Here is a 144,179-nt window from a genome sequence, read left to right as displayed (position 1 = left end):
TCTGATATTGGTGTCCTTCGAATATCTGCCATTTGCATCATTTCTCTTTACAGTGTTAATTTCACTCATGGATTCCATGGGTGTATCATATGGTCATGACATTTGCCATTCATCACTTGGTAGGGCATCTCTAGAACCTTGTTGTCTGTTATTGCAGTGTGATTGTTTTCTATGGGAAGGGAGTCATGTTTGCCTCTTTCAAAGTCATGATGCTCAATAGTGGGCGCAACAGAAAATCCACTCTGTATACTAATGTCTATCTGCGACATTGCACTATCTTGAAGGTGATAGTGCATGTTACTTTCTTTAGAAAGAGATTTAATTTCCACACTCTTCTTCCCACACTCTTCTTGGCCTGAACATATTTCACTTTCTGTATACTGATTACCTATGGAGATTGTTCTTAGATCAATATCTTCACTCTTGAGGTGGCACACTTTATTCATAGACTTCAGTCTGCAATCTACTGCATCATTCCTTGGACATTCAACACACTTCTCCAATATTTGTTTATCAGTCTGAGTTGCATTGCTGTCATTGTTGTATGGTAATGCAAAGTGTGTGCCTGTTGTACATGTATTCTCGGTAAGTTTCTGAATACCACTGCTATCACTATTCGTGCATGGTGAGATGTCAAGATCATTCCTATGATCCATGTGACACGGATTAGCACTGGGGTACTTTGCTATTGTTAAGGGAGATACTGCTTCCAAAACTGCTTGCTCTTCAAGGTCTACATCCTCTAATGAGAACAGCTGTTTCCAGGCGCTTTTACTTTGCCAAATTGGGATTTCATTATTGTCATTAGTAACAGTTGGTATTGCTGTTTGTTTCCTTTTTCTAGCAAGTGTAATCCTTCCCATCCTTGTTGTATTGTCCTCAATCAAACTAAAACTGTCGTTTGAAGAATCATTGCTTCTTTCAAGTGACTTATTCATTTCAGACCCAACAAGTCGTTGACTATCACCACAGTCAGAATGTTGCATTTCTTCCTCACTTTGTCTTCCATCATGTGATAGTACAACACAGTTGCGGTGCATCTCATATTGTGATCTTTTATCTTTAGGGGTTTTCATTACTTGTTCATCCGTTCTACTTCTAGATTGCCTTTTCCTGGTCAGGCTTTTCTTGTATTTGTACAATTTCCGTAGTGCTTTGTTTCTTTCTGATGACCTATTTTTTCTATCTTGGTCATTTCTGTATGCCAAACGCTCACCATAATCAATAAGAACATCACCAGCTGTCAATTTAAACATATTTTCACATGTGATTGAATGCCATTTTCCTCCATTTTGTAATCTCAATGCAAATCCACATTGGCTCGTCAGAGTCGTTTTCAGTAAGATTTTTGAAAACAATTAATGTCATTCGGTACATTTTAGTCTTTTGCTTAGTGTAGCAAGCCAAGCCTTGCACAGCATGTTTCCTAAGTGGTTAATCTCAGAATAGTATCAGCCATCTTTCAATATGCTAAATTGGTGCCGCGTTGGTTACATCCTTTTCTGGTAAAGCTGTACTAAATTGTGCATTTTTTAAGCTTTCAACAAGTGCTTGGGAAAGTTCTGATACTGATTAATACAGTTTCTCAAATACGATGTTAATTCCACAATTAAATTTACAAATGAAAAAGGCCAACATTATTCCAGCTGTACACTGCATGCGAATAAACGAAATACACGATCAATCGTCTAGCCAAGCAAGTTATGGAATATAAATGTTTTCCTCTTGTGATCTCTAAAAGTGTTGACACCGAAGTTTTTGCGATATATATATATATATATATATATATATATATATATATATATATATATATATATATATATATATATATATATATATATATATATATATATCACATGATGGAAGACAAAGTGAGGAAGAAATGCAACATTCTCACTGTGGTGATAGTCAACAAATTGTTGGGTCTGAAATGAATGTCACTTGAAAGAGGCAATGATGATATATATATATATATATATATATATATATATATATATATATATATATATATATATATATATATATATATATATATATATATATATATATATATATATATATATATATGTAAATGGCATTCCCGCCATTAACCTAAAGAATACTTTTCCAAATTTCATTTCCATTGAACCAGCCGTTTTGTTTTGAGAAAATGACACAGACAGACATACATACATACATACATACATACATACACACACACAGACAGACAGACAGACAGACAGACAGACAGGTTGCTTTCTTTGTGCACCCAATTAAACATTGATGGTCACAACATACGAAAAAGTTTGAAATCTATCATCATGTCGAGACAAATGAGCTGGTGTGTCTCGCTCCCTTTGAAGTAAACAAAAACACGTGTATTTTTTCCAAAATCATGTAAATCACCGGTATACTGACTCTTATTTACGAAAGGATCAGGGTTTTATGGCGAATTAAGACGGATGATAAGATGATACTAAAAGATGATGAATAAATCAGAAAGCTCTCATTGGAAGATGACTTTATGTTCGGTTATTAGATACGAAATACGTGAATCTGACAGTTTCCATGGCGATTGTCGAATTATAACCTTCCAATTCCAATGAAAGAATCCCTATGCATCTGCTGATGCATTTCAGTATCTAATTTAATTTTTCCCAGTTGCCTTCCTTTCTGTCTCGGTGATCTTATTACAAGTCGGGAGACGTTTAATTCTATATAGATCGTTTTTGCCAAGGTATATGAGTATTTGATCGACACAGAAGAAAGGAACAGCATGACATCAATTATTTTATAAATATTCATTTATTCATATTTATAATTCATAATAATTTAGAGCGATTTACTTGCATATATTAGTTGGATATATTTCCGTACTACATGTATGAGTTGATGAGTGACGGGATCCCTGAAATCGCTATATACACCCCAACTTTCTCACAAAAGCCTCCTCAGGACTCTGTCCATTTGCCCATCAATGAGAAAAAATACATTATATTTAAATGCATGAGCAGGTTGTGTAGCAGTCAACAGCCGAAAGGCAATGAGCGATAACTTTTTTATGCATACACTATATAATGGAAATTGTAAGGCATGAGGGAGTGTCATTATACATATCGATGCAATTTTGATGTATATAAAAAATCAACAGATTGTAGTTTTAAGTAAAACACCAGCTTACAGCAATTGGGTGTGGTCACTTTCTATACATATCTTGTTGTATACATCAGTATACTCCATTTTATTATTTACTGTGACATGGAAGATGGGGATCTGGATATCTTTGTGAAAAGTAAGTATTGCTTTGATTGATATTCTCGCCGACAGTTTCTCTTTTTTCGAACAATATAAATTTAAAGAATGAAGTGATGAAAGGGGATAGGGTTTAATGACAGACACATTTATTGTATATCTACAATATTTAGACAATGTATGTGTTGAAGTTTCATTTCAGCAGTCAGCTACATTTGAATTTTGTGTGTTGGCATACCCTTACTGTGTGTTTGGCATTGTCAAACTAGTTGTTTCATGTCAAGCTCTCAAGACAATAAGTGACAGGAGCAAGTTAAAGCATGTAATTGGCAAAATATTGAGGAGAATCGAATATTAACCACTGAAGTCTTCATGGGGAGTAGGTATATGATAGTTGTGCTATCTGACTCGTATTCCTTCATGTTATGCTTCAAGAGCAAGTCTTCGAAGAAGGGTAATCCATTGAAAAAACTAAATCCCTTGTGTGTTGATTGTCTGTTTCAGAAAGTAAAGATCACAACAGAAAGTTTATAACTCATATACATTTTTATGTAGTGTATGTACTTGTATTAAATGGGTGTGGTTTTTTTGTCCTTTTGGTACTGTACAGATATTGGATTTTTACACCAAATAAGGCAACCATTCACTAAAAAGTGGTATTATTAAGTAGAAACATGATGTATGTGTATACAACCCTTATTATGCATCACCTTTGAAAGACTTGAAAGAAATTGATAACACTTATATACCGTAAATGTGTACTAATAATACAATGTGCAAGAGATGGCTTGATTGTGATAACTGACGCAGAGGGTAAAGGTCATGGCAAATGGTAAATATCATAAAATAAATCTTACCTCAGATGACAAAGGTCAAAACAAGACTCTTGAATGTAGTGTCTAAATAATAATGTTTTTGAGTGTGTAGCATAAAGTTATTTTCTACAAGAAATGTGATTTCCATTCAGTCATTGTCCATGAAGGTCACGGTCACAGTGAAATTATACAAGTAGGAAGGAAACATCTTACACTGTACACGTATACGTAGTCACTAAATGAAGTCTATATGTCTAATGGTCTGGTTTTGTTGCACTTGAACGTGATTCAAAATACCCACATTGACTATTGCTGTTTTGCTAGACGATGTGTTCATGAATCGTATTCTGGTTTTAAAACTCTGAAAAAGCGTCTGCAAACACCTGAGTTTTTTTCAGTCAGTTCCAGTCGGATTTACTTCGAGAGTTGTCGGGTATTTCTGGTCCCGCCTAGACCATGCCCATTTTGTGACGTAATAGAGAGACTGACAAGAATTGAGGCCGTGACACGCATAGTCAACACGTGACTAAAACTCAACAACACTGTGAAAAAATGCATTGATGGTTGTAAACAAAAACTACAATCTACACGTCTTAACCAAACCTTTTTACCCGCACTACCTGACTATCATCTGTGTCACTCTGTGGGTAGCAGTACAGAAATTATTAATTTGAAGTTTCCATATATGATATGTACCCTAGCCTTATGTTACAAATGGGCAACATAAAGAAAATTGCTAGACTTGATATACATAAATACTTGTAATTTCAGGTGTTTTCACAATCAACGACTCTTAGTTATCTAATTTTTATCATTTGCCGACAAGAGCACTGTGATACCTTGGTGACGGCATACGTTTTAGCCCACTCACTCATGTCACCTTTTTAGCGGCATATTTAACAAGGAAGTAAACGTATTTCATCGCAAATAAAATATTCAAGTATATATTAGAATACCCACGGAAAACGTCATGAAGGCGTAGCCCGACATGCAGGGCCACAATATTTTTGTTGGTCTCACAATACACTAACTGGTTCGATTTTCTCCGAGCATATGGAGGCACGCTCCGAGTCATTGCATGTAAACAGCACTATGTACCACTCAAAAAACCGAGGTTCATATAAGTTACTCGCTAAATTTGGATGAAAATGATGTAAAAGAAGAACTTCAAGGTTTATTAACAAAATTGTATAGCCAGCAGTAAGTTATAAATGAATTGCGAAGTCTTGGGTTTGCATTTAATCGTATAAAAAATAAATTGTATGGTTTCCCTCGTGATGGCACGTAACATGTCTAGTTAATTATTCATCAGAAGAATTTTGTAATGAATCGTGGTATCAGAAGTATAAATGTTAGGAAACTATATTGCGATGTGTTCATGATATTCTATATCATTGGACAATATTGACGTCAGCATGCAATCAAGGTCGCGACCCTAACACATGGTTATGAGCGAAAGCCTGCAACTAGATTTGAGCCACGTTCGCTTCGATGTCTCGGTTTGTTTTGAAGTTAGAGACATTATTTCTGTATTACTTTAAGAATTTTGCAATATATCTAATTGATAATAAGGATAATATGGATAAATTCAAGCCAATTATAGTCTCCAAGTCCATATGTATTCTACTACTTCAGCTTTGATCGGGGAACGGTTATACCGCCGCGGTGACTACCCGAGAAACAAAACTACTGCTTTGACAACACTACCCAACTAACGATAATTAAAAACTCTTAATAATCACCTGTACCCTATGATCAAAAACACGCAATAATTTGAGTCCCCAACAAGTCGATGAGACCTGCTTTTGTTCAGTCCGAGTGCGAGTTTTAAGTAGGTCGCAGACTCGGGCTCCGTAAGTCTAGAGTATTGTGTCCTAGACATATCTGACCGAAATATAAAAATAATAGACATAAACTCGCGACTACAAGCCAAGTATGCGATAATACAAGACCACAATGAAAACTGTGAAACATTTACAGGTCACTCTCATTTCATATATACAAAATATAATTAGATCGGCTTTTGTCCCGCCCAGGTAGTCAAGGCCTACACCGCAAAACCATTGAACTTTAGTAATAATCAACTTATGGGACGGGAAAAAATGGCAATCGGAACATTATGCTAGGTTCGAAATATTAGTTTTTGAGTCAATAAAATATCATTAGACACATTTTGATATCGACTTACAACAGTGGTTTAGTTTTATTGAGGTCCGAATCCGCAAAAGAATTCAACTTGAACACGATATATATACTCTCCAAAATCACTAGCATTTTCATTATTGTTGCTCGTGTATACGTAGGACACGACCCTGCATAAAAAGCCAAATCAATCTATCGAACATGGTGATATAGTCGTCATTGAAAGAAGATAGGCAATATAACTGTAAGATTCATGGCTGCTCAGGTCGGCTAGTTTTAACTCTTTTTATTCCCACTTATGCAATTTTGAACAGTCAACTTTGCATGTACTAGTTATGAGACATATAAAGAACATGTTTGAAGGTTGTGGTATGGGGTATTTTGAATCACCTTTAAAGTTGGTTTTTAGTCCTATATAACATTGTTGCTACTCAGTAAAAAGTATTGAGCACATATGTAATGCTTGTGTATACCTATAAACATAATTTGCAACAACTAAATACTACAAAGTGTTAAAGTAATATACAAGAAATGCATTGATTTTAATTATTTACCCTGAAGGCCAGGCCAAGGTCAAAATTATAAAGCGTATAAATGAAAGCGTGAACCTGTAAAGAGATAATGGAGTCTCTATGCAGTATAGATTTGTCAGATGTGCAGTGCAGTAAATAATAATTTGTTGTCAAAATTCAATAAAAAGGGATAGGAGTACCACAAGTAATGCTAGTGTGTATTTCTCTTCTGCATTACCTGTAAACATTATGTGAAAGAAATTTGCAAAAAATAAATACTGCAAGGCGTCTGTGATATATAACAAATGTAAGACGTTTGGTAACTGACCCCGACAGATAAGGTTAAGGTCAACGTTTTAAAGAAAGCTTGCATCTATTAACATGGGATAGAAACTCGAATGGAGTTTCTGTGCAATATAATATTGAACGGCTAATATGGCCACAGTTTGGTTAAATTTGTAAATATTAAAAACAAAGTAACTTGCATATATCACGTTTGATATAATGTCCCCTTACCAAGTTTGAATGAAATTTGACATTTGACCGTCACACAAACTGATGGACGATGGACTGACGGATGCACATAATCAATTGTTATAGCCCAACTTGGGCATCAACTGGAGGGAGGCATATATATATATATATATATATAACTCGGTGAGAATCAATCTGCTAAGACAGTGCTCTATACCGCAGTGGCAGAGCGTAATACAAAACTATATATATATATATATATATATATACATAAACATGAAAGAAGACGAGTCTGATATTACATTGTGGAATTACACTACGGACCGTTTCACCAGAAGGATCGTCGGGTGTCGATCCTTCTGGTGAAACGGTCCGTAGTGTAATTCCACAATGTAATATCAGACTCGTCTTCTTTCATGTTTATGTATGATAGCTTTCCAAGGTGATCGAGCACTCTACTTGGCGAAAGAAGAATGAAATTATATGTGTATATATATATATATATACATTTTGTATATATATATATATATATATATATATATATATATATATATATATATATATATATATATATATATATATATATATATATATATATATATTAAATCATTAAGTTGTTGTTTCCCTTTTTAGGAACGGATACCATGGTATCAGTGATGATGAAATCATATTTTTATTAACAGATGTCATTCTTGATGAACAGTAACATGGACATTGTGTTATTATGGATGCTTACGTTGGTATTAAGCTATCCTGCACTACTTTTATCAAACCCTGTCAACAAGGCCGATTTCAATGACGACGAACGTATAATTGATGGTAAGACTTTGTTAGCACATAGTCTGTCTGCAATATTTGGAAATTTAACAAATTGCAAGATAACACTTTAAACATTCTACAGACCTTGACATGGTGCAACATGCAGCCAGCGTGGATGTTTGCTTACTGCGAATTTTGTCTTTCTCGTTAAATTATCATTGGCACACTCTAGTTTCAAATGTAGAGGTTCACATTCATAACTTGATAATTACTTATCGATAAAAGATACAATTAATGTAACACCCGTCCCTATTGAAACTAAAATGAGGGATAGGAATTTACTTGCTTCGCTTACTTGTTCTGTCATGAGCGACCTTTGACACATGGTCTTTGTATTGGTAAACTCACGATTGTATCTAGGCAAACTACCACAATCATAAATAAATGGTTTATAATTGGCATATTTCGTAAATACAATTTTATAGAATTATTTATCTAAATGAATTTACCATGGTAATCGACTCTGATGTATCAATCTTAAATTTCCCCTGTGCAGTGCAATATACTGCTGTACTTGATATGAATAAAAGACCGAATTCAAAGATATCACTATCTGAACTGACGAAAGATAGACGTGTGTCATCCAATTATCTTCAACGGCACATTTTATTTCAGCGCCATCATTATTTACCAGTGCCATTCCTATTAATCACCCAATAGAAACTATAACCTACTGACTCTCTACTGGCTTTCAACAAAGGTACATATTCCGTTATTACCAGTATAGAAATGGGAATACCTGAGTATCTCAAGACATTATACAAAGACCTTAGAATAGTTGTTGAATTAATTCTAACACACCTATAAGCAGTTATAATGGCTATATAAAATATAAATCATGTCTATTATATACATATGTCTTTACAGTTATGAAAATCTTTTGTTTAACAAATCGTGACTGTTTACTGATGTTTCTTCAAATCACTCTGTCCTTATTTATGATGACTTTCCAGGAAATGATATCACTGCTAGCATAATGCATGTCAAGACAAGTAGATCGTACTAACAATGGTGTCATTTCCTTCAAGGTTTATGCACTGTCTCATTCAAGTCCCTTTAGTCCAAAAGATGATCACAAAAGGTAACAGTCATTTAACATTATGCTGATGGAACGTTCCAGCAATGCAATTCGCAACAAGAAATTTGAGATTTCTGATTTTTAGTGTACATCACATTCTATTAGAGAAGCACACACCTATGAAAAAGTTATTTATCACACAGAGTCTAGATCCAAACTGGTACACTCTAGTTCCAAAATTGAATGTAAAATTAATGACATAAATGCTAGAAAGAAATTGAAAGGATTTGTACCCTAAATTGGTAATTCAACCGAATTGAATTAAATAGAACAAAAACAATAAGTACACTCGCATAGTTCACCATCTGTTTATCAATCTAACAGCTGTCAATGAAATAAAAAATATAACAATCATGGTAGGTCCATCGAGGTCCTGCAGTCTAAATCCTGTTCCGACTAACCTACACACAAATGTAATCGACGTATTATTTCCAGCAATGAGAACTTTTGTCAATCTCTCACCTGAAGCTACCACTAGTACTGTTCCCAGTGCCTTTAAATCTGCTGTTGTACCAATTCTCCTGAAAAAGGGGCTTTACAAGACCAACATTGTCTCATATTCTTAATCAGCTGCAAAGAGAATGCCGTCCGTAATGCAAATAAAGACTTTGGAATCATAATTATCGAAATCGACCAGTTTCTTCCAGCACATTCAACACTGTTGTCAACCTCTGTCTTGAATGTAGCACTGTTCACAGTCTGTATATTTTCTATTGTGGCACTTCTGCTTATAAAAGCATTTACTTGACTTAGACATTATTTTTTATTTTATTTTTTTTAAACAACAACAAACCCCGAAAAAACAGTCATATTTTCAACCTATCCTTCATTTCCAACTTATCTGCAAATTGTTAAACTTACTCATTACTTTAACAACATGAACTGTTCACTTGAACCTCTACAGGCTGGTAATCGCTAATAGCAATGCCCTCAGCAAGGTACATAATGACACTACGTTATCACTAGATGCAGGAGTCAATGTCCTTTCCGTCTTTCTAGTATATAAGCCATATTTGATACCATTGGCCATGACATCCTCCTAACTGATTTAGCCAATCTCAGTAAAGAGTAACACCTTACAGTGGATCTAGTCATATTTATGTAACCGGTTTCAGTCGGTTGTCATTGATTGTCAATCGTCAACTCGGTGTACAAGGTTCAGTACTTGCTTTGCTTTTGTTTTCACTAAACATGACACCGCTTGGGCAATCCAACTTAAGGGACCGGTCAGTTTCTTCGGCTGGGGGGGGGGGGTGGATTGGGAGGTGGACACCCCGTTTTTCAAATTGGCAGTAGGGGGGTCAAGCTATTTTGAAAATTGTGAATGGGGGGGGGGGGTCATTGTGTTTTGGATTGTGATGGAAGAAGAAAATCCTGTTCTACAAAGGCATATAGCCTTGTCTAAACTTACTGGTATCATATATAATTTATTATTGTCCCTGTTTCTTATATAAATTCTTTAGTATAGAGTTCAAACATACTTCTATATTATACATATACACGTATTATTTAGCTACCACACTTGTTACAGAACATGTCATGTAAATGCTTGGCTGTTTCACAATCAATGCTTCACTTATATTGCAGTTTGGGGCAAAAGTGAACTTGAAGGTTTCGTAATGGCAATTTTCATAGATAGTTTATAAATGAAGTTAATCTAAATTGTTCTACTCGTCATGTTATTGACACTACAAATCACCACATCTATCAGATTCCAGTTTCTATTATACACTAGGTATGACCACCTAAAGTTCTCTAACATACCGGTGACTTTATTATACATATACATGTATTACCTAGCTACCACACTTGTTACAGAACATGTCATGTAAATGCTTGGCTGTTTCACAATCAGTGCTTCACTTATATTGCACTTTGGGGCATAAGTGAACTTGAAGGTTTCATAATCATAATCTTCAGAGATAGTTTATATAAAAGGTTAAATTATCTAAATCGTTCTACTCTTCATTATGAAGAGAAATGCACTTTCTGATTGGGATACTACATGTTATCGACGCTACAAATCACCACATCTCATACAATTCCACTTTCTATTAAGTATTATACACTAGGTATGACCGCCTAAAGTTCTCTAACATACCAGTGACTTTAATTTACTATACATGCACCAATATTACGGGTCCATTTTTATGTGACATGGGAAACTCATTAAAAACTTACATTAACTTTAGCTTCGAAAGCTTTCGAAGCTTTGATATATTAGCTCAAAGGCTATGAATAACCTAAATATTGCCTTAATAGAAACAAAAAAATCCTCCGGATCTGCTAGAGGAGTCCCCAAGGACTTCCTCAACCCGAGAGGTCACTCATGCGTTCAACCAACAATCAGAAGCACCGACCTTTTTAATTTCATAATGGTATTAAACCTTTCTTAAGAATTTTCACCCTATGCTAATTTAAGATAATATTGTATTTTATGGTGTAAAATGTTTGCCAAGATAGTGCCTTAAACCTCCAAATCTTCCTTACCAATGACCTTTATTATAATGATTAAGAACATATTTCAACTCTATGTAAGTATATGTAAATTTATATAATAGTTTCTGATACTTGATGGTGCTGTCTTGTAAAACTTGGAAATTATTGCCCGAAAGTGTCGTAATAACATGTAGAGGGGTGACCCCTAGGACCCCCCCCCCCACACACACACACTCACAAGAGGTAGACATATCCCAGTCTCAAGCTCAAGCTAGGACCCCCCCCCCCCCATGAGAGGTATACATAATCCCTTCTCAAGCTTTCCCCTATCTTTCACGGTAAAGAAGCTATTAAACTCCATTTTGAATATATTTACCCTGTGTTGTCAATAATTATATGATCATGATATCCCTGGATCTTGTAAAGTATTTGTGAGACAGTCAAGCAGTCCACATTGAGTCACGATCAAAAAATACCTGTTATGTGAATATGGTATATGGGGGGGGGGGGGCATCATGTTTCTGGTTTTACAGGTAGGGAGTCAGTGACTTTTTCAGCCCAATGGCAATATCCACTGCCCCCCCCCCCCGCTAGAGAAACTGACCGGTCGCTAATTGTTCAACTGTAGTATTCAATATTTATGGGTAATTACACAATTGTTTAAATTGTTATAGCCAGCTGCTTCCCAACATAAAAAGACGGCTTAAGTAAAATCTACATGTACATTACATAAAAGACAGTCTGACATAAATGAGGTGATTCGGCTATTAGTATCTAACATATACCAATGCATCGAGGTATGTTACTACTAATACTTTGTATCACTCCCCTGTCTACTCATATACTCCAAGGATCCGAAATAAACACTAGTGACTCATGGTATTCGTCCATGGCTTCACAAATTTCTGTGATGTATCATCAATTGCTATGAAGTGTGAAGCGTGAAGTATGAACTGTCAAGTATGAAGTGTGAAGTATGAAATTCGAAATATTGTTTGTTTTTGTTTTTTATTTTGATGTTTATTGAACATTCTCAAAAAAAATATTTCACAAAAACAGAAGACAGGCACAGGACGAAGAACAAACAAAAAAATAGAATAGGTTTACAGATCAAAACAGGGGAGTAAGACATGAGAAAAAAAAATTAGTTAAGGAAAATTACAAAAACTAAGTAATTGCATTTAGTTGCAGATTTAACTTACCATCTAAATTTCAGCAGCAAATAAAGTAAAAAATTATAGTAAAAATTCATTGAGACTTGTTATGCAACGTTTTGCCTTGGGTTCATTTGCAAAACAAACCAAGACGTTTCTATAATATCTAATATTTCCTTTAAAAATGTCAAAAATTGGAATGATCCCTGACATTTTACAGTTGTAAATAAATCTCTTTGCAAGGAGACAAATAATATTCCAGCCATTTATGGTGTGATCGGCGCTGTCGTTTCCCAAGAGGACTTCAGTTTCAGAAAGGATAACATTACACTTGTTAAATGTATGATTCCATATCTGTTGTACAAATAGGCATTTTAAAAAAATAGATGCCTAATCGTTTCAGTTTCTTGGTCACGGAAAGTGCAGCGCTCATGATCTGAAAGTTCCCGAAGAAACAGAAATCTATTTGTACTGATGATACGGTGAAGGATTTCATACTGTAGACTCTGATGGGCAACATCATCGGTTACATTTCTCGGCAAAACATAGTAAATAAAAATATTATCCAAGGAGATGCTAGCTCTGCACACCACTTCTCTACAGAACGTTGTACTTTTATATTGTTGCCTACTTCCTTTTCGAGATAGAGGGCAGGGCGTCTTACATATCTTAACATTTTCAATCACGTTAAGTTGAAAGATTTTATTATTCTGATTTGAAAATAGGAGAATTTCTCTTTTCCATCTGTTTGGAATTGCTTTTAGTACACCATAGAAAGTTACAAAATCAGTCTCAATATGATATTTTCTACAGAAGTTATTATAAGAGAGAAAATTTCCATTTTCATCGAGTAAATCTCTAACAAGGTTTACACCCCTACATAACCCGGAACTGAAATAAATAATACCCTGGTTTACTTTAATAAACAGATTTAGCCAAAGAACTTGGTGAACAAAGTCAACCGAATTTTCAGGGGATGGGATTTCAGACCAACCTTGGAATACTTCATTCCAAAATACGTTACCAGTAAGTCTGTGATAAATTTAAAGTTTTGATTTGTTGACTTCCTAAGAATCTTAACACACAACAACCCAGCCCAAGAACAGAAGTGAGCAGAAACTTCCACTGACTTCTATTCTTCGAATTAAAAAGCCGCTAAATCAGCGACTTTTGAAAAGTTGACAGACGAACCATGTCCATGTTAAGACCTCCGTCTGCTACACTCATACACATTCTGTTTCTGTTTATTTTATCCGTACCACCATTCCAATTGAATTTATAAAAACACGACTCCAATTTTTTAATTTGTACTTCTGTTAAATTTGGAAGAACAGAAAGACAATGGACGAGTTCTGGAATCGCCAATGTTTTTAATACTGTAATTGATGTAAAACGTCATATATAATACTGTAATTTTAATGGGCGCTTGGTCCAGCAGCGAAAGAGATTCTCAATCTGTGTAATGATTGGAGAGTAGTTTAAATCAGAGGTCTTTTCAAGATCAACATCAGAAGTGCAGCCGAGAACCGTGAAAGGTTCGACAGTCCAATTCAGTTTCTTGTCTGGGACGAGAATTTGGCGACGGTGACGAGTAGCTCCTAACCAAATAATTGTTGTCTTATCAATATTGACTTTGAGGCCTGAAGCATGGGAAAATCTGTCTGGAATAGTCAATACAGCAGCAAGGCTTTTTTCAGAGTCATCTAGAAACATAAATGTATCGTCAGTATACTGACCCAAGAGATAATTAACATCAAAAAGCTTTATACCATGTACATCAGATGTGTTCTTCAAAGCAATTGCCAATAGTTCAACTACAATAATAAACAAGTATGACGATAGTGGGTCGCCTTGTCTCACACCTCGACTAAAGCTGAAAAAAGGAGAGAAGTGTCCATCATTTAATACACAACTACTCATCTCGGTATAAAAGGTCGAGACCCATTTTTTAATGCCCTGACCAAAAACTTCAAGGCATTGTCAATTGCTGACCACTCAATAGAATCAAACACTTTCTCAAAATCAATCGCAGGGAGTATTCCAGTAATATTTAGTGTTTTAGTTTGATGTAAAACGTCATATATAAGTCGGCTATTTTCTAACACTTGCTTTATCCGGACGTTCAGCAATTGCCGAAGCGGCAATTGTATAATCGGTGTTTAACAATGTTATTGGACGCCAATTTTTAAGGTGCAACCTGTCTTTGTCTGACTTTGGAATACAGGTTATTATACCCCGTCTATGTTTTTCAATGCATATCCACACTCGTCCAGTGTTAATTTACCCTCAAGGGAAACCTTTTGCTCCTCTGACAATTTAGGTATGGTATTACCAGTGAAATTGGACATAAATGAACACACGGGAGGAAAAAAGGCTTTTATAAAAATCAGTGCCTTCTGAAAGTATTTCCTTATCATTTGTAAGAATGGACCCATATTTCCCTACTAACTTTTCCATAGTTTTGTTTATGTAATGACGTTTTTCTAAATTACCGAAGTAATTTGTCGGGTTTTCCCCATTTTGCACCCACCCTGCCTTTGAACGAATGAGAACACCTTTCATATAAAATTGACGAATTGCCTCCAATTCAATTTTTTCTAGCTTTTCCAAAAGTTTTCATTTGGGTTTAACTGACACTGTTGATCAAGTAATTCAATGTCTTTCTCAAGTTCTTCCTTCCTTTTATCTTGCTTCCTTTTCTTTCTGGCCGTATACTGAATTGTTGATTTTCAATTTAATCATTTCCCACAGAAGGGGAATGCTAATAAAGAAACTTGCTTCCGGAATATTACCATGTGTTAAATATTCTTGCAATGATTCAGTGAGTGTCTTCTTTATAACCAACAACACCTAATCTTTATCATTATTGAGACTAGAATTCCACTTCCAAAAACCCTTTCCCCTGTCAGACTTGAACATGTCAAGTGTCAAAATAACCATAGAGTGATCAGTACGATAGCCTGGTTCGATCTCACAGGATACAGTTCTGGCTTCTTTATCAGGCGTAACCAAGAAATAATCTAGGCGACTTTGATTGAAAGGTCGCTTTTGCCACCAAGTAAAACCACACTTGTCCGAATTCAGTGATGTCAGTCAAATAACATTCATCACTTATTCCGGTCCGTCAATAGTTCGTTTTGCATTTGGGTTTAACCCATTGTGTCTAACTGATGGTCCCGAACTACATTGCCACCACAAACAATAGATTCATGATTTTGAAATTCATCAAAGTAATTACGTAACTCGTTAACAAACTCAAGGCTGTCCTCGTTTGGGGCATAAATATCAATAACACTAAGGCGCTTGTCCCCAACAGAAATATCGACGGCAATTATTCTGTTGTTCGAATCACATAACGTTTTATGAATTCAAACAGTTTATTAAATAGAATTGCAACTCCTCCCTTCTGACCAGAATTTGAATTAATTATACAGGGCAAACCCCATTCAATTCCCCAAATATTTTTCTGGTCGGATGGGCAATTTACTTCTTGAAGGAAAGTAATAGAAATGCGTTTGTTCCTTATCCAATTAAAAAACATCTCTTCGTTTCTTACTATTATTTATGCCCCTTACATTGAGAGAAGCTACTGAAAAAAGGTTGCTCCATAGACTTCAGGAGTACTTTACAGGTGCATATTTAAACATGGGTACATAAAAAAGAAAACAAGAGAATATGATATCAGAAGTCCCTGTAATTTTTTAATTCATTTTATTTTCACCAAAAAGGATGACAGAACTTAGACTGGGAAAGTGTACATGACAAAAACATAATTTAATATTGCATGGTCACCCTCCCTGGTGAGGGCCATGGAAATAGTTCAGTGGAACTAGTCTTAATCCAATGGCCCAGACACACAACAAATAAACTACAAAACAGAAAATAAAATAAAACAAAAATATATCTGTAAGAAATATATACACTTAGTTACATACAAACCCTAAAAAAACCCGAAACAAAAACAAATTAATAGGTTGCAATTTGAAATAACTATTTGTTTACCCGAAATATCTACATGTTAACATAGTATGTGAGACAGAGGTGTAAAGAATTGTACAAACAAATTATATATTTCATTGGAAAGATGAAATTCATGGTTCCAAAGTCAATCTACTCCCTGAATATATGATAAATAATATCATATTAGATTTTAAAAATATTATGTTGTCGTTTTTGTCAGCCAAAGGTTTTTATTTTCAATGTTGTTATCAAATGTAATGCATTATTCAGCAAGGATCCAGGGATGAATTTATCAAAAATATAAAATATGTTCTGGTTAATGATGACAATTATTTGAATATTTTAGAATCGCGTGGTTTAGAGTCAATTGGGAAATATTACTCTTTTAAATATGTTGGTTAGATGATTTTAAAACACATTCACAATACACATATACGGTTTTTGTTTGCACTGGGGCATAGAAGGAGGAGATGAGTATTTTTTTGAAAATGAGGTCGCAACGTTAAATCACCCGCCCACCCTCTGACCGGTTTTCGTGAACGCAGCCTAACGCGTCGAAAATATAGAAGACAATATCATGCCATGTGTGATAGCTTTAAGTGCCATCAAGGAAGACATCGTCTTCATTAATTACTTCACACTTCAATGTGAGAATTTCCCATACCTCCAATATACAAAAGAACAGCAATCAAAACATCATACTGTATGGAAGACATTCAGTACATGATTAATATTATATTTACAGACAAACAGCTGTTGCATAAGAAGAATCGGAGGTCTATTAGTCCACCTGATGTCTTGTTGCATTATTTGCATAGCAGCACCACAGAACTGTATGTTGAATACCCTGAAACCGATGAACTCTTTGGTCCTATTCCATTATTATCTGCAACTTTAGACATAGACATTATGGATGACGGCACAGTACTTGGCATCAGTTTAAGCTATGAGTTACAAATAATGATATCCTTTGAAACCTACCAATGGTTCGTCATATCTAATAGTTGCTGTGTGATAGCAATTGCTGGTTTTAGAAATTTGATTTTTGCCTTAAATCAGCAACGCACATTAATATTTCGAGAAAGTATCTTTGGGTCATGGTCTAAACCAGTTGGAGGTAGTGGTCCTGTTAAAACTATCGTGGGTTCTGAGAGTTATGATAACCTGTTGGCATTGTCCGTCAATGGTGACTCCATCTTGTACTATGTTGATCATGATGATAGTTTCTGGAAATCGACTGGCCCTAATTTACATGACCAGATACAGGACTTTGATATCATTGGAAATGCCCTATTCACACTGGTTCCAGGAACTGACTTTATTGCAATCTGCATTGGCACTTTAGGAAAGACCAAAGGCACTGATACAGGTAAATATATTTACATAACACTTTCTTTGTTTACTGTTAAATTCCGATGTAAAAGTAGAGGGGGTTGGTGAAGAGAATGGGATCTAAGTGTGAATTGATGTACGTTATAACATGTATTAGATGTCAAAATGGGATAGTGGCCAGTTGTGAATATATACTGTCGGCCCTTATTTGTTACAAGGAAACAAAAATGTGACAATATCAACAGGACTCTTTCCGCACTCCATTAAATACTTGGTCGACTGGATCAGCCATTGTAATAATAATAATTAAATAAATCATATATAATAATAATAATTTTGATAATAATCGAGTTTATTTGAAAACTTACCATGCTACCTGTGGTTTGTTATGCTGAGTTCAAGAAAGGGGGTCATTTTATGAACATATGTTGCCATGGTAACTAAAACACCATAATATATTAATCATTTTTCTAAAATTTGACATAAACATTGAAAAAAAAATCAAATTTAGTGAAAAAATTTCCTTACTTTTGGCATATATGAGTTAGTGCTACCTGGTGTAACATAAATTGTATAAAATTGGATAGCATGGAAATGCATGGTAGACGTGAAAATTATGTTTTCATTATATACACATACATCTCACAAATAACATTATAAATCTGATAAATATCTTTTTATTTGTACATTGACCACACTACAAAGGGTAGTTTGTCATGCTGAGTTCAAAAAAGGTGGTCATTTAATGAACCTTGGTTGCCATGGTAACCAAAATAACCATATTATGTGGATTTTTGAAAAAATAGACATAAAACACTTTTAGAAATTAAAATTTAGGAAAAAACGTCATTGCTGTTGGCATGTACTAGTTGATGATATCTGTTGTAACAAGGTTTCATGATTTTTGAATTTATCTGTATCAAACTTATGGAATTCTAAAACTCTAAAATCGCCTGAATAAATTGTAAATACCTAAAATACCAGCAGTCCTTGAGAATTCCATCTATGCAGCTAGGTTCAGTCTTTTATCACAAAATCTTCAAAGTATTAAAGTGTACACATACATTTGAGTACAAGTTGACCTGACTCCATACTGTATATTATTGTTTGTACTTGGATTTTATCCAACAAAATATCGTCTGGTTTTGAATTCTCCAACTCAACTGACAACAAGATGTACATATATGTGTACGTACGTATTTCCGGGTCCAAGTGACACTTGCCAAATTCAAACAATAAGGACACTGAATATAGTTGGGGATCACAGTATCATCGATTGTTACAGGAATATCGATATTATTATCCAGAAATTCTCAGTCGTGAAGGCGTGAGGCTTGCTGACCAATGCAGTGCACTCGCAAGTCGACTGACATCACTAGAATGTAATACAATGTAGCAATATCTATCACGCAAATCATGCATGTCACATGCACTGCACTTATGTAATCACTTATGTGTGTATGCAGCGGTACACAGTGTGCGGTACACACATCATATACACAAGCGAGATAGACAATGAAAGCAACCAACTCACTAGCCTGTTGTTTATATGACTATACATTTCAGTGACATTGTATATTTAGAATGTAGTGTGCTGTAGGTCGACAACACGAGGCAGGGTGTGTTTACATGTATACATGGCTCTGAATTCATATGCTACGAGGTTCGACCAGGGACATATAAACTTCATCCTAATATTTTTTTATTGTCATTATTATATAATATTAAACCCCTTGACTTTTTTGTTCTCCTGACATGTAATTTTGAAATTACTTTTATTATAGTTTAGACTCTCACAAATTGAATGCAGTATATACAGCTGAAGTTCTGAAAGGGCGCCCTCAAACATCAGCCAGCATCGCAAATATGAGCCAGCACACACAATGTTTTATTATCATATAATATTTAAACCCCTTTACTTGTAATAATAATGATAATAATAATGTAATAATGTACCTTGCTCCACATAGTATTTGAGACCATATTCAATGGCAAGACAATTATTTAGACAAAAAAACATGAAGCAATACTGATGAGAAACGATGATAAGTTTGTAATTTACTTGATGTAGATCGTGTGATTAACTCTGTGTGCAACACCTCTGACATCATACATTTGAAAATTAAACAACATTATTTTTTTACCTACTATGATCATCACGTATCAGTAGTAGCAATGTTTGTATAAATGTATATCAGAAGCACAATACTATGAGTATCTTTATGGTGGACCTTTATGTGTATACTTTGTTTTAATACCATATATGCAGTATGCAGCTGCTGCCTCATTTCACGTAGTTGCTGTTGAAGGTGGTTATGACAGATGTTATTCTTATTGTCCGATTGTGAGAGCACTGGCGGATTTATATTACTCCGAAGGCTGTTATGCAGCAAATGCTTCCCGAGAATGAAAGAAGTGGGAAATAGTTGCTACATAATAACACAGGGCTAGGGATAATATGAAACACAACGTCTACTAGTGCCCGAGTGAGCAGAATTTAAGGTGTGTGTATAGGGGAGGCGATGAAGGCTGCTAAGAAAATATTTTTGCCATTTTTTTCACAGCCCTCCCGTTTCAAACTCTCAATATTCATGCCCATCCCTCCGGCAAGGACCCAAGAATTTTCGTAGCCACCCAGTTCCCCCCACCCCAGTATATTAGACTATATTTAACAAGCATGTGTGTCTAGTAAGGTTTGCAGATGTGGCCCTTAGTGTCAATTAGTTATTTGCATAATTAAATTTTTTTGCAATATCGTACGAATGCAAGCTTTGTTTGGTAAACACGCATTGATGATAACAAAGCACACCTTTCCTATAAAAATGGTTGATATAGCTTTAAGTTTAAATGAGTCAATTGCATAGTTATAACATCCAGAATATTTAATTCCATCAATGAGTTTATGAACAAATAAAAAGCTTGTATTTTCACCCTGACAAAAGGAATTCAGTTCGCATCTCGTTAACTATGTTATCAGTTGTAATACAATTCACATATATCTTATCGTAGTTTTAAATGTTTGGAATAATTAACTATAATAATCTTTCTATATTGGGTAAGTTCTGAGATCATGTTGAGGTTCTACTCGACTTCTGATTAAGTACTACGTGGACATCTTTTCCTTTTACACGTAGAAACACATGGACGGTTTTATGTATGTGACGATAACAACGTTTACATTGGATATGTATCAGCTTTACAGTACACTATAGAAGGTCCACTTGGTGATACAAATCTTATCATAGATCTGACAGTGATGAACGATGGTAATCTGTTGGGACTTGATGTAGATCATAAACTAAGAACAAGCTCTGTAAATGATCTCAGGTGGTCAGCCCCAATAGACAATTCGTGCTGCATGAATGCAATAGAAACCACGACGGAAGGTAATGTATTTGGTGTAAGTAGCGAAAATGTGCTATTTGTGAGAAGTAGCATTAGTTCACCTTGGCAAGGTCCAATACCAAATAGTGCTGGCATTGTCACAATTGCAAGGTATGTTGACGGTGTTACTCTGCTTGCTCTAATGGAATCACGTAGGGCAATAGTTTCTTTAAAAGGACAAGAACTTTTCAAGGAGTGGATTTGGTCAGATCGGGATAGTAGTGATAAGGAAGTACAAGATTTCACAGTACTACCGGAAGGAAGCATAATTATTACACGTGCGGGGACTGCATTACATGACGCTGCACCGGACATGTTAGTTCTGAGGATGACTTTGGCTGAACTAGGTAAGAAAACTAAGAAAACATCCTCTTGTTATGAATTACACCATTATTGCAGTTTTATGCGCGGACTAATATACATACCATGGTATTTTGAGAGTGGTGAATGTTATATTGGTTTAAGAATTCCCTGTGGGAGAAATCAAAAACATTGTCAAACAAACAAACAAACAAACAAACAAACAAACAAACACCATGCACGATGCACAATAGTACAGAATATATTTGATCATATTAGTACAATAATGTATATTGATGGTATAAATCAAGAGATCTGATTGGTATAGACATCAAAACAATTAGTCTAAAATATATAGTACAGGTAGTGTTACAAAGTATATAATTGTATTATTATAAACACAGTAATTGTATCTAGGTTACCCGACCGTGTGAGGTCTAATTGATTAATGAGATAGTAATACGAGATAGGCCATGTTATTACTTGTAATTAAGTGAATGTTGCAAGTGTCACTACAAGTGATAAATCACAACTTTTAATGAATTCAGCTATAGTAGAAAAGGGTATTTTCAAAATAGTTTATCTGTGAATTAAATTAACTGTAGTTCATAAACACTTCCTATATATGGACAAGAATTGAAGTTTACTGTAAACATGTTATTTACTAACCATATTTGTAATACGGAATGAAACTTTGAATTTGAATACCTCTGGATTACGGTGACTGATCTGCGTCGTAGTAGGAATACTACGGGGAACTAATTGTTTCTATCTAGTCTGAACTGCTGTAAATGAAGGAAAACGAATCCAAAGCTCTCGTATTGTTGGTTTAAGCATACACCTTCTTCACCAAAAGTAATATTTTGTGTGCTTGTGAGTTTATCCACTGAATGCGTATCCTGAGATTCTGGTACCTCTGAGATTGACTGTGTGCGTCTGAAGTTACAACTTGAATTCATTAGTCAATAGCTATCAACACCAAAGACAAGTCGGTAACAGTAGCAGAAATGTAGTTATTTACATAGTTTTTAATTCTGATGTGTAATTTGTATATATAATGATTTTTGATAATTAGGCAATATCTTTAGAATGCAAGCTTTAGATTTCAGATTGGTGGTATTAAAAGATGTTCATGTGTCCTTTAAAGCTTGTTGATATAGCTTCTAAAGTTAATAGTTAATTTGTATAACGAATGACTTTTCTATAATTAAGGCAATATGTACAGTATACAAGCTTCAAATTTCATATAGTTTCATATAATTAATTTTCCAATTAAAGTGTACATCATGTATAATAGCTATAGCTCAGAATTGTGCATTACAACTATGAGTGTAGGACCAAACATCTATGGTTTTGCCCTTAAAGGAGGCATTCAGTTTAAATCTGGTGTTTGTAGTTTTGTGTCTGTACCTGGAGCTCTTTGGAGAACAGGTATTAATCTGCTTTATTATTATTATAATTATATAATATTTAAACAATAATGTACGCCCTCCCAGCCCATAATGGACGAAAGCAAACTTCGAACGACATAATGGGCGAGGCGACAGCCGAGCCCATTATGGAGTGCAAAGTTTGCTTGAGTCCATTATGGACTAGGAGGGCATACATTATTGTTATTATTTTATAGTTTTGCCAATTCCAGTAAATTTGTAGACCGAGAAACGCAAAACAACGTATAATATACACAGCGCTGAACATCGTCTGCCATGTTCGGCCCGGAAGCTGAATACTAATCATAGCGACACACGTACGTACACATATACACTTCAATGAACTGCTGTGAACACAAATTTGTTTCATGAATGTGTTGTATTTTTAAACAGTGGAAATGACAATCTTTTAAAAAAAATTCTTATGGTGTTTACCCCATAATTTCCCTGTTCTTAAATACCCACACCTTTATTGCCTTACGGACATAAGCTTGTATTGTTATGCTCGTTCCGGGGCCGCGATGCCCAATAACGGAGTACATTATTATAAGTAATAATGTACAGCGATGACATCACAAAATTCACTGGAATTTGTAATGCTATAATATAATATATAATAATACACAGGAGTGAAAGACAATTTAGAGGAATGGTGCATTTTAGTCGTATTTTCAATAAATTGTATCCATTTGAGCTTATAAATAGAAATATATATTTTAAAGGGATCATACAAAATATGGACATTTTTCCTTTACAAAGTTCTAAATAAATATTAAACGGAAAACGAGATTTAAAAAAGTATCGGGGGGGGGGGTGCCAGGCTTGAGTCTGTCAGTCGAATTTTGCCCTCATTGGCTGGCTCATATTTGCCATGTTGACTGATATTTTTGATGATATTTTTTCTGCTTTCCCTGGCTACTTTCAGCAAACATGATAATACAAAAAATCCTTCTTATCTATTTAAATCAGGTAATGGTGCTAGTTCAGGTGCTGGGTCGGGAAGAACTGAAATTGAAGGTAAGATGTAGAATACAGAGCGAAAAGAGGCAATGGATATTAAAAACAACATAAACAAACTATGAAGAAAAAAAACTTGAGCACTTTTCTTCAATTTGTCACAGATATTGATAACGGCAAAAATAACCTATAATACCAGTCACATACTGAGTTCGTTCAAAAGGCGAGTTTCATCAAATCATTACAGTTAACTCCAACCATTATACCTACTTACCTTTGTATTTATTTATTTATTTATTTATTTATTTATTTATTTATTTATTGTATTTAACTGCTGTTGAATTGAGACTCTATAAACTCTGTTATTGAAACCACACTGAAATTCACACGGCAGCTGTATTCGATTCAAATTGTCGCTAACCAATTGCATGTCTCCTGTACTTCGCTAATGTTCTGACGCACATTTGTTGGCCGAGTAGTAAACGTTGTCTTTTACTATCATCATTTTATACCCATCAAATAACTATGTAAATATGCAAATCAGATCAGCATTCTCATTGCATTGTATTGTACGCGAACAGATGAGTAAGCTCTGGAACATGCACGTTTACTTAGTAACATGTTAGTTGATCACGATAGTTGAACTTGTGCATCAAAGGTATGTCATGACAATTACGAGGTGATGGTTGTTAACACTTGTTGTCTGTCTGTGAGGCCACGAGTAGACGCCGATTAACCAAATAGCTGGTGTGTAGCAAGTATCAAACATGCAGCAGTCTTGGTAGTAGTAGATATCATTTTTATTTTTTTTATTTTTTATTTTATTCATTCATCATCCAACAGGCTTAGCCCAATAACAGGACGACCTTGATAAAATACAATAAATGATTGAACAAAACGTGTACCATAAATCACAATAACAATTACACATTACCTTTACACAATGGGGAAAATACAATAAACATAAAGAAATACAAAATTAAGTAAAATTACCCGTCTGTATATATTAACTCTTTCAATTCATTTTTAAAATCAGCAAACGACGTAAAAAGGTCAATGCCATAAGGATACAGACTATTTAAAAGCCTCATAGAGCGCGATACAAATGCATGTTTGGACAGATCCATACGGTGGTTGGGAAGCCTAAAAATTTCCCTAAATCTAAAACACCTTGGAGGAACATAAAAATTAAACTTATCAAGAATATCTGGGCAAAACACAGGTCAAGAAATTTACGTCTAAGAGATAATGGAGGCAAATTAAAAACGCCGCATAATTCTGAGTATCGATCTGACTCATACACATAACCCTGCTTAACGCACATATCTTTAATGAATTTCTTTTGGACCCTTTCAATTTTCTGACTGAGGTAGTTCTGATGAGGGGACCAGACTACTGAGCAGTATTCTAAATTGCTTCTGACATATGTTATATACAAAGTTCTCAAGGTTTGCACGTTGTCGAAATTCGAGCAAATACGCCTTATAAATCCAAGCATTTGAAATGACCTTTTAATAATATGATTAATATGCTGAGAAAAACTAAGGTTATGAGTTAGGTATACTCCTATATCTTTGACTACTTGTACTCTCTTGATTGGCTGTTTATCAAGTTTATATGTATAATCAATCACCCTAGACTTAGTTTTCCTTGAAAAAGTTATAATATTACATTTATCGATGTTAAGATTGGGCTTCCATGATCTACACCATTTAGCAACGAGACTAGCATCAGATTGAAGAAGTCTACAATCGTAATCAGACTGTATTGACCTACAAATTTTTGAGTCATCTGCATATAAATACATAGTTGAATGTTTGATGACTGTTGGTAGGTCATTGATATACATAATAAACAAAAGAGGGCCAAGAAGTGACCCTTGGGGCACGCCAGATGGAACATGTATGTCATATGATTCATTGCCCCCAAGAACAACTCTCTGTTTTTTTATCATCTAAGTATGATCGAATCCATGTAAGTAGGGAACCATGTAAACCATAAAATTGCATTTTATGCGCAAGTAGATCATGATTTACAGAATCAAATGCTTTCGAGAAATCTGTATATACACTGTCAACTTGACCACCAGACTCGAACACATCAATAATTGAACTGGTGTATGGTATGAGATTTGTTGCCGTTGATTTACTAGGGAGAAAACCGTGTTGTGATTGATTGATACAGCACTTCACATGATTGTAGATAACTTTATAAACTAGACCTTCAAAAATCTTACTAAAAAGTGGTAGGAGCGAAACAGGTCGATAATTAGTCACGTCATTTCTGTTCCCCGATTTAAATACTGGACTAACATTCGCTATTTTATATATAAATAACCCGGGAAAGTGCCTGTTGCCATTGATTTATTAAAGATAATACCCAATGGCACACTATCATGTGAAATATAGACAATGTTTCTATTTCTATGATGCAATATTTGAAATTGGGAAATAATTGATGTATCTGGTCATTCACTAATAACTGTAATACTGTATTTCTTCGTATTGCTGGTCTGATGTCGTTGACCTTGAAACACTTTGAGATCTGACTGGGCAATACGGGAAAGCTTACTTACATTCTTAACTGTCAAACTGCTGTTCCAAAATATCTTAAAAGGTGAGACCTATACAAAATAATTTAAGAACGATTTGGTTTACATCAAACGATTTAAGTTAACTTATGAGGTACAGTGTCAACAAGTCCTTTTTGGAATGTCATGTATATTAATGTTGTCGAATGAGTTAGTTAACTTTTGATATATGTTTCAATATTCTGTGCCTTGACATGAGTTGTATGTTAGCCTGGGCATGCCAAATGTGATAAAATGACCAAATTCATATTAATGTATCTACAACAATAGGAGACTGACTAGTCCTCTCTAGTATAGTAGACACAGTTCGAGATATTTGAAATGCCCGCCACTGACAAACTTTTGTCAAGATAGAAGAAATTCCCGTTGGCATATATTGACTTTAATGGGTTTATGAAATAATTTGTCAAATATATTCATTGTCAGTGACGTCACTGCATTGATAATGTCATCCGTTGTGACTACACCAGTGGCACCTAATGTTGTAGTGAATATTTCGCTAACTAGACACCACATACAAGGTTACTCTTACATTTCTGTTAGTAAACAATGATGTCATGTATATTCTATCTGAATGAATGAATGAATGAATGAATGAATGAATGAATGAATGAATGAATGAATGAATGAATGAATGAAAGTAAATGATGAAGCCATCGGTGATAATTAACTTACCAGATTTAAACTGAATGCCTTCCGTAAGGGCAAAGTTTTGAGACTGTCGTTCCTACAGACAATTGTTGGAATACAACAGAACATATGCAATAAGTTCTTTTTTCTCATTGATTGCTATTTGCCCATTGCTGTTAGTGTTCTCCTGTCCGACAACAACATGTAATGTGAAGCTTTATAGAACGTTGTAGCATAGCACTCACCATAGAAAGAGTTTTAAAGGCCAAAAAATGTTTCTGGTCAGCGCCCATCACCTAAGTACCCCCCTTCCTACGTTAATTTTATTTCATGTTGTCCAGCCAATTCAGTCTGCAGATGAATGGGAAAACACAAAAGTAACTCTCCCTACATTAATTGCCACAGTGAAGACAACTGCAAAACTAATCATGAACTAGCCCATGACATCTGCCCCACATACACACTTGCTGTAAAGTACTAAATAAAAAGAACAGTAACTGCAATGATAAGTAGATTGACTAACATTTGTTGAGAATGTAAAAAAAAAAAATCGCATCGTCGCACCACTTTAGACAACATTTCCTGATGAGAAACTATTTTTTTCCTTTTTAGTGGCCTACCGAAAATATGCCTATAACTTATTAAAACTAAAAGCTACATTAATAATAATTCTTGAGATATAGCCTAATTACTGAAACCATTAATTGCCATTGCCCTATGAATACGTCTTCAAAATTTTGTTTGAATTGAGCAAGCCATTATGGAGAAAACGATGACACAGACAGACACAGACAGACAGACAGACAGACAGACACACACACACACACACACACACACAGACTTCCACCCACTAAATACATCTCTTCCTTACGGAAGAAAAAATGATATCGTCAGCAAATTACTAACTTATCACACGCTAAGACCATATGCTCTTATTAATCAATCTTTTCTGTGATAAAACAATGAGATTATAATTTATACTTAACTGATTGCAATATGTCAATGCCCAGTTTTCTTTTCATTCAACCGGTAAGAGAAATAATAAAACTGTTAGTCTGGTAGCTCAATTTTAGAAGTGAGTTTAATATTATATTTTTTTAAAACAAGAATACGAAATTGACGAAATAGTGATGATAATAATATAAGAAGTGAATTTTATTCTTTAAACATATTCCCATGTTTTTCTAAGCCCTGACATTTCATATGTGTATGAAGTGAAGATATCACCTCGATCGTTTTTACAGGAATCAATACTGACCAGATACCTGACACTGTGTTAGCAAGTCAATATCTTTTCGGTCCAAGGAATTCACTTAATGTGCTAGCAGTGGGATATGATAACAGTCTGTACACAGGCCGACCAGTAGGTGGTGTCTATGAATACACAGGACCCCTGAAAGACACTTGTTGTATCATTGATATTGAGGTGCTACCTGATGGTTCCCTCCTCGCTGTTTTGCATGACTATCGTCTATCTAGGAAAACAGCACTCGATGGTAATTATTGGACTGACACTATACCAAATAGCTGCTGTGTGATTGACATCAGTGTTACAGAAAATGGTACACTTGTAGGACTGGACACAGATAGGAATTTGATTGTACGTCATGATTTATATATGCCATGGAGCGAACCTCTACCTAATGGTGGCAATTGCTCAAAGGTAGAGGCAACAGTGCATGGTGCCTTTATTGGTGTCGATAATGGATATCTGATGGTGAGGGAGACAATAGAAGGATCCTGGATAAATCTCACGGATGACGTACAACAAAAGTCAATGCCAATTGTTGATCTGTCAATCACTAACGAAGGCTTTGTAATACTCGAACAGGGAAATAGTTCAGACAGTAAAAGCACCATGGTATCACTAACAATCGGAAACATTCCTGCTTCTGAAGGTAATGTGTTTTCAGAGTCTACTTTCTTGTTAATGTTATGTTCATGAATGATGAAGATCGCTACGAACGACATACTGTCTACTAACTCCTTTTTGAAATGTCATGTATTTTAATGTTGTTGAATGAGTTAGTTAACTTTTGATATAAAAATGTTTCAATATTCTATTCATATTAATGTATCTACTAATAATAGGAGACTGACTAGTCCTCTCTAGTATAGTAGACAGAGTTAGAATAATTTGAAACTCCCGCCACTGACAAACTTTTGTCAAGATAGAAGAAAATCTCGCTGACATATAAAGACTGTCACGGTGTTATAAAATAATCTGTTCAATATATTTATTGTCAATGACGTCGCTGCATTGATAATGTCATCCGTTGTGACTACACCAGTGGCACCTAATATTGTAGTGAATGTTTGGCTAACTAGACTCCACATACAAGGTTACACTTACATTTCTGTTAGTAAACAATGACGTCATATATTTTCTATCTGATTGAATGAAAGTAAATGATTCAGAATCCTTCAATGACAATTTACTTAATATGATATCGTCAGCAAACTACTAACGTATCACACACTAAGACCCTAAATTCTAAATCTTCTTTGTGGTAAAACAATGAGATTATATTTACACTCAAATGATCACATGTCAATGCCCAGTTTTCTTGTCATTCAACCGATAAGAGCAATGATAACACTTAGATTGGTAGCTCAATTTTAGAAGTGAATTTAGTATATAAGGAAGCCAAATTACCAAAATAGTAAATATTCAAATATTGGTCCCTGACAATAATATAACAAATAGATTTTATTCTTTAAATGCGTTCCTCTGTTTCTCTAAGCCCTGATATTTCACATGTGTAGGATTTGAAGATATCACCTCGTTTTTACAGGAATCAATACTGACCAGATACCTGACACTGTGTTAGCAAGTCAATATCTTTTCGGTCCAAAGAATTCACTTAATGTGCTAGCAGTGGGATATGATAACAGTCTGTACACAGGCCGACCAGTAGGTGGTGTCTATGAATACACAGGACCCCTGAAAGACACTTGCTGTATCATTGATATCGAAGTTCTACCTGATGGTTCCCTCCTCGCTGTTTTACATGACTATAGTCTATCTAGGAAAACAGCACTCGATGGTAATGGTTGGACTGACACTTTACCAAATAGCTGCTGTGTGATTGATATCAGTGTTACAGAAAATGGTACACTTGTAGGACTAGACACAGATAGGAATTTGATTGTACGTCATTATTTATATATGCCATGGAGCGAACCTCTACCTAATGGTGGCAATTGCTCAAAGGTAGAGGCAACAGTGCATGGTGCCTTTATTGGTGTCAGTAATGGATATCTGATGGTGAGGGAGACATTAGAAGGATCCTGGATAAATCTCACTGATGACGTACAACAAAAGTCAATGCCAATTGTTGATCTGTCAATCACTAACAAAGGCTTTGTAATACTCGAACTGGGAAATAGTTCAGACAGTAAAATCACCATGGTATCACTAACAATCGGAAACCTTTCTGCTTCTCATCAAGGTAATTTGTTTTTCAAAGTCTACTTTCTCTTCAGTGTATAATATGTTCATGAATGGTAAAGATCGCTACTAACGACATTATTGTTTAATGTCACATGTTCTCGAACCGACACTTTTACTGATATTGGGTATACAGTACGCACTTTCATATTAATCTCATATGGGTTTACTGGGTATTTAGATTTATCCTGATAATGTAGTAAATTTTTATTGCTTTTATAGCAGGAGAACCAGGATCTGGATTTGAAGAATCTGACGATATCACCGAATTTGGTATGTAAATTGTGTTACCTCACAGACTGCCGCAAAGAAAAGGGCAACAACTAACTTTTGAAGTGTATTTTCCTTTCGACCAAAACTATGTTTTGCAAATCCAACCGATACGTCATAAAAGCAGAAAGTTAAAAAATCTTTTAAGAAAATTGTAATACTACATCAGCCATCATCATATATATTACTTTCAATGGTACACTATGTATCATGGTTCGTAGCATACATAAATATGGATTAGATATATAAACATAATCATGACTGCTAAGTGCGTAATACTCATACATAAAGTCATGAATATTCAGTGTTCATCTAATACACATGTATGTCTGTTAACAAGTCACAATCTAGCAGTGGACCACTATGGGAAGAATAATAGTGAAACGGAGTTTCAATTTGGCGTTTCTTGGTAATCAAGTGACCTTTACCTGATATGGACTCATGAAATAACTCTCCAGAACAAAAGGTTTAAGAAAATACATTTATTACGTGGCTGGTGTGCCGTTTAAAGGTGTGCTAGAATGCAGGAACCAGAGTCATTGTCCTATCCTAAAGTGAACTTTAAATTTGGCATGCAGTTAAATGTCTTCCAATAGAAGTCGTAGTTGTTTGTATATGTTGTCCTTAGAAGTGATGCATTGTTTATGTCATGTAGATACTGATTATACTAACATCTACACATTTGCTTTATAACTGAATGAAAGAAATATTATATATTCCAGGATTTAATCGCCATGGGATTTTTTTAGTGATTCCTGTGTTCATCCTTGTAATAGCTGTGATTGTGAAAAAGCGATACACACGGAAGAAGAAAGAAAGGGCTGCTGAAGCCGAACAAAGTAGCTCCCCTGAAAAAGCGAAAAAGGCAAAAAAAAGCCTTAGGGCAAAGATTGAGGAATGGATGTATGGACACAACTCAAGACCATAACTATGATCAGCCAGATCGAGTATGTTAATGGTATATTGACTGATCACAATATAGGCCGCTATCACTAAGATTATTTATGAAAATATGGTATTAGAGAACACAATTATGTTAATTATGGATGTGTAGTAAGTTGATATATTTATTTTTTGAAACAAATGCTCTCTATGAAGTGACAGTTTTGACATCATGTGAGGTTAGAGTGACATCTGGGCTATCAGAAAACTGATGTTGCACCTAAGGATTTTTTGTGCAAACTTATGGGTGGCAGTTCTCATGGTAACGATGACATTCTCAAGAATTATAAAATAAGAAAAACATCATATATCAGCTGGCGCCACAAATTCTATAATCATGATCAAAATATGTGTATAAATTACATGTTTGAACGGAAACGGTCGGAGCGTTTTTCTTAACCATCTTTCTTGGGATAATAAAGTATTTGCTATCAGTACATGTGTCAGCAGAAAAGAAGATTGAGTAGTTATTGAAGTTGTAAAACCCTTAAAGCTACTATGCTTTGCAATAATCGACATTTCACGCTTATACCTCTTTGCTTTAAATATTATTGTTTCGAACATCTTAATACACTTATGAATAACGCATAATGTCGCACAGGCTCAATAAACGAACATCGTTCGTTTAGGACAAAACCCTTTCCCCTCCCCCTAAACGAATTCGAACATTCACAAGTACGACATCACATGTGCAACGTTTATCTAAATTATGTGATGTACACCATGATGAAAATTGTAGCGGTCACACTACTATGATCGATGCAATGCAAAAACTCGATGGTAAACATGCAGTTCCAACCTTATGAACCTGTATACTGAGGTGATTTAAACACATCAACATACTACTGTAAACCTAGCACTGTATCTAGATCTGCAGTACAAGGAATTTTTTATCACCTAAGCTTATCAACATCTCAGTAGTAAGGGGCAACATCAAAAGTTCAATATAATATATCTAACTTAATTGCTTAAGTTAGGTCCCAGACCCCCCCCCCCCACCTCCCTTCTAACTTAACTGACCTAAAATTGAAAATCGTTTCAGACTCATACTGTACACTTCCACTTTCATACAACGTACCCATATAGTACTGAATTATAAATAAAAACAGAAAACCATTTTAACCGCGTACCGCTGATAAATCGGACCGAGTGTACGCAGTGTTATAGGTAAAAGCAGTCTGGAAATCGTACTAAATTTGCCAAGTATGACATTAAATCGTTTTTGACGGTTGAGAAATTAAAAAAAAAAAACATCCCCAAACTTAAGCAATTAAGTTAGATATATTATATTGAACTTTTGATGTTGCCCCTAAATACAGAACCTTTTATCAATGAAGACGTGACATTTTTCCAAACCTGTTTAGAAGTGCGAAAATGAACGCATTGACATTATATATTGATGAGCTAGTGTGACATTGTGCGATCGTCCCCTACGCCGTGATTAAATGACTTGAGATACGTCAAGGCGTGACTTCGTTGATCAACTTCTGTTTACCTACTAATGAAACGCTCATCTAATAACACATTCAAATGGCCTCTGGGGGAATATTAGACATTCAATTTGTATCTCGTATATTGTTTCAACTACCCTTTGACGTGGAGTATTATTGGAAAATGGAATTCGAAAACAGAACTAGCAAGGGGTTTACATCCAAAGCTTAAAGAGTTTTAACAGTTATCTTCTTAGTATAGTCTTGCTGTATTCGTCGTTCAAACAGTGATGCGAATACTGGGATGCAATATGAAGTGATAGAAGTTATATGAATGTTATCACAACATAAAGTGTGTGTTTGTCAAAATCTTACATTAAAAGCAGAGTGAGAGTTTTTCTTCTGTATGATATCGAATTCTAAAATTTAAATTGTTTAATTAGAAGCAGGAACTAACATCGCTAAATATTACATGAGTCCTGAATAGACAGGATGTAAATTATCTAGTTTATAATTCGAAAGGCACCTGATTGTATCGATTGCGATATTTTGTAACGTTGTGGTGTATGATAACTTCTAGACTGTCAAGAGTTGTCTTTGACTTTTTTTGTAATTTATCTTTAATACTATTGTTGCCTCTGAAATTAATAAAATTAATTATTAAACATGGTGTGCACTGGACGTTCCATGAAATCAAGACGTTAGATTGTATTCTATGTGTTCGAATCCTCAGTGAGTGAGTGAGTGAGTGGCGTGCGTTCTGTATGTGCAATGTGCATGCTGACTATGAGATTGTATGTTATAGGTTATGTATTTGCACACAACTAAATATTTCAGAAGAGTTTTTAGGAATACGACAAAATATAATTTGCGTCTGAAGACAGACTAGCAAACCTCCTGCATTTAAAAATACAAACAAGTGATTTAACTTTCAGGGCTAAACTGCCACGTTTATTTACATATTGTATGCACTCTTTGCTAATGAACACTTGGAAATAGCAATCAATATATGATCATACACCGAATATGAGTTGCATCTAATACACATCATGCCTTCATACTTCAATAGTTACCAGTCCCTTTAACTTTCTGAGATTGGAAATGCACTGGCAGCAGAGTTGACCGATCTAAAACTACCGAAAACACAATAAGCAATAAGTCTTCACAGTATATGAAACATAGATGTTTACTAAAATTAAACACTTACTGAATACTTCAACAGAGATGTACGAATGTTTTGCGAGATGGAAAGTTATTGAGTGCAAACCATGAGATATATATTTTAAAAAGCTAAAAACTAAGTTACCTATATGTAGTTATTAATTGCCATATGGACAAAACCAAAACATTAAATTAAGCATGAGGGTAAACTATTCCAATACTAATACCAAATTGAGTACTTTTTTTTCAGTGGGATTTAAATTGCCCTTCTGGTCATCATAAAAATTAGACAACTACCTTTCAAGCCCTAGAATATTAATCGAAATACATATACATAGGAAGGATAATAAATATCGCAAAATAAAAATTAATAAGTCTCCATAGAAGATACAACCCCTCAAGCACTACAATCTGTCTGTGATAGGCAGCAACTGGCTTGATTTTGATAATTCGCCCTGAAGGTCAATGTCATCTCAAAAAGATAGCTTGTATGTAATAATATGGGGGTAAACACTTGAATGGAGTCTCTATGTATTACAGTTTTTGAAGTATGTAGTAAATAATGATTTTAACTACAAATAATAATAATAATAATGTTGGGTTCTCATGAGTGCTTTCCCACACCGTGCTCAAAGCACTTTACAATAATTACCCCTGGCTTGGATCAGAATGGCCCAACGGACCTTAAAAAACTATTCAGTTTAATTTCTATAAAGTTTAAATACTCTCCTTGTAGTCTGTGGAATAATCTGCAGTTACATAATCTACTTTTGATTCTTGTACATGTATGGACAGAAAATTAGTACAATTTTAAGGATGCGTCACGACATTTAGGAATATATTTTGACATTTTGCCCTATTTTAGGATGTTTGGCTCATGATATTTTAATCATACCTGACAACAAATATAAATTTGAAATGTTTAACAAATTTTACATTATTGTATGAAATGAATGTATACAATTGTAATGATTCGCCTGTTGTTTGCCAATGTCTTCCTGATTAGACTCCTGAAAACAGTTTCCTTTTTTTGCAATTAAAAAATAATCTATTTTGATTTGACCAATAACATACCCTCCTGAACCGCATGTTTGTTTTCTGTCCTAGAAGTTGTATGGAGTGAGGATATTTGACAGCATTTACTAATGGATTTTTTCTACATTTTTCTAATCATAATGGTATCGGGGTATCGCCACACATCATTCATAGCAATGTTTCCAATCCTGCTCTTACAGTAAGTACTTACGGTTTGGGTCGTTTTATATGGCTAGACATAGATGGACTTAATTGATGGGGTTAACTTTTACCTATTAGTGGTCTATATTTGCACCATCTCCACCCATAATTATGATGTTGCATTGTGAATGCAACCTTTCCACTTCAATCTTTGATTGTCCAGTATATTGTCTCTTAGCTGTCTGTTGATCATGTCCTCTGTTTCGACCTTATTAAAAGTGGGCTAGGTCATCTTCTTTATGAAGCGGATGGCTGACTGTCATTGTTTTTAATGTTATCTCTCTTTGCACCATCTCCTTAATGAGGGTTCTTAGGAGCAGTCTTTTCACCAAGTTCTTTAGCGTTACTGTTAGTGTGTGACAAAATGCCTGTTTGTTTGTCCTGAAAGTGACCATCTATTTTTTTCATTTGCAGACTATTTCTTTCAATATCAGGATATTTTAAAGAGGCTTTTATAGGAGCTCTCTTTCCATTAAGCTCCAAAGTGTGTTTCTGGGGAGTTGGGTCTGTCTGTTGGTCCTCGAAATCGCTTTGTGTGTGTGTGTGTGTGTGTGTGTGTGTGTGTAACGTCAGAGAGAAAGTTCTATAGAGATTGGTCACCATCTGATTTCGTTTACAGACTATTTCTTTCAGTTCCAGGATATTCTAGAGATGGTTCTGTTGGACCACTTTTTCATTAAACTCCAAGGAGTTCATCAAAATGTTGCTTTCCTAGTCCTACAAATTATTAGAGAAGGCTTCATTCATCTCTCCTTTCATAAGGCTCCATAGTGTTCATGTTAGGCAAAATGTTGTTTGCTTGTCTTCAAAGTCACCATCTACTGTTGCTAGCAGACAATATCTTTCTGTCTCACCATGTTTTAGCAAGGATTCAACAGGAGTGTCTGTTTGTTTGTCTGAATCATCATCTGCTTTAGTATTATGGAAATCTATGTTATATTTAACTTTTTCTGGTTATAATCATCACTGTCCTTGTCATTATCTTGAAAGTCTCCAGCATCTAAACCAACTCCCTCAGTATCAAAACACTCTGAGGATTTCATATCTAGTGTACTCTTCTCATCATAGTCTTCTTTGTCATGTTGAAACATGCTGCCTCCTTCTACTTGATGACCCCCTCTGTTTGTCTTTGTGGTCGAAATATTTGTGAAGTGGCTCTTTTGATTAGGAGCAAAGTCACTTCTGATATTGGTGTCCTTCGAATATCTGTCATTTACATCATTTCTCTTTACTGTGTTATTTTCACTCATGGATTCCATGGGTGTACCATTATGGTCATGACATTTGCCATTCATCACTTGGTAGTGCATCTCTAGAGCCGTGTTGTCTGTTATTGCAGTGTGATTGTTTTCTATGGGAAGGGAGTCATGTTTGCCTCTTTCAAAGTCATGATGCGCAACAGAAAATCCACTCTGTATACTAATGTCTATCTGCGACGTTGCACTATCTTGAAGGTGATAGTGCATGTTACTTTCTTTAGAAAGAGATGTAATTTCCACACTCTTCTTCCCACACTCTTCTTGGCCTGAACATATTTCACTTTCTGTATACTGATTACCTATGGAGATTGTTCTTAGATCAATATCTTCACTCTTGAGGTGGCACACTTTATTCATAGACTTCAGTCTGCAATCTACTGCATCATTCCTTGGACATTCAACACACTTCTCCAATATTTGTTTATCAGTCAGAGTTGCATTGCTGTCATTGTTGCAATTGTATGGTAATGCACAGTGTGTGCCTGTTGTACATGTATTCTCGGTAAGTTTCTGAATACCACTGCTATCACTATTCATGCATGGTGAGATGTTCAGATCATTGCTATGATCCATATGACATGGATTAGCACTGGGGTACTTTGCTGTTGTTAAGGGAGATGCTGCTTCCAAAACTGATTGCTCTTCAAGGTCTACATCCTCTAATGAGAACAGCTGTTTCCTGGCTCTTTTACTTCGCCAAACTGGGATTTCATTATTGTCATTAGTAACAGTTGGTATTGCTGTTTGTTTCCTTTTTCTAGCAAGTGTAATCCTTCCCATCCTTGTTGTATTGTCCTCAATCAAACTAACACCGTCGTTTGAAGAATCATTGCTTCTTTCAAGTGACTTATTCATGTCAGACCCAACAATACGTTGACTATCACCACAGTCAGAATGTTGCATTTCTTGCTCTCTTTGTCTTCCATCATATGATAGTACAACACAGTTGCGGTGCATCTCATATTGTGATCTTTTATCTTTAGGGGTTTTCATTACTTGTTCATCCGTTCTACTTCTAGATTGCCTTTTCCTGGTCAGGCTTTTCTTGTATTTGTACAATTTTCGTAGTGCTTTGTTTCTTTCTGATGACTTATTTTTTCTCTCTTGGTCATTTCTGTATGCCAAACGCTCACCATAATCAATAAGAACATCACCAGCTGGCAATTTAAACATATTTTCCCATGTCATTGAATGCCATTTTCCTCCATTTTGTAATCTCAATGCAGCTCCATAGCAACGGAAGTTGAATGATCCTGCATTGCCACGGTTAACCTGTTTTCCACCCTCAAATTTGGCTTTCAAGGACATGAAGGCCTCAGCCAGATTTGTTGTATTGTTGCCAAGAAGTTGGGGTGCTGCAGAAATCAAACGTTTCCCACATTGCTCAACAGCCTCCAGAAGGCCATAGGGAAGTTTTGCCACTACATTTTTGTCGACCCTGAGAGTTCCATCGAGGTGAATATCCTCAAAGTCATCATTTCGGAACTTCTTCACAAGTTGTTCCACATTTGAGAGATACTGAAATGATGTGCCAATCAATGCATCATATTTGCCATCTTGGTTTTTCTGCTCATTAGTTGTCATCTTGACATGTTCACTTTGAGGATTTTGAGCATTTCTGCAAATGGCAGGATTCCGACATTCATTATGGTCACCAAAACAGTGGCGAGGAACATGTCTTAGATCTTGTTGTAGAGCATTAATATTGCTATCATCTCCATGAAATGTGATTACATGTCGAGCTGCTGCTGATAAGCGCTTTATCATAATCTTGGTCAGACCATTCAACGTTTTCCACTTGGGATTCTTTTGTGCAAGACTGTGCAACGCCGATTGGTAATTCTTCACAGCATGGTTTGCACACAATAACTTTGTGACATCCTTTCCATACGAAACATTGTCTCTGATTGCTCGAAAGACTTTGTTATCACCATCACCAATCACTTTCATGTATCGAAGTCCATGTTCACATTGACTTTGTTTAAAGCCTTCAACAATGATGTCTGATTCCATGGAAAATGAGGAATTATCCCAATTCTTAAAGCACCTGTGCTTGGCAGGTTCTTCTCCTTTATTTTCAGCACGTGTACAAGTACTACAGAATTTGTTACGAACCCCAACATGTAATAACTTTCCAGTAGCCTTTCCAATAATAACAGCAACACCAGAACTGGCATTATAGGTGTGCTTATGTGACCTTTTAGACCATCCACCATCAATGATCACAGAAATTGCTGGCACACCCTGGTGGAAGGAATTCTTTGTGATGGCGATTTCCTTCTCCATCATCCCAGCAGCTGACATGTCTTCTAATAACTGGCTGTGCCATAGCTTCCCAATTAAGTTCTCAGTGTCTATGAAGGATCTTTTAGATAAGCTTGGAACATCCATTACTGACATGATTTCATCCATCTTATATTGTCCTCCACCAGTTGCCATGAATCCCCAGACTGCAGCAATGTTAATGTGATGTCTACTTTTCATAGCATTGTCCTTATTGCGTATTTTGTACTGCAATTGGAAGTCAAATTTCTTATTACAACCAATACATCGAAACTGAAGTGTGGATGCAAATCCTCGTCTTTGGATTTCATCGACAACTTCCATGCCCTTTTTCTCCTTTCCACAATAGGAAACATGATCTATTAGTTGCAAAATACTAGTGCAAAGTGTGGGAAGATGTACTATCCTGTTTCCTTTCAAATTCAATCTTTCTTTGTCAAATACAACTTTTGGTGTTCCCTTTTTCATCTGTTTTTCCTTCTTTGTTTCTTTCTTCCTTTTAAATCTCACCTTCCTTACATTATGCGAAGACCCCTCATTATCACTAATATCTTCCCCTGTTCCTTCTTTCTTGACCATTGGCCTCTCTTGCCTTGAATTATGAAAAGACCATTCAATATCATCATGGTCTTCCTTTATTTCATCTCTCTCCATAATTGACTTCCTCCTTCTTGGATATTGATGATAAGTCCACACGATATCATCGAGGTCAGCCAATGTCATCTGATCTTTAGTTCTCTCTTTATCCTCATACCTGTAATCTTCCTGCCCATCTTTGCCACTACTTACAAAATGATATTTAAGCACCGACACCAAATCACGGAATTCATAATTGCCTTCTTTTATCTTTGTTAGAAATGGCCCATTCAATTGTCCATGGTCAGTAAGATTCACTTCTGTATCTGTTAATAAGAAAGAAAATATTATAAGTTTTGTAATTGAAAAACACTTTTTGTGACTAGATTGACATTACATTTATGTATTGACTGTATATTTTTGTAAATGATGCCTTCTATGGCCACATCCTTTGAATGTTTACTCACTTGCCTATCAGATGATGTTGTTATTTTTGCAAAATATGTTGGCATTTGGTTATTGCTAAGGGCGGAGTCATGATTGCAAGAGTCAATTGTGTCAAAATGTGTTGAACAACAGAATAAAACTTCTAAAAACATCTCACCAAATTTCGACCTTGTCAACCAAGTACTATTTGAGATATGTTTTCAACCAAAAGTCAAATGTTTACACCTAATTTTCACATCATTGATGAGGGTCATTATATGCATATAGATCACTATAGTTCTTCATCTACACATCTCAAAATACATCCCCATTATATTTCAGCCCAATCTGCCCAGCATATTTGGTATTACAGATTTTTGACCAATAGGACACATTTTTAGACCTGATTTGCATATCACTAATGGGATCATGTTCTGAACAATTTGTAATCTACATACCCCTATGAACATAATCATTCCCCACCAAATTTCAGACCAATCCACTGAGCAGTTTTAGAGTTTAAGTTTTTTGACTAAATATCACATTTTTTATCTATGTGCCCAAAGTAATATTCAAACCAAATACCAAAGCAATTGGTTTGGCAGTGTTTGACTTTAATTTGTTCACACACACACACACACACACACACAAAAGGATCACACCATGCAACCTCAGTTCAGTTGTGCTAAATCTAAGTATCCTAATATCACCCCTATAGTCATCAATAAAAAGAAATTAGTTTAACATCTGTAATATGCACGGTTAAAAAGATGGCTGCAATGATCAACAACATTGCTCCAAATATGATTTTTTTTCTTCATTTATTCATCTTGCTAGCTATGCAGATAGCTATCTTTCTGTCTGTCTGTCCATCCATCCATCCGTTTGTCCAGCCATCCATTCATCCATCCATCTATATCTATTATATGCATGTGTACATCTATAAATCTATATATGTATCTGTGTGTATATATCGAAGTATATGTATCAGTATGTGTTTAACTGTATATGTATATGCATATATATGTATGTCACTATCTGTATCTATGCGTATATGTATCTGTATATGTATCTGTATCTGCAGTGTGCCCTCTAAGCCAATTTGACACTCCACAGACGTACGGTGAATATTTTCATAGCTAACTGATGGGCTCATCATGTATCCAACAATTCTTAATCTAAAGACCCCTAAGATTGCTCTCACCAAATTTTAGACTGATCTGCCTGGCAGTTTTTGAGTTTAAGTTTGTTGACCAAAAATCACACTTTTTGACCCAAACAAGACACTTTATCATGTCGGTAGCATGAATTAACCTGTTTTAATCATAGACAGTGTCTATGATTTAATTCAGCTGTGCTAAAAACAGTGTTTCCAAGCAATCTCAGAGGTTAATCTTGATGCCATTGACATTGAGATGTGAAGTAGCCCATAAAAGATGGTTTCATTGCATCAATAAAACAAGAACTGGCAAGGCTTGAGTCAAAGCATTTTTTAACACTACAAATCATGTTTTGACCCAAAATGCATAACTCTGATGCGATCATTCTCATTTGAAAAATTTCCCATCTAATGTCCCCAGCAAACACCAAGCCGATCAGTCATTTACACACACACACACACACACTTCACTATGGCTATAGCACAACTGAATCTCAGTTCAGTTGTGCTAAAAACTATATTAACCTAATTATCTGTGGTTGGCTTATGATATCTGTATATACATATATATATTGGACAAATGACAGAAACAACTGATGCTGAAGTTGCTCAAGTCCTTTCATGATTGCACTATAAGTATAAATAGTGTTATATGTCTCAGACCAGGGTCTGGGGTTATGTGTAGATGAAAGAGTAAACCTTTCAACACTGTTCAAGGATTGTAATGTATTGTATAGTAATTTTAATGGATCAGGGGTAGAACCCCTGTAAACAATTTCTACAACAGCTACCCCTAAACACATACACACACAGGCTATACAATTTATTTCCGGTTAAAGGCAACTGATTACACAAACCATTGACTGCAAACCGGAGGTAAACCATTAAAAGGGACGCACATTAATCCCTAAACAATACCAACCCTAGACTTTCAATCAAAGTCTTGTCACTTAGTCTGGATGCCAACATGGTCACGGTCTCTAAAAATACCAATCTGGTCTCTAACTGAGTGGAGGTGTTACCCCTGTAAATCGTAACAAGGCCGTATAGGTACTAGGGGTTCAGAAATTTCTCATTCATTATTAAACGTTGCTTATATTCAGAGGGAAGCTGGGTTTAGTGTTTAGGAGAAGCAACAGTGTATTCGAGATGAATTTGACATGTCACCCCTAGCTCCATTTAAATTAGAGTATCATACTGTGTTGTGATGTAGACCAGTTTGAAATAACCTCTCAACCTTTAAAATTCAAATTGCCAGTGCACAAAGACAGTGTGACAGAGCATGAGATTAGAAATGGTATACAAATGACAATCAGTTGTAACTACCATGCCTGGTAGGTGATTTTTAATGCTAGCATGGTAGGGGTTACAATGTTTTCATTATTGATAAAACTAAGCGTAAGCATATTCATACACGTATGTCAATGTTACAATTGCTGTCCGCTTTTTTAAAGTGACTACAGACATCATAGATCGCTGTACATTGTATATCTAAAGGACACCAATACATAACGTTCATGGTCAGGGGCTAACATGTTATCCATGCACGTGTTACCAATAACATATATTCATTATTTTAGTAAATTCCATATTTTGACCGTATACTCATACTTTGATCGAACGGTCAGTAAACTTAACAAAGGGTCGTGGAAATCAGGCCACAACAAGAAAACGCTACATTTAGCACATAACTAGAATTCGTATTGATCACCTATCAATATTGTTGGGAATGGTGAAAATGACATGACTACTCCTCCGGAAGATTTGAGATGGTTTGTATAATTACTTCGCCATTCGCATTCGTCATGTAAATTTGTACTAGAAATGTAGAATGTCAAAAAATAGAGTGTGTACAGTGAATTGTATGTGAATTGGCACTTCCAATGACACGGGCGAATGAAACACAGGCTGCTTTTGGTCTGCTTCGTGGTGTACATACTCTTGCTTGGATATAAATCTGCGTGATGATGTGTGCAAGCTAAAGGTCAAGTGATCTCTCGTACAAGTGGAGATACGACACGTATCCCTGTATAGTTACATGATATTAGAGCTACTGGCAGCAGAGATTTTAGTAACACGTGTACACTACATATTACAATAGGTCAATAATAAGTCGCACGACTACATCTATAAACTATAATATATTTGTCATACGGAATAAAAGACATACATTTTGAAGAAAAGGAACATGTTCAGACGTAAGACATGATTTCTATAATAAACAAAAACATGGGTATTTAAGATAGAAGAACCGATAAGTATTTCTACATTGATATAGTGTGTATTTCCCCCATGATAGATAAAAACCTATCAGACAGTAAGTTAAGGTATCTACCTGCTTGACGTATACCTGGTACTTGCGATCGCACTAATGTAGGAATGGGTATGCCAAGTCTGTCCGCCAAGTCCACTGCTTGAGTAGCCAAGATCAACCCTTGAGGAATCACAACTTCGCAACACTCCTTTAATAGCGAACGGAGTGATTGGCGACGAGTTCTGGCACGCTGAGCCATTTTTAAATTTGCTATGCGATTCCGTTTGAGTAGACGTCCCATTTTCGAAGTTGCAGATGAGAGACAGTGGAAGTATTACGTGACAGATTACCTTCCGCAAGCTAAATGATAGTCTGTGTAAGGTACGCCGTGACGGGGTGCCCTCACACATCGATGAGAGGAGGCCAGTGAGGGTGGAACAGCCCGACATATGACGGTTACCCAGCCTCTTGCCGTTGAGGGCATAAGCCGCATAACCCCAGCAGCTGGGGGTTTGCCCTCAACATCAAGCGGCTTACAGTCCAGTCCGAATGGTTGAATGAATGCATTTGTTGGGGATCATTCACATCATTCACATAGTATTCATGACACTACTAGTATTCTGCTGTATACTATAGTATAAGGGTGACCCTATTTTTCTCATTACTTACCATGGCAACTATGGGTTGGTCGGTCGGTCGATTTAGGAAAATGTAAAAAAAAAAATAGATTAATCATCTTCAAGTTTCTCTGCCTCTCCTTTTCCTCCTCTCTATCTTCTTTTTATTAGCTTCCTGGTAACAGACCCTTTCCAAGCTTTTCTACACAATTGGCATATTTTCAGCCCCTCGATTTGCGAGTCAATTTTCGAGACGTTCAAAACAACAATCATTAGTATAAAATCACCAAACAAATATAAGTTTACACAAAAATAATGACAAAAGAATACATATATATTGTAGTAAACAATCTGTATTAGCACATAAGTATTCAGTCAATGCTATGGTGATCATCCTCACTATGATAATGATTGATTTAGTAAAAATGACATAATTAGAATACAGTACAGGGAGCTGTGTTGTGACAATAATAGACATAATTACTGGATTTACTGGTTATTCAATTTTTTTCATTATTCAATTTCAAGATTGTGGATGTTCCACCATTATTCCTTTCTGTTCCTCAGTGACGTAACTAGAGCCTTACTACTTTTGTAGTGTCCTTGTCATCTTACTGTGGACAGGCAAGTGCATTATTGTGTGGAAGCAATTGGGTAACTAGTCAGACTAATTTGATTGTATAAAATAGATTTCAGCCACAAACTTGATTTGATGTTTTCAAAACAACAGGCACTACTTCCTATTAACAATGGTAAAAAATTTAACTTTATCATCGACGCGACACTGGCGCATCATTCAACGTTCTCAAAGAACACAATTTCATGAAACTGAAAGATGAAGTAAATATTCGACGCTCTAAAACGTTAATCCCATCCTCGTCGCCAGTATAAAGTCTTTTAGATGGATTTGTACAGGGTTTTGTGAGTGGGTTGATATAGACAGACACAGGATACAGTGTTTACTACTTGAATGCTTACTACGGAATGATACTTTATTCACATATGTACAGATAAGGATCAGTTACACTTTGATGAGGAGGTGGTATGTGTGTGTTAAAGTCATTAGGACCACTTAGTAGTTGTATGGTATGTTGAAATGATTCGAATAAGCCTCATCTTGAAAATATAATATCTGCCATTTTGTTCACTTGTTAATTTTCTTGCCAAAGTATCTAGTCTTTACATTTAAAAAAAATTGTACTACGTGTGAAACACGACGGAATTGTTAGAGAAATATGGTGAAAATTATATTAAATTAAATGAATATCATTTTTCACAATCTGTATTTAACTTTGTTAATTAAAATTTGTTCATTTTCACTCCTTTACCCAGACTAACATATATATTGCATCAAAGGTCAATGAAAGTTGGCACAAAAAATCAGGTCAAGTGATGGGTACATCCTATATTTTGTAATTGTGGATTTCCATCATTGGGAGCTCATATATCATTTATATTCACTTCATGACACATCTAAATGCGCATGCTTCATGTGAGCGGTAATTAAAGTTGGTAATTAATGATTGGCGAGAGATATAATTTGAACGGTTCGGAGTATTTATCACAGACGATTTCAACAGAATGTGGACATATTCGTATGAAAGATCAGGTGATACTAAAGATTTGATTCAACACTTCTTTAAATTTGTCAAAATGTCGAAAACAAGGTATTCACCAAGTTATACGAGACTAATGAATAGCCCGTTGTTGCTGTATAGGGATATTGCTTTACTATAGGATATGGTACATACACATACTCTTATTAGACTATCTATGACATCTCCGAAAGCCACAACCAGCTCGTCATCGACCTATGATAATGTCATTGATGATGGCAGTCTCTGGCATCCATGCCATTTGTCGATATTCAGATACTCTTTTCTATCATACCTAAAGGTGGCTGGATTTGATAAATGTGGTAGCTGGTGTACAAAAACAAATAAAAACATTGATATATCGTGGTCATCATATTGGGGACCACCAGCTTAAACCATTGTAGTAAATAAAGATATATCAAATGGACCTCAAAGTTATTTTATTTAAAAAAAAAATATTCACGTTATCTAGAAGTACAGAGAAATAAATTCTTTATTTTCTTGAAACGTGTCCTGTGTTGCATTGTACCCATGTTGTCAGAGAATTGTCAGGTTTGACCCGACAGTTTTTTCCACTAAAATTAAAAACTCGTAACATGGCAAATAACAATTGATCTTAATATCTCAAATATGAATAAATAATATACTCGGGCTTCATGAAACATTATTACTTAGGGAGAAATAATTAAGCAATAACCCCCGCCGAAGGCGGGTATACACGAGATTTTGGTACAATTCGCGACATATAGCACGAGCCGAATGGCGAGTGCTATATGGAGCGAATTGTACCAAATTCGAGTGTATACCCGCCTTCGGCGAGAGTTATTGCTATTATATTATATCAAAATGTGTGTCTATTCGTCTAAATGTGATTCTGTGGTTATTTATATGCCCGAAAAGGCGAATTCGCACGTACAGAAAAAGATCGTCGGTAATACATCGTCGGGAACGAGCATATTTTAATGAGTGGATACGTTCATGTAGCCCCCACACACACTGCATGAACACAAACCATACACTGCATTGCATTGCATTGATAAATTACTTTTATTTACATCATATAATGCATAACGAAAACGCGTTGAAAACGGTAGCAACAAAGAAAGTAACAATTTTGTTTGGATATTTACATACGAACAATACAATCTTGTACACTGCTAAAAATAGATGTCTCGGCGTTGAATCGGAGAAAGCGCGAGACAGTAAATCAGAGACGCGACGTTACACAGTCTACTTTAATTTAATGGTTAACAAATTGAACATTGACCGAACCTGAAAATGTACAGTTTTGAAATAATCCTGACGCACCTTGACTGATGGTTAAAAGTTAAATCGGTGTTGCTTGATTCAACGCGTAACGAGAGTAGGACGCTGAGACGTCTCGTTGCATGGGGAGAACTTGTACCTTATCAGTGATGTTGAAGCCACTGATCGATCGTTGCTTTCGATCGCAAGGTCATCAGTGGAATTATTTGGACTACTGTAACCCAAACTATTGTACAGGATACCTGACACACCTTTACTCTGGGGAAGTGTTAACTTATTGGTATAAGAACGAACACATTCAGCTTGTATGTACTATTCATATGCTAGTTTAGGGGCCCATTTTACCACTGCCAGCCGTGGTAAAATGGGATTTTACGACAGTTATTATCCAATCAGAATGGCGCATAGTAGCATGATATAATATAATTTATGTTTTACCCACCGAAGACCATCTTCTCCATCTAGACGGACATTGCAGGTATGTGTGTCAGACTAGACATTTATCTTTCTAGCATGTCTCTTCTTGTTTACATTATTAGGACTTTCATTGCCGCCACGATGTTTTCTCTTGTGTCAAGGCATCATTATTTTATTTCATCTCGGCTGCATATGCTCTATTCGTCGCTTTTCACCCTCTATTTTTCCTTTCTTTTTCTTGCAGTCGCTCTTTCTTGTGTTTTCTTTTGCTTCAGTACAAATTGGAGTAGTCTTTTCTTCTTGTCCTCGTGCATCATTTTCATTGATTAACCTCTCAATATATGTATTTTGGAAGGGATTGTACTAATTTCTACTTTAATACTGTCTTCTTTATTCCACCTAAGGAAAATGGAGGCCAGCAGGCGATATGTACTGTGATGATGAAATACTACTAATTTGATATTGTTACTGTTATTGCTGTTCCTGGGTTGTGCTGTGCTGTATGAGTTGTTACATGTGTCATTTCTGGTATTGTTGTTGGACATCTGCTGAAGTTTCTTCCACACTGAAAAGAGAGGACTGCCTGGGCATTTGACACTGAATTTTCAAACTTTGGTGTTTGTTTTGCATTGGAGTTTGTGGTTGTGTTTGTGTGTTGGTGATCTGGGTTTGGTATGGATTCAATCTCAGTAACCATTAATAGACATATTTTTCTAAAGGACCAAAAGACGGCTATCAATAACAGTGCTGTCTGCTGGAAAAATTCCACTCTTCTTAAATGTGGTTGTTATTAATTTTATAATGGCAGTAGACATCCATGCTTGTTTGAAAACTCGCGAAAGTTTTCTTGCCAACTTCCTCACCAGGATGTTCCCTCATGAAATTTCGAACAACTTTACCCACTCCTTCATTGTGTCAAATAGAGTGACATCACATGGCTGCATTAGATGTGTTGCATTAGGATGCAATCTATACAGTAGTACTCGGTTGTCTTTGGCCAGCCTGCATGTGCTGTAGTCCAGGTGTGCGTACAGGAATTTTTTATTCATGCAAAGGTTCATACATATGCAGTTCGTATTCACCAAAATCATCTGATCTGTTGTTCTTAGATCTGTATCAAGCAGTATAAGTTTCATTAGTATGTTTCGAGATATCTTCTCCACAGATACAGACATGTCGGGTTGTTTCAGACCGCAGAAACAAAGACAAAATATATAGTGTAAAGTTATTAATTTTCATAGTTTTATTATATCAGTAATATTATTTCCACACATAGTATTCATCGTTCTCCACAGCCAGCTCATTCTTCAGGATGTTCACAAGATTTTCATGAACGGTCTGGGCACTGGGTCGTTTAGAGGGAGCCATAGAGCAGCAGCGCTTGCACAGCTCCCGAAATGGCCCCCTCTCAAGCATTTTGATGTTCTTGGGCAGGGTAGTCTTGCCTCTTTTCACAGCTTTTTTGAACATCTTGATGATTTTTTGCATGTTCATGCCGTAGTATGGGGAATAGAGGCAGACTGCCTATGCCATGCCACAACCCAGCGCCCATACATCCCGTGGAGTATCAGTCACAGCAGGAGGGTCTTTGAATCGCTCTGGTGAGGAGTACTCCAGAGCACCGTCATCACAAAATTCCGGTACTTCCAATCGTGTGGAGAAGGAGAAATCAGTGATTTTGGCGATCATCTCTGGAATCTTTACCTGTAATAACATGAATGTGATTAGAAAAAGTCCAGTGACACCTAGTATATATGCAGAAAAATATAGAATAGTTCATTTTGTGTACTCTTCAATTTTAGCCACATGAAACTCTTCACCTTCAAGGTGTCTGTACTGGTAAACAAAAAAAATACTGTTCCACATGTACAGTACAGTGCACATTACTGTTCACTCCCTTTGTTCGATACAATCAATCACAAACTGAACATTCTGCACTGTAAAGATGTAATAAGGCTGCAACACGAGCATTTAAATTTATCAATTGCAAAAGATACGATGTATTTTCATAAGTAATTGATTTAATTCATTTTCGGGAGTATTCATATATATATGCACTCTTACCAATACGTTGTCAAGTTTAATGTCATTATGTACAATTCTATAGTCATGTAGAGCCGCTACCCCATTACTGACACCAATTAGCAAGGCCAATTTTTCGGTGAATGTCATCTGTGAAAAAAGAAAGTATTACCATAAAACCAATCCATTAGGAAAGTATAGCACAACGGGAACAAGACATTAAAAAGTTAAATTATATTCAATTATATTTAACAAGAGATTGGGGGGGGGGGGGTCCATTGAAACAAAATAAAACAAAACGAGGCAATGACAATAATATTTTTCTACGAAGGCTAGTACATATTAAACTACGTGAACTCGAATTTCTGTCAAAAGTACTACAGTACTACTGTGGTTATATATGTCGTGTTTGATTTTTAAAGTGGACATGCAGATTATAAATAGCGGTTTGTATAGGACTTTTGATCAAAAAAAAGTTGACACACTTTGTCTCGAATGAATAACGAAAATAATCGTGAAATTACATAGACCATGTCCGTGTTTGTAACTGGGTAAGTTAGTAATTATCATTTGTAATCACAAGTAATCAAACTATTTGTGATGTTTCCTAGTGTCTATTATGTGGTAAACAGACTGTAGAAATTAGCCAAGATAACGCTCAGCACATCAAATAATACAAGCACACAAGAAATAAAGTGAAGTCATTAAGTCTAAAATTACGCTGCTGTCTATACACGATATACGATAAAAGGAAGGGGCGACGTTCACTCAAGGGGTAAAGGGCAAAGGGGTAGTATTTACTCGAGGGGGTCGACTGGTCCGTCACGGAGATTGAATTCGCACTGGCCAGACGGGACACCACGATCGAACGATACCGTTCAGCAGGCAAGCTGACAAATTCGATATAAAATCTTTGCACGCAAACTAAAATTCTTTCAAGTACAATAAACATAAGGGGGAGATGGTTGTCTATCTTCGCACGCAAACAAAAATATTAAGACAGGGTAGAACATACGAACCAAAATCTCAGTACGCCAACTGAGATATCCTGAACGGAAAGACAAGCACTACTCGAGTACTCATCGAGCCGGGGCAAATCTGGGGTATTTATATACTGAGGGCGGATCCTACTTGCATGCGCAACATAAATGCGAACGTCGTAGGAAACACACACTGTACAATCTTTGCAAGCCCTAATTTAAATACAAAATCTATCTACAATGTTGCAATCTTATCTTATGAACAAATGTTGCCAAAAGGTTGACCTGTACTGTATAGACATTTGACCGCAAGTCATCAGTACATTACCACTATATCATAAAACCGCGCATATATTGAACACATATTGCCTGGCCATGAGGGCTATAGCACCCGTTTATTACACCCGAGGGACTGTGAGTTACCAGAATCACATGCTATTTCCCGAGGCCAAAGGCCGAGGGAAATAGCATGTGATTCTGGTAACTCACAGTCACGAGGGGGTAATGAACGGGTGCTATAGCCCGAATATAGGCCAGGCAATATGTGTTTTATAATATACCTCATGCTGTGAACTCGCGGTGGCAGACGACATCGTCAGAAGCTCCCATTTTGACCTGCTGTGAACGCGCGGTGGTCACGTGACCATGTAAAAATTGATGGGACTATTTCCCCAAGGGAAGTAGTCATTCTATTTTCCTATCACGTGACTGATTCTAGCGAATCATGGCACAGCATTATCACTAGGTATATTATAATATATATATATATATATATATATATATATATATATATATATATATATATATATATATATATATCATTGGCGGTGTAAGGTTTTATCACTACTTACAGAACATCTTTCTAGATACAACAACCGATGTAAATCCTTTCCCTGTACTAATTCTAACACAATTGTTGTCCCCATTTGATGACCATAACACACGCCATGAGCTTTAACAATGTTTTCACATGTGGCATTTTTCAATTTCCTGTGTGGATAAAAAATGATTGTATCTCTAGTAAACTGAGGGAAATAACTGGAAGAGGGTTGCATCACCATTCAATAAATATGGTGTGGGGGAAAGAATTGGAAGACGCATATATATGTGAGGGTTGATGCTTGGAGGAGAAGTAGTCAACGATATTATATATTATACACTGCGTAACCGTTCCATGAAACCTCTAAATTTTATGACATGAGTCTTAGTTATCTTAATGAGCGATATAAGAAGTGTAGAGTAGAGTAGAGTAGAGTGGAATGGAGTGGAATATAGTCAATTCATATTATACAACATTCAAAATATGTTCAGTCAAATGATATAATAATGAATTAATAACTATAATTAAATATTTATAAAGTGCTTGCTATGTTTCACACTAATTCATGAAATATTCCATTCCTTTTGCAATGCCATGTTCTCATATTACTGTTACGTCATCAGTGAATTGTAAGTACATCTTGTAACCGATAGGATCATTTTTTTGTTTTACGCCAATTCTAATATAGCTCTGCCAGGCAATTGTTTATCACACGTGAAATTCCTATCCCACACTTGCCTTAAATAATTTTAAAACTCACCTCGCGATCATAATTTCATTTCGAATGACATTGCCATAGAATTCGTAAGACAGATCGAATGAGCTATTGAAGCATTTCATGGCCACGGGTTGTCTGATTCCTTTCAATCGACCAACGTAGACGTTGCCAAAAGCTCCGGTACCAAGTTTATCACGTGGGTGAAAGTTGACATCACATGCTTCAAATTCTATGGTTTGAAAATGAAAAAGAAAAATCAGTGGGAGGGGGGGGGGGGACATGTAAGTTCAAAGTATTAATTTTATGATTTATTGATCAAATTCTCAACTAAACGCCTATAAAATATTTTAAGCTTTTATTACTACTGATCTTCGCACACAGCTGATAGACCAAGTAATAACACCCGAATCACTCTCATATCTCATATCCGACTCAACTTCTGTATGTACGTACCAGGATCACACTTGAACTTTAAAGGGAATTAGCTCAGACTACACAGTTTGTGTGTAAATCTACACTCGAGACGAAGGCAAACACCCAGCATAGTGCCTCGTTCATTGACTTCCCGCGAAGCCAAGTCCTCTAGCCAAAATTGAAGTGCCTGTCAGTCCCCATGCAGTGTGCTTTATTGACGTCCTTAAAGTCTAAATATACATAACGCATGGCCAATGGCCAAATAATTATTTCTGGGCGTGACCATGCCCTAAAAGTAATTTTAAAACATTGATGAATGATCACTATGAATCCTAGATATTTATGAAATGCAGACTGTCGTCTCATGTATTCGAGTATGCTTGGAATCCTGTGTGGTCTAAATCCAATATCCTTGAGACAGTCTATTGACCTTTCAGTCAAACTAGGCCATGCGATGTTGTTAAAATATTAAGTTTACTGAAATATAAATATGTCATCTGTGACACTTTCAATAGTTTCAATAACTTTACCGAAGGTCTTATCGTCGTCCTCAGAGTCACTTGCAGCACAATCAGACTCTGATTCGTCAAAATTAAGGAATACAAGGCGAGTTTCATCGACGGGTGAGGTGTCAGTGGTAGTCGGTGTTTCATTATCTATTTTGGTTGTGATGTCACCAGTGGCGTGGTCATCTTCAGAGTGGTCCTTATGGATATGGTCATCATTAGAGTCCTTGTCAGTAGGGGTGAGATTCTATAAGACAACGTAAAAGTCAAAAGTTTTATATCACAGTCAGTAACTGTTAATGACAGTTTCCCCGTCATTTTGACTACAACTTTTTGATTGGAAACTAAAAATTAAATGTTTGTTGTTATCGCAATGTCTTTGCTAGATTATATTAATATTTACGAATGTTTTATAAAACAACAATGGTTTTTATACCAACACGAATCTAATGAGTTTCGTGAATGTGTGCACAAACCACGTCAAATAGTAAGCTATATTTATAAATACTCACTTCTTGGTTGGTTTCTTCCTCCAAATTATCAATATCATTACTTTTCTTTTTATGTTTTGGTTTCCTCCCAAATATCCTTCTCAAACCTTTCCCAATACGCCGAAAGAATCGACGGATAGGTCCCTTTCGTGTCCTATCTTTTGTTTTTTCATCATCACCTTGAAAACCAATTGAACTGAAATTTAAATTGAAGCGAAGAAAGGAAACTAAAATTAATGAACGTGAAATAAGACATTTCTTGCAATGCAATATCTACCTCAATTTGAAAATATCCCATTGTCGTAAGATTACATTTTGAAGGCTTCTTTACGGTAACACCAACATTGTTTTTGTTAGCGAATTTTATAGATTTTCCGAAACCTTAAGTTGACGTAAAAAAGTTAGTTCACACCAAAAGCTGTTGCATAATTAATTGTGCTAAGATTTCACCTAGAACAAATCTAGATTGGACCTTTTTGTTTACGAATCTTGTAGGTTATGGTGATAACTCCATAGAGTTACATTGTGTGAGGATAAATGATGCAACTCAACTAGCAACGCACCATGCAATTCATCGCATGCGACGAATTGCATCGTGTACTCGCCTCATCGCAGGGTCTTGCGACGTCGCAAGGTCGGTTTCCTTGCGACGCGTCGCAAGTTGCTTCTCGAGTTGCTTTGTGAGTTGCACCGTGTAACCACTTCGTCGCGTCGCAAGTAATAACCTTTGACATATACCTTAGTACGTGTCAAATGACGTTCAATGTTATGGCCGCCATGTTTTTAGTATAAATATTCTATTTCAGCAAGTATTTTTTATATCATTTCGATTTATCACCACGATTACCACTTATAAATAGTATACAATGTCTATGAATGCTTGATTTCCGCTGAATATCATTTTATTTCCAACTTGAATGCAAGTAGCGACATCGGAAAGATCAACATCGCCCTAAACGAACTTCGAATTGAATAGAGTTTTACTATCGATACCTCAACAAGTTTTCAGTCATTTTATTCGTAAATATTAACAATTTCATAGCATTTTTGCCAAATTCCTGCCGCTAGAAGACTTGACCTTCATGACCTGTAACTTTTATATATCTACGCATGTGCAACAGTTTAGCTCTTGCGACTCACCATGCAACTAGTTGCATCGTGTACGCGCTCCGTCGCAGTTGCAAGCCTCGTCGCATGCGACGAATTGCTTCATGAGTTGCATCGTGTAACTGGGCCTTAAGTATACATTTTAGTATGTAGAGAAACAGCCATAATTAAATGTCCGACCAGCTTTCGTTTGCATCATATTCCGAAGTATATACTCGATCACTGGACTTACATACACAGTAAAATACACCACTTAGGCAACAAAAAAATATCTGGTTCTGGTCAGGGTAAACTTTCTAATGTGGTGCGACGACGTGAATCTCCCCCCCCCCCCCTTTTTTTTTTTTTTTTTTTTTTGCAAATTAGTAAATACACATTTTTTGGACACTTTACATACTCTGTTCTATCATATTTATCTCTTGAAAAACTTCCTTTTTCTTCGAAGCAGTTTAGGCTTTGTATGTATGGTAGATTCCAGCTGCTTGTTCTCCTGATATCAGGAATAAATAAGGAACGGGAAAGCAAAAATTATCTGAAAAAAAGGACCGACGCGAGGGTATTCAGGCACGCGCGCGCTGACCAGAACCAGATATATTTTTTTTGGCCTTACAGTCAAACACTGCGCCAAGGAATTATAAAACAATTCTTGAAAAAATAAAATGTAGACGCAAATGAACACAATCTTGTGACTTTTTTTTATCACGCCTGTGAATGGAATTCTCGTGGGAACAAAAACGGAAAAGGGAAATGAAAACAAAATGAGATTGAACACTGTCAAACTGCGAAAAAAAGACACAAGGAAGAGAGAAAAGCAAGAAAATCATTATCAATCAGATGAGAATATAATTATATGAAATGTATATTTACATTGGCTCATTTACATTTTGGAAGACAGTTTACCAACCCTGCTTGGTATATTATGGTTACTTGGTTCAAAATCATTTTATTCATTTGTTGAAATCTATTGTTTTCATCAAACACAACAACATCTGATTCAGTTATTGACTTACCCATCCTCTACAGCATTGTCATCAATTGGTGTACATTCTATGTTGTCGACATTATTGTCAGGAATAGAGGCACTACCAAGAAAAGTACCATCAGACGGTACTGAGAGAGAGAGAGAGAGAGAGAGAGAGAGAGAGAGAGAGAGAGAGAGAGAGAGAGAGAGAGAGAGAGAGAGAGAGAGAGAGAGAGAGAGAGAGAGAGAGAGAGTAATTGTACACGCATTTAATTTGTAGTGTAAACAATGAACATACCAAAAAGTTTATCAGTATATCAGATTTCTTGTTGATGAAGATATGTTAATAATGTTACTTACCAACACCAACTGCCACGCAAGCGATGAGTAAAACAATAAGCTTGGGCATAAAGTTCATGATTACAAGTATGTATTTACACAAACCATCCAGAGATACGTACACAGCGTGATGCTCTGCTCTGTAGTAACGAATGTTCAGATATCAGCCAAAGCGTGGAACGCATCTAAAGGGTTTTTTTGTCTTGCATTCTTTTATTCTATTATTCTTCTATGACGTCATGAATTATTTCTTAACGTCCTCTGCGTGTATCACTAACGATTTACTTCGCGGATGGCGAATGATAAACACGTGTTTACAACTACTTTACGTATATCAGGCGTTCAAAGTTTTACTGTCATAAAAGAGAGCTTACTTAATGAATTTAAACCTGCACTAGCTGCAAATGGGCATTTTTTTATCATTACAATAACCAAAGACGCATTTAGTCAATTACTAATAATTGTATATGTTAAATAGTGGTCAAATTATCCGTAATGGTAAATTTAAATGTTGAGGGAAACCTGGGTTTTGAATATGTTGCCATGTTAAAATTGTACTTGTAACTGGAGTATCATTTTTTGATCAGACAACGACGAGATATGCATTGAAAATTGTTAAAATACCAATACTTTTTTAGACATTGTACGCGTTAATCAATGCATGGTTGACATTGTCCCTAAACTGTGCAGAAACAGATGAAATCGTGATGGCCGTTGTGGGCGCGATTTTTTGAGTGTGGATGCAAAAATCAATTTTATTTTATTTATCGAGTATACAGCTTCAAAAAGTACATTCACAGGTTATGCAACACTCCTCACAGTGTACGATATTACGAGTGTATTATTGTACCTAATTACGAAACGTGTTTTTATTTTAAAAGTTCCAGTTGCAGTTGATTTTATTATTTTTTTCTCTCGCATAAGTAAAAAAAAGCTAATAGTCGGCAGCGAAAAGCTATGTGGGGTCGGGTTAGTCCTGCTTGCATGCGGGACTCGATTCTGACAATTGTCCCTTTAGAGTCAAGTCAGTAATATAGACTCGTGCACCGTCATGTATTAAAAGCAGAACTAGGGTCGGGTAAACGGAACCAAGCAATTATTTTTTTAAAATACAACTAAGTAACGATTAAACCGAGTGTATAATAATGGCTGACTTGTAAAAACCTGTAAAAAAAACTACAAAAAACCACCACCACCACCACCACCACAACAACAACAACAACAACAACAACAACAACAACCACATTACTCATTCTGAGGACTGTACTTTTAAAGAAGAAGAACCTTGCCACACAGGTTGACTTCATATGTTGAGAAGTGGCAGACTCGTTTAATTTCCTGTAAAAACTTCTAGTCATAAAAGAGGTGACTGCTTGTTGTTTTCCTTTGAATACCCGTCGCAATGACACATAAATGTTGCCCCCCCCCACCCCACCCGCGTCCCTTAAAATCCCCCCCCCCCCATCAGAAGTTAAAAGTGTACACGCCCAATACAATATCTGTAATAACATAAAATTCAAGTTTGAGGTCAACACAACAGTCGGAGTTGACCTAATTTTACTGTTTTCAGGTCGCCGTTTCTTTTCGGTAATTTCACCATTTTCTAAATTTAATGAATTAGGTGAGGGGTTGTTTAATTCTTGTAATACTCGTTTCGCCACTAACCCCACAAAGTAATGCACGATCGAGTCAATGTAATGCCCGAGGGACCCCACCTCGGGCGATACGGGACAAATGTGGGGGATTAGACCGTATTTGCCATGAAACAATGCCCGAGGGGGTGGGGCAATTGCCTCATGTTGACCTCCATAGTCATTTTCACGGACGTAAAAGAGTGGTTGTGTGTCACTGTCAGTCAAAATTTCTGAATGGGGTGGGGGAAATGTTGGGAGTTTTACTTGTTTTAGGTGGGGATTTTCCAGAATGTCTTGCCCCAGGGGGTGGGGCATTTGACAAATTTTATAAGACTAATTTCCAAATCCCCCACTATGCCCCGAGGTGGGGAGGGTGGGGGTTGACATTGACTTACTTGTGCATAATTCATACATAAATCACAACTCGAATACTAGTCTATATTTAAATACTAGTATAAACGCCAAATTTACATAAACGTCGTCTGTCGACATGTCATTTTGACAGATGGCCACTACTCCTTCTCATTAATAATTGCTCCAGGACATCGCTCCCAGACATTGCACCACATATCATATCGATAACCATCTAATATAACAGCTGATAGTGTTTGTTATACAGAGTTGAGCTCCAGATATGGACAAACCGGACTCCAACGCGGGTGATTCAGGCGATATTTGCCGAGGTTTCTCAACTTTGGCGGTGCACGCTGGACAAGGAGCCGCGACTTGGCTGACGGATTCTGCAGTTGTACCACCGATATCATTGTCATCCACGTATAGATTAGACGATCCTAGTGGGGGAATAGCGAGTGGAGGAGAGGTACGTATACAAAAAATTAGGAAGATTAGTCGAGGTGTCCTAAAAGTTAACAAAAGATTGACACTTAAATATGGAAATGATGACAATGTTTGCAAATGTATTTATGTAAATTATTTGTCAACAACATGTTTGATGTTTGGATAACTCAAAATGTTATTTTTAGTAAGACTATGATAATTTTCTGGGCTACTAGTGCCACAAAAAATCTCTATATTTTAAGGGATGCATGCTTGTTAAGGATAAAAAATATTTAAATTCTTGCAAGACTTCAGAAACTACGGTAGACAGGTCTGCATTTTTGTTGTTGTTGTTGTTGTTGCTGCTGCTGCTGATGCTGCTGCTGTTGCTGCTGCTGCTGCTGTTGTTGTTGTTGTTGTTGTTGTTGTTGTTGTTGATGATGATGTTGATGTTGATGTTGATGTTGATGTTGATGTTGATGTTGATGTTGATGTTGATGTTGAGAAATTGCTTTGACCCCAAGAAAGAGATACTAATTGGTCATAATGTTTGTGTGATAGTTTGGTGAGGTGTAATACAAGTAAGTGAAGCTGACTGTATGTGAAGTATATGCATACTGCACTGTGTCAATTCAACTTATAGTCAGACCTGGCCTGGTTTCTCTGGAATAGGATTTTATAAAAAAAAAATTAACAAAGATACTTGGGCAAGAAAATTCTGGCCATTCTACCCTCCTTGAATGTGAAAAGTGGTAGCTTAAACTTGAAAACACACTTTTGGCATTTTGGGGTCAAAAAATGTGATTTTTGGTAAAAGCTGGACTCCAAAACTATTCACAGATTGGTCTGAAATTTGGTTTTTGATATTCCTTGGGCTATGTAGGTGAATGATTATGACATGATATTCAGTCAGTAATATGCAAATTAGGTATGCTATTGATACCACTCACTATCATGCTATAGGTCAAGAGGCGATATCAGAAATAGAAAAATAGGTCAACATGTGATATAATTTATAGACTAGTACAGTGTGAAATAGATTTACTGATTTGAAACTGCCAACTCATTGTTCATACAGTTATTAAGCTGGATTTAATTTATGTCAAATGTCATTGCCTGAAAATATTTGCTCTTGACACATTTTTAGGTTTTTATACATAGTACAGCTAGTGCAAAAGTTTCAAGCTTGCAACCAGTGTGGCTACAAGCAATGCTACATGCTTGAAGACTACAAGTACAAATACAGTATGTGACAAGTACACAGCAAACAGGAAACAAGTTGGAATCCACCTTCCCCAGCAATTGTTACAAGCTTTAATTGCTGCAGTCTTGTAAGCTGTAAGCAGCCCTGGCAAGCTAACAAGGAAAAAAGTGTAGGTTATGTGGGATACCTAATTATTCATTTTAAAATATCTCACCCTCACTGGCTAAAATTGTTTTAAATGTGTTAAAGTTAAATGTACTCAAAATGTTGAACACTTGATGAAGCTGTTCAACCTGAAATAGTATCTTTAAAAGTAACCATTAATATATCAATTGAGTGACTAGTAATTAGTAACATTAACATAGAAATCATCTGAGGCAGTATTAGAGGTATATCCGTAAAAAAATTTTTTAATAAAACTAAATTATTTAAAAGGAGAAGGACTGACTAGACTGCAGACACAACACAACACTAACTGCTAACTGGCAGAGTAGCATTGACCTAGTAGTATTACATAACAGCAAAAGCACTGACCATAGTCTACAAGCTAATCCTTTGGTTTTTGAATCTGCAGATACCTTAGTGTGTATTGTCTTACAAATTAGAGCATTCCGTTTTTACCAGGAACAGCAGTATTTAAATGCTATTGGATGCTATATTACATCACTTTGTCACATGACTTATAGACTGGAGGTCATGTTTATAGTAAACATTATTTGCATATCTGTGGGAGCATATCTCTAGAAAAACATGATCACACTAATCAAATATTAATGAACAACAAGTAGAAATGCTATTTTATGTGTGGAAAAAGTGACTTGGGAAAGTTTGTGATAAAACAATGACTTAAAGTAAGACCTATGTGTTGAAGTTAATAGTGCTGTGTGTATTGGAATATTTTCACCTTTCTCCATCTACCTGGAATAAACTCAACATTCTACAATAATCACAACAATGTGATGAGTGTAACAGTTGCAACAGTTTTAAGCTCTCAGTTGGAAAATCAATAAATAATTATTTGGACAAATGGTCAAATTGTAAAAGTATGGATATAGATATATAAATGTGTTCAATATGATCAAAGTACGTTTGTACCAGTAGAGAGAGATAAATAATTATTTGGACAAAAGTCAAATTGTAAAACTATGGATATATATATATAGAAATGAGTTGAAAATGATCAAAGTATGTTTGTACCAGTAGAGAGAGATAAATAATTATTTGGACAAAAGTCAAATTGTAAAACTATGGATATAGATATATAGAAATGAGTTAAAAATGATCAAAGTATGTTTGTACCAGTAGAGAGAGATAAATAATTATTTGGACAAAAGTCAAATTGTAAAACTATGGATATATATATATAAATGAGTTAAAAATGATCAAAGTATGTTTGTACCAGTAGAGAGAGATAAATAATTATTTGGACAAAAGTCAAATTGTAAAACTATGGATATATATATATAAATGAGTTAAAAATGATCAAAGTATGTTTGTACCAGTAGAGAGAGATAAATAATTATTTGGACAAAAGTCAAATTGTAAAACTATGGATATATATATATATAAATGAGTTAAAAATGATCAAAGTATGTTTGTACCAGTAGAGAGAGATAAATAATTATTTGGACAAAGGTAAAACTATGGATATATATATATATATAAATGTGTTGAAAATGATCAAAGTATGTTTGTACCAGTAGAGAGAGATAAATAATTATTTGGACAAAGGTAAAACTATGGATATATATATATATATATATAAATGAGTTAAAAATGATCAAAGTATGTTTGTACCAGTAGAGAGAGATAAATAATTATTTGGACAAAAGTCAAATTGTAAAACTATGGATATATATATATAAATGAGTTGAAAATGATCAAAGTATGTTTGTACCAGTAGAGAGAGATAAATAATTATTTGGACAAAAGTCAAATTGTAAAACTATGGATATATATATATATATATAAATGAGTTGAAAATGATCAAAGTATGTTTGTACCAGTAGAGAGAGATAAATAATTATTTGGACAAAAGTCAAATTGTAAAACTATGGATATATATATATAAATGAGTTAAAAATGATCAAAGTATGTTTGTACCAGTAGAGAGAGATAAATAATTATTTGGACAAAAGTCAAATTGTAAAACTATGGATATATATATAGAAATGAGTTAAAAATGATCAAAGTATGTTTGTACCAGTAGAGAGAGATAAATAATTATTTGGACAAAAGTCAAATTGTAAAACTATGGATATATATATAGAAATGAGTTAAAAATGATCAAAGTATGTTTGTACCAGTAGAGAGAGATAAATAATTATTTGGACAAAAGTCAAATTGTAAAACTATGGATATATATATAGAAATGAGTTAAAAATGATCAAAGTATGTTTGTACCAGTAGAGAGAGATAAATAATTATTTGGACAAAAGTCAAATTGTAAAACTATGGATATATATATAGAAATGAGTTAAAAATGATCAAAGTATGTTTGTACCAGTAGAGAGAGATAAATAATTATTTGGACAAAAGTCAAATTGTAAAACTATGGATATATATATAGAAATGAGTTAAAAATGATCAAAGTATGTTTGTACCAGTAGAGAGAGATAAATAATTATTTGGACAAAAGTCAAATTGTAAAACTATGGATATATATATAGAAATGAGTTAAAAATGATCAAAGTATGTTTGTACCAGTAGAGAGAGATAAATAATTATTTGGACAAAAGTCAAATTGTAAAACTATGGATATATATATATATAAATGAGTTAAAAATGATCAGAGTATGTTTGTACCAGTAGAGAGAGATAAATAATTATTTGGACAAAAGTCAAATTGTAAAACTATGGATATATATATATAAATGAGTTAAAAATGATCAAAGTATGTTTGTACCAGTAGAGAGAGATAAATAATTATTTGGACAAAAGTCAAATTGTAAAACTATGGATATATATATATAAATGAGTTAAAAATGATCAAAGTATGTTTGTACCAGTAGAGAGAGATAAATAATTATTTGGACAAAAGTCAAATTGTAAAACTATGGATATATATATATAAATGAGTTAAAAATGATCAAAGTATGTTTGTACCAGTAGAGAGAGATAAATAATTATTTGGACAAAAGTCAAATTGTAAAAGTATGAGTTAAAAATAATCAATCCAAGAGTAAAGAAATTCATCACAAAACTTGTTGAAATCAGGCATTTATAATTGAAAGTATTACTCTGATTTATTAGCTATATATGTAAATTCATAGTGGGTGGGTGGGGGGGGGGGGTAGTGTAGATTAAACTTTAAAAGTAAAAAAAACGTACACATGGGTATTTCCAAGAAAATAATATATCCTGATAATTAGAAGTAACTGTGGAAAAGTCCATCTGTAAAGAAAGGTGAGAAAGTATACTGGTGGAAAAAGTTACAAAAAAAGTACATACCAAGCAATTCTTTAATAGTAAAAGAAATAGCACTGCATATTCTTGACAAGCCTCCCTCACCCCCCCCCCCTGATTAGTAAAAGGAGCCCCCTCCACACAGTTTCTTGGTATGTATTTGTTTTACTTTTTATTACAGACATGGATTTATACTCGTTATAGTAATCCTACAAGGAGTAGTTTAGAACATGCCATAGCTGCTGCTGAGGGTGGCAAGTATGGTAAGTCAATATGCCATAGCTGAGGGTGGCAAGTATGGTAAGTCAATATGCCATAGCTGAGGGTGGCAAGTATGGTAAGTCAATATGCCATAGCTAAGGGTGGCAAGTATGGTAAGTCAATATGCTATAGCTGAGGTTGGCAAGTATGGTAAGTCAATATGCCATAGCTGAGGGTGGCAAGTATGGTAAGTCAATATGCTATAGCTGAGGGTGGCAAGTATGGTAAGTCAATATGCTATAGCTGAGGTTGGCAAGTATGGTAAGTCAATATGCTATAGCTGAGGTTGGCAAGTATGGTAAGTCAATATGCCATAGCTGAGGGTGGCAAGTATGGTATGTCAATATGCTATAGCTGAGGTTGGCAAGTATGGTAAGTCAATATGCCATAGCTGAGGTTGGCAAGTATGGTATGTCAATATGCTATAGCTGAGGTTGGCAAGTATGGTAAGTCAATATGCCATAGCTGCTGCTGAGGGTGGCAGGTATGGTAAGTCAATATGCCATAGCTGAGGGTGGCAAGTATGGTAAGTCAATATGCTATAGCTGAGGTTGGCAAGTATGGTAAGTCAATATGCCATAGCTGAGGTTGGCAAGTATGGTATGTCAATATGCTATAGCTGAGGTTGGCAAGTATGGTAAGTCAATATGCCATAGCTGCTGCTGAGGGTGGCAGGTATGGTAAGTCAATATGCCATAGCTGAGGGTGGCAAGTATGGTAAGTCAATATGCTATAGCTGAGGTTGGCAAGTATGGTAAGTCAATATGCTATAGCTGAGGTTGGCAAGTATGGTAAGTCAATATGCTATAGCTGAGGTTGGCAAGTATGGTAAGTCAATATGCCATAGTTGAGGGTGGCAAGTATGGTAAGTCAATATGCCATAGTTGAGGGTGGCAAGTATGGTAAGTCAATATGCCATAGCTGAGGGTGGCAAGTATGGTAAGTCAATATGCCATAACAATGACATGATTGACACAAATATTATTGCATGTCAACTAAAGTTTAAGAAACTGACAAATATTTGCTCAGTGTGGCAGAACATTTGGTGTTAGGCAGGGCTCAAAGTTAATGGCAGTCCTAGCTGCATCCACAGACTACCAATTCTTGTCATGTGACTACCATAATTTACAGCTGGTAGCCGTGCACTCAGGCTACCATTGGTTATGTGACAGTTTGGAACACACAAGATTTACAGACATAAAAGTATTTTGATAACACGCATATTTCCAATTCGGGTCCTTATTTACAGTTCAGGAATTGTTTTACGTATGGGACTACAGTAAGTAAAGATACTTGTTATTCTAAAACTGACTGAATAAGTTGTTTAATTGAACAAATAGTATAACATTGTTTTCATTCAGCCATCAGTGATTGGCCTAGATCATATCAGATGGTATGGATTGTTGATCCATAATTACCTCAATTTGCATATAGGGAGAACTAATTGCTTAATGTTTTCCCTAGGGCAAGATTGATGTAGCAGAGAAGTCTTTGCTTTGACTGGAAAGAATATGTGTCTGAGAATATGATGTGTTATACAACACTTATTGCCTGGCGTTATTCAGGATAGTAGATATCATATTAATACCCATCATACTGTTATGTAGCAACTATTTCCCTTGGCATACACAGCCTTTGGAAATAACTGGTGCATAACAGCTGTTGGGGTAATATACTTCCACTAGTGCCTTTATAGCCAGGCAGTAAGTATTCTCTACAGGGGTATATGAAATATGCACCACAGTAACATTTATAAATTTATGAATCATAGATGTTATTGACTGAAGGTTTGAAAGCATTCATTGCCTTATGTATTTCAAATAATGGAATTTAGAAAACTTAAGCCACGGCATTGAAATTGATCTTTTTGTCAATTTGTATTTATTTCAACAGGACTTGCATTTTCATCTGGAGTGGCTACTATTTTTACCATCACAGCACTTCTAGATGCCGGTGATCATGTGGTCAGTTTTAATGATATATATGGTGGAACTGTACTACAGTTTCAGAGAGTAGCCTCCAAGTTAAAGATAGATACAACATTTATTGAAGTCACTGATGATGAACAAACTATCAAGAATGCTATCAAACCTAATACTAAGGTATGGTATATGATTCATTATACCATGCGTAAGCCATAAATATGGAATTTATATTCTTGTCGTTTTACGTACATCACAAAAAAACATGTCTATGTCACTGGTTGGTTCTACTGTGTTTGAAAGGAGTCAAAACATTCAAAATTGCCATTACTGTCCCCGATTTTTCTTTGATATTACTGGTGCTAGTACAATCATGTTATTCTCCAATATTTGTCTTCAGTCAGCCAGAAAATACTCCTGACCCAAGGGTTATCACTACTCAATTAGGGTGACTTGTAGTGGCAAAGCCCCCTTAGGTCACTCATATTTTCCTTGGCTGAACGAAGAATAATATTTGGGAATAATTATTTAATGAATTTAATGAAATCTTGTAAAATTCTATAACAAGTCAGCTATCAGTAGATAAACTTGTCAAAACATCATTGATAGCACAGAATGGATTTTGGTTAAGTTTTTGAAATGTTTGCTTTTAGTAATTTTATCATATGATTGATCATTATTTCCTTATTTTTGGATATTTACATATTATTAATTAATTCTCTTTCTATTTTGTGAATCCCTGATATTAGCAGCCATTTCGTTTCCAAGTTTCTTTAATTTGTGGTTTTGATAGATTTGATTTGAAGACTGTACATTTGTGTAGATAGTCATCACAAGGGTACTAGGCTAGTTACGTTTTTCTGTTAAAGTAATTTAAATTTTCATCACAGATGGCCACACACAGTGTATTCATCTAATGAATAGTTCTGAATTTTGAGTTGTCATATACCCAATATCTAGTGACAAGTCCTTGTTTTATTTTTTCACTTAGATGGTATGGATAGAATCACCCAGTAACCCAACTTTGAGAGTAGTTGACATTCAAGCTATCGCCAACATTGTACATCAACACAAAGGAATCTTTCTTGTAGTGGATGGTACTTTTGCTTCACCAGCCTGTCAGGTGAGTTAAGAACTGTAAACAAACAGTCGTTTGTGAACAAAGAAATTAGATTTGGTGTTAAAGTGGTCATATGGATGAGGATTTGGTATTTATTTTGGATTTTTAATTTGTAAAATAATTTTGTCATGCTTCCTAGTTGAAAAATTAATGTGAAACAGCAAGATATGCCAAGTCATTGTTTGTAACTTAATAAATTGCAAAAACATAATGAATGTATACAATGTTTGTTATTATATGTAAAATGACAAACTTTTTTCACATTTTTCAAAATCTTTTTGCAATTTCTTGAGTTCCAAACACAGACTTTGTCAATGTTGTTTCACATTCATTTTTCAAGTAGGAAGCCATGGTAAAATATGGTGTCCATGATAAAATTGTTTAATAAATCTAAAAAATTCAAATAAGTAAAAAATCCAAATAAAGATATGTATGGACAGCTAGAATACATGAAAAATCAGATTATTGAGGGTGGAATGACAGGACATATCTTTCACTGAGGTTACTGAATGGTCAATGGTCTAGCAAGTGTGTTTTAGGCAGAAATCAATATAGAATTTATTCATAAAACATGATTAGATATCGATTTTATTGATAAATTATCATAGTTTGATGATTTTCAATGAAATGACTCACTATTTTCCATGTTTGAAAGTTAAGATGTCGTACTATGTACTGAAAGCAAATATTGTTTTCTCATCTTGTAAACAGCGCCCTCTAGAGTTTGGTGTCGACATTGTGATGCACTCGGCATCCAAGTATATCAATGGTCATACTGATGTCATTATGGGTGTCTTAGCAACCAACAGAGAAGACCTCTTCAAACAACTCAGATTTCTACAAAGAAGTATGTATCCATGGAATTCTGAATTTAAAAATCATTGTTGATTGCACTGGATTCAATGCTTTATCAAATTCTGTGTAAAAAAGTATGAAGATTAAACATTATCAAATCACATTGAATCATTGCAAAACTTAGCACTTAATAAATTCAAAACATGGTTCTAGAAATTACCAGAGCTTACTTTTTCACAATCTTTTTTTTTGGTACATTTGAATAATTCATATCGTGGGATTTGATACACCTATTGTGAATCCTCACAGCATGTGTGTTAAATCCATGCATGGGAATTAAAATAACATTGAAAGGGATGGAGACCTTGTGAATTCAATATGTCAAATAAAATCTTGGATGTCAAATGAGATAAAAAAGAATGGTTTCATTCACTTTCATTTTATAAATATCAATACAGACTTGGCATTGATCTTAACTGTAGAAGTAACATATGGGCCTTGCTTTAGAACATGACTTCATTGTTATGTATAAAAACAATAGTAACAGTCAACAATACATTAAATGGCAATTGTGTTGCAAGTCTTCTACATCACTTCCACCTAAGTTGTGATCAATGCTAGCATTATACTTGTAAGTGAAAGTGAACGAAACCAATACATTTTACCTTGTTATTCATTATCTTGAATTTGTCCTAAAATTATCAATTTAAAGTTTTTCTCTGAAATGATTCACCATTTTCCATGTTTAAAAACTAAGGTGTCATACTATGTATTGAAAGGTAATATTGGATAGAATTCATAATGTTTTCCCATCTTGTAAACAGTGCCCTCTAGAGTTTGGTGATGCTCTCTTGCTGGACAAATTCAAGATAATGAATTAAACTTGGATGTTAAAATAAAAGACTCTTGAGGTAAAATGTATTAGTTTCATTCACTTTCACATACAAGTATGAAGCTAAGGATTGATTACAACTTTGGTGGAAGTGATGTATACGTATGAGCCGTGCAACACAATTTCGTTGACTGTAATTGTGTTACAATCTTTTTAAATCATCTTGAATTCACAATGTCATCTTTTCCCTTTATCCAAAAGTGTGGTAAAAGTACAATATCAGACTTGGTAAAAGTACAATATCAGTCTTGGTAAAAGTACAATATCAGACTTGGTAAAAGAACAATATCAGACTTGGTAAAAGTACAATATCAGACTGGTAAAAGTACAATATCAGACTTGGTAAAAGTACAATATCAGACTTGGTAAAAGTACAATATCAGACTTGGTAAAAGTACAATATCAGACTTCTGGCTAATGTTATTTGGACTTCACATGTGTATAATGAGATTGGTAATTCCCCAAATACTCTACTTAGCTATTTTTCAAGTATTTCATTTTGAAATTAATAATGGGTGGTATATAGACACTCTGTATTCATTGAAGTAGATGTCTGAAAATGTCTGAAGGTGATTTGCAGGTTTTTCACTGTATTTGCTATGTGACAAGAATCTGACAATCAAGCCACACTTATTCTACATCATTTTAATGATAAACTATTTCTTGATTTCTTGTTCTCATAAAGAAAACATGTATTTAAACATGTTTAGGCTATACATTTATAAATTTGTAATTTTTGAATTAAATACAGCCATTGGTGCAATACCATCACCATTTGATTGTTATATGGCTAACAGAGGATTGAAGACTTTACCATTGAGAATGGAGAAACATCAAGAGAATGCCATGGCATTGGCTAAGTATCTAGAATCTAGTCCAAGAATAGAAGAAGTCATTTATCCAGGTATGTAGAGTCTAGTTGTAGAGTAGACCAAGTCATTTATCCAGGTATGTAGAGTTTAGTTGTAGAGTAGACCAAGTCATTTATCCAGGTATGTAGAGTTTAGTTGTAGAGTAGACCAAGTCATTTATCCAGGTATGTAGAGTCTAGTTGTAGAGTAGACCAAGTCATTTATCCAGGTATGTAGAATCTAGTTGTAGAGTAGACCAAGTCATTTATCCAAGTATGTAGAGTTTAGTTGTAGAGTAGACCAAGTCATTTATCCAGGTATGTAGAGTTTAGTTGTAGAGTAGACCAAGTCATTTATCCAGGTATGTAGAGTCTAGTTGTAGAGTTATTTATCCTGGTATGTAGAGTCTTGTTCTAGAGTAGACCAAGTCATTTATCCAGATATGTAGAGTCTTGTTCTAGAGTGGTATCAAAGTATTTACTTTTGCAGAAAAAAATTTCAGTCATCTTAGATCATATGAAAAACAGTAACTTAATTTAAAATTTAAAATTAGGTTAAACCAGTAATGTCAATTTGTATTTGCCATCTATGATTGTCATTTTTGCTAGACAAAGCTCCTTGACATTTCATTTTTTTCTGTCATCATAATTTCAGGTTTAGAATCTCATCCACAACATGAAATAGCTAAGAAACAAATGAGAAGTTTCAGTGGAATGATGGCAGTCAAGGTCAAAGGTGGCAAACAAGAAGCTATCAAGTTCATGAAAAGTCTCAAAATAATTGCATTTGCTACCAGTCTTGGGGGTGTTGAAAGCTTGATAGAACATCCGTAAGTATGTATACTACCAGTCTTGGGGGTGTTGAAAGCTTGATAGAACATCCGTAAGTATGTTTACATCAGACTGTGGACAAATGGAACATGTTACAATTGGATTAATAACACTTGGTTCAGCATGTTAGAATAGCAGACTTAAACTACACACCATGGTTTAGATGAGAACAGTTTTATGGCCTCTTTATGTGTACATGAAATGCCAGGGGAATTGGAAATCTGTTTGTGAATGTGAACTACTATATGTAAAGTGGCCATACAACTGTTCTTATCAAATGATGGAATGCAATTCAAAATCTCTGTACTTCCAACATGCTGAGCAAAGTGTTATTAATCCAATTCATATGTTTACTTTCCCTGTTTGTAACAGGTTCTGTTAGTCCATGGTTTGATGTCAGCAGTTCAAATGTACAAAGTCACACAACAAACTTACAATATGTGAACATTTTGTGCAAAATATTTGTAATCATTTTCCTCACATACATGCAAACATTTTTATGAAAAAATATTTAAAACCAGTTCATAATATTGCAGGAACTCTCAAATTTATCTAAATACAATGTCCCCTTCATTGTCAGTGTTTAAATTTTATCCATGATGGTTTTCTTCCATTAGCCAGTAAGTGCAATTCATTATCACTTGCTTATCACAGTTCTTTGTGTCTTCCTGATAATATCTGCAAGTGTGATTATGGGTTTTACATAATGGCGGAATTAACAGTTGTGAACAAAAAGCAACTCGGCTATTTTGGGTATTACTGACACATAGACATATAATAATATACTTTACTTACAGTAAAATAAAATAAAATTTTGAAGAAGTAATTTAATATATCAGTCAAGGGACATTTGTACTTCATTCATGTCATATCAGTTGTTATCAGTATTAATAAACCTCTAATTAGTGACATTGCAAACAGTTCTAGAGATGCAAACAAATAAATTGTACCTGACTTGATGAGTAGAATTGTCAGGTTTTGTGACCTACAAGAGCTAGTGTAAGAAAATAGTAATCTTATTTTTCTATCATGTGTTGTACATTTTAGAGCATCTTTATCTCATGCTGACTTGAATGATAAAGAGAAGTTTGGAATCACAGACAATTTGTTGAGATTATCTGTTGGTATTGAAGATACACAGGATTTAATTAATGATGTAGATCAAGCATTAAAGGCAGCTGTAAGTATTTTATATAACCTCATTTCTACCTAGTCTAGAGGCTATAACCTCATTTCTAGCTAGTCTAGAGGCTATGACCTCATTTCTACCTAGTCTAGAGGCTATAACCTCATTTCTACCTAGTCTAGAGGCTATAACCTCATTTCTACCTAGTCTAGAGGCTATAACCTCATTTCTACCTAGTCTAGAGGCTATAACCTCATTTCTACCTAGTCTAGAGGCTATAACCTCATTTCTACCTAGTCTAGAGGCTATAACCTCATTTATATCTAGTCTAGAGGCTATAACCTCATTTCTAGCTAGTCTAGAGGCTATAACCTCATTTCTAGCTAGTCTAGAGGCTATAACCTCATTTCTACCTAGTCTAGAGGCTATAACCTCATTTATATCTAGTCTAGAGGCTATAACCTCATTTCTAGCTAGTCTAGAGGCTATAACCTCATTTCTACCTAGTCTAGAGGCTATAACCTCATTTCTACCTAGTCTAGAGGTTATCCATGGCTTTGAATCTCAAGATCTCTCTTCACCCTGTCTAGCTCAATGAGAAATCATGAACCAAAAGTTGTTCATGCAAATGAATGAACCCCAACTGTTAGAATGATGCAAATAATGTATGAATATCGTCCTGAGCTGACAAATATACCATATTTGGACATTATGTAACTGCCCCCAATAAACACAACTTGTTATTGGACAGAATTCTGTGATTGATTGAACAAAGTCTTGATGTTAATGACTATGTGTGTGACTTCTTTTGAATTTGACAGTTCATCTCAGGACCTCATAGAGCTAGATTTGAGATGACGAGATTTGAAGCCACTGTGATAGTCTCTAGACTAATTTCTACCATACACTTGAAATATGCCGATTATTATCATGTATTCCATCATGTTTAATCCAAATATATATTTCTTGATAAAATTAGATTTTTTTGTGATTTTAATTTAAGATGAAGTTGACATGTGCAAAAATTTTATACTGGCAAATTTTTCGTAGAATTTTTGACAGGAAAGTTTAATGTACCAACTTTGTACTAGTATGGATATTTCACATAGATTTAAATCACTTTTAGTCCTGAATATTTACACCAACTCTAATTTCTAGGATTCAAGACTAAAACAAGGTTGAAATAAAGCAAAAAAAAAATTAACAAAATATTAGATTTTAGTTGACTTATTTTTGACGCTAAAGTTAATGGAACTGGCATTCTAATTTTATGGATAATGTTACATAAATTTGACAATTTTAATCCAGAATATTGATAGTAAATGACAAAGTAGAGGTAATCTATGATTTAAATTTAATAAAAGTAGAACTATGCCAACATTTTCAGACCTTCAAGGTCAAAGACTGTCAAGTAGCATATAAAGTGTTTGCTTGTCTCTGTTTACGGCTGTAATGATGACAAAATGGTTCCTACTGAGTTTTGATGCAGGCACCAATGAATCAAGGACTTTTTTATTAAATCTGGCACACAGTGTCAAGTGGCATTGACCACTGAAATATGACATTAGCTTCATCATACATCACACATTGTGTGTTATCAACCTTCTCAGCACCAATCCTTTACCACCTTGAAATTTTGTCAACTGAAATCCTTGTTTTTTATAAAATTTTGGAAATCTCAACTTTAGTTTAGACTGGGCCCATAAAAATATACTTATCTAGATATATATTGTCAATATTTTGAACTAATTGATATGTATTAGTTTGGCAGTGATTCAAACATATCAAGAAAAATGAAAGAATTTTGACAAGTGTCTGACACTGTGGAAGTAGAATATCCCATAATTCTTTCTGATTTATACTCATAGACATCTTGAATTCAGGCAAATCTTACCAATGTGCATATTGTGTGAAAAATATGTTTAACACTTTCAAAACATAAAAAAAAAATTCATCAAATATTTGCTATAAACTTTCAAAAGTGTAAAGTTCAACGACTATATCATCTCAGAATAATTATGACATGTTACAGCCATTTGTACTTTTAAAACAGTAATTATATTTCTAGTGGAAATTTTTTACCTTAGATACTTTTTACATGACATAAAACTTATCATCTCTTTCATCTCATTTCAGATTAAAGATATATAAAGGACAAGAAAGGAGAGGTGAGAAATGATATCTAACGTGAGAATCCAATATGGCCACTGAATCCAATGTGGCCACCAAATCCAATATGGCCACCAAATCCAATATGGCCATCGAATCCAATATAGCCACTGAATCCAATATGGCCATTGAATCCAATATAGCCACCAAATCCAATATGGCAATTGAATCCAATATGGCCACCAAATCCAATATGGCCACCGAATACTGTGTTATGGAAAATAACTGTTGATTTCCTTGAAAACAAGATGGCATATCCCACTTTTATTATTTCATAAGGAACAGGAACAAACTTTTATATGGCAAAATTTGGAGATAATTGCAGATTCTCCCTTAATCTTCATTTTAATGACCGTATGATTTTCTGTTGTTCTCAATGTTGCAGTCATTTTTTGACAATTTTATCTGACAAGTTAAATTTCATGATACTATACTCTGATGTAATGAAATATGTTCCTTTGGAAATAAATGTTATTACACAAATCATTTGTACTTTGTCTTGTGGGTGTTAATTTTATTTTGGCATTCCTCGTTCAAGAGTGTGTCTCCAGTCGCCTTGTCTTCATATGTAATATTACATTTCTGAAAAAAGATTGAAGCTAAATCCAGTTCTTCAAATTCAAGTGCAGAGAGACCTAGTAGTGCAAGTGTGTGATTTCAAATACTTGGGGTTTGGCTAAATTCAAAAATGCATTTTTGACACGTATTTCCAAAATTTCTCCTAAAATTTTTATAAAAAATCGGACAGTTTTTGCTGTTGGGACTTAGGAAGATGATGTTCAATACCTTAGTCCTTCCCCATTTGATTATGCTGCAAATGTATGGTGTAATACAAATCAAAAGTATTTGAAGACATAATGAACTCCTCCATAAACAAGCTGGTCGACTGCTCCTTGAAGTTCCCTATGATACCAGTATAGGTTGGGTATATGAAAACTTGGGTTGGGTCAGCCCTCAAATTAGATGGAAGCGCCAACTGACAACACTCATCTACAAATCTGTAACAGGTAATGCACCTAGTTACCTCACTGAAATGGTCAGTCTTTCGAACCAAATTCATCTTCATAACACAAGACAGGCCAGTAAAGGTAACATATACATCCCTACAGTTAAAACTGAATATGGGAAACGGGCATTTCACTACAGTGGAGCTGTTCAATGGGACAGTCTACCTCTATACAAAAGATCAGCTCCAAACCCATCAATATTTAAAAGACATCTTAAGAATGTAGTCTGGTAATGTAATTGGATATCTTTTTAAAGTACACTGTGCCCTATAACTTTTTTGTCCTAGTTTGACCCCTTTTTGTTTGTTTTTCTGTGTACGTAATCTTGCAACAGAATCTTGTTTTCTATTTTAAGAGATGTATAAAATATTGGCTAAAAATCCTTTAAATGGACCATGATAGATATCCGTATAGGTGTTATATTATGTAAAACTGAAATATTAAGTTAAGTTAATTGGGTTTTCCATATCAAAAATGTACTTTTTCGGTATGGTTTCGGTCATGCATGGTTTAAACAAGGAGTTGGCTCTGTGATGGATTTTCATGATATCCATATTTTTTGTTAGTTAGTTCTCTATTTCTCAGTTCAGATGTGACATGATGAGATGGTATCATTTCCCAAAATTCCGACATATGTTACTTTTTAAATCTTTACTTGAACCAGAGAAGTATCTAACCTATGTTTATCCATAAGTGTGAACCCCCTAAATCATAGTCCACAAAACTAGCTAAGTGTGAACCCACTAAATCATAGTCCACAAAACTAGCTAAGTATGAACCCCCTAAATCATAGTCCACATAACTAGTTAAGTATGAACCCACTAAATCATAGTCCACAAAACTAGCCAAGTATGAACCCCCTAAATCATAGTCCACAAAACTAGCTAAGTATGAACCCCCTAGATCATAGTCCACATAAGTAGTTAACTGTGAACCCCCTAAATCATAGTCCACATAACTAGTTAACTGTGAACCCCCTAAATCATAGTCCACAAAACTAGCTAAGTGTGAACCCCCTAAATCATAGTCCACATAACTAGCTAAGTGTGAACCCCCTAAATCATAGTCCACATAACTAGCTAAGTGTGAACCCCCTAAATCATAGTCCACAAAACTAGTTAACTGTGAACCCCCTAAATCATAGTCCACAAAACTAGTTAACTGTGAACCCACTAAATCATAGTCCACAAAACTAGTTAACTGTGAACCCCCTAAACCATAGTCCACAAAACTAGTTAATTGTGAACCCACTAAATCATAGTCCACAAAACTAGCTAAGTGTGAACCCACTAAATCATGCTGTAGTAGAGAACAATAGAATGTTTGATTACAAAGGGTTAAAGGTCGTACTGATAAGGAATAGAATGAAATGTAAACTGTAAGTTATTAGGACCATGGAGGTATTAGGAGAGATTATACCTCTATGTTAGGACATATAAGAATAGAGGAATATTGTTGAAACCACCTTAACTGTAGACAGATTTAGTATTACCCTGCTGTTCATTATTTTGAAAGCGTTCAGTTTCGTAGATCAGTTTCATAGATTGTTACTCATTTAACCTGCCAATGACTCACATCAATAACTCTGACCTACCAAAATTTGGTGTTTCCCAATCTCTTCCAATGTGGTCACTGGTGACTCACATGAAAACATACTTCTCATCATTTTGACCAACAGCAACAAATTTTTGCCTTTTGTATAGAAGACAAACAGTTCCTTATAATGGCTTCTTAATTATCATTTTATTTATTACTTACGTGTGTGTACATATATGAATTATAATATTATAATCTGCATGCAATATGAAATACATGTTGAAGCATACACAGTCTCCTCCAATCTCTGGTCGAAGCTAGTGTACATGTATACATTCTTTACATAATGCACCATAGAGGGCGCCCTACTGTTTAACTGGGTAGAAACATCAGCGGATATAATCCTGGCTAATTAATTACTCAGCTACAGATTACTAAATACTACTGTGTATCAACTACAAATATCATTCAAAGATACATTACAAAAACACCAAGATAACTGTCGACAGTCTCTACAGATGTTAGACTGGCACCAATCCCTCAGGAGATTTTTTTAAGTCTCACACTGTTCAATTATGTTGAGTTTGTTATTCATTTTTAGTTTTGTAAAGGAAAACATCCTAAACTTGTTTTTTTTTCGTCAGTTAGTTTCCCATGGACTCTTCACAATCAGTCACTCAGGCTACTATTTCACACAAAAGAGCACACTTGTGTTAAAAATTTCAAATGAAGAGTTAAAAAAGCCCAGAGATTTGAGATTACTGAGCCTGTAGAGTTTATCAAAATGTTAATAGGTACCCAACATTAGTGATGTGTCAAACTGATTTGAGACTGCGTGTACATTACTTTACACCACTCACCGGCATTGTAGCTTTAGTTTTTGTCAATTCTAAGTCTTTTTGTGCATCACCACATAGTAGAGGAACATTACAAGTTTTAGTACATCACAAGAAATTGCTGTATGTCAGTGGTGTGGCAATTTGGCCATGAGGGCAGTATACTAAGAGTAACAAGAAATAACTTTAGAAGTTGTGTCAAATTGGCTAAAGGGCATACTGCTAGACACCACTACCATTATACTGGGGTACACGTAACTATTGTTATTGACATTTCTGAGTTTCCATATGAGGCACCACGAAGCAAATTTGGCACATCACGAGACACTGCTGAATATCATTGAAGTACCAAATTGGTTATGAGGACAGTATACTGCTATTGTCATTTAAGTTTCTATTCAACTAGTCATTAGATGTTCCTTTTACTGTTAGTTTAACCATCTCTGACATCAAATCACGTAATTTATTGAGAGTTTCTGGTTTACACCATCCTTCTTTCTCATCACATTGTTCAGTCTGTACGTTACTAGCAATTATATCCTGTAATCTGTCATTCTGAATATCATCAAACTGATAGAACATTTGTCTGTAAGGAGGTAAGGAACCATCTTGAAAAATATACTGCAGTTTGTTCTTGTCAGTAACTTTGCCTTCATCTTCCGCTGGGATTTCAGAACCATCGTCGATATGTTTGGTTTCGACAAAATCTTTAACTTGAACAACTTGTGGGCCAGGTCTGTGTATGCTCAGTGGTAAGGCATAATTGAATGTGCTTCGTTTAGCTTTGACTGGCAACTCAGCGGCAGTGGCACTCTGACGTAGTCTGAAATCCAACACTTGGTATCTGACAGATTCCCAATCTTTTCTTGGATCATAACCAAAGCGGACCCATAATGATCTCCAAGGTCCAGTCACGCAATAATATGCAAAAACCGGTAGGAGTATTTTCATTTTTTCTCCCTGAATGTCAAGGTTACATTTCAAAGCATTCTTGGACCATATTGGACGTTTCTTGAACAGTTCTCTTATTTCCACTTCTTTTACATGATCGCTGATCTTTTTCATTGCTGCAACAGCAGCATCTAGTGGTTTGGTAGGGACGTCTTTGTCATCAAAGTTCATAAAGACAGCATTGTGAGGTCGTCTAGCCCTTGCAATTCCAATCAAATTGGACGGTCTTGTGACATCTCTGTGTTGATCCGGTCTATAATAATAGTCAAGTGGTACATCAATACGAGAGAAACTCGGTGGTGGTATGAACAGCGGTACATTTCTCCCTAGAACTACGTCAGAAGATTCCATTTTATCAACAAGTAAAGTTGGTTTCAATGACATCATTTCACCATGTTCATCTTTCTGGACTGGCAGATACTGATAGTCTGCTAGACCCTGAAATCTGTACGTCGTCTCAACACTTCCTAAAATTTCACTCTTGTACTCCACGTATGATGGGTCACTTTTTTTAGTTTTTTTGACAACTTTTAAAAGTAAACTTGTTGTTGCATATCTGTTGCCACATGCTGCATGACAGTATGGATTGTTTGGTTTGTAACGTAATTCTAATCTCCTTGATGGATCAGAGTGGATTTTGGATACTGTCTCTTCTCCACCTAAAGTGGCCAGCATTTTGTCAACATTTTTAACAAATCCAGGGTATTCAACGCATACCAGTTTGTTGTTGTGTTGAAAGTTGATAACGCTTGATGTAGTAGTACCAGTGTTTGTGATTTCTTCTGATTCAGCCATCATGGAATTACTATCAAGTGAGAAATGACAAGAAAAAAGCCCAGTAAACATCAAAATAATAATAATGCTTAGATGTATCTTTATATCGACAATTGAAATACATATAGATATAACTAAACACTGTGCTACTAGTACCCTGGTATATTTCAATGCCCTTTGTATATGTACACTTCGTATCAAAGCATAGACGGTGAAGAAGTCACTTTTTATGATCAAAGGGAATTTAAAATTTGCACCTCTTGTGATTTTAACAAAGCAAAATGTCTGACTGCGAGTAGAATTTTGACATTTTCATTTGATACTATAAACCCATATAGTTTATGACTTTATTTTCTCGCATATCAGACTACTAGTGTGCGTGTGCACAACGACAAACAATTATTGACAAGTGTTGTCATTGAGTTGCTGTGCATTGTTTGTATGGGGCTAAACTTTCTAAAGATTAATGTTGACTAATTTACAACGGTTTACAATTACCCTCTGCAATGCCTTCATTTCCGTACTGTACAGTTGACGAATAAGATCGTTGACTGAGGGAATCCATAAAGCAGCATTGATACATTACATACCTCAGTGTGTCACGTAATCTTCCGATAATTACAGTTGGCCGTCAATATTCATAATCAGGAAGGGGACACAGTATCTCCACATGTATGACCGCCACTTTTCATGATATGACTTTGGAGCTTTCAAAGTGCAGTGCGCCTCGTACGGTGGTGACCCGAAGATATAGGTCATAGTTCCCCAATCCCAATACGTACGTTATTCTTATCCAACAACATGGCGGAAAACCTCGATTTTCCTCTCCACAGAAGTGTATTTCACGGCAACCTCCGACAAGTTTCACAACTCCTCAGGGTCCATGATGTCTCACAAAAGGACATACACGGTAAGATCGGGCCGTAATGCTATATTCCTTGGTCTTTTACTATAAAATGTCCGACAACGTATTTGTAAACATATGTCGGTACATAAAACACACGACTCCAGTTATGGACCTACCTGTCCATATAGCATAACAACACTGTATATTTTATAATGATTTGAAAGTTCACCCAAATATTACATATCAATCATTTATCCTTTTATCAAGGCGTGTTCCAGAAAGGAATACCAGCGTTGTCGTTATTTTACATCAGTTTTTTATCCAGTTTTCAACCTGTGAAATATGTAACACGTTTACCTGCAGTGGGTACTGTACAGATGTATCATGTAGTCTTTTTAAATGTAATCGGTGTCTCGTGTAGAAATTTGGGTTACTGTTAGTGTTTAATGTCATTTCAAATAACCAATTTTCATTAAAATGTGGTCTTTTATTCATTAAATAAATGAAATCAGACTTTTTTTGGAAAAATAGAAAGTTGATATATATTATATGATAACTTCCTGTCAATGTAAACAAACCTAACAGCGACACACTCGGTAAACGTAACTTGGTTAAAATTTAATGGGTTTGACAAATGCTAAGTCTAGTCAACCCCACAGCCCCTCTATCATAATACTATTACAGAGGCACTGTTTCTGGTTTATATATCACCTGATATATTTTTTAAAAAATATACAAAAATGAGTTTTCAGCATTGAATATAATCAGGGAGTTATATCAACCAATCAAACCGGAGAGTTATATCAACCAATCAAACCAGAGAGTTATAAAGCATTTTAGAGATATTTGTTTTCAAATTAAAGAGGTAATTGCTACAAAAAGAAAGTAATTCCGGGGATAGTTGTGAAATTTAAAATGTTAAAAATATTATTAATGTATTTATTTATTTTGGCATCTAAAAATTTAGCGAAATGGCAATTTAGAACATGCCAGGCATACATTAATTTGTCAGACTTGCACATGGGAAATTAGACATTTGTAAATTTAAAAAAACAAAAACTCCTCTGTTTGGCCACTGTGGTTTGACCCACCATTGCAGTACAACTGTTGTTGACACAGTGTTTGGCCAATGTGGTTTGACCCACCATTGCAGTACAACTGTTGTTGACACAGTGTTTGGCCACTGTGGTTTGACCCACCATTGCAGTACAACTGTTGTTGACACAGTGTTTGGCCACTGTGGTTTGACCCACCATTGAAGTATAACTGTTGTTGACACAGTGTTTGGCCACTGTGGTTTGACCCACCATTGCAGTATAACTGTTGTTGACACAGTGTTTGGCCACTGTGGTTTGACCCACCATTGCAGTATAGCTGTTGTTGACACAGTGTTTGGCCACTGTAGTTTGACCCACCATTGCAGTATAACTGTTGTTGACACAGTGTTAGGCCAATGTGGTTTGACCCACCATTGCAGTACAACTGTTGTTGACACAGTGCAGTCATAAGGGTTACACATGTAGAATTATTCTTTTATTGCTGACAAACTTTTTTCTATACTTCAACCAGACAACCATTATTCACACCTCAATGTTAATACTGAACCAGAGCTCTGCACTGAACCAGGCCTTTAGCTTTGATTTACAATAAAATTTGTAGAATTTGTAGAAAGTATACTTCCTGTCCAAGATTGGATGCATATATGTACAGATGTTTTGTGAGTGTGTAGGAATCTTGAGAAGGTTGAACATGTCATGGAATTTATAAAGTGTTATTGCATAACACCCACTGTCAATCTTGTCAATGAGTACTGATATTTTGTACATATGGTGAATGACTCATCAATTTTAAACAAATTGTGAAGAAAAGCTGACAGAAGTAACTTGATATAGGCAATTGTGAAGCAAAATTGAGACAATATATCATATTAATGATGGCATTGTGGTGATAGGGAAGAAATGTGAATATTATCATTTTGAAATTAGTTTGTAACTGAACAAACATTTTCTACAATGTATCCCATTTGAAACCTCCATCCCATCCCCCCATCCCTATGCCATTCCCACCCTATCACACATCATGAACTGTTTCACCCCCATACAGGAAAATCCTACATAACTGTGCCATCCCCTTACATGAACTGTCTAACCCCCATACAGGAGAGTCTTACATGAACTGTCTAACCCCATACCATACAGTACAGGGGAGTCCTTCTACATTTCATTGCATTTAGTAATTACAAGAATATGAGTGTGAATAGTCATGAAAACAATTATAGACCAGTTAGCTGACAACACTATGAAATGTTAATACTGTAATCAAGTCGAAATGCTCTAAGGCGAGACTTATAGCAATTTACATGTACATTATTTTAGACAAAGACAGCAACATTACATAATTGTACACAGAACAAAAGAAAGTGGCACACAATGTAACACATTAAATGTATTTATAACTATCATTGTTAATACCAGAAACATGCTACATGTATTCATGTATTGATTGATTACACAGTACTTACTTCCTATACAGCAATTAATGAAATAAAGTCAGTTGTCAAAGTGGTATTTACATTTTAGAAGTTTCCTATTACAGTTGTATCATTTAAATTAATCAAATTACAATTAAAAGGAACTATGATTACTATTTGTTTTAAGTAGTCATTTTCTGATTGTAATATCTAAATATCATTACAATGAAATATACCATAATATAGAAAGAATGATGCACAAATGCTATAGTTTTCCTAGATGAGATGTGAACATTAGACTGCCAAATACCTATACTGTACATGTACTAGACTAGAATTCAGTTGACTTGTGTGGGGATTTTTGCTCTTTTCTAAGTCCATCCCCTACCATTGGATTCTAGGCTAACACACGTATGATGCATGATGTCTTTGGGTTGTGACTTAGAATAATATTTGCTGCATTTACTGATTTCCTTGTTCTGGAAAAATAAACACTTTGGCAAAAATGTGTTGTTTGTCACTTGATCCTCTGCTCACTGAAAATAAACTTTGTGGAGAATGAGTGATACAGTATGTTGTGAAAATGAAATTTCTCAGTAATTGAGAATTCCAAATTCATACAGTTTCCATTCATCATGTGGTCCTAACCAAACCTACATATGGTATGTTAGTGAATATTGTTTTATACATTTATGTACCTTGGTATGCAAGTGAATATTGTTTTATACATTTATGTACCTTGGTATGTAAGTGAATATTGTTTTATACATTTATGTACCTTGGTATGTAAGTGAATATTGTTTTATACATTTATGTACCTTGGTATGTAAGTGAATATTGTTTTATACATTTATGTACCTTAGTGTGTAAGTGAATATTGTTTATATACATTTATGTACCTTGGTATGTAAGTGAATATTGTTTATATACATTTATGTACCTTGGTATGTAAGTGAATATTGTTTTATATATATTTATGTACCTTGGTATGTAAGTGAATATTGTTTTATACATTTATGTACCTTGGTATGTAAGTGAATATTGTTTTATACATTTATGTACCTTGGTATGTAAGTGAATATTGTTTTATACATTTATGTACCTTGGTATGTAAGTGAATATTGTTTTATACATTTATGTACCTTGGTGTGTAAGTGAATATTGTTTTATACATTTATGTACCTTGGTATGTAAGTTAATATTGTTTTATACATTTATGTACCTTGGTATGTAAGTGAATATTGTTTAATACATTTATGTACCTTGGTATGTAAGTGAATATTGTTTTATACATTTATGTACCTTGGTATGTAAGTGAATATTGTTTATATACATTTATGTACCTTGGTATGTAAGTTAATATTGTTTTATACATTTATGTACCTTGGTGTGTAAGTGAATATTGTTTAATACATTTATGTACCTTGGTATGTAAGTTAATATTGTTTTATATACATTTATGTACCTTGGTATGTAAGTGAATATTGTTTTATACATTTATGTACCTTGGTATATAAGTGAATATTGTTTTATACATTTATGTACCTTGGTATGTAAGTGAATATTGTTTTATACATTTATGTACCTTGGTATATAAGTGAATATTGTTTTATACATTTATGTACCTTGGTGTGTAAGTGAATATTGTTTTATACATTTATGTACCTTGGTATGTAAGTGAATATTGTTTAATACATTTATGTACCTTGGTATGTAATTGAATATTGTTTAATACATTTATGTACCTTGGTATGTAAGTGAATATTGTTTTATACATTTATGTACCTTGGTGTGTAAGTGAATATTGTTTTATACATTTATGTACCTTGGTGTGTAAGTGAATATTGTTTTATACATTTATGTACCTTGGTATGTAAGTGAATATTGTTTTATACATTTATGTACCTTGGTATGTAAGTGAATATTGTTTAATACATTTATGTACCTTGGTATGTAAGTGAATATTGTTTAATACATTTATGTACCTTGGTGTGTAAGTGAATATTGTTTTATACATTTATGTACCTTGGTGTGTAAGTGAATATTGTTTTATACATGTATGTACCTTGGTGTGTAAGTGAATATTGTTTTATACATTTATGTACCTTGGTATGTTAGTGAATATTGTTTAATACATTTATGTACCTTGGTATGTAAGTGAATATTGTTTAATACATTTATGTACCTTGGTATGTTAGTGAATATTGTTTTATACATTTATGTACCTTGGTATGTAAGTGAATATTGTTTAATACATTTATGTACCTTGGTATGTAAGTGAATATTGTTTTATATATTTATGTACCTTGGTATGTAAGTGAATATTGTTCTATACATTTACGTACCTTGGTATGTAAGTGAATATTGTTTTATACATTTATGTACCTTGGTATATAAGTGAATATTGTTTTATACATGTATGTACCTTGGTGTGTAAGTGAATATTGTTTTATACATTTATGTACCTTGGTATGTAAGTGAATATTGTTTTATACATTTATGTACCTTGGTATATAAGTGAATATTGTTTTATACATTTATGTACCTTGGTGTGTAAGTGAATATTGTTTTATACATTTATGTACCTTGGTATGTTAGTGAATATTGTTTTATACATTTATGTACCTTGGTATGTAAGTGAATATTGTTTTATACATTTATGTACCTTGGTATGTTAGTGAATATTGTTTTATACATTTATGTACCTTGGTATGTTAGTGAATATTGTTTAATACATTTATGTACCTTGGTATGTTAGTGAATATTGTTTTATACATTTATGTACCTTGGTATGTAAGTGAATATTGTTTTATACATTTATGTACCTTGGTATGTAAGTGAATATTGTTTAATACATTTATGTACCTTGGTGTGTAAGTGAATATTGTTTTATACATTTATGTACCTTGGTGTGTAAGTGAATATTGTTTTATACATTTATGTACCTTGGTATGTAAGTGAATATTGTTTTATACATTTATGTACCTTGGTATGTAAGTGAATATTGTTTTATACATTTATGTACCTTGGTATGTAAGTGAATATTGTTTTATACATTTATGTACCTTGGTATGTTAGTGAATATTGTTTTATACATTTATGTACCTTGGTATGTAAGTGAATATTGTTTTATACATTTATGTACCTTGGTATGTTAGTGAATATTGTTTTATACATTTATGTACCTTGGTATGTAAGTGAATATTGTTTTATACATATACTGCACCGCAATGCATCCCTGGGAGAACCACCAATTTTTATGCATAGTATATACGACGTGCATGCGTACTAGTCATTGAGCCGCTACACGACAACTTTGCTGATGCTGTGCGAGCTACTAACTGTACATTTAGTGGCTCATAAAACAATGAATATTAAAAACATTCCATAAATAGATACACACTAAACCTATTAAAAAATGATTGAAGTATGCAATATATAAATATAAATAACTAAATATGATGTACTAAGCTTACTTTAGACTCCCAATTGTGAGCTTACAGAGTATTAATCATATGTGTACAGTAAATGTAGGTAACTTTATGAATACCTGTCATTTAATTAGAATCGTCTTAATTAATTGTATAAATTGATAAATGTCAAAATTTTGATTTGAGAAATGATGACTTGATATACAGATTTCATTTGAATTGAAGATACATGTATGCAGTCATAAGGAATGCTAGATTATCAAATGTTGGTCAGATAATAGCTAAAACTGAACGATTTGTCATTTTTGGGTGCTTCCTATAATTGGGACAAAACAGTCTGAAAGACAAAGGGAAATGCCCAAAGTGACAAATCTTTCATTCCTTTAATGACTTGCTACTATGAATGTAGATATTTAATTAGTGAACAATAGTGCATCAGAAACAGTGAATTTTTCATTCTGTACAATAACAAATTGAAACTTTAAGTTGTTGAAGTCAGTCAGAAGGAAACAAAATGACTTTATCCAATGATCAGATGTCCTAGTATAAGTTAGCTTTGTTCTTCATTGGACAGTAGTTATTTCAATCCTATGAATTCTAGATATGAGAATGAACTAACATAATAATGGATGTGTCCTTGGTTGAATTTACAATAAATACATGTATCATGTACAATCCTTTCAAAAATATATGAATAAGTGAGGGCTTTTCTTTGAAAGTCATAACATCTCATTTTTTACATGTAGCAGTATTATTTTTAAGAATTATATTTTCATGTAGTATGTGTTTATGAAATGTTCCCAGGTTGTCTGACAAATTTGATCAAAGCACTGTTACACCCAGGTTGCATTGCCCTAATTCTTCTTTCATTTTCTATGTCATGTTCTGTTTCATTTTCCTTTGTAAACCGACAAACATTTCTATAAATATCCTTGCAGCTTTCATATCTTTGAAGGATACACTGTCAGGGGCAAATAACAGCCAGGCCTGAGAGACAAAAAAAAATATTATTACAAAGGGAAAACTTACAAAATTAACATCACAGCTGGCAAAAATATAGTCTTTAGGCCCAATAAAAAAGTACCACTGTGATCCTTAGTTTAAGCCTCCAACCGTAAACAGGGTTTTTTTAACATTTAAATAAAAAAGATAAGAAATTCTTTGTCTTCTTGACCTTCATAAACACCTGTTTTCTTTCCCCAGCAATGTCTACATATTTCATTACAGAAGGGATATTCTGACCAACAAGTGTGTCCCTGCTAATGATAGCCTAATTTTGTTGTTGGGTCAGTGTGATAAAAACTGGCATTTCTTGTGAGTCACCACATACATGTAGTAAGAGATAGGGGAACACTAAATTTTGGTGCGTCACACGAAACTGTGTGTGTCAGTGGTGCATCAAATTGGCCTACAGGGCACACTGCTGACCAACATTTTGAGTCAATTACAAAGATAAAATGAAATGAAATAAAATCCTGTGTTACCTACACTTTTCTGAGGCCAATTAGAAACACAATTGTTTTTTCGCCTAATGAAAACTTAAGAACAATACTAAAAAAAATGCACTAGGAAAAAAGGGTGGAAATTAAAATGTCACCATTTGGTCTCAAATAATGTTAGTTTTGAAGCCTGTGCACTTTGCTGTACAATATACATGTATAGAAATGCTAGCAAGCAAATGAATCTATTGATATATGTAATATAGTCTTGCTATAATGAAATAATGTTACATCTATCCACCACTTGGATAAAAAGGAAGTTATCAAATTGGATTACATTGATAGGATGTATTCTGTTTTTGATTTGCAGGAAATACACCACTTCACTTAGCTGTGATGCTAGGCCATAAAGGTATGTAGAGTAATTTAATACTCCATTCAAATCACACAATTACGTCAAACTTTATGTATACAGCGTATATTTGAATAGTGTTCGTTTGCACTTATTACTGTGTGTTATTGAATGAAGCAAGGCATGGTATTTGTATCGCATATCATTATGTAAATTTCTATCATTTGTTTACTTGAAATGAAAGTGTAACAGGAACCGTGTCAATTTCGAAACATTTGCAGGTGTTTCTGTAAAACCCAATGTTTGAATTGTATGGTCCTTGATTACTGCTGTCTTATCAGTGGAAGCAAACAGATTAAATATCATTTTTTGAAATGAATGTTGTGGCCAGGAACCATGATTCTGTGAACCCCAATGTTTGAGTCCTACGATCTTAGGGTACTACTCTATTCTCAGTGTAGCCATGCATATATCTTGGATAACTCTACTGTCTTATCAGTATTATTATGAATATATAGATTTCAATAGGAAATATGGAATCATATCCATTTCAAGATATTTCACGTGTTTTGTTAAACCCCACCATTTGGAGCCAATGGAGCCATTGGAATTAAATATTGTAAAGCACTTTGACAGAGTGAGAAAGCACTATATAAAAACCAACATGATTATTATTATTATCGTAAATATCATTGTGTAACTTTACATTTTTTTTACTGGACATGAAAAATGTTAAAGCCTGGAACCATGTCTTTTCAAAATGTTCAAGTGTTTGCTAAGATTAACGTGAACATCGATTAAAAAATCCCATGTGATTATATGTTGACAGGTGTACAGATAGAACAGAAGGGTGGACAAACACTAGAATACATATATGATTTTATATTGACTAGTGTAGGGATAGAACAGAAGGGTGGACAAACACTAGAATACATATATGATTTTATATTGACAAGTGTAGGGATAGAACAGAAGGGTGGACAAACACTAGATATATGATTTTATATTGACAGGTGTAGGGATAGAACAGAAGGGTGGATAAACACTAGAATACATATATGATTTTATATTGACAGGTGTAGGGATAGAACAGAAGGGTGGATAAACACTAGAATACATATATGATTTTATATTGACAAGTGTAGGGATAGAACAGAAGGGTGGACAAACACTGGAATACATATATGATTTTATATTGACAAGTGTAGGGATAGAACAGAAGGGTGGATAAACACTAGAATACATATATGATTTTATATTGACAAGTGTAGGGATAGAACAGAAGGGTGGATAAACACTAGAATACATATATGATTTTATATTGACAGGTGTAGGGATAGAACAGAAGGGTGGACAAACACTAGAATACATATATGATTTTATATTGACAGGTGTAGGGATAGAACAGAAGGGTGGACAAACACTGGAATACATATATGATTTTATATTGACAGGTGTAGGGATAGAACAGAAGGGTGGACAAACACTGGAATACATATATGATTTTATATTGACAGGTGTAGGGATAGAACAGAAGGGTGGACAAACACTAGAATACATATATGATTTTATATTGACAAGTGTAGGGATAGAACAGAAGGGTGGACAAACACTGGAATACATATATGATTTTATATTGACAAGTGTAGGGATAGAACAGAAGGGTGGACAAACACTGGAATACATATATGATTTTATATTGACAAGTGTAGGGATAGAACAGAAGGGTGGACAAACACTAGAATACATATATGATTTTATATTGACAAGTGTAGGGATAGAACAGAAGGGTGGACAAACACTGGAATACATATATGATTTTATATTGACAGGTGTAGGGATAGAACAGAAGGGTGGACAAACACTGGAATACATATATGATTTTATATTGACAAGTGTAAGGATAGAACAGAAGGGTGGACAAACACTGGAATACATGATGTATATAGAGAGTACATGTACTCCAGGGGTGAACAAATCATTTTGTGAACTGGTGGTCCCCAGACCAGTGCCTTAAAAAATCCAGTGGTCCTGCTGAAAGAATTAGTGGTACAAGGTACAATTTGTGTGGTCCGCCACAAAAAATCCAGGACCAGTGGATTTGTTCACCCCTGTACTCTATGAATCATTTACAAAAATAAGTAGTGAATATTTGCTTGATTTCATTTTCACAATATCACAAAATGAATGTATCTGTTATAATTCAAATTTAGGATAAAATTGATTATATTGTATGGTAAGATAACAAGGTAATGAATGGTAATCATAATATAATTACATTTCTAAGTAAAATGTATTTCACTGACATTTCGTTCTAGAGGCAAAACGATATTATTATTAATAAGAAAATAAAGTGAACACTAAATTTAGGGGAAAGATTTTAGGTATTGTATTTCACAATGTGCACATTACAAATAAATGACTTGTTGTTTTAATAACAATAGACAAAACAGACTGTGTTTAAATGTGATGTAACACAAAAGTAGCTGAATAAATTTCAAGTAAAAAATCTCAAATACCCAAAATGTTGATGCCTCTGTGGCTCAATATTGTTGTCATACTGAAAGTATTACATACATGTAAGATGGTTAGAAAGTGTGACAGCAAGTATATTCTGTATCAGTACAGAAACCTTTGCAGTCTTTGTCATACTCAAGTACATGTATACCTTTGGGCAATATTTATATTATAATATCTCTTTGTCTCTTTCACCATGTTAGGTTCGTTGTACTCAGAGTCTCTGACATCACCTAATGTATAAACCAATCTCTATAAATGTATATAGCATATCAAAATAGCAAGATTTATACTGACTTTAGACTGGTCATTGTATACCATCTTTATATTGTTTATTTCAACTGAATCTCAGTACTCATAGTGAGTCAAAACCTTCAAAATTTTCATTATATTTCACGAATTTGTCATAAATTATTAAAGCTTGAACTATTCATTGTGAGAATAAATGTTCATGGACTCTGAACATCAGCAAAAATTTGGAATTGGTTTCCAAGAAATGCTTTGACGAGGAGTAGACATGTTCATTGTATTAATGCCCAATATTTGTCTTCATTGGCAAGGAAATATGTAGGATAAGTGATTGTTATGTCTCAGTTTTTACTCATTTGCAACCCTTGAATGTATGTCATGCATAATTTCCTCAGCAGAACTACGTTTGAGTTGTGTAAGAAAAATTATTGGATAATAATATAATGAGAACACACTCGGTGTCCTTATAAGTGTTTGAACTATTCCAGAACATAGTCTTGCTTGTAGACAGAGTAAGTTTAGGACTTGATTCTGACATTGTCCATTCTACACAGAGAAGGAAAGGGAACAATATCAGAATTATGTCCTGACTTACTCCATTTGCTAGCCAGAGTAACATGTAGATAACTTCATCTATATATGTGTCTTGTACAATGTCAAATCGTACACACAGTATGAATCACGGCCTACTACATTGTATGTTTATACTAAAATGATAAATTCAATCATTTGATTATTCTATATCCAAATATAACATGTTGACATTGTTGTTTACATTATATTATTAAATATATTAACAATCTTCAACTCTCATCAATTTTGCTCTACAGTATAATTAGGTTATTTCCCCATATTTGTTATCCATTCAACTGAGTAATAAACATGACACAAGGGTAGTGTCACTTACATGTATCTTATATATGTTACATGTATTACCCTGTCTATACTCTAAGTAATCAACTGAGATACAAAATGTATTAAGGCCAAAACAATATAAAGTTTGTATAGTTTCCTTGTGTATTATCGTAGTTCATCAACATACATTGTTGTATCTGAAGAGACTCACTTCATATCATAAAGTGCTAAAACTTCACATACGTTTAAAGTGCTTTTAACTTAGATTTCCCAAATGAGTAACATTACTTGATAAAAAAAGGTATTCTAACAACCCCTTGGGAAGTAATGTCCTAGTCATTTGATCAAACAGAATTGTGTAGAAGTACCACTGGAGAATTGGCAATTGGTTTCAAGATACAATCAGTGTCACTGTGCTCATGATAAATGACTTACTTAATTGTACATGACAACTAGTGATGTGCCGACCTGGAGATCTTTTCTTACAAAGGACACAGACAATGTTGGTCACTGCAACAAGCAACATACATGTAGGATGTGAACTCCAGATATAGCACAGTGCTTCAAGATATTTTGCTGAAATGAACCTCGACTCTAAATCTCTATCTCACTGCAACTAGCAATGTTATAAGTTATTTTACTGCATATGACATTGACTTTAAATCTCTATGTCACTGCAACTAGCAATGTTATATGTTTTTTGACTGCATGTGACATTGACTCTAAATCTCTATCTCACTGCAACTAGACAGAGACTATGGATATACCAATAATTCTGGAAAAAGACATTAATTGTTTCCATTTTCTGGTCAGTTACATGTATTTGTATATTAATCATATTTCCATCTGATAACAGTGGATGTACAATGTACATCTACATGTAGTATTATACCATGCACAAGCCAAGGTATTGGCTTTGAACAGAAAATATGGATATATATATATATATATATATATATATATATATATATATATATATATATATATATATATATATATATATATATATATATATATATATATATATATATATATATATATATATATATATATATATATATATATATATATATATATATATATGATATACCTTGTTCATTGTACATGTAAGTCACAAAAACCCGTGTCTTTATCACAGATTCTGAGTTGCTCAAAATATGGGTTAAAACATTCCAAATCACCATTAATTTTCCCAATATTTAATAAATGATGGAGGTGTTATGATTATATTATTCCCTAATATTTTTCTTCATTCAACCAAAAAGTCCTCGTGACCTAACGGTTTGTCACTAAGAGTCTATCAACTCATACTGACAAGGCCCCTTAGGTCACTCATATTTTCCTTGGCTGACCTAAGAAAAATAGGGAGTAAGATCTAAGTGGACAAATATATACCTGATAGCTTTGAACAAGGTTGTAAGTTTTGTAAGTATTCATGTGTTAAAGACTACTTCGGCCAAAAAAACAAAAACAACTGACATATCACTTAAATGCCCACCCCACCCCCATCAATCTTTTTTTTTTACATGTTTGTCCTGCCAATGCAGTCTACAGATCTGGGGTTAAAACATAAAAATAACCCTCCCTCAGTGTTGCAGCCAGAGGGGGTTTTAGGGTCATTTGCCACACATTTTTTGGACCTGACCCACAATTTAGAAAGTGACGGGTCATAGATGACCCACACTAAAATTGTATGCAAATATGTTTAGCAACATGACCACGCCTATAGCAACAGCAAATGATAGCATATATTGAATAGATAACAACAGAGTTAGATAGGCAACTGCATAATCATACAGCATGGATCAGCATGTGGGTAAATATTTTTATAAACTGGTGCTCTTTTTCATAATGTCCCAAACAAAATTTATGATGACCCAGAAAAATGAAAGTCTCGAGACACTATGTCCCACTCTTTCAAAAGGCTAGCTGTAACACTGCTCCCTACATTAATTGCTTCAGTAAAGGCAACTGAAGAGCCAATCTTGAACAAGCAAATGACATCTGCCCCCATATACACTCTTGCTCTAAAGTACTAAATAAAAAGAACAGTAACTGTCATTAATAGTAGACTGGGTGACAGGTTTGACAATTAATAAAAAAGAAAAAAAAATGTGTGTCATAATGCCACTGGACAAAATGTCCTGACCAGAGACAATTTTTTTTTTTGGCCTTACATGTACCAGTATGACATTGTGTAAAAGTTTGTATGCAGTGCTTTGTTAGGCATATAACAGATGTGTGAAGTACATATGTAGGTCATTTTTCATCTCTGCAAGTTTAAGCCTGGTTGATTTCCAACGAGAAAAAAGTATATCTTGGCACTTGTACAAGGTTCATACACTCCTGGAAACTTCTGAAAAATCCTAAAATTTCAAAGGACAATCAACTCCTGAAAAATTAATCAACTGAGTGATCAACTTTTTATACTGCTGTAAAGTGTTGATTGTTGAAAAAAAATGTTTTGCAATGAGTTTTCCATATATTTCATGCATTTACAACATGTATTCCACTGGCCAACACTCCCAGAAAATGACCGAATCTGATCGGAATACTCCTGGAAAACTGCTGGAAAAAGTCCTGTGATTTTTTTGTATGAACTATATGTACATGTATACTGTGGTATTCTGTCCATCTTTGTAACCCAAAGTAATGATGGGACCTCAGTGTCCAAAGTTACCATGGTTACATGTAGGTATTATAAATCTAGTGCATAGTATTGTACATGGTGTATCTAGAGTTGCTTTATATAAAGTAAGTGTATACATGTACATGTACATAGAGATTTCACACTTTATTGAGATATCATACACATTGTATTGTATTACATAGAGTACCTTGTCAAATCTAATGCAACATGACTCATTGAAAGTTAACTAATAGTACTATAGTAGTAACTCAAAGCAGTTGTATACTGGTACACACTTATACATTGTATGGTGAGTCCACACCAAAGTTTTGTGGGTTTTTTTTGTTTTTTTTTGGGGGGGGGTTGTTTTCTTTTGTTTTGGGTTTGTTTGTTGTTGTGTTTTTTTTTGGGGGGGAGTTGGTAATGGTTGAGGCATCAGATAAAAAAATCATTCATTTATAGCAAGTGCAAGTATCAACCTCAAGCATATGTATACATTTTGTGTGGCTTTGGCTGCAAGTGTGTGTGTGTGTGTGTGTGTGTGTGTGTGTGTGTGTGTGTGTGTGTGTGTGTGTGTGTGTGTATGTGTGTGTGTGTGTGTGTGTGTGTGTGTGCAGTGTCTTAGTTTCTATATAATACTGATGTTGTGATGATTTCTTGTTATACATGATATTACTAAAACAATCCAATTGTTCTTGTGTGTCCAACTGAAATGCTAGAGCCTGACAGGCTGTACTCTGTACAGTTTAAGTGATTATAAAATATATGTATTTCCATACTAAAGTACAATAACAGAAATTCTTTATGTGAAATATATATAGGACAGAAAAACAGTCAGATGTGAACTAGACCCATTTGAAAAATATTAACTATCAGTGGCTACTCCACTAGAAACTAAACCATTATATAAATCATGGTAGGATACCAACTCTGTGTACATTTTATGTGTACACTGTCATTGAGTGTAAGTCACATTGACAGGGAAGTAACAATTTATGATGTACAGGGTGTTGCTAATGGCTCATTGTTATTAATTGATTAAAATGGATGGTATATATTTACCACAGGACCACAACCATTAATTTATTCTGTTCAAATAGTCAGGATAGTCCAAATGTAATGACTGCACAGAGTGCAGTAAAGTGACAGCTCACATCAAATTTATTGTATGTGTTTGTGGATATTGATAATTAGGGTCAATGCCAAGTGTGTGTGTGAGATAGCTGTAACCAAACAGTTTGGTGATAGAAGGGCTAGGAATGAATGAATGGATGGATGGATGGATGGATGGATGGACGGACGGACGGGTGGATGGTTGTGTGGGTGGATGGATGGATGGACAGATGGACGGGTGTGTGGGTGGATGGATGGATGGATGGATGGATGGATGGACAGACGGACGGACAGGTGGGTAGATGGATGGATGGATGGATATACAGATAGATCTTATATCGGTATGTATGACATGTATGACATTGATCACAATGGAAAGAACTTTTTGAAACACCAAGCTAGCACTGGACTAACACAGTGGTGCTAATACCAGGCTAGCACTGAACTAACAGGGTGGTGCTAACACCAGGCTAGCACTGGACTTTTACAGTGGTGCTAACACCAAGCTAGCACTGGACTAACACAGTGGTGCTAATACCAGGCTAGCACTGAACTAACAGGGTGGTGCTAACACCAGGCTAGCACTGGACTATTACAGTGGTGCTAACACCAGACTAGCACTGGACTAACAGGGTGGTGCTAACACCAGGCTAGCACTGGACTAGCACAGTGGTGCTAACACCAGACTAGCACTGAACTAATACAGTGGTGCTAACACCAGACTAGCACTGGACTAACAGGGTGGTGCTAACACCAGGCTAGCACTCGACTAGCACAGTGGTGCTAACACCAGACTAACACCAGACTAGCACTGAACTATTACAGTGGTGCTAACACCAGACTAGCACTGGACTAACAGGGTGGTGCTAACACCAGGCTAGCACTCGACTAGCACAGTGGTGCTAACACCAGACTAGCACTGAACTATTACAGTGGTGCTAACACCAGGCTAGCACTGAACTAACACAGTGGTGCTAACACCAGACTAGCACTGAACTATTACAGTGGTGCTAACACCAGGCTAGCACTGAACTATTACAGTGGTGCTAACACCAGGCTAGTACTGGACTAACACAGTGGTGCTAACACCAGGCTAGCACTGAACTATTACAGTGGTGCTAACACCAGGCTAGTACTGGACTAACACAGTGGTGCTAACACCAGGCTAGCACTGAACTATTACAGTGGTGCTAACACCAGGCTAGCACTGAACTATTACAGTGGTGCTAACACCAGGCTAGTACTGGACTATTACAGTGGTGCTAACACCAGGCTAGTACTGGACTATTACAGTGGTGCTAACACCAGGCTAGTACTGGACTATTACAGTGGTGCTAACATCAGACTAGCACTGAACTAACACAGTGGTGCTAACACCATACTAGCACTGGACTATTACAGTGGTGCTAACACCAGACTAGCACTGGACTATTACAGTGGTGCTAACACCAGACTAGCACTGGACTATTACAGTGGTGCTAACACCAGACTAGTACTGAACTATTACAGTGGTGCTAACACCAGACTAGCACTGAACTATTACAGTGGTGCTAACACCAGGCTAGCACTGAACTAACACAGTGGTGCTAACATCAGACTAGTACTGGACTAACACAGTGGTGCTAACACCAGGCTAGTACTGAACTATTACAGTGGTGCTAACATCAGACTAGCACTGAACTAACACAGTGGTGCTAACACCAGGCTAGTACTGGACTATTACAGTGGTGCTAACACCAGGCTAGCACTGGACTATTACAGTGGTGCTAACACCAGGCTAGCACTGGACTATTACAGTGGTGCTAACACCAGGCTAGCACTGGACTATTACAGTGGTGCTAACACCAGACTAGCACTGGACTATTACAGTGGTGCTAACACCAGACTAGCACTGGACTATTACAGTGGTGCTAACACCAAGCTAGCACTGAACTAACACAGTGGTGCTAACACCAGACTAGCACTGGACTATTACAGTGGTGCTAACACCAGACTAGTACTGAACTATTACAGTGGTGCTAACACCAGGCTAGCACTGGACTAACACAATGGTGCTAACACCAGACTAGCACTGGACTATTACAGTGGTGCTAACACCAGGCTAGTACTGGACTAACACAGTGGTGCTAACACCAGGCTAGCACTGAACTAACACAGTGGTGCTAACACCAGACTAGCACTGAACTATTACAGTGGTGCTAACACCAGACTAGTACTGGACTATTACAGTGGTGCTAACACCAGACTAACACCAGACTAGCACTGAACTATTACAGTGGTGCTAACACCAGACTAGCACTGGACTATTACAGTGGTGCTAACACCAGACTAGTACTGGACTATTACAGTGGTGCTAACATCAGACTAGCACTGAACTAACACAGTGGTGCTAACACCAGGCTAGTACTGGACTATTACAGTGGTGCTAACACCAGGCTAGCACTGGACTATTACAGTGGTGCTAACACCAGGCTAGCACTGGACTATTACAGTGATGCTAACACCAGGCTAGCACTGGACTATTACAGTGGTGCTAACACCAGACTAGCACTGGACTATTACAGTGGTACTAACACCAGACTAGCACTGGACTATTACAGTGGTGCTAACACCAGGCTAGCACTGAACTAACACAGTGGTGCTAACACCAGACTAGCACTGGACTATTACAGTGGTGCTAACACCAGACTAGTACTGAACTATTACAGTGGTGCTAACACCAGGCTAGCACTGGACTAACACAGTGGTGCTAACACCAGACTAGCACTGGACTATTACAGTGGTGCTAACACCAGGCTAGTACTGGACTAACACAGTGGTGCTAACACCAGGCTAGCACTGAACTAACACAGTGGTGCTAACACCAGACTAGCACTGGACTATTACAGTGGTGCTAACACCAGACTAGTACTGGACTATTACAGTGGTGCTAACACCAGACTAACACCAGACTAGCACTGAACTATTACAGTGGTGCTAACACCAGACTAGCACTGGACTATTACAGTGGTGCTAACACCAGACTAGTACTGGACTATTACAGTGGTGCTAACACCAGACTAGCACTGGACTATTACAGTGGTGCTAACACCAGGCTAGCACTGGACTATTACAGTGGTGCTAACACCAGACTAGCACTGGACTATTACAGTGGTGCTAACATCAGACTAGCACTGGACTATTACAGTGGTGCTAACACCAGACTAGCACTGGACTATTACAGTGGTGCTAACACCAGACTAGCACTGGACTATTACAGTGGTGCTAACACCAGACTAGCACTGGACTATTACAGTGGTGCTAACACCAGACTAGCACTGGACTATTACAGTGGTGCTAACACCAGACTAGCACTGGACTATTACAGTGGTGCTAACACCAGACTAGCACTGGACTATTACAGTGGTGCTAACACCAGACTAGCACTGGACTATTACAGTGGTGCTAACACCAGACTAGCACTGGACTATTACAGTGGTGCTAACACCAAGCTAGCACTGAACTAACACAGTGGTGCTAACACCAGACTAGCACTGGACTATTACAGTGGTGCTAACACCAGACTAGTACTGAACTATTACAGTGGTGCTAACACCAGGCTAGCACTGGACTAACACAGTGGTGCTAACACCAGACTAGCACTGGACTATTACAGTGGTGCTAACACCAGGCTAGTACTGGACTAACACAGTGGTGCTAACACCAGGCTAGCACTGAACTAACACAGTGGTGCTAACACCAGACTAGCACTGGACTATTACAGTGGTGCTAACACCAGACTAGTACTGAACTATTACAGTGGTGCTAACACCAGGCTAGCACTGGACTAACACAGTGGTGCTAACACCAGACTAGCACTGGACTATTACAGTGGTGCTAACACCAGGCTAGTACTGGACTAACACAGTGGTGCTAACACCAGGCTAGCACTGAACTAACACAGTGGTGCTAACACCAGACTAGCACTGAACTATTACAGTGGTGCTAACACCAGACTAGTACTGGACTATTACAGTGGTGCTAACACCAGACTAACACCAGACTAGCACTGAACTATTACAGTGGTGCTAACACCAGACTAGCACTGGACTATTACAGTGGTGCTAACACCAGACTAGTACTGGACTATTACAGTGGTGCTAACATCAGACTAGCACTGAACTAACACAGTGGTGCTAACACCAGGCTAGTACTGGACTATTACAGTGGTGCTAACACCAGGCTAGCACTGGACTATTACAGTGGTGCTAACACCAGGCTAGCACTGGACTATTACAGTGGTGCTAACACCAGGCTAGCACTGGACTATTACAGTGGTGCTAACACCAGACTAGCACTGGACTATTACAGTGGTACTAACACCAGACTAGCACTGGACTATTACAGTGGTGCTAACACCAGGCTAGCACTGAACTAACACAGTGGTGCTAACACCAGACTAGCACTGGACTATTACAGTGGTGCTAACACCAGACTAGTACTGAACTATTACAGTGGTGCTAACACCAGGCTAGCACTGGACTAACACAGTGGTGCTAACACCAGACTAGCACTGGACTATTACAGTGGTGCTAACACCAGGCTAGTACTGGACTAACACAGTGGTGCTAACACCAGGCTAGCACTGAACTAACACAGTGGTGCTAACACCAGACTAGCACTGGACTATTACAGTGGTGCTAACACCAGACTAGTACTGGACTATTACAGTGGTGCTAACACCAGACTAACACCAGACTAGCACTGAACTATTACAGTGGTGCTAACACCAGACTAGCACTGGACTATTACAGTGGTGCTAACACCAGACTAGTACTGGACTATTACAGTGGTGCTAACATCAGACTAGCACTGAACTAACACAGTGGTGCTAACACCAGGCTAGTACTGGACTATTACAGTGGTGCTAACACCAGGCTAGCACTGGACTATTACAGTGGTGCTAACACCAGGCTAGCACTGGACTGTTACAGTGGTGCTAACACCAGGCTAGCACTGGACTATTACAGTGGTGCTAACACCAGACTAGCACTGGACTATTACAGTGGTACTAACACCAGACTAGCACTGGACTATTACAGTGGTGCTAACACCAGGCTAGCACTGAACTAACACAGTGGTGCTAACACCAGACTAGCACTGGACTATTACAGTGGTGCTAACACCAGACTAGTACTGAACTATTACAGTGGTGCTAACACCAGGCTAGCACTGGACTAACACAGTGGTGCTAACACCAGACTAGCACTGGACTATTACAGTGGTGCTAACACCAGGCTAGTACTGGACTAACACAGTGGTGCTAACACCAGGCTAGCACTGAACTAACACAGTGGTGCTAACACCAGACTAGCACTGGACTATTACAGTGGTGCTAACACCAGACTAGTACTGGACTATTACAGTGGTGCTAACACCAGACTAACACCAGACTAGCACTGAACTATTACAGTGGTGCTAACACCAGACTAGCACTGGACTATTACAGTGGTGCTAACACCAGACTAGTACTGGACTATTACAGTGGTGCTAACACCAGACTAGCACTGGACTATTACAGTGGTGCTAACACCAGGCTAGCACTGGACTATTACAGTGGTGCTAACACCAGACTAGCACTGGACTATTACAGTGGTGCTAACATCAGACTAGCACTGGACTATTACAGTGGTGCTAACACCAGACTAGCACTGGACTATTACAGTGGTGCTAACACCAGACTAGCACTGGACTATTACAGTGGTGCTAACACCAGACTAGCACTGGACTATTACAGTGGTGCTAACACCAGACTAGCACTGGACTATTACAGTGGTGCTAACACCAGACTAGCACTGGACTATTACAGTGGTGCTAACACCAGACTAGCACTGGACTATTACAGTGGTGCTAACACCAGACTAGCACTGGACTATTACAGTGGTGCTAACACCAGACTAGCACTGGACTATTACAGTGGTGCTAACACCAAGCTAGCACTGAACTAACACAGTGGTGCTAACACCAGACTAGCACTGGACTATTACAGTGGTGCTAACACCAGACTAGTACTGAACTATTACAGTGGTGCTAACACCAGGCTAGCACTGGACTAACACAGTGGTGCTAACACCAGACTAGCACTGGACTATTACAGTGGTGCTAACACCAGGCTAGTACTGGACTAACACAGTGGTGCTAACACCAGGCTAGCACTGAACTAACACAGTGGTGCTAACACCAGACTAGCACTGAACTATTACAGTGGTGCTAACACCAGACTAGTACTGGACTATTACAGTGGTGCTAACACCAGACTAACACCAGACTAGCACTGAACTATTACAGTGGTGCTAACACCAGACTAGCACTGGACTATTACAGTGGTGCTAACACCAGACTAGTACTGGACTATTACAGTGGTGCTAACATCAGACTAGCACTGAACTAACACAGTGGTGCTAACACCAGGCTAGTACTGGACTATTACAGTGGTGCTAACACCAGGCTAGCACTGGACTATTACAGTGGTGCTAACACCAGGCTAGCACTGGACTATTACAGTGGTGCTAACACCAGGCTAGCACTGGACTATTACAGTGGTGCTAACACCAGACTAGCACTGGACTATTACAGTGGTACTAACACCAGACTAGCACTGGACTATTACAGTGGTGCTAACACCAGGCTAGCACTGAACTAACACAGTGGTGCTAACACCAGACTAGCACTGGACTATTACAGTGGTGCTAACACCAGACTAGTACTGAACTATTACAGTGGTGCTAACACCAGGCTAGCACTGGACTAACACAGTGGTGCTAACACCAGACTAGCACTGGACTATTACAGTGGTGCTAACACCAGGCTAGTACTGGACTAACACAGTGGTGCTAACACCAGGCTAGCACTGAACTAACACAGTGGTGCTAACACCAGACTAGCACTGGACTATTACAGTGGTGCTAACACCAGACTAGTACTGGACTATTACAGTGGTGCTAACACCAGACTAACACCAGACTAGCACTGAACTATTACAGTGGTGCTAACACCAGACTAGCACTGGACTATTACAGTGGTGCTAACACCAGACTAGTACTGGACTATTACAGTGGTGCTAACACCAGACTAGCACTGGACTATTACAGTGGTGCTAACACCAGGCTAGCACTGGACTATTACAGTGGTGCTAACACCAGACTAGCACTGGACTATTACAGTGGTGCTAACATCAGACTAGCACTGGACTATTACAGTGGTGCTAACACCAGACTAGCACTGGACTATTACAGTGGTGCTAACACCAGACTAGCACTGGACTATTACAGTGGTGCTAACACCAGACTAGCACTGGACTATTACAGTGGTGCTAACACCAGACTAGCACTGGACTATTACAGTGGTGCTAACACCAGACTAGCACTGGACTATTACAGTGGTGCTAACACCAGACTAGCACTGGACTATTACAGTGGTGCTAACACCAGACTAGCACTGGACTATTACAGTGGTGCTAACACCAGACTAGCACTGGACTATTACAGTGGTGCTAACACCAGACTAGCACTGGACTATTACAGTGGTGCTAACACCAGACTAGCACTGGACTATTACAGTGGTGCTAACACCAGACTAGCACTGGACTATTACAGTGGTGCTAACACCAGACTAGTACTGGACTATTACAGTGGTGCTAACACCAGACTAGCACTGGACTATTACAGTGGTGCTAACACCAGACTAGTACTGGACTATTACAGTGGTGCTAACACCAGACTAGCACTGGACTATTACAGTGGTGCTAACACCAGACTAGCACTGGATTATTACAGTGGTGCTAACACCAGACTAGCACTGGACTATTACAGTGGTGCTAACACCAGACTAGCACTGGACTATTACAGTGGTGCTAACACCAGACTAGTACTGGACTATTACAGTGGTGCTAACACCAGACTAGCACTGGACTATTACAGTGGTGCTAACACCAGACTAGCACTGGATTATTACAGTGGTGCTAACACCAGACTAGCACTGGACTATTACAGTGGTGCTAACACCAGACTAGCACTGGACTATTACAGTGGTGCTAACACCAGACTAGTACTGGACTATTACAGTGGTGCTAACACCAGACTAGCACTGGACTATTACAGTGGTGCTAACACCAGACTAGCACTGGACTATTACAGTGGTGCTAACACCAGACTAGCACTGCACTATTACAGTGGTGCTAACACCAGACTAGCACTGGATTATTACAGTGGTGCTAACACCAGACTAGCACTGGACTATTACAGTGGTGCTAACACCAGACTAGCACTGGACTATTACAGTGGTGCTAACACCAGACTAGCACTGGACTATTACAGTGGTGCTAACACCAGACTAGCACTGGACTATTACAGTGGTGCTAACACCAGACTAGCACTGGACTATTACAGTGGTGCTAACACCAGACTAGTACTGGACTATTACAGTGGTGCTAACACCAGACTAGCACTGAACTATTACAGTGGTGCTAACATCAGACTAGCACTGAACTATTACAGTGGTGCTAACACCAGACTAGCACTGGATTATTACAGTGGTGCTAACACCAGACTAGCACTGGACTATTACAGTGGTGCTAACACCAGACTAGCACTGGACTATTACAGTGGTGCTAACACCAGACTAGCACTGGACTATTACAGTGGTGCTAACACCAGACTAGCACTGGACTATTACAGTGGTGCTAACACCAGACTAGCACTGGACTATTACAGTGGTGCTAACACCAGACTAGCACTGGACTATTACAGTGGTGCTAACACCAGACTAGTACTGGACTATTACAGTGGTGCTAACACCAGACTAGTACTGGACTATTACAGTGGTGCTAACACCAGACTAGTACTGGACTATTACAGTGGTGCTAACACCAGACTAGCACTGGACTATTACAGTGGTGCTAACACCAGACTAATATTTATGAATACTTCATCAGCCCAGTATTAAAGCTGCACTAGTTGCAACTTTTTTAAAAATGTTTTGTTAGGTATAATTTACTCGTAATATGGTACACCTTGCACACTATTGAATCACCTGTGAGTATAAACTATTTGATGTAGAGCTGTAGTACAGTACATATGGTACAATAAATGCAATCAAATTGATAATTTTTTCCTCAACATGATCACAATTTCAACCTGTTACTATACAACGTTTGGATAAAACTGACCTCTAATTAAAACATGGACAAAAAATATACAATATCTAATTATTGGTATTGTAACAATTTTCAGGTAGTATTATATCATGTAATATGATACATGTATCAGGTATCATGATGTCATGTAATGTGATTTTTGTTGTTGAAAAATGTATTTTCGTCATTGAAATTTATGAATTTAGAAATGAAAATATTATTATTTAGGTTATTTAGAGAGCTTGACTACACAGGTCATATAAAGGTGAACCATGTGTATATACATTGTACCGGTACATGCTAACATTACAACCTGTAGTAATGTTAACAAGTATAAGAACAGAACTGAAAACGTGAAAAAAATAACTCAACTACCATTCTGGTTACCCAGTCCTACCTAGATTTTCACTGCCGACCATAAACTTTTTTTACGTATTTGATGAAGAAAATACTAAAATGCAAAAATTGTCAAGTGAAGCAAATACATGATATATATGGACAACATTTTGAAAACATTTTTTTCAACAATCATCACTTTACAGCTGTAAAGTTGATCACTCAATCGATCAGTTTTTCACATAAAAAATAAAAAATTTACCTACCCAACCTATTCTAAACTTGAGTGTAATCTGAACCACACAATTTTTTTACTTTTAGGCCTAAAGTAAAAACAGGATGTGAATGTAGAAATTAAAGACATCAGTGTATGTCTTCTATAAGATTACAGTTGTCTTATGGTATTGTTGTATAGAATAGTTGATTGCATTGTACAGATTTACTTAACACTTTTTATATGTCGAATAAATTACGTCATCGGAGTGGTTCTAATATAAGTTACACATTGTATCTCCATGCATGTACATGTACAAGGTTTGATTTCAGCCAGTTGTAGTGTATGGTTTAATATACTTCAGTAATTAGAATACTGCAAGTACCTGTAAGTTTCGAATATGTAGTAAAAAATTACGTCCAAAAAAAATGTTTAAAAAAACATTGAGTTTGTGCCCCTTTTATAATGTATATGTAGTCAAAGACAACCCTTGATGATGCCATTGGAATAACTATACAGTCATGTATCTTCATACAAGCTAGGACCCAACTCTGCTTTATACACTCATAACCTTTAGTGAACTACAGTTGTACATGTATATATACACATTTCAAATATTCATTGGGACCCCAGTAATCAGAGTGTAATATCTGTTAGATACCTTCAATACTTTCACCCAAAATGATGTGGGTGTATAAAGAGGACATAATTACATAACTTGTACCAATAGGTACAGAATTTTACTGAGCAGTACAGGCAGAACATTGAAATACATGTACAATGCATGATACTACGTTGTCATTGAAAAAGCAAATTTTTAAAGGAAATGTGTTTATAAAAGGCGTGATATTAGCTAGTGTCAATAACCACATGGTGGAATCTATTAACTTAAAAGAGAAGTGTGTACAAACATACCTTCAGAACAGATGGTTTATTCAGAAAGTATGAAAATAGAAAGTTTGCCATATTAGCTTTGTAGAAATGATGGTATGCATCATAAATACTTGTGGTTTGCTATGACACAGCCATTGTTAGGTGTATGTTGATGATCTATTGTGACATTTTATGTATGAGAGGTTTTGTTCTATTTAATGTCTTCAGTGCTTCCTGGATTACCATATTGCAATGGTGGTTTTTGTGACAGTAATACTAGACTGTAGTTTATAACTTAAAGTTTTAGTTTCAGGTTTACTGACGTTTACACCATTGTGGTAGTCTGCATGCCAACGTGGTTTCTAACTACAGTGTAAACCACAAGTAGAGATGTACATGTAACTCATAATCATGTCTAGGGACTAGACTACATTCTATCATTGTGGCTGAAGACGATGGGTTCTATGGGACTCTGCAGAGTAAACCCTATACCCCCCCCCCCCCCCCCCCCCCCATTGGATGGTACCTCTGTGCTGGTCCACAGACCATTTTTCAGGTAGATTTACATGTGTAATACTGTATTGTTACCTTGTCACCTGGCCTACATGCAGTGTCCAAATATGGAACATAGCACAATGAAAATGTCAACCTACTGTACAGTATTTTACATGTATAATGAATGGCATACCATGTGTGCTATTTTTCAACAATTATTTTACAAACTATTTAGAGCCATGTCCTTTAAAGCATCATGTCAAACTCACTTGAAACATCAAATTGTTAGCAAAATAAGTAAATAAATAACATAAATAAATAACATAAACTCATGTGCATGTAGTACATTTATTCATGTGTTTGTGCAGTACCGTCACATGAGTCTGAAATAGCCTTATTATGTTATTTTCATGATATGATTGTGAATTTCGTTTCCCTAGGTAACCCTGTCCCAACCTTAATAGATTCAAAACCGATTCAAACTGAATTGGTTCAAAACTGGTTTCTGTCCCCATGAGAAACTGAGTAATGGATTGACTCATTTTTGCTAAATGGCATCGGTTCTTAACCAATTTACTTTGAATCGGTTTGAAACCACCCTCAGGTGTGGTTTGATTCAATACGCCGTATTCCGGTTATCGAAAAAGCCCCGAAAAGATAAAAGATATGATTGTTTGGCCACTAGGGGCGCTGTTTTAGAACCGGAAGTGAGGGCCAGAAATTGTAGAGCATTGTTGCAAAGCATAGAGTCTATAGGCATCGTAACCACTGACTAAAGATTGTCTGTCATTCCCCGTAACTTTACGCTATAATATTGCATTATCGCCCATCAAATAACGAAATAGCAAATTAACCTCTCGTTCTCCTAATATTTCGCGTAAGTTTGGCTCTGCACTTCGAACGTGAGGAAAACCCAAAAGTAGCAACATTTTGAAACGGGTAGTACACTGACATCTCACTCACGTTTTCAGTGTGACCTCGTCCATTTGCGTTACCGTTGGAGAAATTGTAGTGATTGCTTCCAGTCAAACATCGGAACGGAAAAAGGTACAAAAACAGAGGAAAGAACCTTCAAAATCACAATATACGCTACAGTTATTGCAGCTTGTATAAAACCAATCTGATTAAAATCCGATGTAGATGTCGGCTAATCGTTCATTGCTATTTTACTTTCGTTATTGTGCGTGAATTGACCTGCGTGGTACATGTTTGATCGCCTCCTCTACCGATCAGGACAAAAACGTAAACATGTACCACGAAGGTCAATTCAGGCAAAATAACGAAGGTAAAATAGCAATGAACGATTAGCCGACATCTACATCGGATTTTAATCAGATCGGTATAAGACATGGTATGATGAGTGAACCACGTAAACGTTACATGGAAGGCCAATTCATTGAAGGGGTGGGCGGTGTGGTACATCAATCACAATAACAATATTTATGATTCGTTGCCGACTTCAATGGGTTTTTTTTATACACTGATGGTCCTGAATGAAGAATAGCAAGCTAACCAAAGTGTGATAGTAAAGTTGAGTATATCAATACACATATGTTTATGCCAACTTATAACCAGTACATGAAATGGTTTTTTCCGGACAAAGTTTTATGATTTCACCCGTGGTGCTACACCACTGTTCTAATAAACAAGAAAGGCCTAAGTATGCGGCGACATCAGTTACAATATAAACATGTGGCTTGGTAATTGTCGACCGAACTCTCAATATTGCAATGACTGTAGCTGGAAGCTGTTCAATCTGATTAAAATCCGATGTAGATGTCGGCTAATCGTTCATTGCTATTTTACCTTCGTTATTTTGCCTGATATTATTTTTCTTGGTACATGTTTACATTTTTCAGCCTGATCGTAGAGGAGGCGATCAGGCAGGCTAAAAAATGTAAACATGTACCAAGAAGGTCAATTCAGGCAAAATAACGAAGGTAAAATAGCAATGAACGATCAGCCAACACCTACATCGGATTTTAATCAGATTGGAAGCTGTTGTCAGATTTGTAATTTTCTAATCGTTCTTTTGTCCAGCAACAGACACCAGTAAGGTAAAGAAATATGTTTATCATGTCTACATCAGGTATATTTCGAAGGTCATCCGTCCAACTTTCAATGTTTCCGCTGTCGATTAGTTCTATCTTTTGATGCCCGACATCCACTATTCGTCTCCTCTTCCGTTCTCTCAGAAAATTATCATTTTCTAGTGTTTCAAGACCAAGGTTGACAGCATTTCTGGCGATATCTAGTAGATTTAGAAGTAGTAATTTTCCACTCTTTTATGAATGCACGGGGTTCTTTTACGCCCATTTTGTTGACAGCTTCATACATCGCCATACTATTAGATGCCATGACGAAAATTCTGGCCCTCACTTTGTCAGATATGGTGCGCCCTCTCGCGATACTTTCCTGCGAAACAACCGGAAGTTCGATAACCGGAATACGCCGTATTAAACTAAATCAGTTCAAACCAGTTTTATTGCATATGGGGGAAAGGAAAACCAATTTTCCTTTGATTTAGAACCAAATCACCATTCCAAGTGGGGACAGATTTATGATTCTGTCAAATGCATTTTCTTGGTGTATCCAAAAATGATGTCATTGAATCATTGCCACTTAGTTTACCTATAAAAGTGTAGGTGATCTAGATATCTCAGTTGCTAGGTAGGTATGATGAAATGTGTTTCATTAAGTACAATAACACAGTCACATATGTAGTTCTTGATGTGAAACAAAAATAGATATGATCTGTGATCTTTTATTATTTCAGTGCTTCCACTAAAGCTACATTGTCATGTACATGTATTAGGTACTGTAGCTGTACAGCTCACCATGTGCCAGTGTTGTGGTCACCCAGCTTACAATCCATTCACACCCTCTCAAAGACCTCCACTTCTGTTGATTTGTATTGTAATGTAATATATATACAACACCAAATGGTTTACAAAAACACACTACATATATCTAAGCTACAAGGGATTCCATCATAAGTTTACAGCACTTCAAAATATTATCAAAGTTCCAAATACTATATATGTACATGTATATCTAGGGAGTTTCATCTTTCTGAAAAAAATTCAATGTAATCTTCTGTGGTTTAGATGTATCATTGAGTGAAGAAGGCAAATGTGAAGTACGTGTAGATGAGAACGAAGTAATTTCCATAGTAGAGTGGTACTGGTAGGGGAATCAATAAGGAAATTGTATTTGTTGATATTTCAATAACATTATATGTGTTCACTAAGTATTGTTAATACCAATAATTGCATTGATTTCCAATTGTGTAATTATAGTTACTAATTGAAATCTAGCAACTTGACCTTTTTACTGTTATTGTAAACTTCAGCATAAAGTACAGTACTGTATTAGGTAGAAATATTGGATGATTTATTAAAATAGTCTCTCTAGTAATACTTTGAAACTCAGGTTTCAAATAGAATGCATGTTTTCTCACTGTGTATGGCTATGTTGCTTTTGCAGTTTGATATGTACAGGCCAAATTTCAGAATGGGAACAATTTTTTTTTTAATTTGGCCAAGTTTCTATGTAAAAAAATAATATTTAAGAAAACAGCCTTTCAGTTTCAGAAAGAGAAACATAAATTATTAAATAAAAACAAACCTGTTTTATGTGTTAGCAAGACAGTAGATAATTGATATTTGATAAAAATAGTTATTTATGATTTGTAATGATACTTGAAATTCTACCAATGATTTGCCAGACATTTTACAATATACCAATTGATAATTTCACTAGCTATAATATAAACTGGGGCAATTAACAACCAACAATATTGTCACTTCCGATCGTCAAATTTAAAATACCAAAAATTTGACACTGGACATGTTAGTTAGAGGTCTATTTTACTCTTTAGTAGCGCAGTTACAGTTTCAAGTCGTGATTGTGTTGGGGTGCAGCCGTGCTGATTTTAGGGTGCGGACCCACAAATCAATTTGAGTAGGTTTAGTGTACCTTATTACTGTATTCGAACAGCTACACAAATATGTTTACCTACAAGTAATTCAATATTGTTGAGAGTGTACTGTACAGGTATATTACAAGTACATGTAAGTCATTATATCCATAAAAACAGTTTTGAAATGGCATCCTAGTTGCAGCCATCATGTAAAATTTGAAAATGCCATGTTTTGTCAAGGTAGTGTGTGTAACACTGAATTGAACCATATTAACCAGTATATATAGCTAGACTATATGGATACATCAGGTCATTCTACCCAGTGAGAGAGGTTGACCAATGTATGAGGGCACCCTGACATGGTGTGTTGTATACTAACCATGTGAATGGAGATGTAGATACCAAATTTTGATCCAGATTTCATACTAGATTTACATGAATACATATCTCAATATGAATATGGAGCTAATGCTAATCCAGATTTCATACTAGATTTACATGACTGCATATCTCAATATGAATATGGAGCTAATGCTAATCCAGATTTCATACTAGATTTACATGACTGCATATCTCAATATGAATATGGAGCTAATGCTAATCCAGATTTCATACTAGATTTACATGACTGCATATCTCAATATGATTATGGAGCTAATGCTAATCCAGATTTCATACTAGATTTACATGAATACATATCTCAATATGATTATGGAGCTAATGCTAATCCAGATTTCATACTAGATTTACATGACTGCATATCTCAATATGATTATGGAGCTAATGCTAATCCAGATTTCATACTAGATTTACATGACTGCATATCTCAATATGATTATGGAGCTAATGCTAATCCAGATTTCATACTAGATTTACATGACTGCATATCTCAATATGATTATGGAGCTAATGCTAATCCAGATTTCATACTAGATTTACATGACTGCATATCTCAATATGATTATGGAGCTAATGCTAATCCAGATTTCATACTAGATTTACATGACTGCATATCTCAATATGATTATGGAGCTAATGCTAATCCAGATTTCATACTAGATTTACATGACTGCATATCTCAATATGAATATGGAGCTAATGCTAATCCAGATTTCATACTAGATTTACATGACTGCATATCTCAATATGATTATGGAGCTGATGCTAATCCAGATTTCATACTAGATTTACATGACTGCATATCTCAATATGAATATGGAGCTGATGCTAATCCAGATTTCATACTAGATTTACATGACTGCATATCTCAATATGAATATGGAGCTGATGCTAATCCAGATTTCATACTAGATTTACATGACTGCATATCTCAATATGATTATGGAGCTAATGCTAATCTAGATTTCATACTAGATTTACATGACTGCATATCTCAATATGAATATGGAGCTAATGTTAATCCAGATTTCATACTAGATTTACATGACTGCATATCTCAATATGAATATGGAGCTAATGCTAATCCAGATTTCATACTAGATTTACGTGACTGCATATCTCAATATGAATATGGAGCTAATGCTAATCCAGATTTCATACTAGATGAATACATATCTCAATATGAATATGGAGCTAATGCTAATCCAGATTTCATACTAGATTTACATGACTGCATATCTCAATATGAATATGGAGCTAATGCTAATCCAGATTTCATACTAGATTTACATGACTGCATATCTCAATATGAATATGGAGCTAATGCTAATCCAGATTTCATACTAGATTTACATGACTGCATATCTCAATATGAATATGGAGCTAATGCTAATCCAGATTTCATACTAGATTTACATGACTGCATATCTCAATATGAATATGGAGCTAATGCTAATCCAGATTTCATACTAGATTTACATGAATACATATCTCAATATGATTATGGAGCTAATGCTAATCCAGATTTCATACTAGATTTACATGACTGCATATCTCAATATGATTATGGAGCTAATGCTAATCCAGATTTCATACTAGATTTACATGACTGCATATCTCAATATGATTATGGAGCTAATGCTAATCCAGATTTCATACTAGATTTACATGACTGCATATCTCAATATGATTATGGAGCTAATGCTAATCCAGATTTCATACTAGATTTACATGACTGCATATCTCAATATGAATATGGAGCTAATGCTAATCCAGATTTCATACTAGATTTACATGACTGCATATCTCAATATGATTATGGAGCTGATGCTAATCCAGATTTCATACTAGATTTACATGACTGCATATCTCAATATGAATATGGAGCTGATGCTAATCCAGATTTCATACTAGATTTACATGACTGCATATCTCAATATGAATATGGAGCTGATGCTAATCCAGATTTCATACTAGATTTACATGACTGCATATCTCAATATGATTATGGAGCTAATGCTAATCTAGATTTCATACTAGATTTACATGACTGCATATCTCAATATGAATATGGAGCTAATGTTAATCCAGATTTCATACTAGATTTACATGACTGCATATCTCAATATGAATATGGAGCTAATGCTAATCCAGATTTCATACTAGATTTACGTGACTGCATATCTCAATATGAATATGGAGCTAATGCTAATCCAGATTTCATACTAGATGAATACATATCTCAATATGAATATGGAGCTAATGCTAATCCAGATTTCATACTAGATTTACATGACTGCATATCTCAATATGAATATGGAGCTAATGCTAATCCAGATTTCATACTAGATTTACATGACTGCATATCTCAATATGAATATGGAGCTAATGCTAATCCAGATTTCATACTAGATTTACATGACTGCATATCTCAATATGAATATGGAGCTAATGCTAATCCAGATTTCATACTAGATTTACATGACTGCATATCTCAATATGAATATGGAGCTAATGCTAATCCAGATTTCATACTAGATTTACATGAATACATATCTCAATATGATTATGGAGCTAATGCTAATCCAGATTTCATACTAGATTTACATGACTGCATATCTCAATATGATTATGGAGCTAATGCTAATCCAGATTTCATACTAGATTTACATGACTGCATATCTCAATATGATTATGGAGCTAATGCTAATCCAGATTTCATACTAGATTTACATGACTGCATATCTCAATATGATTATGGAGCTAATGCTAATCCAGATTTCATACTAGATTTACATGACTGCATATCTCAATATGATTATGGAGCTAATGCTAATCCAGATTTCATACTAGATTTACATGACTGCATATCTCAATATGATTATGGAGCTAATGCTAATCCAGATTTCATACTAGATTTACATGACTGCATATCTCAATATGAATATGGAGCTAATGCTAATCCAGATTTCATACTAGATTTACATGACTGCATATCTCAATATGATTATGGAGCTGATGCTAATCCAGATTTCATACTAGATTTACATGACTGCATATCTCAATATGAATATGGAGCTGATGCTAATCCAGATTTCATACTAGATTTACATGACTGCATATCTCAATATGAATATGGAGCTGATGCTAATCCAGATTTCATACTAGATTTACATGACTGCATATCTCAATATGATTATGGAGCTAATGCTAATCTAGATTTCATACTAGATTTACATGACTGCATATCTCAATATGAATATGGAGCTAATGTTAATCCAGATTTCATACTAGATTTACATGACTGCATATCTCAATATGAATATGGAGCTAATGCTAATCCAGATTTCATACTAGATTTACGTGACTGCATATCTCAATATGAATATGGAGCTAATGCTAATCCAGATTTCATACTAGATGAATACATATCTCAATATGAATATGGAGCTAATGCTAATCCAGATTTCATACTAGATTTACATGACTGCATATCTCAATATGAATATGGAGCTAATGCTAATCCAGATTTCATACTAGATTTACATGACTGCATATCTCAATATGAATATGGAGCTAATGCTAATCCAGATTTCATACTAGATTTACATGACTGCATATCTCAATATGAATATGGAGCTAATGCTAATCCAGATTTCATACTAGATTTACATGACTGCATATCTCAATATGAATATGGAGCTAATGCTAATCCAGATTTCATACTAGATTTACATGACTGCATATCTCAATATGAATATGGAGCTAATGCTAATCCAGATTTCATACTAGATTTACATGACTGCATATCTCAATATGCATATGGAGCTAATGCTAATTCAGATTTCATACTAGATTTACATGACTGCATATCTCAATATGAATATGGAGCTAATGCTAATCCAGATTTCATACTAGATTTACATGACTGCATATCTCAATATGAATATGGAGCTAATGCTAATCCAGATTTCATACTAGATTTACATGAATACATATCTCAATATGAATATGGAGCTAATGTTAATCCAGATTTCATACTAGATTTACATGACTGCATATCTCAATATGATTATGGAGCTAATGCTAATCCAGATTTCATACTAGATTTACATGACTGCATATCTCAATATGATTATGGAGCTAATGCTAATCCAGATTTCATACTAGATTTACATGACTGCATATCTCAATATGAATATGGAGCTAATGCTAATCCAGATTTCATACTAGATTTACATGACTGCATATCTCAATATGAATATGGAGCTAATGCTAATCCAGATTTCATACTAGATTTACATGACTGCATATCTCAATATGAATATGGAGCTAATGCTAATCCAGATTTCATACTAGATTTACATGACTGCATATCTCAATATGAATATGGAGCTAATGCTAATCCAGATTTCATACTAGATTCATACATATCTCAAGAGGGCTGAGTACCCTAGGTCACTGGTTTATTCCATATTCCTCCCAAAGCTACTTTATAGTGGTCAAACTCTACTTTATGAAATGATTTGAAGTGTCTTGACATTATTAATTATGGTTCCCAGTATAGTACATGTACGTATACTGTAAAATATCGTAAGATGTTGTGGTGTTCCATCCTCATTGGTCTACTCTGAGAGTCTGAGAGGGGTTGACTAATGTGTGAGGCATCTTGACATGGTGTACCTTACAGACAAGGGTTCCATGCTACTCCCTAGTATACCTTATGTTTTTAACAAGAAGAATGAAGCAGGGAAAGACAACTGAGTACTCCCTAGGTCACTTTTTAAAAGACAACAACTGTCAGATGGGAAGCACAATTAATGTTTGACAGTGATAAACAAACTAAAAAGTTGGTTTGTCAGTGGCTCTACATTGATTGACAAACTGAAATTCCAAATTTACAACCGTACAGTAATATGTAAATTCAATTTGTACACCTGTTGAAACCAAGAACTGTCACTGATTGGCTGTATTTATTTATTGTCATCTCTTGCAGAATGTGTACATTTGTTATTAGCACATGGTGCACCTGTTAAAGTCAAGAACTCTCAGGGATGGACTCCTCTAGCTGAAGCTATTAGCTATGGAGATAGACAAACTAGTAAGTATTTGTTTATTTTAAAATAAATAAATTAAAGTTGCCAAGTTAATAACCCAGTCACTTTATTCAACAAATGAGGTTACTGCTGTGAATGTCAATCTGTTCATAGTCATAACAATTTGCAAAATAATATACAAAACATCACTTCAGTAATTATAAGTTGTTTAAGTGTTGAACGTAGTTATAACCAACTGTATACTTACTGTCTTATTACATAGCCAAATTATCTTAGTTATACATAATAAAACAAATTGCTTGATTCCGGTTACATATTCGATAAAAAATAATAAAAATCAGGAAAATTGTGAAGTCCCACCAGAAATAGAGGATGTGGAAGCGATAATATAAAACTGTTCTTCCAATCTGTAGTGGCTGTACATCTGATGGGAAGAAAGCAATAACACAGAGACCATATGGAAAACAACAGAAAACATAACTACCTGAACTAGACACTCACATATGAAAAAAAAATTATAAAATAAAAAAATCTACCCACCCCACCTATTCTAAAATTGAGTGTAATCAGAACTACACAATATTTTTTATTAGGCCTAATATATCTATTATGTTTTATCAGCCAAATTAAATAAGGTCATGCAAATAAAATAAATTTTCCACATTTCAGCACCTCATTAGTTATCAGACCAGGTGACAATCTGTTGTACAATCATAGATATGATATCTACTATGATGACTTTACATGTACATACAAACGTTACCTTGCTATTCATTTCTGACATGTTCTGTCAATCAGCAAGACAGGTTTTATGCAAATATATTAATTTACATACGCCAGTGTTTTTGATTGGCTCACTAACCAGGTGTTGTCCATATTTGTCCAATCTAGTTACATCAGTACTTCGGAAATTGAAACAACAATCAAGAGAATCTTTAGAAGAAAAAAGACCACAATTAATTCAAGCACTGAAAGATTTGGGAGATTTTTATTTGGAACTTAAATGGGACTTCCAGAGTTGGGGTAAGTCAACAGAGTAACAAGTATTTCAATGTCATGATTCATGTTGTGATTGTACTGAAGTAAAGATGAAAAACAGTCCTACGTACAACCATTGACAAGCAACCATTGACAAGCAGGACCTGATACAAACAGGGAAAGTAAACAGCTGAATTGGATTAATAACACTTGGCACAGTATCTTGTAAATATAGATTTGTTTAATATATTACATAGTTTAATTAGAACAGTTGTACATAACATTACATTCACGATGAATTAGAAATCCCATAGTATTTCATGTATGAATGTAGGGAGGTTATAAACAGGGTTCACATGGTCTGGAAAACCTTGGAAAACCCTGGAATTTCAAACCCTCCGTGGAAAATCCTGGAAAAAAGCACCCTACCCCTGCAAAACCCTGGAAAATGATTGTGATCAACATGGCTGTACCCGAGCCACCCATTCATATGATTCACTACACTGATTCTCGTAAATGTGAAATGGCGAAAATAGTCTTTCGCCAAGGTGGTGAATCAAAATTCATGCTGATTAAACAGACAGTCAAACGATCATTCCATGAGACACTTTGTCCCACAGACCATGCCTATGTGTAGTTGAATGGGCGCCGCAATGTTTTTTGGATCTTGCGTATTTCTACAGTAATAACTCCAGTCATCATTTCAGCGACATAATATTGTAACAATCCCGGGGGTAAGAGTAGGTCTGTTAACAAGATTATCGTAACATTGTAGTGAGTATCAAAGCATCACCAACCATGATTAGAAATTGTTACAAGTTTGGCACACGAGTCGACAAGCTCATGTATGGCAATACTAGGGCCTAGCCTAGGGAAGTGCAGCTGAATTTCCGGGTTGTGGAAGTACAGTTTTGACTTTTATGTCATCGATAAATGGGTATTTGTTTTACATGTTCTAAAAGAATAAACTACTGTTTTATGTTGTCGGTACAGTAACATAATTTCCTAAATGGTCAAGTTGAGTTGAGAAATTGTGATGTTCTGCAACACGTGGACATAAACATCGAGACGCAAGGGCTGAACGTATTCAGTTATTCAAAGCGCTGAATTTTGTTACGTAAATGACATTTTTATTCAAGATTTTGAAGAAAAAAATTATTTTAGGCGATCTCTAAATCTAGTCACATCAAACCATACAATAATGAGAACAAACTTTAGTTTTTAATTTGTTTTTCTGGATATGTCTGAATTAGACTGACGAAAGCTGCGACTCAAATCTTACACTATCAATGCACCAGCTTGACGAAATGACTACTTAGGGGGTAGGACAGGTGTTTCTCTGTTAATCTTAGCGCGCAAACGTGGTTTTGAAACCAACGTCTTGCATAGTGTTGCTTGTCTTTTTAAATGTTTTGTGACATATTATGGGAACCCTTGTTAATTTCTTTTCGTCCACATCAGACAATTAGATGTCATTCAAAAAATATACTTTGGTGGTCAATACCCCTGGGAAATGGCCAAAATCAATACGAATACCCCTGGAAAGTCCTGGAATTTTGTTTTGCTTTAAATGTATGAACTCTGTATAAACTGTTATCAAGCAGTGAAATGTAATCAGTACTTCAACTATGCTGTGCCAAGTGTTGTTAATCCAATTCATGTATGTACTTTCCTTGTCTGTAACTAGTTCCAATTGTAAATGATTGCCTATCTGTGTACTTGTGTAATAGCCTAAGTGGTGAGTTTCACTAATAATATTAATTTATTTCATAATCCTTTCTTGACAGTACCTTTAGTGTCACGAATGCTGCCATCAGACATTTGCCGAGTTCACAAGAAAGGCTGCTGTATACGTGTAGATTCAACATTAGTAGATTTTAGCGATATGAAATGGCAACGAGGGGATCTCACTTTTATATTCAATGGTGAAGCAAGGCCTGAGAAATCTTTAGTTGTCTTAGATAATGAGCTGAAAGTTTACCAACGGATACGACATGATGTAAGTACTATGTTTTGTTGATACAATTTGTGTCAGTCCAGGAAAATAGTAAACAAATTTTGTGACCTGTGCTTTCAGTTGGGACAGATGCATCATGGGTAAAGTGTACTGCCAAGAATGGGACACTGAGTGTAATCCCAGGCAATTAGAGCTTCTGTGCCAAGTGTTTGACAGTCTAAAGCATCACATATCTGTTAATTTGAATAGTACAATTAGATGTTATCCCCCAATACTTTCCTTCCTTCAGCCAAAGAAAATAGGAGTGACCTAAGGGGCTTTGTCACGACAAGTCGCTAGAAGAGTAGTGACAACCCTTAGGTCACGAGTATTTTCTGGCCGAATAAAGAAAAATATTGGTCAGGAGAATAACACAATTATACCAGTGCCAGTAATATCAAAGAAAAATCTTGGAAAATAATGGTAATTTGGAACGTTTAACTCATATATCAAACACAGCAAAACCAGTGATGTAGACACATGTTGTCGTGACATAGATGCGAGTTGTCATGACGTAAAATGACCAGAGCATATATTCCATATTTTTTTTGTTGAACTCCGCTCGTGCATGGTATTATTTGTGTAATGTGATTCATGCATCCTACCTAAAGGTGAAAGTCACACACATTGTATTTACTATATCCCCCGGTATATTAGTAAGGGAACAATGCACACACATTGTATTTACTATATCCCCCCTGTATATTAGTAAGGGAACAAAGAGAAAGAAAAGTAAGTGGTTACTGGACATATCTGCCATGAGTTGCAATAATCAACTGTTTTATGTCCATAATTTGGTCAAAAGTCTGCAATGAAATTACATGTGTAAGTGCCAAACCATATACATGTACAATGCTACAATGTCTTTCCAATGTTACTTGAAATGTGGCCGTAGAGTAATGGTCTCATTATTGTTCTAGTTACAAGCAAGAGTGCCTTGGTTATGAATGCAAGAGAGTACTCAGTGAGGAATGATTTGTATATCTGCTAATTCATTTTACTGAAGAAAACTTGGCATCTCACTCTACCTGTACATACCACTAACTAAGCACTGGTTCCCCATATTGCCAATTATAATATACCTAGTGACAATGTTGTGCCATGATTCGCTAGAATCAATCACGTGATAGGAAAATAGACTGACTATTTCCCTAGGGAAATAATTCCATCAACTATTACATGGTCACGTGACCACCGCGCCTTGACAGCAGGTCAAAAGAACGATGTCGTCTGCCAACCTCAAGAGAAGAGGGCAAGATTTTCATGAGGTATATTATAAAACACATATTGCCTGGCTTATATTTGGGCTATAGCACTCGTTTATTGCCCCCTCGTGACTGTGAGCTACCAGAATTACAAGCTATTTCCCTCGGCCTTCGGCCTCGTGAAATAGCATGTGATTCTGGTAACTCACAGTCCCTCGGGTGTAATAAACGGGTGCTATAGCCCTCATGGCCAGGCAATATGTGTTCACTATAGATCAACAAGTGTCCCTGCTGATTTCACTTGGAATATTAGCTCATATGTAATTGAGTGACTTGTCAATATATCATTCAAGCTATTTATAAAAAAATATGTAGATCTAAAATTAGTCATGATTATTGCCTGGAGACGTATTGTGTTCTGAGTTCATCTCTACTATTGATGTTGAATAGCTTTATAGATATTATTACATAAAACAATAACAAAACGACGTGGAGTCCTGATGGTCAAATTATTAGAATGGTTGGCTTGGAATCTGTAGATTGCACTTTCAAGCCCCATCACCGCCACTTGTTTCTGAATGGCTAATTAAATCCTTGGGCAAGATTTGAACCATACATGAGCCACAGTCAACCCAGCTTTATAATTGGTGACCTGTTAGGTTAGAGGTTGCAATGTGAATGCTTTAATCCTATGCACTTATAAAGACTGCAATGGATTGTATGCTCCCCAGGGAGTTAAAGTATTAAAGGGCCGTTGTGCTGCTATAGATCCAGAGGTAATAATTGTAAAGCACTTTGAGCACAGCATGAGAAATTGCTATATAAAAACCAACATTATTATTATTATTAACATGAATTGACATGATTTGAGTGGCAGCAGATGAGTATATAGACAATTAAATGTGTTGTAACATGTGGCATATAAAGGGAGATATCCCAGGTTTCTACTACAGCTTTACAAAATGACATTTGAATACTTTTAATTGCTCACTATCGATATCGCAAAATTTCCCACTTTTGTTGGTTTTTTTTAGACAGTACTAAAATACTTAATTTGGACAGTCCTTTTGAAACAACCTTGAATGAATTTCAAGTATTTGATAGACACATGTGAACAGATGTTTATACAGATATTGATTCATTAATAGAATTCATTTCTAAGTTTTCTCCATGTTTAGTACAATGTTACTACAGACATTGTTAAAGTTATGGTCAAACTCCTAAATGCACCCCTTGTGCTCTTGATATACAATCTGACATTGGTCAGTTGTTGATATTAACTTCCCACCTGTGAGGGCACCCTAACTATGACATTGGTCAGTTGTTGATATTAACTGACTACCTGTGAGGGCACTCTAACCATGGCATAGGTCAGTTGTTGATATTAATTACATGTAAACCATTTATTGATTGCAGGATTCAGAGAATGAAATAGATGATGAAGTAGATATTTTGATGAGCAGCGACATCGTCACGGCAACCATGTCAACAAAGTCAATTACATTTACAAGGGCACAAAGTGGATGGTTGTTCCGAGAAGACAGAACTGAAATGGTGGGATCATTTAATGCTGATTTCTATGTTGTCAATGGTATGATCATTGAATCCAGGAAAAGGTAAGCTAGAGATGAACACCTCTTGTAAACTATATATTGTTTATTTCTAAGTTCTGGCAGCTACTTTTCAGAACTGTTTACATACAGAAATCAAGCCAGTGAGTGTATGCAGTACCATCAGTGATCAAAAAATCAATAACAAAAAATGTCAAAAAAGTTACAACAGTATTTGATGTCTATTGTAATGTATGACAAATCAAACGTGACTGTTCCTGGTTGCAGTGCTGTCTTGAAAAATTCAACCTTAAGTTGTGATGGGTCAATTTTTATGTTGCAAACTTTCATATTATCTTGATTAACTTGCATCATTGTATTTGTGTTTTGTGTTTTGTAGGAGGGAACATTTATCAGATGAAGATGTACAGAAAAACAAAGCTGTAATGGACAGTCTTAGTAAAGGCACTGTAGTAGAAGGCAATGTAGAGGTTAGTACTAATGGACAGTCTTAGTAAAGGCACTGTAGTAGAAGTTAGTACTAATGGACAGTCTTAGTAAAGGCCCTGTAGTAGAGGTTAGTACTAATGGACAGTCTTAGTAAAGGCACTGTAGTAGAGGTTAGTACTAATGGACAGTCTTAGTAAAGGCACTGTAGTAGAGGTTAGTACTAATGGACAGTCTTAGTAAAGGCACTGTAGTAGAGGTTAGTACTAATGGACAGTCTTAGTAAAGGCACTGTAGTAGAGGTTAGTACTAATGGACAGTCTTAGTAAAGGCACTGTAGTAGAGGTTAGTACTAATGGACAGTCTTAGTAAAGGCACTGTAGTAGAGGTTAGTACTAATGGACAGTCTTAGTAAAGGCAATGTAGTAGAGGTTAGTACTAATGGACAGTCTTAGTAAAGGCACTGTAGTAAAGATTAGTAGTAATGGACAGTCTTAGTAAAGGCAATGTAGTAGAGGTTAGTAGTAATTGACAGTCTTAATAAAGGCACTGTAGTAGAAGTTAGTACTAATGGACAGTGTTAGTAAAGGCACTGTAGTAGAGGTTAGTACTAATGGACAGTCTTAGTAAAGGCAATGTAGTAGAGGTTAGTACTAATGGACAGTGTTAGTAAAGGCAATGTAGTAGAGGTTAGTACTAATGGACAGTCTTAGTAAAGGCACTGTAGTAGAAGTTAGTACTAATGGACAGTCTTAGTAAAGGCACTGTAGTAGAAGGCAATGTAGAGGTTAGTACTAATGGACAGTCTTAGTAAAGGCACTGTAGTAGATGTTAGTACTAATGGACAGTCTTAGTAAAGGCACTGTAGTAGAGGTTAGTACTAATGGACAGTCTTAGTAAAGGCACTGTAGTAGAAGTTAGTACTAATGGACAGTCTTAGTAAAGGCACTGTAGTAGAGGTTAGTACTAATGGACAGTCTTAGTAAAGGCACTGTAGTAGAAGTTAGTACTAATGGACAGTCTTAGTAAAGGCACTGTAGTAGAGGTTAGTACTAATGGACAGTCTTAGTAAAGGCACTGTAGTAGAGGTTAGTACTAATGGACAGTCTTAGTAAAGGCACTGTAGTAGAGGTTAGTACTAATGGACAGTCTTAGTAAAGGCACTGTAGTAGAGGTTAGTACTAATGGACAGTCTTAGTAAAGGCAATGTAGTAGAGGTTAGTACTAATGGACAGTCTTAGTAAAGGCACTGTAGTAAAGATTAGTAGTAATGGACAGTCTTAGTAAAGGCAATGTAGTAGAGGTTAGTAGTAATTGACAGTCTTAATAAAGGCACTGTAGTAGAAGTTAGTACTAATGGACAGTGTTAGTAAAGGCACTGTAGTAGAGGTTAGTACTAATGGACAGTCTTAGTAAAGGCAATGTAGTAGAGGTTAGTACTAATGGACAGTGTTAGTAAAGGCAATGTAGTAGAGGTTAGTACTAATGGACAGTCTTAGTAAAGGCAATGTAGTAGAGGTTAGTACTAATGGACAGTCTTAGTAAAGGCACTGTAGTAGAGGTTAGTACTAATGGACAGTCTTAGTAAAGGCACTGTAGTAGAGGTTAGTACTAATGGACAGTCTTTGTAAAGGCACTGTAGTAGAGGTTAGTACTAATGGACAGTCTTAGTAAAGGCACTGTAGTAGAGGTTAGTACTAATGGACAGTCTTAGTAAAGGCACTAGTAGAAGTTAGTACTAATGGACAGTCTTAGTAAAGGCACTGTAGTAGAGGTAAGTACTAATGGACAGTCTTAGCAAAGGCAATGTAGTAGAGGTTAGTACTAATGGACAGTCTTAGCAAAGGCACTGTAGTAGAGGTTAGTACTAATGGACAGTCTTAGTAAAGGCACTGTAGTAGAGGTTAGTACTAATGGACAGTGTTAGTAAAGGCAATGTAGTAGAGGTTAGTACTAATGGACAGTCTTAGTAAAGGCAATGTAGTAGAGGTTAGTACTAATGGACAGTTAGTAAAGGCACTGTAGTAGAGGTTAGTACTAATGGACAGTCTTAGTAAAGGCACTGTAGTAGAGGTTAGTACTAATGGACAGTCTTAGTAAAGGCACTGTAGTAGAGGTTAGTACTAATGGACAGTCTTAGTAAAGGCAATGTAGTAGAGGTTAGTACTAATGGACAGTCTTAGTAAAGGCACTGTAGTAGAGGTTAGTACTAATGGACAGTCTTAGTAAAGGCAATGTAGTAGAGGTTAGTACTAATGGACAGTCTTAGTAAAGGCACTGTAGTAGAGGTTAGTACTAATGGACAGTCTTAGTAAAGGCAATGTAGTAGAGGTTAGTACTAATGGACAGTCTTAGTAAAGGCAATGTAGTAGAGGTTAGTACTAATGGACAGTCTTAGTAAAGGCAATGTAGTAGAGGTTAGTACTAATGGACAGTCTTAGTAAAGGCACTGTAGTAGAGGTTAGTACTAATGGACAGTGTTAGTAAAGGCAATGTAGTAGAGGTTAGTACTAATGGACAGTCTTAGTAAAGGCAATGTAGTAGAGGTTAGTACTAATGGACAGTCTTAGTAAAGGCAATGTAGTAGAGTTTAGTACTAATGGACAGTCTTAGTAAAGGCACTGTAGTAGAGGTTAGTACTAATGGACAGTCTTAGTAAAGGCACTGTAGTAGAGGTTAGTACTAATGGACAGTCTTAGTAAATGCAATGTAGTAGAAAGCAATGTTGAGATTAGTACTATTGTCTAGTCTAATGGGATCTAGTAGCCAACTTGTCCCTCCAAGTATGTAAGACATGTATGACACACAGGTGTGTGTATATCAAACTACATTTTGTATTGCCCACACTCACAGATTCCAACATATATACAAGTATGTCAACTATTGCCCACACTCACAGACTCCAACATATATACAAGTATGTCAACTATTGCCCACACTCACAGACTCCAACATACTAGTACTGTATATCAAAATATTGCTCACACTCACAGATTCCAACATATATCAAACTATTGCCCACATTTGCAGATTCCAGCCTATATCAAATTATTACCCACACTCACAGATTCCAACATACTAGTATATCAAACTATTGCCCACATTTGCAGATTCCAACATACTAGTATATCAAACTATTGCCCACATTTGCAGATTCCAGCCTATATCAAACTATTGCCCACACTCACAGATTCCAACATACTAGTATTATACAAATGTCGACTGGCTGTGAGGGCAATAGCATACGTCTGTTCACCGCGAGGGCCTGTCGATCACCTCAACATTAACCTATTTCCTGAGGGTGAAGCCCAAGGGAAATAGGTTGATGTTGATGTGATCGACAGGCCAGAGGGGGGAACTGACGTATGCTATTGCCCGAACAAGAGACCAGTCGACATTTGTTTTATGACACATCTCATTCATACTATTATAATAAACCTGACACTACGTACAGTTCTGTAGGATTATCCTCAACAACAGGCAATACCGTTCCTACTTCCACCCAGTATTTTTCTAAAATACTCACAGCATTTTTGATAACACACTTTGTGCGCTTAGCATCTTTGTGTGACACCAGTTCTGCAAGATCTTCTTCAGACACTTTCCAAAAACGTGGATTATCGTTTGCTGCCATGGCCATTGACCCGTCTGAATATTTGTCATCTGCAAGGAAGACGCTCACGCATGCGCAATTGGCGGGCAATATTCCACTTGACTTTTCATTCATGGAACTATTGCCCTATGGGGCAATAGATCGTCATTTCCCGGGCAACAGTATTCAAATTATGCATACCACGTGACAGGGCATTGACCAATCGCAACACGACTCACACAGATGATGTGTTATAAATCCAACTATTGCCCACACTCACAGACTCCAACAGCCGACTTGTTTCTGGAGTGACTATCATACACTAGTATATTAATTTATTGCCCAGACTTAGGGAGCTCTAGTAGTTAACTTGTTCCCCTAGTGACTACCACAGTGAATATGGCTTCACTTTCATATTGCAGCACAAAGTAAAGAATTAAGCTATAGTATAAATGAATGAATATGGTCAGTGCAGTGCTTGTATTCACCAATATTTTACAGGTATACAGGTATACAGGTACAATTCTGATTATAGGCCTTATTTAGGCCTCTGATATCAGATCATGTTAAATTAAAGTCTTGTCAGTGCGTATGCTAGCATAGTCTTCAAATTTAAATTTCACTTGCAAGTCCTTCCCAGTGTCTATCTAAACGTCTCTCAAAATTATATACATTTGGTGCATCAACCACATGATTGGGAAGACTATTCCATTGGTTTATACTTCTATGTACAAAAGAAAATTTCCTAATATCCAGCCTAGTATGGACTTTGTACAGTTTATATTGATGCCCTCTAGTGTCACAATGTCTGGTCTTGAGAAAATCAGTCACTCTAGTGTCATATTTCCCCGACATAATTTTATAGAGTTCAATCATATCTCCCCGTAGACGACGGTAAGCCAAAGTTGGTAAGTTCAGATGCCTTAGTCTTTCCTGGTATGACAATTCTCTAAATCCTGGAATTAACTTGGTAGCTCTGCGCTGTACGTTCTCGATGGCAATAATATCCTTTTTGAGGTAAGGTGCCCAAACTTGATTTGCATATTCCAAATGTGGTCTAACCAGACCTTTGTACAATAATAAAAAACTTTCTTTGTCAAGATGAGCATAAGTTCTCCTTATCAGACCCATTATGGAATTTGCCTTATTTATTTTTGTAGACATGTGACTTGAAAAGGATAGCTTATCATCCACAATTACTCCTATATCCTTCTCTTCCTTTGTATTTCTAAGTTTGACCTTATTTTGTCCCATGGTATATGATCTATCTGACAAGTGTGTCTTTCCTATCCGCATACTGGCACATTTATCTGGATGAAATTTCAGAAGAGAGTTCTCTGTCCAAGTATACATGTTATCAACATCTGTTTGTAAGCAATCACAGTCTTCTTCCTTGAATATTCCCCTGAAAACTTTGGTATCGTCTGCGAATAGATATATTTCTGAGCTTTGTACTACATCTGGAAGTGTGTTGATATATATTACAAAAAGTATGGGTCCTAAGACAGATCCTTGGGGTATACCACTTAGCACCTCCTGCCATTCCGATGAAACGCCATTTACAATAACTTTTTGTTTCCGATTATTGAGGAAAGCAGATATCCAGTTTAACAGCAGGCTTGGGATCCCATAGTATTGAAGTTTCTCCATTAAACGCCTATGAGGCACTTTGTCAAAGGCCTTCATAAAGTCACAGTACACAACATCAACACATCCTCCAAGATCAATAATTTCTGTCCACTTGTCTAGGACTTTGATTAGTTGTAGTACAGTCGAACGACCACTGATGAAACCAAACTGTTGATCACTAAACAAGTTATTACTGTTCATATATTTCACAATAGAGTTCCTTATCAGGGTTTCCATTATTTTACAGACAACACTTGTAAGGCTGATTGGTCGGTAATTGCTGGCTAACCATTTACAACCTTTCTTAAATATAGGCGTAACGTTGGCACACTTCCAGTCATTCGGTATTGTCCCTGTCTTTAGTGATGTGTTATAAATTATGGTTAATGGGGTACAGAGCACTTCTCTAAGTTCATATAATATTCTGGGATGTACGAGGTCAGGGCCTGGTGATTTTGAGGTTTTTAACTTGGATAAAATCTTAAGTGTAGTCTCTGGAGTAATATTCAGCTCAAGTATGTGTCTAGCATGTATGGTATTTGGTAAATCCCAGTGGCCTTGTTGTTCCCTTGTGAAGACTGATGAAAAGAAATCAGCAAGAACCTCTGCTTTTTCTTTGTCACAGGTGGTCATATCTTCTCCTTTATCATTGCCTGTTTTGGATAGGTTCGGTATTCCAGTTCTTAATTTAGATTTAGAACTGGCATAGCCCCAGAACTTTTTTGGGTTTGTCTTGACCTCCTTCGCCACTGACTTTTCATAATCTTTCTGTACTTTCCTTGTTATTCTTCTAACTTGGTTTCGGATTTTACAATAGTCCTGATATACTTGACCATCTTTTGTTTGCAAGAATCTTTGCCATAATCTGTTCTTCTTTTTAACCTTTGCTAACGTTTTTCTATCCAGGGGTACAGCATAGTTCTTTTTGGACGGATTCACAACTTTCTGTGGAATGCAGACTGTTTCCGCTTCTCTATAAATTTCTAGAAATGTGTTCCATTGTATATTCACATCATCTCCGCAGGAATTAAGTACTTCTGCCCAGTCTATACTTAACATTTCTTTCATTTTATTGTAGTCTCCATTATCATATTTATATCTAATCTTTGGTTGTACATTGTCACCTTTAACACACATGACTTTGATCTTCAACATAGAATGGTCACTCTTCCCCAGGGGGGCATCATGTTCTACGCAATCTACAATTTCCTTTTCATTTGTGAAGACAAGGTCTAAGATAGAAGGCCTATCAGTACCTCTCCCCCTGGTTGGTGAATTCACATGTTGATGTAGATAGCAGTCTCGGACAGCCTCAATAAAGTTGAATTCCTTACCAGTTCCTGATGCAGTATTTCTATAAATGTTCCAGTCTATATTTGGATAGTTCATATCACCTGCAATTACGGTATGCGAATGTTTCATATCAGCAAGACAACTAAATAAATTATTTATACTTTCATCATTTGTTGGATTTGAACTCGGACTTCTGTATAGTGAACAAAACAACAAAGTGTCTGGTCCTTCTAGGCTTATTTCACAAACTTGTGCTTCCTGGACTGAGATCAGTTGATCTACATCCAATAAATTATAGGATAAATGCTTATTTATATACAGTAACATTCCCCTGCCGATGACCTCAGTAATGTTTAGTGCTTCCAGATTATACCCTTGCAGGTTAAACTGTGCTATATTTAAACTGTATTTGAAGTGCTTAGGTTTGACTTCAGAAATTGCAATTATATCGGGTTCATTCTCCTTCACTCTACAGCTTAACTCTTGAAATTTCTCTTGGGTCAGGACATCAGCATTTGTACTCCATATTTCTATATTTCTCTTTGTGACTGATCCACCTCTCTTGGTGGTCTTCTCTTTATTTTCACAACTCTTCTGTCCCACGGAAGCCCTCTGACTGCGTAGAAAAAATGTGGGTCATTCATTTCTGTATTCCTCTTTCTTACATCTTCTTGGAGTCCTTTATCCACCTCTCTTTCCTGTCTTGTCATATCATTCTTAATGCTTATCTTGTTGTAGGGATCCCTAGCATCCTTCAGCTTATATAAATTCTTCATAACTTTAAACTTCATTTCTTCAGTGTGGAATGATACAAGTAGAGGTCTAGGTTTGGCAGTCTTGTGGGATCCTTCTTCATCATTATTATCTACCTGCTCCTTCTTGCCTAGTCTTCTAACTTCCACTTCAACTTCCTTATTTCCACTAGTTATCTCTATCACATTAGCCAAGTGTTCTTTATCATACTTTAACAGCTCAGATCTTAGTATACTTGATGCCTCTGGTAAGTTGAATACCACTATATTCTTTTGTCTTGATATTCTATCACTTATGTTGCTACATACCTCCTTTACAACCTCTTCTTGATTCTTAGTTTGGGCTTGTGATTTCACTACCGGGTCCACTTCTAGTCTAGCCTTGATGTCGTTTATTTCTGTTTGCATAAAGTCTAGTTTATTCACAACTTCTTTTCTGAAACCTTCTAAGAAATTGCTACATCTTAGCTCTATCTCCCGCTCCTCTTTTATGCATCTCATTGCTTTCGCTACACAGTTGTCGCAGAACCAGGGGAAATCTGGCCTGTCTCCTACGTTTTTATATGTTGCTTCTGGTATCTTCAGGCACTTAATGCATCTCCTAGTCTCACAGTAATCACATTTAAGGAGTTTACACTTTTTGTCGGAAGACGAAATTTGACATGTATCACATTCCCAACCTTCGTCACCTATGATACTGCTCGTAGACTGCAAGGTTCCTCTTACTCTTTTTCCTCTTCTTGGTTGTTGTGGTTGTATGAGAAACTGGCTTGACGACGTTTCATTTTGTTGACGATGGTCGCCGCCATCTTGGATTTCTTGGGCTGCACAGGCCATACTTCAAGTCGGCGAATATCGACCAAATACTCCAACCCAGACTGTTTCCTCTGATTAGTGTACTCAAAAACTATTCAACTCTGTTTACTATTACTCTTAGTCAACTAAAGTCACTAAAAGTCCATTCTTTTTTCAGACTGATGGTCCGCGATGCAAACTAGATGTTCGCACATTTCACGCATGCGCACCAAGTATTTTTTGACAATACTTTAAGAGTTGTTACAGAATCTAAGAATTGGTTGATGACATATTTTGTATTATTGTATTTTGTTTTTGTTTTATTTGTAGCCACAGAGACGACCATCACTAGTACCTCCATCACCATGTCATGTCACATGGGAAGATTACTGCAATGCAGTTCCAAAAAGGTAAACTTTTATTGACATGACATCAGCTGTGTGTAAATCCAAGTGTCATTGACTGGCAACAAAACCTTGCATTTACAGCTACCAGAGTCACGTTACATGTTTATATTTGTTGTGATCACCACGATCATCATCTAACATTGTGGTTATTCAAATCTTGTTCTGAAGTATACACATTGAGGGGGAATTGTCTGCAGTTTAAACAACATTATTTTATTCAGATGTTATTTTACCTCTGTAGGCCTCCTACATTAGGAAGATCTATGCTATACAAAGAAAGTAGGAAGAGTGTCAAAGCTACGGCAGCCATGGTAAGTAGACTTCAAGATAGCTCTACAAGAAAGTTCAATCCTAAATTGATAAAGCAAAACACTGATAGATAAAAAAGATTTAAAAAAAGTGCTACAATTATTTATTAGAAAGATTTTTTGACAATACTTTAAGAATTGGTTGATGACATCAGTTCTTTGTATTGGTGGACACCATAACTTCTACTCCATACACTACATATGTATTACTATAGGTGTGTGTGTGTGACAATAAATCAACTGTTTTGTTCTATTTTGACCCTTTAGCATGAGGTAAAACTCTATTGCAGGTACCGAGAATTGGCTGATTACATCACAGTGTGTTTATCTTCCTGTATGTTAAACCAATCAAAATCATTGTTCTGTTTTATTGTTTTGAAGTTAGCAGTTCATGTCATGTGATCACATATGTAATAATTGGCCTGATGATGATTATTATAGCTTGGCTAGTGCAAAGTGTACCAATCACTGTAAACCATCCATTGTTATGCATTTCAGAGTGATGACTTTCCACTTACGATAGAGGAACTTCTAAATGTTCTAGAAGTTATAACACCATTTAAACACTTCAATAAATTAAGAGAATTTGTACAGATGAAGCTACCAACAGGTTTTCCAGTCAAAATTGGTGAGTAAATTTTATAAGCAACTATGATTTGTATAATGTTTTAAAGACATTATTTTATTTGCTCACTAATGTCAAGATTCACTGCACTTAAAAAACATAGAGAAAAGACAGAGACATAGGGACAAGTTTACAAAGTAAGCTATTATTAAACCACAGATATGTGAGTATTACTGTCATGGAGTACTCATTCATTGTGTAAGGTTGACAAGTAACATTAAGTATTATCATGGTCACTGTGTGTACCAATAATTACTTACACCAGTGTGTGCACATACTACATGTAGTGGTATTTTCACTGCAGTGCAATACTGAAAACATTATTGCGTACCTGCAAATAATATGCAAATCTTACTCAAAGGTGCATGATTATTCAGTATCATTTTCAGGTATTATTATTATTAGACTTTATTTCAACTCGATAGACTGTTGAGCCAAATGGCTCTTCTCACACAGTGTCGAGCAATAGAAAAAATTTACACTTTATACATTAAACATGATAAAAAGTAAACTGACAACTGCTAAAATAAAAACGTAAAAACGCAGACAGGTATAGACTAAAAACACAAAAAGAAACACACAAACGGGATGCCAACCTAGTTATTAAGAAGATGGTACTTGCAATTTCTTTTGAATGATTGAAGCGAAGATTTAACCTCTTCGGGCAGACTATTCCACAATTTAACCCCGTTATACACTACACCTGAACTCATACATCATTGGGTTCTGATATCAAATACCCCTAATACATTACACTTGAACTCATACATCATTGGGTTCTGATATCAAATACCCCTAATACATTACACTTGAACTCATACATCATTGGGTTCTGATATCAAATACCCCTAATACATTACACTTGAACTCATACACCATTGGGTTCTCATATCATATACCCCTAATACATTACACTTGAACTCATACACCATTGGGTTCTGATATCATATACCCCTAATACATTACACTTGAACTCATACACCATTGGGCTCTGATATCAAATACCCCTAATACATTACACTTGAACTCATACATCATTGGGTTCTGATATCATATACCCCTAATACATTACACTTGAACTCATACACCATTGGGTTCTGATATCATATACCCCTAATACATTACACTTGAACTCATACACCATTGGGTTCTGATATCATATACCCCTAATACATTACACTTGAACTCATACACCATTGGGTTCTGATATCAAATACCCCTAATACACTACACTTGAACTCATACATCATTGGGTTCTGATATCATATACCCCTAATACATTACACTTGAACTCATACATCATTGGGTTCTGATATCATATACCCCTAATACACTACACTTGAACTCATACACCATTGGGCTCTGATATCAAATACCCCTAATACATTACACTTGAACTCATACACCATTGGGTTCTGATATCATATACCCCTAATACATTACACTTGAACTCATACACCATTGGGTTCTGATATCATATACCCCTAATACATTACACTTGAACTCATACATCATTGGGTTCTGATATCAAATACCCCTAATACACTACACTTGAACTCATACATCATTGGGTTCTGATATCAAATACCCCTAATACACTACACTTGAACTCATACATCATTGGGTTCTGATATCATATACCCCTAATACATTACACTTGAACTCATACACCATTGGGTTCTGATATCATATACCCCTAATACATTACACTTGAACTCATACACCATTGGGTTCTGATATCATATACCCCTAATACACTACACTTGAACTCATACATCATTGGGTTCTGATATCATATACCCCTAATACATTACACTTGAACTCATACACCATTGGGTTCTGATATCAAATACCCCTAATACACTACACTTGAACTCATACATCATTGGGTTCTGATATCATATACCCCTAATACACTACACTTGAACTCATACATCATTGGGTTCTGATATCATATACCCCTAATACACTACACTTGAACTCATACACCATTGGGCTCTGATATCAAATACCCCTAATACATTACACTTGAACTCATACACCATTGGGTTCTGATATCATATACCCCTAATACATTACACTTGAACTCATACATCACTGGGTTCTGATATCATATACCCCTAATACATTACACTTGAACTCATACATCATTGGGTTCTGATATCAAATACCCCTAATACATTACACTTGAACTCATACATCACTGGGTTCTGATATCATATACCCCTAATACATTACACTTGAACTCATACATCATTGGGTTCTGATATCATATACCCCTAATACACTACACTTGAACTCATACATCATTGGGTTCTGATATCATATACCCCTAATACATTACACTTGAACTCATACACCATTGGGTTCTGATATCATATACCCCTAATACACTACACTTGAACTCATACATCATTGGGTTCTGATATCATATACCCCTAATACATTACACTTGAACTCATACACCATTGGGTTCTGATATCATATACCCCTAATACATTACACTTGAACTCATACATCATTGGGTTCTGATATCAAATCCTTTCATACACATATTTTTTCTTACAACACATGTAAATCTTGCACAAAGGTGAGTGACACACTATGGGTGCATATGTTTGTTAATTCATCGTTTACTCTTAAGTTGTCCTTGAATCATTTCCACATTTTATTAATTTTCAGCATTTTGGATTATTGTAGTATAGATCATATTATGAACTATAAAGTTGGTAACTTTTCATTTTATAATTTTGTAGAAAAACATTACCCACCTCCTAATGAGACCCTCTCCTTTTGTTATAGACATCCCAGTGTTGCCAACAATCTCGGCAAAGATCACATTCCAGGAATTCCAGAATGACCATGATATTCCGTCATCATTGTTCTATATTCCTCGGAATTACAAAGAGGACCCGAACCGATTTCCCGATCTTTAGCAGTGATATCATAACTGATGATATCCTGCGGTATATATCTTCAAATTAATTTTCATTTCCACAGTCTCTTCTTCAAAGAGAAATAACTTTGGATTTTGTCACAGACATTATGACTTAGGGGTGCTTTTTACAATTAAGTCACGTTATATGTAGACAGGTGGATACTAGACGTCACAAACGATTCAGAAAATGTCAATTTCTGAAATAGATTTGATTCAGAAGATATGATTTTTTGAACTGGTTCACACAATTGTGCAAGTCCTCATAGTTCATATAGATTAGAGGAAAATACTTGTAACTTATGGGATGTCTTACCCAAATGGTTGCCATAGTAATCAATACAGAAAGTAGACATTGACAACACCCATTGGTAAAAATGGTGGCACTGGTTACCCCTGGTTACCCAATGAACTCTTGTCAAGTTCAGGCACTCAGCAGTAGAACAGAACCAAGGACATTTACAAACAACAGAATACAGTGAATTCAGATCATTTCTAAATTTGGATAAATACCCAGTGGACATTGTTAAAGTTCATTTACGCCAGCAAAATGTTGTAATATTAATTTGGACTGTCATTCATCTAATGGGTATTACTCGCATAAAATGAAAAGCAAGGTCATGCAATCAGCCACATACATATATAAATTTGGTAAATTACATGATAGTACAGAGCACATCAAATACCATCACAGTTTGTGTGTACACAACACAGTAGATGTCATCAAATATATTGTACACAACACAGTAGATGTCATCACAGTTTGTGTACACAACACAGTAGATGTCATCAGTTTGTGTACACAACACAGTAGATGTCATCAGTTTGTGTACACAACACAGTAGATGTCATCACAGTTTGTGTACACAACACAGTAGATGTCATCACAGTTTGTGTACACAACACAGTAGATGTCATCACAGTTTGTGTACACAACACGGTAGATGTCATCAGTTTGTGTACACAACACAGTAGATGTCATCACAGTTTGTGTACACAACACAGTAGATGTCATCACAGTTTGTGTACACAACACAGTAGATGTCATCAGTTTGTGTACAGAACACAGTAGATGTCATCACAGTTTGTGTGTACACACAGTAGATGTCATCACAGTTTGTGTACACAACACAGTAGATGTCATCACAGTTTGTGTACACAGCACAGTAGATGTCATCACAGTTTGTGTACACAGAAAACACGATGGAGCATTCCAAGATGAAGTATTCTGTACTGAGCAGATCAACAGTATTAGTATTTTGATACATATTATCAATTTATTTGTGTGTGTGTATTTATCCATGTATCTACCCATTCAAAGAGAGATAAATGAGTTTGTGATATATCTATGTGTACATGTAAACATTATGCAAGAAGTTACTAATCATGTGTCCAATATGTCCAATCAGCTAGTTGTCAGACATAACTTGTATCTAAGAGTCAAATGAAAAACCAGTGTAGGAAAAAAGGAATTTTCATAATCAAAAATCATTCTGTTTGAATAATGACTCACTGAACACCACTAGAATATCAGCTGTATTCTGTACACTTCCTGCCAGTACAATCTGAACAATAGTAACAAGAGTTTTGGAATACTTTAGTTACCATAGGTACGCTGTATTTGTTTATGTGTGTGATTATAATTATATGTTTGGATGTGACCATCTAAAAGATCTAAACCAGTGGTACAAATCAAAAATTCAACTGGTGTCATTCACATGATTCAGGAATATTTTACAGTGGTACCAAAACAGTTTATAAGGTGTATCGGTTTCAAGAAGTCATGATATACATTACGTTGTGAAACGTATTAGTGAAAAAATTCTACTTTTGTATTAACATGGAAGTCTAAGGTCATACTCATAGTTGACCAATCACTGTCTGTCTTGCATCTAGTTAGGTCACAGTTGACCAATCACAATGTACATGCAATGAAAGCAAAGGTATGATTGACCAATTATAGCATACATGTCTTGAAATGTAGGTCACAGTTGAATACTCACATTACAAATACCTTGGCCAATCACAGGGTACAAATCCTGATCTAACTGTTGATAAATTTGCTGATCACATGCAACATTAAAGCAAGGTCATAGTTGACCAATCACTGCATCTGTCTTGCATGTAGCTAGGTCATAGTTGACCAATCACTGTATCTGTCTTGCATGTAGCTAGGTCATAGTTGACCAATCACTGCACTCCAAACAAAGATTATGGTTTATATTTCAGGCCATACTAGATTTATATAGACTTAGTAACTTCAATCCAAATCAAATTTGAATAAATCAAAGAGTCTTTTCACTCCTTTCTCAGAAAAGAGATCATTGGGAATGAAATGTTATAGAGACACACACAAACACCTGTGTGCTCATATACACTGATGTGTGTGCATGCACTCACACAAATACATGCAGACATTCACACACTGATTTATATAAAATATATGCATACACAGATATGATACATGCTTAGGCATGCATGCACCCCAGATGTATACATGTACATAAGCACACACACACACACACACACACACACACACACACATGTCACACACACATTCTGTGCTGTGCAGCTACACACTGATGTACACACTTCCAAATGTGTTTGAAAATACATAAATATGAAATAACTACATCATACTGATGTCATATCCAATAGAATCCCACCAGAACAGACTGTCATATCTTTCATGTCCATCAAGGTCCATAGGAATAGGTTTATGGGATATTTTACAAATGATTTCATTCCAAGTTGTAGGCCTTGATACAGGAACTGAGAAGAAAGTACAAAATGTAGTATAGAACTGTTGATATTGATACAGATATATTCCTGTTTGTCACCATGTAACTAGATACCTCAGTTGGTACTACTAAGTTGAACATATGCCAAACTAGACTCAGCTGTATACAAGTTTTCTCAGTGAACTGTTACAACTCAAATGATTGGTTCTGACAAAGAATTTTTTTAAACAAAAAACAAATCAGATTTCTTGATAGATGTTACAGTTCCGTAACTGTTGAATTTTTATCATGAACTATCTACTATGAAATGGCAGCTTGAAGTTGTTGTATCTACTATGAAATGGCAGCTTGAAGTTGCTGTGTACAGTTTTAGTTACTGTGTAGTGTTAAAAATTACTGTGTAGAGTTTTAGGTTGAGTACAGTTCCAGGTTGCTGTGTAAAGTATGAGGTTGCTATGTACAGTTCCAGGTTGCTATGTAGAATTGTTACAGTTCACTGACAAAGGTTGTAGTTTCCTGGGCAGCTAATCTAATATGTTTTCAAGATACTGTACTTTATAACTATGAATTATGCAAAGCATAGCTGTATGATGGAGAAAGAGTAGCAAGGCTAGGTAATGGTTTTCTGGTGTTTTGTAAGTTACATTTAGTAATATTTGAAAGTAGGATGTATACTATTGTGGCTTTGGTCTTCCTTTTGAACATGATAGTAAATCAAAGACGACAGTGCTTTAGGGTAAAATCCTGACATTTGAATTTTATAGTATACAGTAGCTGATTTCAAAAAGGAAAGAATGCATATACAGTTTGAGAGACAAGTAGTTGTTTTGGCTAAAAATATGACATGTACATTGTTAATGAATACAGTAGTGGTTTTGAGTCAGACATGGCATGTACACTTAGATATTGAATAGTATATGGGGATATAAGTATAAATAGCAGACTTCCAGATGTCTATGTTTGTGTTTCTACTTCCATTTAGCAGTTTTGTTGTGTTTGGAGGGGTGGGACCATGACAAATCCACACCCCCACTTCCACAGTTAAGGTTAGCTCTGTGTGTGTGGGGGGGGGGGGGAGAGGGGGGGAATCATGACAAATCCACATCCCCACTTCCATAGTTAAGGTTAGCTCTGTGTGGGAGAGGAGGGGGAGGGGGGATCATGACAAATCCACACCCCCACTTCCACAGTTAAGGTTAGCTCTGTGGGGTGGGGGGTGGGGGAGGTGGGATCAAGACAAATCCACACCCCACTTCCACAGTTTAGTTTAGCTCTGTGTTGGGGGAGGAGGGGTGGGTGGGATCATGATAAATCCACACACCCACTAACACAGTTTAGTTTAGCTCTGTGCATGTGGAGGGGGGTAGCTGTGTTAAAGGTGTCTTCGGGGGGCATGGCAGGACCATGTAAGACTTTTGACTACCATTTTTATGCTGTTACTGCTAAATATAGTTTTATAGTATTGGTACTTGTCACTGACAGCAATAGAGGCTGTGTTGAATAGACAGTATGGCTGACTCACCAATGGAAAAGAAATAAAAAACAGTCTCAGATTACAAGTTAAATGCAATGCACATGTGCTCTTTTTTACATATGAATTGTAATTGAAGGAACTAACAACATGGGCTGCTCACTTATCATTGTTCACCTCACCAATCAAATTTCATAGGAGGGATGGCTTCTATGATATAAAATATGTCATGGTGCTCTACCCTCATTGACCTTTTTATTGGCCAACAGTAGACTGTAAGATACATTATGTCATTCAACCCTTGTCAACCTTCTTTTGATTGGCTGACGATAGACTGTAAGATACATTATGTCATTCAACCCTTGTCAACCTTCTTTTGATTGGCTGACGGTAGACTGTAAGATACATTATGTCATTCCAACTTCATCATTCTTCTCTTGGTTTAGATGGCTATAAATGGCTATGACCATTTTGAGTCATTTTCGTCATGTACATATACATTTGTACATGTATATGCTGTGTTCTTTTTTATCATATAGTTCAAATGCCAGAATTATGGTTACTTGGGAAGCTTGAAAATAATTTTTGTCAACTCAAAACAATAATTTACATAATATGATGTCATCATCCAACTAACTCCCCAAATAAAGACAAAGTTACATAATTCATGATATCACATCCTAAAATATCCTTAGATATAGAGTTATAGTAGTGTGTGTGATTGCAATGTATAAGAATCTAATTAAAATGTAACATGTAGCTTGCTAGTCAAAGCTAAGATTTGTTTGCATAGAGCAACTCAGTACAGAAATATCAGCTAAGAATTCTTAACTCATTCATATAGAACCATGTATATTTCAGAATATGAACACACTGAATTGTTAGTATATTTTCCTCACATGTTGGCTTTTCAAAGTCAGAAAGGGAATTGGAATCAGAATTAAAAAAAATAAAAATAGGATCTGAAGTGAAATGATTCTGAATCAGATTGCTTGATGGGATCTGAATCACACGGTGAGGCGGGATCTGAATCAGATTGCTTGATGGGATCCAAGCCAGAATGTTAGGTAGGATTTGAATGAGATTGCTAGTGGGGATCTGAGTCAGAATGTAAAGTGGGCGCTTAAAAAGAACATGAAATAAAACCTTCATTTGAATCTTACTGTGATTCTGAACACAATTTAGCTGTAAATCTGAACAAAATTGATTCTGTGTATAGTTTTTTCTCTTTTCATTACCGTCTTTGCACATAATTACTTTTATGTTAGTAATGATAAAAGTTGTAAGTTGAGCTGTGTTTCTACACTCTTTGTACAATACAATTTAAAATGTGTTGACCACTGCCAAACTATGCATTGAATTGACAACCCCTGTAGCTATGGTAACAGTGTTCACCTATTGTAGCTATGGTAACAGTGTTTGTCCACTGTAGCTATGGTAACAGTGTTCACCTATTGTAGCTATGGTATAATAATTCACCCATTGTGCAAGTGTATTCACCTTATCAACTAATAAAACTTCACACGTAGTAAATCATTATATCCACATTATGGACATTGATATGTTTATTTTTATGACAACTGTAATTATCAAAATACAATTTGATGCTTTCATATGCCAAGTTTGTAACGACTCTTTTTAAAGATAATTAGGTATTAAATTGATTCAATAATTGTATATGGTTCACATTGCAGATTCTTAATATTTGTGTTTTGTATTTTTATCCACGATTTCATGTACAAAATGTTTGATTTGATTAGCCATTGAGAGAATTAATTGCTATGTGTTCTCTGTAAAACTATAAACAATCTGATGTTTAGTCTTTGATGTGTGGGTTTAATACAGGGAAACTGATCAACGTAGTTTTATTTCATCTTTGTTGGAGGGAGGGGGTGTCTCCTCCCTCCCACAACTTTGATGGCAAACATATTTTGCATCCTGTCAACCATATATTACAACCAACGTAAACCAAGAAATAGCAACAAATCTCATTTTTTGTTGACCAGTGTGATGTTTGGAAGATGACAAAAAAAAAATATGTATAGCTCCTCTCACAAACATGGGTGAAGAAACCAACAGGAAAAATTCACTTTCTTTCCATAAATGATTTTTGTTTGTTTGAGTATTTCATTTTGTTTTAAAATTGATTGAAAACATCCAAATGTTTTATACCACTATTGCAATTAGCCATTTATTCAGATATTGGTGCAGGGTAATATGGTATATGTCTTACTGATGTAGGGTAATATGGTATATGTCTTATTGATGTAGGGTAATATGGTATATGTCTTATTGATGTAGGGTAATATGGTATATGTCTTACTGATGTAGGGTAATATGGTATATGTCTTATTGATGTAGGGTAATATGGTATATGTCTTACTGATGTAGGGTGATATGGTATATTCTTATTGATACATGGCAGCACATTCTGGAACATGACACAACATCAGATCACATGATTCTTGTGCCATATCATTTCCATCTTTATATAGCTGTAGTTATTTATCTATATGTTGTATTTTGAAACCATTGCCAACTACAATAGAAACCAAGTCACTTGAAACAGAGTATCGTCTGGGTTACAAAAATCTTACTTTATACATTTCATTGCCAGGTGCAAAATCAAATCTTTGTTACGTTGCTACATTTTGTATAACATGATGCCATTATGTTAGCAGACTGTTACACTGTAAGTGAGTTGGTGTCGATCTGGTGACAAACGAGGCTGAAAGATCCAGGTGTTGTTTCCACTTGTTATAATATACTCCTAGGGAGTAGTTACATAGGCAGACCAAGAACTGGACCTATCATACCAGTAAGATAATGGTATTTCACTTCAAGTAAATGTAGCAATGATAGTTAGATTTCTGTCCAGCCAGACAGTGAAATGTAACAATGATAGTTAGATTTCTGTCCAGCCAGACAGTGAAATGTAACAATGATAGTTAGATTTCTGTCTAGCCAGACAGTGAAATGTAACAATGATAGTTAGATTTCTGTCCAGCCAGACAGTGAAATGTAACAATGATAGTTAGATTTCTGTCCAGCCAGACAGTGAAATGTAACAATGATAGTTAGATTTCTGTCCAGCCAGACAGTGAAATGTAACAATGATAGTCAGATTTCTGTCTAGCCAGACAGTGAAATGTAGCAAAGATAGTCAGATTTCTGTCCAGCCAGACAGTGAAATGTAACAATGATAGTCAGATTGTTGTCAGACCAGACAGTGAAATGTAATAATGACAGATTTCTGTCCAGCCAGACAGTGAAATGTAGAATTTTGTCAAGCCAAACATCACTCTGTTTCAGGTGATTTGGTTTCCATTGCAGTTGTTGGCTGTAGTTTGGAATTCAGACTAGAAACTACAGATAAAACCGTGGTCAAGTGATCACAGATTTTCTCTTACATCTATTCCAATCTATAAAACAATATGGAAGTCCCTCAATGATTTGTAACTTTTGAAATCAAAAATGGAAAAGGGTCTTAAAACAAAACTTCCAAATTCTTTGGATTCTACTTGCAAGTAGTCCTTTTTGTAATGGTCTGTTTTCTTTTACACCAACATTTAGGAAGAATAGACTAAGAATAAACACTTGACATGGAGTGGTTTTGTTATCTTGACAAGACAAGACAAGACAAGACAAGACAAGACATTGGAAAATGTCTCTTGATATACAAAATGTAGTACATGCAAACTTCAAAGTGACAGAAGAAAACATGGATGTAGGCTAATTTTCAAAATTTGTCTAAAATACATTTGGCTTCTATGAATATCTCAGGATAACTTGTTTGACAAAGCATGGCTTCCATTTAAAAACGTTCATTCCTTTTATTAAATCCCAAATCATAGTCATCCCATACCAAGGTTAGAATCCTTCCAATTCAAACCACTTCCCTGTCAAAAACATTTATTTATAAGTAACAATTATTTTTTGGCTGGATTAATTCAACACTTGAATAAAAACAGAACTTAGTCGTTTTATGATTAATGTCAAAATTTCAGAATTAGAATGACTTTACACCACTTTCAAATCCATGTTCTCCAATGTAAATCTGATAGTCCATTTTCATACATACATAAACATGCACGGTGTCAAGTTGTGATGGAACCACATGAAATAAACAGGTTTTAAAAGTTCTGAACTCAGTCTAAATGCCATGTGACAATGTATAATATGACAAAATGTAGCAATGGATATAGTCTGACAGGACAGTAAATTAACATATGACATTGAAAATAGAGGTCAAGGTCACTGGCTGATATAGTCAGCTTCTCAGCTATTGTAGTACACTTTGCAACTCAGTAGCAGTTTTTTGTTACATTGTACATACTACACTGGTGTGATTGGTTATTTTTAAATTGTGAATATCCAATATGTAAATCCTGTACAGTGCAAATAAAATGCTTTGTCAGTTAATCATGTATGTGATGGTTTTTCATTTCATGTCATTTTAAGGGATTATAGTTTTGTCAAATTTAGGGTCTGTGGATGTGTCAACCAAATAATTCCTCTTTAAAGCTGCACTAGCTGTAACTGAAGTATTATTTTTGTGACCTGACAACCAACAATGCATTTACTGAAAATTGTTAATATACCAATAGTTAGACATTGTACGCATTTAAATAGAGGTGTGTTTTATCCATAAGTAGTACAGTAACAGATTGAAATAGTGATTGAACTGAGACGTTAATCTTTGGGTGTGGACTCACAAATCAAATTAATTGGATGTATTGTACCATATTATGCGTACAGCTACACAATACATTTACCAACACCATATGGTTCAGGGTGTACAGTATTATATCCAATAAAACACTTTCCAGTCACAGCTAGTGCAATGACAGTCTTGTCCTGACAAACAAAAGATTACATAGTTTGGCCACTAGGAGTGCTGTTCAGAATCAACCTTTGGACCAGAAGTGAGAGCTATAGCCGTCAAGAACTTTAGCCTGCTTTGAAATATTTGCCACTAGTTTCACAGCAAACTTTGGTAGCATTCTCCACCAGTTAAAAAAGTTAACATTTCCGATCAAAACGTACACACTAACATTCAGCTATTAAAAGTAAATTAATAATACCTCCACCTAGAGGTCAGCTTTAACTATGAAATTGACCAGGATTATATGCAACAACCACAACATATGGAAAGCTTAATGCTAACAAGTTGACATTTGTGCATTACAACCTTTGGAATTGATTTTATCTACCAAACTATGTTGGTCAAGAGTCTGCCACATTTCACAAATTCAGAACAGTACACTTTTTTTTCAAACTATGCTTCACTTTGGAATTCCATTCCTCTTGAATCTGTAAATGTTGTCATTCCAATAACCAGACATATTTAAATACAGACACAGCAAGGTCAAAGGTGATGCAATAGAAGTCTTTAGAAATGACATCACAAGTGTGTACATACATAACACTACAGCTGATAAACAGAGAAACACCAGATATTCATTTAAAACTAACTTTATTATAACAATAACTTTCATTATCAGTAAAATTACCAAAATGCAAAATCTAATACGAACATCAGTGGATTATGATCAGATAGAGTACCAAGTTCTATTCACTCTTACAAAGACATCTGCACATTAAAATCAACACTGAAGTAAAACATACAAGGAAAAAAGTCACCAGAAATATGCCGTTTAATTTGTAGACTAGTGTAAATACCCAATGATAGATAGTCATATACCAGTGTTAGTTATATATATATAGATATAGAGGTCTACAACTGTTTGCTGATCTCAACTATTTGCTTTGACACCATAGAAGGATCTCATAAAACTGTATATGATGGCCAATCATTAGATGACAGGCATACATTAATATGTAAATTAGACAGATATGATGTAACATAGCTCCCGATTAGTTGCTTGCAAAATTCAATGGATTACTTGTGTAATAATTGGCTGTATTTAATTTGAAAATATTTCTGGCAGGTGGACAGCCATGTAAACTGCAAGATTTGTTGTTGTGTACACTCTGTGTTGTTTACAAGTGAAAAGGGCTATGCACAATGACTTTCGGTGTAGCAGTAATGTAACTAGTGTAGGCGTCTCTGATTTGGTCATTGCCAGATGTGACACTGTAATAAAATGTTATGATTGGCTGATATGAAATCATGCCAGGTGGGTTTTTTAGCCTTAAATTGGTACAATTGATTTGGTCCAAGTCAGTCATGTACACAACACGATCCTGTACAATGAGTGGAATGTTTTAAGTTAATGCATCATTCCCAAGATACAAAGAATCAACTGGGGATTCGGGAGTGGCCACATACACAGAGTGGTACAATGGACGTAGTCCAGCTACTTCCTAATGTTAAGTATATGTATTATTTCACCGATTCACACACTAAGTACATAAAGTGATAACACATGGCTACACACATCGTGAAAGATGAATTTAAGACTTTTTACCAATCTGAGGAGAAATGAATTAAATTTATAAAGATAGTTGAAAAAAACTGTAATGCTAGTTAAAGCAATATGTTACATAACAATTCTAAAATGAGGTAAAAAAGACCCATTAATATGCCCACTATTATGTAAATACTGAGTCTCTATGGAGATAGGCAGTGATAGTAGCAAACTGTGGCAGTGACATAGCTACATGTGATAATAACTCTCTCAGTAAAATATAATCATGGTAAAATCTGACGTTTGTATATGAGCTCTAGTATGAATATGAAATCCAATACTTTGATTATAGAAGACTATTAGTAATTAATGTAACAAATAAAGTAAACTCCATACACAGCTCTGAAAAGATGGCTAAATACCAATTCATTCTATGCATAACAGTTCTTTGTTTTCATGATGTATTTTGGTGAGCTAAGAAATGAGCAATGTATTTTGGAGATATCACATAGGAAACTAACTGTAGTAAATAATCTTTACAGGGTTAATACACTTACAATGTCAATTCAATATTCACGGTCTACTGATGTTACCAACAGACTGCAACCTGACTTGTCGCTATGCAATTTGACTTGTCGCTATGCAAATTGACTTGTCACTATGTAAATGGGCTGGTT

The 144,179-nt window shown here is 35.7% G+C and overlaps 4 protein-coding genes across 4 annotated transcripts; 2 read left to right on the top strand and 2 right to left on the bottom strand.

Annotated features, from left to right (window-relative positions):
• Positions 1–48,862: 48,862 nt before the first annotated feature.
• On the bottom strand, positions 48,863–52,220 carry LOC144436081 (serine/threonine-protein kinase dst4-like). The gene is made up of 4 exons (XM_078124761.1): positions 52,172–52,220; positions 51,443–51,581; positions 49,654–49,761; positions 48,863–49,293 (listed from the first exon to the last, which is right to left on the bottom strand). Exons 1-4 carry the CDS (start codon positions 52,180–52,182, stop codon positions 49,114–49,116), a joined length of 438 nt encoding a protein of 145 aa, XP_077980887.1. The 5' UTR covers positions 52,183–52,220; the 3' UTR covers positions 48,863–49,113.
• Positions 52,221–58,193: 5,973 nt separating this feature from the next.
• Positions 58,194–73,351, top strand: LOC144436662 (cystathionine gamma-lyase-like). The gene is made up of 9 exons (XM_078125507.1): positions 58,194–58,401; positions 63,149–63,230; positions 65,122–65,330; positions 66,142–66,273; positions 66,982–67,117; positions 68,709–68,861; positions 69,463–69,637; positions 70,686–70,818; positions 72,901–73,351. The coding sequence occupies exons 1-9, from the start codon at positions 58,216–58,218 to the stop codon at positions 72,913–72,915; spliced, it is 1,221 nt and encodes a 406-aa protein (XP_077981633.1). The 5' UTR covers positions 58,194–58,215; the 3' UTR covers positions 72,916–73,351.
• Positions 73,352–76,714: 3,363 nt separating this feature from the next.
• Positions 76,715–77,995, bottom strand: LOC144436475 (general transcription factor 3C polypeptide 5-like; the record flags this gene model as incomplete). The annotated part of the gene is made up of 1 exon (XM_078125275.1): positions 76,715–77,995. A coding segment is annotated over one exon (1,281 nt), but the record flags the coding sequence as incomplete, so codon positions are not given.
• An 843-nt stretch (positions 77,996–78,838) lies between these two features.
• LOC144436420 (ankyrin repeat domain-containing protein 13C-like) lies at positions 78,839–133,697 on the top strand. The gene is made up of 11 exons (XM_078125217.1): positions 78,839–78,947; positions 86,595–86,636; positions 114,347–114,451; positions 115,299–115,430; positions 117,173–117,384; positions 120,003–120,202; positions 120,537–120,627; positions 128,975–129,054; positions 129,293–129,362; positions 129,858–129,987; positions 132,787–133,697. Exons 1-11 carry the CDS (start codon positions 78,839–78,841, stop codon positions 132,918–132,920), a joined length of 1,305 nt encoding a protein of 434 aa, XP_077981343.1. The 3' UTR covers positions 132,921–133,697.
• Positions 133,698–144,179: the final 10,482 nt, after the last annotated feature.

This window comes from Glandiceps talaboti, chromosome 6 (genome assembly GCF_964340395.1).
Source record: "Glandiceps talaboti chromosome 6, keGlaTala1.1, whole genome shotgun sequence".
NCBI lineage: Eukaryota > Metazoa > Hemichordata > Enteropneusta > Spengelidae > Glandiceps > Glandiceps talaboti.
This window is presented reverse-complemented; position numbering and strand designations above follow the sequence as displayed.

Coding starts and splice junctions, on each gene's coding strand:
- LOC144436081 (XM_078124761.1), bottom strand. Junction 49,762..51,442: donor TGTATCTAGAAAGATGTTCT/GTAAGTAGTGAT, acceptor CTTTTTTCACAG/ATGACATTCACCGAAAAATT. Junction 49,294..49,653: donor TTAAACTTGACAACGTATTG/GTAAGAGTGCAT, acceptor ATGTTATTACAG/GTAAAGATTCCAGAGATGAT.
- LOC144436662 (XM_078125507.1), top strand. CDS start 58,216: ATGGACAAACCGGACTCCAACGCGGGTGATTCAGGCGATATTTGCCGA. Junction 63,231..65,121: donor TGCTGAGGGTGGCAAGTATG/GTAAGTCAATAT, acceptor TTATTTCAACAG/GACTTGCATTTTCATCTGGA. Junction 65,331..66,141: donor CTATCAAACCTAATACTAAG/GTATGGTATATG, acceptor TTTTTCACTTAG/ATGGTATGGATAGAATCACC.
- LOC144436420 (XM_078125217.1), top strand. CDS start 78,839: ATGGCGGAAAACCTCGATTTTCCTCTCCACAGAAGTGTATTTCACGGC. Junction 114,452..115,298: donor CTATGGAGATAGACAAACTA/GTAAGTATTTGT, acceptor TGTCCAATCTAG/TTACATCAGTACTTCGGAAA. Junction 117,385..120,002: donor ACCAACGGATACGACATGAT/GTAAGTACTATG, acceptor TATTGATTGCAG/GATTCAGAGAATGAAATAGA.